The 144,179-nt window shown below is 37.5% G+C and overlaps 1 protein-coding gene across 8 annotated transcripts; it reads right to left on the reverse strand.

The window, feature by feature from the left end:
• Nucleotides 1-23,109: 23,109 nt before the first annotated feature.
• VSTM2A (V-set and transmembrane domain containing 2A) lies at nt 23,110-99,620 on the reverse strand. 8 transcript variants are annotated; one of them, XM_080380020.1, is made up of 6 exons: nt 84,262-99,620; nt 53,581-53,613; nt 51,073-51,239; nt 50,151-50,201; nt 46,371-46,707; nt 23,110-29,699 (listed from the first exon to the last, which is right to left on the reverse strand). In XM_080380020.1, exons 2-6 carry the CDS (start codon nt 53,609-53,611, stop codon nt 29,611-29,613), a joined length of 675 nt encoding a protein of 224 aa, XP_080236146.1. In that variant the 5' UTR covers nt 53,612-53,613; nt 84,262-99,620; the 3' UTR covers nt 23,110-29,610. The 8 variants fall into 8 exon arrangements, with proteins under 8 accessions (XP_080236146.1, XP_080236142.1, XP_080236145.1 ...); XM_080380016.1 differs by having other exon boundaries at nt 53,581-58,461; nt 58,564-99,620; XM_080380019.1 differs by having other exon boundaries at nt 54,022-99,620.
• Between the last annotated feature and the right edge of the window lie 44,559 nt (nt 99,621-144,179).

Below are 144,179 nucleotides of genomic sequence, written 5' to 3' on the forward strand. Positions count from 1 at the left end.
TTGCATAATACTCTAAACCTTAATTTCTGAGACAATTTTTTTCTGTGACTTATTAGGTCCCCATGTTTGTGTTGTATGCTGTTTTGCTCCACAACTGGTTCTGTTGACTTTAAAGAAACTGCTGTGAGAACTGTGCGCCTTCTCAACATTACTGAAAGTATATTGACACTATAGGCTAAACTTGCCTGTTGACTGATGTCTGTGAGTTCACTCGCATGATTTATGTATGGACCTTTTGTTGTTTCCTTCCTATACATACATAGATGCATACTTTAATCTGTACACAAGCCCCCCTATGGTAATTGGCTTTATAAGGATCTGCCATCTACAGAGGGATAACATAGGGGGTTTTGTGCTGTGCAGTATGAAGCGGGGGTTTTTTTGTGAGGGTAAAATGCAAGACATCCATCTTCCCCTCACAGGCCTAAAAGCTGAAGTGATTTTACCATATTGTCAGACAGCAATCTTGAAAGCCTGCAAGCTTGCTTTCACTGGCAAATCACATATGTTAGTCAGACCATGGAACCAGTAGACAGGGTAGTTGTGGGGCAATCATTAAGCAGTCAGAGAAGCTTTAGAGAACATTTTAGATCTCTCTACCTTGTGGAAGTATGTTGAGCTCTCAAGACAAATAATTTGGGTTGATGTAGTAAGGGAAGCAGTTACTACTTACGCCCATTTGAACACCAGCTTTTGGAATTGCAGAACTGGCATCAACTTGTGGGATCTTTCCACCTTGCACATGTATTGACTGCTGGTCATTACAAAATTTCAGAATGGGAAAGCAAACCATCATGAAGGGTCCTGAGTCATTGCAGTTACATTGCAATTTACTCCATACATGTGAAGCAGTAGTTCACTAATCACTGTCTGAAAACTAGCTCTGCTAAGCGTTGCAAACCCTTTTTTGTTGGGTTAGTGCTTGTGATTCATACTCAGGGAGCTGTTATTACCAATTTGTGTTATTCTTAAATGTACCCCTATAAGAATAGAAAGAAAACCTGAATTATTTTTTTTTTTTAAACATGGTTCCCATTTCACATTGCAGCTGTTAGTGGAATATCAACTTGGAGTTTTCCTCCTAGAAAAATAAGCAAAATTTTCAACCACAAAATAAATTATTCTTTCTGTTCAATAGAATTAAGTGGACCAGTTAGATGTGTTGATAATATCAAGGGAAGTATGGGACCTACGACTTAGTTACTTAGCTACTTGTAGCTAACAGTGCTGAAAATTACTAAGAAGGTGTTTACTGAACTGTGGGTGCTGCCTGCAAAACCTGTGAGATACCAGTAGTTCCATTCAGATTGGGTATCTCTTCTATAAAATATTGCAAATTATTTCAAAAGAAGACAATTACCAGAATAAGAATCAGAATTTGGGAAACCAAACTACTGAGGGGGAGATTCTGTTCCTAAGAATTCATACTCCAATGCAATGGCTTAATTGTACCTCACAGAAAAAATGTAAAAGTACAAGGAACTTTGTATGAATAGATCATCAGGAGATTGCCAGAGCCTTTTGTCTCTAGGATGAAGAATGTTGCCACATTGAATAGACTGTAACAGAGCTGTTATTCATAGTCAAACCCTTTGTATCAAAGAGGAAATCTTGTATATGGGTGCAACTGATTAGCAGAAGAGCAGTTTTAAGAAAATATATAAATTACATGCAAAGCATGTAAAAAAAAGTTATGAAAACACCTTGTGCTTCTCTGTCTAAACTTTTACTTTGGCTGTAGTTGTTTAAATGTCTTTAAATGCTTGAGATCACAAAGATCTTGGGGAAGAGGAAAAGCTACCTATGGAATTGTTCTATATCTTCTGTTTTGCGTAAATCTGGATACACCTTGGGTAGTCACTGTGACTCTACTTGACGTACTATACTCAGATATTACTGTTGAATGATAGCAGTGTGACATACTGGCTACAGGACTAAATTTCACTGCTCTAATACTGGAATGAATTCTTTTATATCCACTCAAGTATTTTGTTTTTTTAAGAGATACCTACTTGGCCTTGGGTTCCTATAATCACTCCTCAAGAGTGACTGCTCTTGATTTTGCCTGTGATGTGAACAGTAAAAAAAAATGGAGCTGTGACATGGAGCTGAAACCATACTCGAGAGACTAGTTAGCATCTTGTAAACTTCTGCACAGCTGGAGCATATACTGGACAGTGAGTGACCTGAACCATGTGTTTTTTTGGTTTTTTTTTTTTTTCATATGGATTGAGCCAGTAATTCATGTCTTTCACACTTTTAAATTTATCTGTGGAGTATGTTTTTAAATAAAGCTTCATATAAAGCTGTTCACATGTTAACTGATTAAGAATGAAGCTATCAGCAGTTGTCTCAAACTGATGGCATAGTATCTGTTTTCTGTTTTGAATATATAATTTTGCTAATATAATTAGGAGATGTTCTATTATATATATTTATTCATTCTTAATGTCTTGGACCTTAAAGACTTCCTTAATTTCTTCTTCCCAGTCAGATCCACAAAACTAAGATGACATGCAAGGAGGCACAATGCCTTGAAAAATAAACATTTGACATATATATCCTGGAAATAAGATGCATGAAGTTTTAGACTGTAGATAATGGCTTCCCTAACTCTAGGGCAATTTATGTTCATTAGCTGTTTTGTTATCAAGAGTGGAAGAGTGGATCTTCCTTTTTTTCCTTTTTTTTTCTTTTTTTCCTTAAAATTATATGACTTAGATTAAACAAGAATTAAAGGAAGTTTTCTAAATTAAAATTAAGCTAAATTATCACAGAAATGTCATTTAGTCTTCATTAAGAAATAGCTCCTGTGTTATCTTCCGTCGGCTTTTCATGCTGAAATTCACCACTCCTTAGTCATCCAACAAAATTCCAATTTTCTGCCCTTCATCACTTTCACTGTTCTGTTAGAATGGGTTAAATGTGTGTGTTAAAATTATACAAGAGTTCTGAATTTTTACAGATTGGATTCAAATTGATGTCTTTTTCCACTTGCAAAGTTTGAATATTTTCTATAACTTTATTTCCATATGTAAATTTCATACTAATATCAAATAGCCAATCTACTTCAAGAAATTTTAGTTTAATTTTTTCACTGTCTGCTACCCATAAGAAGTGAAAATCTTGCCTAGAGACTCATATGGGAAATCAATACATGCAACTAGGTTTAATTTCTTTAGCTATGTCTTACTCTTAGGTTCTCTGTAGTTGTATGTCCTCAAATGGTAGCCCAGTTGCCTCTCCCAAGCCCTCCTCCAAAATTATATGGATAGGTGCTAACTTATGAAAGGTGTCATTCTTACGGAAGTATGATCTGGTTAAGCACTTACTTCTGCAGAATATTCTCACCATAGTAAAATGTAGCATTCAGTTGAGTATTTTCTTGCTTTTATTGCAACAGAATGCATACACTTTGAAGATAAATGTATCTGGAGATCCTGAACTGATTATTGCTAGTTAAAATTGTAAATTTAGTGTTCAGCTAACAGCTAAGCAAATCTCCTGCCTTTTCTATTTATGCTTCTGTTCAGGAAATACCACACTGATTTTTATAGCCCACTTGGACTCCATTTCCACAGAAAGTAGAAGGCAGTAAAAGAACTGGTGGCATCCTACTACTATAATATCTGTAGGCAGTTGTTCCAAATAAATAATCACTGTGGTTTACCTATGGTTCATGACATTTCCTTTTTCATAAAACAGCACAGAAGAGCTCTTCACAGTTTCAGAAGGAGAAAGGCAGGAAGCTTTTGTGAATACACAGCGGACTTTTTGTCTTAAGAGCCTGTTTCTTGGGTAAAAATCCTGAAATGTTAGCTAATTTTCAATAGGCTGAAAGAGGACCATACCAGCTAATTGCTGCAGTAGGACTCGTTGAACTTCAAGAACACCAGGGAAAAATGAATATTGTTCTTGCTGTGCTTGATTGTAGTAATTCATATTTAGCAGAAAAATACCAACTTAACTAATCAAGTTAAACATAAAATATGCAAATCCAAGGGAGTAAAACCATTTTATCTTTGAGCATTATGTAAATGAGAGAAAAATATCAGATGTAGAAAGGGATGGTTGGAGAAGATGTGTTATAGATCTAGTGAAAGAACACACAAGGCAGAGTACTCCTACAAGTTAGGATGTGTAGCATAATATGTATAATATAACTTTAGTAACATAAAAAATCACATAACTGTATTTGTAGCATAACAGAAAAGATGCATATTTCACCATTGAGAAGATGAGTCTGGGACGAGATGTAGGAGATTATAAATGCCTGCAATTCAGCAGACTTCCCCATGGTCACTGCTTCATAATGCAGTCATAGGTAGGCTATAAACTGGCTGAGATAATGCCAGTATATGCAGTCAATATTATCAAAATCTAGAGTGTCTACATAATCCAAACTATTAAATTAAGTTTGGAGAGGTTTTGCTTACAATGATGTTGTCCACTGAGCACCTAGGTGTTGCAATTTTGCAATTGCACAAAAAAACATAGAGAACAGAAGCAAATAAGAGTTCAAAATCAATCTGGGTCTTTAGACCAACAGTCTTGCTCTAAACTCTAAAAGATTAAGAAAGAATGAGACTCTGAGGTTGTAATTTTGATATCATTGAATTGGTTTCAGAGTTAATCCTGCTTGTAGCTGAGGACTAGGCTTGGACTCACAGATCATAATTTAGCAAACTGTTCTTGGTTAAACCACAGGAAAAAAATAATGTAAAATATTACAGGCATAAAGTAAGATGTAGTACATTTTTTCAGGTAAAAATAATTCCACCCATTGCTGTCACATGTAGAAGTTGCTGACTACTTATAAGAAATTGGCTTTGCTTTGAATGAACACTGTTTAACTCATTCAATTGAAAGTGGAGACTTGGCAGAGAAAACTTTGCTATTTATGTAAACCTGAGTTCTTTAAATATAATTACGTTTTTAATATGTAACTTCCATAAACATCAGAACAACTATATTGGTCTATGAATGTTAATTGAAGAGGGTCCCCCGTGGAGAGTCGGCCAAGTCACGACAATCACACCAATATGGCTACATGCTGTGCTCACTTTATTAAACAAACAGGTCATATTTATAACTTAAACCGACCGCTCACCTGACTTTACACACAGGTGACTGGATATTGCTGACTGGTGAGCATGCTGCAGGTACCTGATCAGAGTGTGCCGATGAGAGTGTGTTGATTTCACGGTTCCCAGGACTTGCTCTGCACCTGGCTTATTGTTTGCGCACAGCTTGTTTTCTTTCTCACACTGCTTGTTCCCAGGACAATTTAAAGCTGCTCAGCAGCTTCAACTAACAGTCCTGGGTTGTCCAACCCAGACAATGGTAACATATGTCCTCGGTCCTTTAAAAATCCCTCTACAGTTAATCAAGGTGAAACACCCTGGTTTTATCATTAATTAATCTTCTCATTTAATAAATAACACTGGTGATGGAGTTACAGTGATCATAACGATGAAATGAGGGCATGGAAACAGCAAGAGTATGATGATCCTTCTCTGTTTTTCATGAGTATACGATCTATGAAAGGCCAATATAATTTCAGTCCATCCTTTATGAATTTGCAAGAATGGTGGGAATATACATAAAGCAGAAAAGAAAGATTTGAAGAAAGTAACAATTGTCCCCTGAATTCAAAGCCGTTTCTTTTGGTAATAGTCTTCTGATTTGACTTCTCAAAGAGAATTCTCTGCATAATATTTTCATCTGTTTCATTTTCTGTAATGTGATATCCAGTAACAAAAATAGGGAAAGTGAAACAGAACAAGGTCTTAAAATAAAAAAAAATTAGTCAGGATGACTTTGGTACAATGCTCTGGGTGGTGCTCTGTTTGTGTTGAGAAAGGAATGTACTGTGGATAATTAAAAAAGATAAGGTGGGCACCTGAAGGAGATAAGGAGACCATCAAGTCTTGTTGAACAAAGAAATTGTTTCTCGTTGAACAAAGAAAATTGAAAGGTCTACTCCACCTAGATCCCACCTATTGTGAATGGAATTATTAGGTGTCAAAATCAAATTAACATGTATGTAAAGATGTTGTGTAACCTCTCATGAAAACTGTATACAATACATAACTTTTCACTGAAAACTTGGGAGCTAGTTTGTCTGGTGCAAATCGGCTGGCTCCCCAACTTTGCACGAAATAAATACCTTTGCTGCTTAAAGACAGACTTAGTCTCTGAACAGTTACTCTGTGCAGTTTTGGCATCAAAAGGTAGTGCTGGAAAAGAAAACAAATATTCTGATAACATTTGAAATGTTACTAGGATTGCTCATAGTCAGTAAAGGTCAGTGAATAACTCATTTGATGAGTAAAAAATAATGGCATGCCTCTAAAAAATATTTTTATTACAGCAAATGTAAAAGCTCTGGAAAATTTTGCTGAGATATGCTGTCAGGGATTAACTTTATTGTATTTAACTGCTGTTTTGGCAGATGGAAGAAAATTCTTAAGTCTGTCGAGCCAAATGACCTGTGTGCCTCCTTGATTCTCCTCTTTTACCAACCACTTCTGCTGTTCCACTTTTCTCTAGAAGCATATCCTAATGATTATAAAATGTTCTATGAAATGCTGGAACTTATGGCCAACAGTGTTCAAAGATGAGGTGCAACAGACACACAGTGTCACCCAAAACTGCACGGACACACATGTTCTTCAGGAGATCCTTGGCAGAATATTACCAGTGGTCAGGAGCAGGGGATACCAGTCACATACAAAGAAACATTGCTGGGTTGAGTACAAATTCATTTCACTTGGGGAAGACAGGAGTGGAAACCGTACCTTTACTACATGTGGTTGTGTAGACATCTGCAGAGGTTCTCTTCCTTCATGTACTGAGTAGCAGAGGAAACACAGAATGTAAGAGTTGAATTATTGGATTTTGATCAAATTCCTCAAGTCAGCCCTGCTATTTTACTTTCAGAGCTGAAAGTGAATGTCATGGCATTTCAAAGGTCATTATGTTTGTAAGCTAATGAAGATCAACTTCTTTAAATAAAAGAAAGAAACATAGTTAGAAAGTGTTGAAACAATGAAAAAAACCCTAATATATTTCCACATGGAACAGTAGTAGTTTTAGTTGAGCAACCCAGTAGAAGATGATGTAGTTGGTTCAAAAGGCCTTGTGCTTCAGGATTTACTAATATACTATAAACTGGAAGGGACTTGTGAAAGTCAAAGGGGTAAGGGACTGATACGGTAAAGTTCTATCAATACTACAGGTAAAAATAAGGAAATATACTATTTATACTGCTGGTGATTATGAATTTGTTGGGGTTTTTTTTCTGTGGATAAGAGTCCATGAGGCAGGAATATACTGCAACAAAGAGGTCTCTGAAAGGGTCAGAAAGTTCAAGACTTCTTTTAATTTTTGCCCTGACATTATTGAAAAGTTCCACAGAAATTTAAACACTTTTTCAATAGTTTTGTAACCTTTCTGGAATCAATGCCAGGTAAGTAGCAATAAAATAGGTCATTAAAGTCACCTTCCTTAGTCTCTTAAGATTTTATTTTTCTCAGAACACAATTTTGTTGCCATTGGTGGTGACAAGAGCTTAATAGCATTGAAATAATCATTACACAAGATCCTTGAAAAACACATACCTCTAGAAATTCTGTTCCATCCTCTCATTATTATGGAAAGCAGTCCCTCAACCCTTTCCAAAAGCCTCCCAAAAGCATGGCTTCAGCTCATCTACCCATGTCTGTGAGCCACCTGCATGTACATCTCTGTAAAAAATGTTGGTCATAATGGTCGGTCATTATAACCAATTGTTTTCTATTTTCCATTTCCAAGGACTTCATTTTGAACTGTTTTCTCTTTCTATTTACATTGCATGCAAATATTTTGCTTGATAATACTAAAGTGAACCGTGAATACTGCTGCCATATGATGGTAGTTGTTCCACATGGTTGCTGCAATCTATTCAATTTAGTGACCTTAACTGGTTATTTGAGTGGAGGGGTTTTGTGAGGTTACCTAATTAGGCTTCTGGATTAACATTAGAAATGCCCTTCAGAGTGAGAGCTGAGGGCCTTTTAGTCCTGTGTTTTGTCTTTGACCTTGGCCACTATTAATGTGCTCACATTTTAAACTACTGTGCCTAAAGCTCGGTAGGTTACAGAGGAGATTGCAAGGTTCTGGGCACTTGCAAGCAGTATTAGAGCATATTGAGTTGTGCTACCTCATACTGTTCTGTGCTGTGGATAGATTTGGCATTTTTTTAGATGTTTATGCAACTGGTGGGTCAAAGCTTGACCTGTTTAGGTCAAGCAGACCTGTTGAACTGTTTAAGTTCTCAGGACACATACATATGAAATGGCCCTTACTTTAAATTAGAGAAGGAAGTGATGAAAGGGATGGGAAAACCCTGTTGGAAACCTATCATCAGCAAGTCTTCTGATGTCTCTGCAGCCTTTCTAGTTTTGAAGGTGTAGGTATTTAATGTCCTTTATGGTGTCCTAACACTTTTTTGATCATATGTTTAAGGAATATGCACTTGGGAGGAATGATTCCTATAGTTACCCCAAGTATTCTACCTATTACAATGAATTCAGATCTTTCTGTATTTTGTCTCACAGCCCTTTGTGTATGGAGCAATGTTGGGGGGAACCAAAATCAAACAATATGCTAAAACCTGAAACATCATTATTGGAACTATAGAATGAGTTGCACACTGCATCTGAAAAAAACATGATCACAGAAAAATGGACAGGTCAACATGTTGCTTGCTGCAGAAAATTGAAAGGCAATGCAAAAATGTCTATGCATGTATGAGAATGAAAGAGAGTAGGTTAAGAAGCTGGCAGAGTCAGCAGAGAAAGAAGCCAAGAAAAACAGATGCCAGATCTAAATACCAATTCTATAAGGACTGAATCACTTATTCAGCAGCCATGCACTTACTGCCTACAATAATTGACATGGGTACAATACTGTTGTCTGCTTGGGGAAGAGTTTTTGCATAGTCAGATTGAAATTATTCAGAGAGGTCAAAAATGGCTATGAAATCAAATCTCTGTGTTTTTTGTTTTTTTTGTGGTTTTTTTTTTTTTCATACAGATACTATAACGATCCAGATGTTTGCCCTTCAACAAATCACTGAGCAGCTTTCTGGGTTATAAACATAACTTTCATAATATGTTTGACAACTTAGATTAAACACTGCTGTCTGATACTCTTCTGTATGTATGTGTCGAAATATATTTCTAAATGTATTTGCAATATTTATTATCGTTATCTCTCTGACAACTTCTGTTATAATGATAAAAAATTATAAAACCCTGTAAAAACATAGAGTAGAATAATCATTATTGTGTTGCTTAATCCTATATAGTTTGCAATTAATTGAAAAATCTATCATTGATATAACATGGTATCGGTTCCTGCCCAAAGTTGTCAGTCATCTCTTTAACATTTGACTTCGTAGTTAAATTTTGCGAAAGCCTAGCACGTAGGATAAAGGGACCTTCAGAGTCAGCGAGTTCATTCCTCTGCTCCAATACAGGATGAATTCTACAACAAACTTTCTGATAACTATTTGGCTAAGCTGCTTCTAAAAACCTCTAATGAAAGAGACTCTCTAGTCACATTTGGTAAATCAGTGCTAAAAGAAGAACACTGTAGAAAAAGGGCTTTAAGCTATCAAAGTTGTGCAGGTAAATAATGACTCAGAAAAGCCTTCAACATACAGTGAACACTGTCCGGTGAACCATTTCTAGTCTAGTCATACATGTAAATAAATACAGAAATAAAAGATAAATTTATAGCAGTCAATGGATAGGTGCTATTAAGCCATAGTGTTGCACAAAGTAGAAAGTAGAAATCAGTAGTGTTGACTGTATATTTTCTATATGAAGGTTTTGGAAGTATATTTTTTCTCTTTTGAGTTTGACATGCTGAGGAATTGTAAAGAATACTCCAAGATTTTAGGATTTTTATGTAAAAGCTTGTGTGTTTTTTAAAAAGGAGCAAAATCGTTATAGAAGAGCAGATTGTTATAGCTGCTTTTTCAAATGGTGAACTTCATTGATTTTTATTAACAATACATTGGTATTGCAACTGATTTGGGTTCTTCACTGGTTAGGAGTAAGCAAGCTAGTAAGCAACTCTAAGTTTCCATAATATATACAGTTGGGTGCTGTCAATGAAGATGATTTAGCTTTATACAGGTATGCAGGCAGACACTGTATGACCCAGGGCTACAGGTATTAATTTAGTATTCAATAAATGTTAACTCATTCTGATCTTAGAATTAGGAAGATGCTGATGGAAACAAGCTGTGCCTGCCACTTCAATGCTGAGTGTTGAAAGCTGGGTTTGTTTTTGAACAAGTACTGTACTGTTGTTGCCAGAATGACTTGGTATTTTTAAAGTTACCATAAGGCAGTATCTTCATGCCATAATAATTCTCTAACCTTAAGGCAGGAAATGAGTATGATGTCTTATAAATAAGTGGTAAATGTTTGCTCTTAAACAATAATCTGTGTAATAAATGGCAAGCTATAAAAGTAAAATGTCAAATAAAATGAAAGCTTCTGCTTATTATTGATTAATAATTTTTGCTTGGGCTCTCTGTAAGAGTAAAGGTAATGTACTGACCGTTATTCTAATTTAGCTACTTTGTGTATATTTGAAAAATTTTCTTGCATTTTCACCTTAAGACGCTGATATCTTCAGTTTTAAATGTCTGTGAAAGTGTTGCAGAATATTACTAGATGCTTATGTTTCAGCTGAGATGTAGGTAAAATTCAGTGCAGACTAAAGTGATTCTAATGTATAGTTTGCAAGGTACATTAGGACTGCATAAGAGAAAAGACTATATGAATGTAAATCATTATTTTCAATGACAAACAGTATTAATAAAGAAGTGCTATATCACCAATGATATCCAAATTGGATAGCAAAGTAAAATTTACCACCCTGGAAAGTACCAAAGACAGTTCTCAATGTTATTCAATGGAAATCTTTGTGTTACTTCATCTCACCAAGGTATAGGAAAATTATCATACAGATAAAAGAATTCAGTGTGAGAAATTAAATTGAGAGATTGGTAGATTTGCACAGTTATACAAACCAAGTTTTAAAATTAAGGAATCAGCATTGCTTCTCTGGGCATAAAAATGGAAGATTATGACTGTGTCTACATGAACAGTTTAGCTAGATGTTCATTGCTTAGAAAAATCTCAGTTCATCTTGTACACACATGAAAAAAAAATTCTAGAATCCATTCCAGGACAAAATCTTGTCAGATTAGCCAGATGGAGGTATGTGACTAGCAAGAGATTTAAGTGTTGGCCAACGATATATCTTCTAAAAAGTCATGTGCAGTAGAATGTTGCTGTTGGGAGATAAAACTATGGAGATAAAATTTCTATCTTAGAATGGAGATAAAATTTCTTTTATTTTATTTTTAAAACTTTTCCTTTAGAATTTTTCAGTGGTCAGCAAATCTTTAAAATATTTTTCTACTTGTTCTCTTGGTAGAGATTGGCAAGTTTCTCCTCTCAGTAACCTATCTAAAACTTATTCTAAATGATACAGGGGACAGGATTAAAAAGAGAATTTGAATCCAGGAGAAACTGTTCACAAATGAAAGCTGATAACCTGGGTAGAAAAGTATTGCAAATTTTCAGTTTACAGGCAGAAGAAAAAAAGCAGAACAGAACGTGACTGCAGCACAATCATAAACCCCAATGTGTATAGAACAGAACCTCTGAGAAGCTGAGAGTGATATGAATAGCAGATGGAAAGGTCTGTCAGAAGAGACAGGCAGAAGGCAATATGGTTGCTACAAAGGTTTTGGTAATAAGTCGAAAAGGCAACAGAGAAATCAATAAATCCCCCTCATGAAACTAGTAGGAGAAGAAGGAAAGGTTGTACGTTATTTAAAGTCTTAAGAATTCCTGGAGTAGTTATTTAGACTATATGAAGTTTATAGAGTCATATGGTTTTGAAGACTCATGTACATTTTCACTTGGAGACATCAGTGAGTGACAGCAATTGAAGAACTTTCAGTTCTAACACCTGCAGTGGCTCAAGCCAAATGCTGAGTTGTGTACTGTGTCCAACAACATCCAGAAGTGAATGGCTAGGAAAAAAGAAGAGCAGGACAATGTTATACTTCCGCCTAATGCTAATTTAAACCTCCAGCTATTTTCGCTGCAAAAATCTCCTAATTCTGTGTGGTTATTGTCCTGATTTTGGCTTGTTTTAATTTTGTTCTTAGTTGCTGGTGCAGTGCTGTGTTTTGGATTTGGTGTGAGAACAATGCTGATAGCACACTGATGTTTTACTTGTTGCTGGGTGATGTTTATACAAAGTCAAGGATTTTCAGTTTCTGGGGCCCTGCCAGTGAGAGGGCTGGAGGGGCACAGGAAACTGGGAGGGGACACAGCCAGGACAGGTGACCTGAACTAGCCAAAGAGGTATTCCATACCATGGGACATCATGCTGAGTATATAAACCAGGGAAGAAGTAGGAAGGGGGGACAATTGGAATTATGGCATTTGTCTTCCCAAGTAACTGTTATGCATGATGGAGCCTGGCTTCCCTGGGTGTGGCGGAACACCTGCCTGCCCATGGGAAGCAGTGAATGAATTCCTTGATTTGTTTTGCTTGCATGCACAGCTTTTGTTTTACCTGTTAAATTGTTCTTTTATCAACCCTTGAGTTTTACATTCCTTTCTGATTCTCGTCCCCATCCCTCTGGATGAGGGGGATTGAGCAAGCAGCTGCGTGGTGCTTGGTTGCCAGCTGGGGTTAAAACACGACAGTCCTTTTTGGTGCCCAACGTGGGGCACGAAGGATTCAAGATACAAACCAAATTTGATTGGAATGTGCTAGATTGAATTTATAACTGCTATTGCTGTTCAGCTATTAAAGGACAGATTTCTGTGCTTACCATGGGGCTTGCTTGCCTTACGGTATATTAGGGTCTAGTGCTCGTTAGTGGCTGCTTCTTGCTGTTGCTGCTTGCTGTGCTGCTTATCATCTTACTGTGCTGTGCCCGGGAACATTGTGATAACAGCAATGGCAGATGGCCAGGGCATTGCTGCTGTGTCTGTTGCTGTACTGGACAGGCTGGAACTCCAGCATGAACTTGAATCAAAGGGACTGTGACCTGTTCATGGGTCCACGTGGGAGCAGGACACCCCAAAGTCCCTGTGGCCATGAATAAGTCCATGCCTGATCAGGTGTATCTCAGAGCATCTGTGGCCATGATTGTGTCTGTGCTGCAGCAGGTATGCCTCTGAAATAATTGTGGCCCAAGTACAAGTCCATGCTGGAGAAGGTACACCTCAAAGCATCTGTGGCTGTGCATGAGGTCATGCTGGAGCACCTCAAAGCACTCAGTCATGGATAAGCCCACAGCAGAGCAGGTACAGCCCTGGAGAGATTGTGGCCAAGGATGAGGCCTAGCTGGAGCTGATTTACTCTGAAGGGACTGTGGCTGTGGGTAAGGCCATGCTGGAGCAGGTCTATGGTCATGGCCCATGGATAAGACCATGTTGGAACAGGTGCACCTCAAAGGGACTGTGGCTGTGGATGAGTCTGTGCCACAGCAGGTATACCCTGGAGACATTGTGGCTCATAGCTGAGGCTCCACTTGGAGCAGGTACCCTAAGAGACTGCAGTTTGTGGATAAATCCAAGCCAGACCAGGGGCAAGGGGAGGAGTTCATTGCAATGTTAAACCCTATGGGGTGGTCCAAAGGGTACAGGGGTGGAGATTGTAATGAATATACCTTTAAATTGTTATAACCCATTACTTGAGTTTCATGTTATAGGAATGACTGTAGCAGGAACCACCTGAACCATTAGAGGACAAGCCTTACAAGAAGCAGTGCAAATGCTGCAGTGACCTGGCTTTGATGCCTGATAACTTAATATAATGCACAACCTCTCTTCTCCTGAGTGATCACCATAAGAAATCATGTTCATGGACTAAATGAACTCAGTGGACATTTTGTGGACATTTGTGGACATTTTATAGACATTTTTACAGGGATGGTCCATAGACTGGGGAAATGATATCTGTGTACTATATCAAAGGATGGGAAGGGTGATGGTGGTTAATGAGGTTGTATTGGAAAGCGTGGCGTGATGTAAATGGTATGGAATAAGGCATGGATACTGTCCTGGTTTCAGCTGGGACAGAGTTAATTTTCTTCTTAGCAGCTGGTGCAGTGCTGTGTTTTGGATTTGGTGTGAGAACAATATCACAACAGTTATATACATTTATAACCCACAACATATTTCTCTTCCATAAAACTTTTCAACCTATATGAACTTCTAGGATCCACATCAGTTTTGGCAAGGTCTTTTGCACCTACTCTTTTTTGTCTTGAAACATGTTTGTACTGGTTAAATTGGACACCTCCTTTTCCTGCACTAGAAAAGAGGGTGAACAATTTCTGTCAGTTTTACTTTATGTCACTTGTAGTTTTATTTTCCTCTATAATACCTCCTCTCAGTTTTCTTTTTTACACTAGTGACTTTCTAGTTCAGTATACATAAATCATACGTAGATACATTTTCTAATGAGATAAAAATATATTTAGAAAATGTTAAAGTTTTCTAGTATGTGGCCAGACTTTAAGTACAATTAGTACATGGTGTGATTGCCAAAAGAAGTGGAGACAGATGTGACATGATCATAGAAATTTAGCCAGATCAATATACTGATGTTGATTTTATTAGTAGTATGTATAGTTTTATGTGGTAATTTCTGTTCCTTTTACCATGCAGAACTGAGCAAGTAATGAAGAGTGCTTTCTCTTTATCTCTGTCTTCCTTTGTGTGTTACATAGTTTAACTAGTACCACAGAACTGGGTTAAGTAGAGAGGCAGTTGATTGTTGAGCTAATCAACTTTCTCATCAGATAAACTGAAATATTTTAGGTTTCATTTTTTCTTCTGTTCTGTTTCAAACCACTGGTAATAAGTTTATTGTTATCAGAGTTTTCCTTATCTTCTGTTTTTTTTTCCTTCACTGCAGAACTACCAACCATTTTTTTCCGTTTTACTCAGCCTGAACTCCTTCCTTTTATACAATTTCACTCTTGTCTGTATGAGGCCATTTTAGTAATTTCCCCCGTGCTATTTAATACTGTCATTATCACTGCTCAGAATGACTCTGAAGAAAAGTTGAACCTCATGTTATAGCAGTATGGGAGGCAATTCATGATGCCTGCCATTTGTCACTACAAAATCAGCTTCAGAACAGTTTCTAGGAGGAGTATTTGACACTGAAAACCCCCAAACTAGCTAAAAATTTATCTCTTACCGTTGTTGATGTCCCTTGTCTAACCAAAGAAAAACTCTGGCCCAAGTACATAGTCATTCAAAGACCTGAGAATTTGTGTCTTCAAACCTAAATTTGTAATGTAAACAGTTCCCTATTTCTTCTAAATTCCCTTTCTTTGTGAGTGATATTTTAAGGGTTTAGTAACTATTTAGTTTGGTCACTGCATTATTTGAAAGGCTTGGAGTATCATTCTTCTTGTGTCTTTCCTTTTCTCATAATGACTTATGAAGGGATTGTTTTATATTGATAAGATTTCCTCATTAATAAAAAGCTCCAGCATCTAGCTGGCTTTGGAGCTCCCTGGTTTCCAAATCTTAGTGCTTGAAAGGCTTCTAGGCAGCTTTAGTATTGCTACTCTTTCATTTTTAAAAGCCAGTGTTCTAAGGAAAAATAGTCTTAACTTCTGTCTATCCATCTTCTCACCCCAGCTCCCCATGCTAAACAGCCTTAATAATTTCCATCTGGGGACAAATATTTCTAGTCAAGAGACACATCAACACTTCTTCTTCCTTTTTCCTTTTCTTCCTTCCCACAAGAGACATAAAGAACTGCAATGAAAAAGAAATGCATGAATAAATAAACATTCAGAGGACCCAACAACAAATCACCCTGAAGGAAAGCAATGGGGAGAGGGAAACTGAAAAGAACCACCGTCCTTATCAGCAGTCAGTGACAGACAGTGATCAGGGAACCACTAGTTTCTTTGAAGCAGTCAGCGCAGTGTATGACAAGGATTTCTGGATAAACTTTGTTGGTTTGCTTCTGTGATTATTGCTTGTGAAGGCCACATTTTTCATATGACCATTTTGTTGACCAACCTCTATTATATACCTTCTGCCATGTAACCTTCTACATTTTAACAACAGCATCTCTCTTGAGAAATTTTAAAGAGATATTGTAGTGGGATGAAGAGGACTGGGTTTTTTTTCCAAAGTTGTTGTAACTGAATGTAAGGAAACAAAAAACCAGAACCTTAGAGACCTTCTATTTGTCTGGTTTAGAGCTGAGTGGCCAAAAACTTTTACATTGACAGAGGAAGAGGTTTCCTGTTTTGTTGCTGACAGAATAAGGAATAGATCAATCTGAGATTGTGTTTATATGCAAATTCCTGGACTGCTTAAACAATGCCTTCATTTGGGGTTTCACTTTAACCTGGAATGAACCAGCCAGGAAGATATAGTGTGGTAAGTCTCCCACATATGACTTCGAGTCACTTGCTTCTGAGATCCAACACTGCATTCAAGAACAGTTACCAAAATCATTAGACACAACCAAAAAGGTTTTGTTGAAATTAAAGTCAGTCAGATATCTTCCCATGCGTATTGCAACTGAGAATATTTGAGAAGACTGTCAACTATATATTTTATTTTTTTTTACTCCTCTTTTCTTGAACAACAAGCAGAGGTGTGATGGGTTGGTCCCAGACTCCCGCTTAGTCACTCTCTGACTCCCCATCCTCAGTGGGACATGGAAAGAACCGGAATGAGAAACCTTTCAACTCAAGGTGGAGACAGGAAGATCATTTACTAATTACCATTGTGGGCAAAACAGACTTGATTTGGGGTAAATTAATTTATTGACAATCAAAATAAATATGTAATTACAAGTTTTGGTATTGGAAACAAAATAACAATAAACAAAACATTTATACACTTAGAGAAAACACCTTTTCATCCCTTTTTTCCATGTTCAACTTCACTCCAAATTCCTCACCTTTTTCCTTATTATTGCCATAGGTTACACTCAGTCCCTTGAGTGACTCAATCCACCATGCAAAGTTGTTTGGGGGCAGGGGGAGTTACAATTAATACATAATGAATTCTTTCTGCTGCTGCTTCTCACTTTTGTCCTCTGCTCTGGTGTGGACTCTCCACATGCTGCGGTCCCTTCAGGGGTGTACCTATTCTTCCATGGAACATCTCTTCCTCCTCTGACGTTGGTGTTCCCTTTGTTGTTTCTTATTCTTTTGTTACCTCCTCCTTTTTCTCCTCAGCATTGTCTGATTTTCTTAAATATGTTTTCCCAGAGGCATCACACACATGGCTGCTGAGTTCAGCTTTGACCAGCAGAGGATCTGTTGCAGAGCTGTGGAACCGGTTTTGTCCAGCACAAGGCAGTCTCTGACCTCTTTCCATGGAGGCCACTGCTGCAGCCCCCAAACCACCAAAACCCTGTCATTTACACCTAGTCTGAGAGCAAGGGAAGCAATGTCTCCTCATGTAATAGAGATGCTTATTATGGAAGAGAGATTAGGAAAAAAAGTATGCCCTAGGAGTGTACTGTTCTACTTTGCCCTTAATATTAGCAGCAGCAATTCCAGTTCTCCCACTTCTCCTTCCCCCCTCTCTTTCAGAATTGACCTGTATTTTCAAAAGGACATGAAGCCTGTTTGTTCTTAGTTTTAGTGGGTGCTATCTTGCTGACGTTTTAAATAATCTGATCTTTTACAATGCAGAAAGAGTGCTTGAGTAAATTCTAATCAGGCTTCTTCAAGCTGGTCACCCAAAAATAGACTATAATTTAAAGCTTTGCTTTGTTTTCTTCTTAATGTTAGTCCTCTGTAATCTGGGCAAACAAATCCTATTACTGCATGGCTTTACATGCAGTTCAAACAGACAGTATGTTCTTTGTACCACTGCAGCAGACGAAAGCACCTGAGTTTGCGTTGGGCTAGCTTCCCTCATTCAATTATTATCTTTAAAAGTGGATATGTCTTACAGTTTGTGAATATTTAGAATTCCACCCTGGTACTTCAGCGATAAAAGTCAACCGGATGTGGCTGATATAGGAACCAGCTATTTTTAGTTAAAACTCCTGAAGTAGGATTTAGTTTTAAGTCTTCTCTGCATTTTTATTTCGGAAGCTGCTTGCCAGGCTTGAATGACACATGATTAATAATTGAGCATATCATATTTATATATTCATTTACAATAGTGCATGAGAAGAAAACAGAAAATGAAGGGGGCAGGGGAGGAAAAAGATCAGCAGCTTGGGATATTAAAAGACAAAAATGTGCTTACACAGTATATCCTGCAAGAAAGACATGAGCTGGTCGTGACGATAACTTTTCTGCCAATCTACCTGTGTATAATCTTTATCTATTAGTTTCTACATTCCTTCATTTTCATGCATGGCCTGCTTTGTCTTGCTGAAGTGAATCACTGGCAAGATTGTTGTAACCACATTAGTATTGAGGTTAGAACGCTTATTTCTGCTAAAATATGTGCTGCATAGTGAGGATAGAAATCAGTTTTAAAGTCAATACAAGGTATGTTTCTCCTAGAAAACTACTAACTAGTGTGTAGTTAGCAGTATGGCCTAATGTCTTTGGCTGAGATGACACTTCTATGTTTTCTTGGCATGTGACAATTATTTGCTTGTAATTCCAATGAGAGCAATATAATACTATCAATCAACTTCATTACAACATCTTATGAATTTAAAAATCAAGTCTCAGTTACGCTGCCTTAAAGTGCTGGTGCTAATGCTCTACTTGTCATATATTGAAGTAACCATCACATCTACCTTTCTCACCAATAAGAATTGCTGGCAGTAAATTGTTTTTAATTATTTTAAGTTCATAAACCACCAAAATCTTCCTTATGGAGCTTGAAAAGTACTGCAGAGAAGACCATGAAAAAAAATCTCGGTTTTCACAGTTCTCTTCAAAAGATACCTCTTGGAGTGTAGGAGTGACAGTGTAAAAAACTTGAAAATCTTGAAACAAGACTTTATTGTTGGGGAGGTTTAAAAGGGCATACTATAGCTTTACAGTATTAGATGTGGTCATGGTCCTATCCATGTTCCCAGTCAGAAAAATCTCTGAAATCCCTACACTGTTCATTTCTACAGCACATAATGAACATAGTTCAATATTTTGTGTGAAGGAGTAGCCATAACTATATACTTCTCAGAGATAGGCAAAATAAATCTCATGGAATTATGTATTCATGGAACAGTGTGCTTAAAGGTTATTTTGTTCCTCAACACCAGTAGAAGTTTGTTACCTTCAGTACTGAAACATGAAGATTTAAATTTATAGTCATAGAATCATTTAGGTTGGAAAAGACCGTCACCAGGTCTAACCATTAAACTGTCACTGCCAAGCCACCACTAAATCCATGCCCCTAAGTGCTACATCCACACATCTTTTAAATACCTCCGGGGATGGTGACTCAACCACTTCCCTGGGCAGCCTGTTCCAGTGGTTAACCCCCCTTTGCATGAAGAATTTTTTTCCTAATATCCAATCTAAACCTCTCCTGGCACAACTTGAGGCCATTTCCTCTTGTCCTATTGCTTGTCACTTGGAGGAAGAAATCGACACCCGCCTTGCTACAACCTCCTTTCAGGTAGCAGGAGAGAGCAACAAGGTCCCCTCCGAGCTTTCTTTTCTCCAGACTAAACAACCCCAGTCCCATCAGCTGCTCCTCATAAGACTTGTGCTCCAGACCCTTCACCAGCCTTCTCTGGACATGCTCCAGCACATGTCAGTATCTTTCTTATAGTGAGGGGCCCCAAACTGACCACAGCATCAGAGGTGCAGCCTCACCAGTGCTGAGTGCAGGGGGACAAGCACTGTCCTTGTCATTCTGGCCACACCCACACACAAGCCTTTTCAGAAAACTCTTCTACTGGATCTTTCTTCTAGCATTACCTTTACAAGCATCCAGGTTCACTTGGAATTTTGCTGTCTATCTGAAGTACTCGTATAGTCACTTTTTAGGATACAATGGCTTAAGCCATCGTAGCTCCATTTTGAGGCAGGACTCTATCTCACTGCCACATTCTGGTATCAGTGCTATCAGTGATAATGAGTCCAAGCCTGCATGTAGTATTCCTCAGCAGTACACAGTAGAAAAATGTGTCAGGTAATTTATTTTTTTATTTTGAGACTATATTAAGTATTTAGTTTCATATATCTCATAATACATTTTCTGCTTCTTTACCCATTAACCACCACAATGATGTTTTCATTGAGTCCGTCACATGAAGCACGAGTTCTTCCTCTGGAATGACTAGTTAGCACAGTAAGAAACCATTCCAGTGTAAGGTTCAGATTTGTTAAGACCTTGCTTACATATTGAATCTTCTGAAGATATAACCATGCTAATACACATTTCACTGGAAAGAGCCCTCTGCAGTAGACAGAACCAGGGCAGAGCAATGTTGTGCTGGCATAGTCATCCTGCCTCCCCAGTGTTGTATCCTTCCATCAGCGCAGCTTCATCTACGGTAGATGTTTTGTATGCTGGTTGATCAGCAGATCTATTGCCAGCTTTCTGAATGACATTCCTTTGAAATCCACCCAGATGGTTGGGTTGGTGGGGTTTTTTTTTGGATGACCAGAGATAGCTGTGACTATTTTAAAACACTTCTGCCACTTCATCTGTCTGTTACAACCCTACATCTAGGGAGTCAGAGACCTTAAAACTGACCTGATGAAACAGACCATGCAAGTACTTTTCATCCAACAGCAATGTTGTATAGCTTAGTAGCTTCAATTGTTGAAACAGAAAACAATACAGAAATCCACAATAAAATGGGGACAAACAGGACATTTTAGGATTTTTCAATAGGAATGTTTCAGGCACAGGCTTGGTTGTGACATATGTGATGGCAAATCTTTCTGAACACTGTCTCAAACAAGACTTGTTTATAAACAAGGCATTGTTATATATACAAGTTATATACGACTGAAAAACAAGTTATTCTTACAGAATAACATGATGTCTTTCTTTTTCTAAGAAAATGTTTAGTCTAATTGTATTTGTCCAGTGAAAATACTTAAAGGCCCACAGACTTCTATACAACTCCTTGCAGTTTTTTGTTGTGTTTTTTTGTTTGGGTTTTTTTTTTTTTTTTTTTTTTTTGGGGGGGGGGGGGTGTTGTTGTTTTTTTAAAATGTACTACGTATTTCTGAGGACTATCAAAAGCCTAGTCTAATGAAGAAAGAAAAGTGGCTAATAAAACCCGCACATCACTGCATGTATGCGTTTCCAGGGTAGACACTGATATTACTGCTGGCAACTACTGATCAGTAGGAAAAGTGTGAAGAAAACAGAAGTCATCCATCTGCTTTATCCATCTGCTGAGAGAAAGAACTGTATTACCATTAACAGTCTGTCTCTGTAATTCTCTGTGTTCTGTGTACATCTTCATGACAAATGTCTTAGATACCTATATTTTTTAACTTTGTAGTTAGCCATACTAAATAGCATTGCATATACCAAATTACAAGCAGCTCTAAGGTTGTTACATTTTGAAACAAATGTATAATAGAGCATAAATTCCCAGATGTCTCCTTAAAGTTCATTATGATAAATTGGTGAGTTTTTAATATGTCCAATAAAAAGAGTTTCTTTTAGCATTGAATATACTTCTTAATTTATGTTCCATATCATTTTAAGTGATGATTTTGGCATGTGTAACTTTGGCTTCTCTTTATTTGCTTATATTCAATGTATATGTTGACATACCTTTCAAAAGTGAAATCAATGAAGTCTGGCTGTAAACTTCAGGTGAAACAGTATTTTCCAAGTCTGCCTGTGGAGGTTAGTGCTGTAGAGAGCAGTTTTCTTGAACTTTTATATCAGAAGTGTCAATCACAAACATGGAAAATGAGGGAGACTCTTGAGGAATTCTGTTCAATATTTTTCAGTATTCTATATTGTACTTGTCCTATGTGTCAGGGGCCTTAGAAAAGCAACAACTTTTCTAGTTAGACAATTCCCACCCAGAGGTGGGAATAGCCTGTATCTAGCAGCTCCTTCTGTGACATGTGATGAGATCACTAGTACGTACCAGGCATCCAACATTTCTAGAATCCAGACAATGTCAGATATCCTGCCCTTGTGCACAGCGCCACTGTGTAAACTCAGGAGGTCCTGTACCTGGCACAGGATCGTCAGCAGTATTGCATACATTAATTCCACTGTTGCACGTGCATAGTAAGTTCTTTCAGTATGTATTCCCTTGCCAGGTCCAAGAAGTATACTAGAAAGTTTAAAGACAAAGATCAAATGACCATCACTAGAATCATTCCAACAGCTTTCTCCTGGCTGCCTCCTTTTCCCAGCACTTCACATACCTGATTAGAATGAACTCCAGGCCAGGAAGTTTTTTGTTTGTTTGTTTCCATTAGTACAAGTTGCTTTTGACACAGACACAGCTTTAGAATTCTATTGGGTCACTTTTCTGTTAAGTGCTAAGGACTCAACTTCTGTTAAGGATGCTAATAATTATTAAAAAAAAAAAAAAAAAACACAACAAACCAACATTTTACAATACTTACAAATTTACGTAAACATTGTCTTTTAAAAAGAAATTTAGTTAAGCAATGTGATTAAGATTTTCCTGCTATAAAACTAAAAATAGTCAATCTTTTCCTATAGACAATTACTGTTGTGTAACATATATTCATCATATATATATTAAAAAAATATATACATCATCATATATTTATCTCCTGAGTGGCATCTCAGGGGCAGTTGACAGTCTCCTTAGGGTTGCCGTTGTGCAGTTGCAAAACATAGACAAAACATTTCCCTGTTCAAGGCTCTAATTGTAAGACCTTCTTTCAGGTCAGTTGAAAGAGTCTTAGTTTTCGAAGAAAAACCTTTGCATTTTGCTACAGAAATTGCATGTAATTTCATCAAGTGTTTCACCTTATTGCAGAGGCAAACTATCAACATCATTTTTTACAGCAGTGATTTGGTTTCATAGTCCCCTGTAAAGATCTTTCATTGCTGACTGCTGTTGAGAAACAGAAAGAATCACACACAGGAATTCAATTAGCAGGTGAAACACCCGGGATCCACCTTTCCACATCCTTTTTTGTCAGTGCTAAAACCCCATTGATACAATGCCACATATGGACAAAAGTAATATATCTCATGCCTGATTCACCAAAAAGACATTAAGGTGGTTTAATAAATATGTTGATGTTTGTCACAGCACTCTCCAAGCTATCAAGCTGCAACAAGGTCTTTTACCTTCTCATGCCAGCATACTCCTCATGCCAGTCCCTCTGCTGCCTTCTCCTGGTCTCTCCTCACCCCAGATGCTTGTCCTCTTCCCTCTCTCCTCTTCTTCCTCAGCTTCTCTCTCTTCATTGGCTCTCAACCCGTTAACAGAAACAGCCCCAGCTGCACCTTATCTACATCAGCCAACCTGACACCCCTGAAGCCAACCCACAGCTGTATATTATCAATGCTAATTAACCCAGCTTCATTCCTCTACAGACATTTATTTTTAATAAAGCGTGAATTGCCCCTTCTCTGTTATGGTAAATAAGCAATATTTTTGAAACCTGAATCAGTGTTAGTTGACATCCAAAAACTGAAGTGTAGTGCAGGTGATAAGAAAATCCAGCCCCTATATTTTAAGAAGTATAGCTCCCAATGATTTGAAGGGTCTGTTAAATCATTTGATATTGAAAAAAATCAGCAGCAATTAACATAATCTTCTATCAGAAGCAACAAAAGAAGTCATCATCTCCCTCTTTCTCATTTTTATGTACAAAGATTAATACATAATTTAGTTTAAAAATCTAAACTCCATATAACTTAAAAGATCATAGTTATATAAGTCCTTTTAATAAGGAACGTCTGAGACTTTACATCTTCAAAGATTTACATGAAATAGTTCATTTTAAGCAGCCAGTTATCAAACCCAATCTTGTCTCTTGTTTCTTAAGTTCATAGTATATGAAAAAAGGAAATGTATTAATAGTCTATTATGTACATTTCAACTTCCTTATGAGCTCTCACTTTAAATAGTCTCATATACACATAAGAGATTTTTCTGTGCTGTAATGCCAATGTTAAGGAGCATTTCAAGAAATTAAAATTTCACTTGCTCCTATCTGAAGGCCTTCTGTACAGTCAGCATGATATAGTTGGAATTCAAATATTTATAGCCATACAGAGAAGAGTGGGTTACAACAAAACTTTAAAAGAAAATCCTACCAAAAGCCTTTCTTTTCTTTCTTTTTTTTTTCTTTTTTTTTTTTTTTTTTTTTTTTAAGTAAAGTGTTTCTCATATTTTGAAACTTTTGTGAGATCACTTGTTTGTGGCTTGTTTATGGCTGTAATAGTTGCCATTCCTCGTAACATTAATAACTGCAGGGAAAAATAGTCTGTGTTGGAAGTATTTACCATCTCAAAACATAAACTAATCTGTCACTGGAAGTTACAGGGAAAATTACTATATTTGTGAAACTTACAGAAGAGTCCTGTCTTTAGCTGTAGGATGACAATTAACTCAGAACACCCTTAGAGCTGGGAAGTGAAGCTGAAACAACACATTTTCTGTCGCTCCTTCCCCATAAAGCTATGAGCAAAAATATTTTGAGGTAATAGGACACTGTCAACATTTAGATTGTTGTTAAATGAAAACAATTTTTTTTTCATGCAGATCCTTTCATAACAAAGACAATATTACTTCATCGTCTGTCACCTTGTAAGAAGTAAGTAGTAAGAAACACAGAGTATTGTCTTGTTTTTTAGATTGAAGCATTGGCAAAAAATGAACAGCACAAAAAGGAGAAAATGAAATAAGATTGCAATTACACTAGACTCTCAAGAAAGTACACTTTACCAATTGATTGTGATTCATTATTACAGACAAAGTTAACTTTGTTCTTTGCTATCATCTTTCTGTATTAGTTAGAGGAAGAATACTGGGAAAACTATGTACCAACTCTCAACTATGTGAATGTATGTGCAAACTTTATGACTGTGAAATCAAATAAATCAATATTTAGGAAGCTCAGAACAAAAGACTGAAGCCATTTATGGTTACTTGCATTAAGCAATTTACTTTGTGCTTAGCATTGTTTAGCTAAGCTAATCATAGAAGATTAACCTTTAAAAATTTATATTGCAAAGTATGTTGATCCCATTCTTGGTTCTTAATGCTTTTAGCTCTATAAACAACATTTGACATTTACCAACAGTAATGTCATGAAGAAATGTTCCCCTATCCTGCAAATAACAAAGGTTTGAATTGTTTTTTTCTTCCTTTTCTTGAGGATGGAGTTGAAGATTGACAGAAGTGGAGCCTTTTTTTTTTTTTTTTTAATGGTGAATTAAATTATGACATCACCATAAAGATCATTAGAAGTTAAACACTTAACAATGAAAAATATTAGGCAAGCGTTCATATTTTTGCTGAGGCCTCTGCTCATTTTATTTGAATGAAGAGAAAGTACTTTAAAGAATGAATGTGAGAAAAACTGGTTCTAAGGCTTATTCTGATCCTAAATCACAGCAGCACTGAATTACATGCATAGGTATGAACTTCCAAGTAGTCCTATTACTTTTGCTGTGATGCCTCAGATGTTTCTACCTACTTCTGATCTTTGCCTTCAGGTAGTGCTGTAATATAAATATTTAATGTTGAGAATGAAAATGAAATAATAATTCATGATAGATTCAGTGTTTACCATTCAAATGTTCTAGTACCTTTCTTAACAGGAGTTCTGAGGAACAGTCAATCTTAAATTAGTCTGATAAACTTTTTTAAACCTATGGTCTGAGCACCCCTCCTGCTCCATAAATTTCTTTGAAGAATCTACAAAAAGCAATTAAGAAAGAAAAATCCAAACAAGTTAGACAGCAACTTGCATTCATGAAGTTCCAGAGATTCAAATATTGGTAACCATTGAAAGGAGGAAAGTCTATGGCACAGGCTCTGTAGCAGTACTAATCCTTAACAGTAGTACAAAAATGTTACGTCTTTTTTTATTGTAATACAAAAGCTGTCATTGACATCTAATGGAGTTGGAATATGTTTCTTTTAGGTTCACAAAACATAGCATCTCAAAGTGTGTGAGCTGTATTTAGCTAACTTGAGATACAAAAAGTGTTTCATACTCACCTGTTTACTCTTCTATTAAAAAACAAAACCTGTTGAAACAATCTGAAGAAAGTCACATATGCTATGAGGCCTTGGGGACACCAAGTGAGAAGTACAAGTCGTGTAAATGATCACCTCAGAACTAGACATTTTTTTGAGAAAGGTTAAGGACATTGGGTTTTGAGAGATTTTGCCACTGCTAGGTGCAAGTTGACCTTTTAGATACCTGACTCAATGGAACTTTTGAGGATATAATTAAGCCATTTTTTTTCTCTATTAGTGTTAAATCAAAACTAGAACAGGGCCAGGGCAGAAAATGGCAGTAGTTTCATTCCTATAGCAAATATTAATCATAACTACATTCTTAGGAAAAAGGGGAGCTACTGCAGCTTAACTTTCATTTCAAACATTTCTTGAAGCTTCAGGCAGATTCCTGATTTGAAGAAAGGCTGTTAAGACACAGCATAGAATTCAGAAGTGCAGTACTTGCTCCTGTTAAGAGATGTTGCTGCTGCATCCACATAGATTGGCAGAAACTGTAAAGCTAGACTTTATATCTGCAACCAGAAGGGATGGACCAGCCTCAGCTAAAGAATTTAGGTTTATTATCTTGGAAAAGAGGGAAGGAGCACAACTACTGTTTTCCCTTAGCACCTCATGCAAGTTTTAAAGCCTTTTCACAAGTCCTACAGATTTGTTTTGTCCATTTTTTGTTGATACTGTTGAAGAACAATAGCAGATCACCATATGGCACCTTCCTTAGTAATATCATGGGAGTTGTATCCCACTAGTCTGAGTGGTCTAGAATTCTGCTTCTTAATTTCAGCTGATTCTTTAATCTTACTTCCTAGTACATGGTGATTTATAGCTAAGCAGCTAACAGCATAAAGCAAAACACAGTTATCATTTTAACATCGTAATCAGAGACTAACTTTAACAATGTGAGGCTAAACTGCCTCTGAAAAATGCTGTTTGTTACTACAGGTTGTCCATACGACTATGTGCATACACAGAATATTCATTCGCGATCTATGTATATAGTAAAGATATGAAACATATGTGATGTTAATCATTTGGTTTCAGCTAGGACCAATGGAAACTGAGGCTTCTGAACTCTGCGTGGCAGATTCTCCAATTATCCAGTCACAGATATCTGTTTCATGGGGAAAATGTAGCCTTTCCTCCAGAACTCTGAAAGTTCGGTTCCATAAGTGTGTTTAGAAAATGAGACTTCAGAAAGTTCTGTCTCTTTTTTTAATTTTCTTCCTCTTCGATCCACAATACTGATTTTGATTCAGAACACTTTAATGAGGACTGTTTCTAGTTTATTTATCAGTAGGCTAATAAACTGTTATTACTACGGAGCAAAACCTTTTCAATACATAATATTCCTAGTGGCTCATTGATTTTATGTTGAAATAAAAGAACTTTCCCCCCTTTTTCTCCTGACAGTTATTCCTGCTTTGTCTGTATGAGGCCAAATTTCTACTCTTCTATTACAGCTAAGACCTTTCCAAAACCAAACAAAGACTGGATATTCCCAGTCAAGTTTATAGTACAGAATGTATGGTTAAGGGAAATAAGATTTTCATACACGTTATCCTCATCCAAAGGGTTAGCGTGTTACCCTTTGATTCTATGCTATCTGTTCTTTCCCCTTTGAAATTCAGATTTATGGGCATTTTGAAACAAAGTGTTAGGCCTGTAGGCCACGGACTGATGAGATATTAAACATACTTTTTTACTTCCTTCTACATTACTTACAAAGTGAGAAGAAATTACGCAGCTGACCACACTGCATCTACTTAATGCTGCTGTAAATAGATCATAATAAGCATGTGGTATACATGATTGTCTGTGCTGATAAATGAAAGGCTGTGGATTGTTCAGCATCAGTGGAAGGAGGGGAACAAGAAAAAAAACCTTCCTGATTGCAGCTGCAAATTGTAGCAATTTTTCCTTCCTGCATTAATGAATGTAATTCATGTAATGCATATTACTTCATTCAACAGCAAAATTCTCATATTTGGTTCACATACATAATGTGTTTTAATTAAGAATATCAATGAGTAATGATAATCCTCTTCCAGAAAAAGCAAAGAAAGATGTTTCTTTGGCCATGTAGAAGGAGCTGTGATGTGAATATAGTTTATCAGTGTAACAAGCTCACTTTCCTAAAATTCTTTACTAAAAGAATATCCTTTAAGCCCTGTTCTATTTTCCTTTTTCCCTTTCTAACCTTCCTTTACATGCAGTATTTGACTGCAAACCTGCATTTTACAGTCTCCAGTGATCAAATCACTTCATCCTCTATAAACATCACAAATTAAAACATTTTTCAGCATCTGAACTCCAACACAACATACACAAAACTAAAGTAATTCATTGTCTAGAGACCATAACAAATTTTAATGTGCATTTACAGAGTAAACAGAGGGCTGAAATGGGTCAAAGCAGTGGAAGTGAAAGTATGTATTACAAAATCCACACAGTACTGAATTACAAACTAAAAAGTGATGTTTTGTCAAAAAAAGAAATAAAGATGTCTATTGGTGGCATGACATATAGATAATATTAAAAACTGGCTTCCATGAGGACCAAAGTATGTCTACTCTGAAGTTATATCACACAGACTGTAAGCAATTTACAGAATTTAAGTTAGTTTTGCATATACAGGAGTTGCAAAATTAGAGAAAACACACTGAAATATAGAACGCACACACGGGAAAAAAAGATGTATATATATAAACCTCCACACAATTATCAGGGGTTGGCCTTGGTCAGTAATTGCCACCATTGACAGGAAACAAACAAAAAAAGACGGGAAAAACCTCCACAGGGGAAAAAGCATGATAGAAAATCCAAACAACTCAAAAGAAAAACATCCTAATTTGTTTTCCAGAAACAACGTTTTTTAGTCTGCTTAGCTGCTTTGTAGAAATTCTTTTCTCCTTCCTATTCCTCATGAAAAAAAAAAAAAAATAAAAAAAAAATAAAAAAAAAAATAAAAAAAAATAATGACGTTTCTGGGGTGTTTTATTGGGCTTGATGTTAAATCACTATGTTTTGTTTTATTATTTGGTCTCTGTTTTCTTCCAGGCTGGAACGTTTCTTCCAGGGTAGGAAACCAAATGTCATCCATGGTTAATTCTGTAATACTGACAACTTGCAGGCCAACCCCTGAGAAGTCAAGGATGAGGCTTCTCCTTGCCGAAAGAAAAGGAAACTAGGTCTTGCTGTTACAAAACGTTTGATTACATCACAACAGTTCTCTTCAAAATAAAAGATCAGTGATACGCCAAAGAAAATAAGATATATCAAGAAAACATGTGGTATCCTCTTCTTTTTATAATATTTATTTATTTTATTTATTTATTTAGTAATTTTGTTTGTACTTCCTGAAGAAGGTGCTCCTTGTGTAGAGATTTAGAGTACATTGGGTGCAGAGTGGTGGTTGGAGGTTAGGGTCAACTTTGCTGTCCGCTCCGTGGATTTTACAGGCGATTTGCTCTTTGCTTTAAGAAGAGAAAGTGATATTGGAAAAAGTCAGCACTTTTAGATTAAAGCAAAGCACCCTTCACAAAGCCACAAACAAGAAGCAGGACAGAAAGTCCATGGCTTGTAGCTATCCTCGCACCTGCGGAAGAAGTTATAAGATATTCGCTCATCTTGCAGATTTCCAATGCTCCTTATAAGGCTGTTTTAAACACATACATTTATATATTTAATTAGCTCGCCAGGTTGGCTCTGGTGCCCATGAATGTCTTGGCATGCACTGCAAATAACAACACATACAAAGTATTTCAGTCCCAGGGAAGTTTCTGTGTTTTTGTTTTTGTTTATTTTTGTTTGTTTGTTTGTTTTGTTTTGCTTTGGTTTTGTTTCTTCTCTGTCTTTTTAAACAATGTTATCCAGTGAAACCATATACCAATAGTAACAAACATCAACACCTTCCACCTCACAGTGTTCTTTACAAAATCATTTCCAGTATCACATCTTTGCTAACAAGAAAGTCATATAGTGGCTAAAGAGTGTTTTCTTGTAAAACAGAGGACATACTGGCAAATGGCTGTGCTATTTGCAAGGGGGAAATGGAATGCTAAAAGGTTTAGAGCATTTATTTTTGAGAAATTATTTTTCCCAGCTTTTTTTCTTTTTAGAAAGTTATGAAAACAATGGTACATATAATTATTTCTAAAAATGTGACTATATTTTAAGTGTGTTATCAAAATAAAATCATTCCAAACTAGACTAATTAATCTGAAATTTTCACTTGAGAACTCCCTATATCATAAAGAATTACATTCAGACTTTGAAACACATTACTTGAAGTGAAAATCATAAATTTAATTTGATTACACTATAAATAAAAGTTCCAATTATAACAGGTTAATGCATGATTAATAGATTTTATAGCTGTGTTGTATACATGAAAAGGATTAATGTTGTTGATGGTTACAGGCATCAATTTTATAACCAAATAATAATGGTGTTATAAGCAGTCCATAATAATGCTGGACTTTTAATAACTGGCTATTTAAAAAAAATATCTATTAATCATGTATAAACTATTTTTGTAAATAATTTAATATTAAGCTGAATGCTAGATTCCATTGCAGCCCAAAAAAACACATTTTTTTTTCTCATAAATATACACAATGAAAGAAGAAAGAACTCAAGGCAAATTCTTATTTTTAAAAGTTTTCGGAAGTCTATCAGTAAAACATTTCTCTGTATCTGCTGATTACATTTATTAGTGTAACAAGAAGCATTCCTGTTCCTGTCTCTGGTATTTTTTTCTCTTAAAAAACAGGGATTAAACCAAATCCCAGATCTCTGAACACTGTAAATACTTTTGTGAATACATGGTGTGAGATGTTGCATACATAGTAGTTGCCATAAAAGACTCTTAGTCCTCTGTCACATACATAAAAGCTTCTAAGTAACAGTGGTATTTCAATTATCCATGTGTGAACTAAACTTCTAAATGAATATTTACTTTTAACTGAAACCTTATCTCAAAGACACTGCTAAGATTTTCAGAGACGTCCAGGGGAACTCTGAGCTTGCTTCCTACTGACCTTGGACAGGAGTAGGAAGCCTGATTTCCTCTTGCCCATCTGATAATGCTAGCCTACCTGTACCACGCTGCGGTACTTTGCTGGGCTTCTCAGAACACTTGCTCTTTATTAGGAACAAGCAGATGTACAAGCAAATTTGCTGTAACTTCTTCCTGTGGGTTGTTCTCATACAGGTAGCATTTATAAGCTTGCGCTCAAGGATTGAGTTCAGTTTCTGGTTTTGGTTTTATTGCAGCATGGCTTTATTCTCTCTTTTATTAAGGTGTAAGATTTGTCATTTGACAGTTTTTTATAAAGGCTTTTCTTTCCCTAACTATGTTAGCAGAACTTAGTTAGAAACTTTGTTAGTGTTAGATCATTTCATGATGTATTGAATTATTTTCACTCATTGTATTACATTTAAATATGTTTTTGGTTGAACTAGAGAAACACAATGCTACAGACAATTTCTAAAGAGGTCTTTGGAGACACATTTCCTCTGCACAGAATATGTGCAATGCAAATAAGTATAAATACTCAGAAGAGTCTCATGGATATTTTTTAAAGAGCTTTTAAAACAATTAATGGCATTATACTTTGAGAATTTAAAAGCTGTAATGTGTGGAAGAGAAACAATATGATATAAAATAGGTTTGATTTCAACTGTTTCACAATGGGAAAAGCAGCACCATATTTGCAGGCAAAATGATTTCTTTTTGTTTGTTTTGCTTTTTTTTTTTTTTAAATATGACAATCTGTATATCCCCAAATTAGGGGTCATATATTACACATGATAAACCTTGCATTTATAGTGTTCAGTCTCTGTATAAATCATGATTCCCTTCCAATTTCATATCACATGTTCGACATGCATGTTCTTCTGTAAACAGCAAGTTTGTTTTTCTTCATGTTGCAAAGGATTTAGGTTAAGTTGTTTGGGTGGGTTTTTTTTTCCCTGGAGATGTGTAAAAGGACTGTGTTTGTTCTCTCATGAACACAAGCATTTCTTTAGATTTTGGAAGGGTAAAAGCTGCAAATGTAGAATAATAACAGCAAAATTGAAAGAAGCCTTTTTAGATCTTTTCCTTTTTCTACTCTATAATATTTGCTCATAATCTACTATATTGATTTCCATCTTGATAAAGGATAAGCAACAAGAAATAGCCAGAAATTTCCATTTTGACTGTGAATCTAAAAGTCATAGGGTGTTTAAACCAGAGATATAGTTTCACTGTTTTAAGACTTAAATTCAAGGCAAAGTACAGTTTAGAATCCAAATCCAAATATCTCACAATTATAGTTTTTATGCAGATGTGGTTTTGGTGTACAGCTCTGACCAATACTTAAAAGTACCACTGGAACTGTGAACATGGTAATATAAGTAAAGACCTGTTGATCTGGCTGTGGATTTGCTAAATCGATTTCCCTGCCATTTCTAACATTATTTTCTAATTAACATAATGAGAGCTAAAAGAAATTTTATTGCAGGTCAAGAACACTGGGCAAAGCTGGACTACAATTATGCTACCCTCAAAGACAGTAACCTGGAAGAAGAACAGTAGTATATGCTCATATATTATTTCTATATTATTGGTCAAACTCTACTTGATGTGTGGGTCAGGGCTTCTCATGATTGTACCTATCAACCACTGGAATCTAGTTAAATTCTTCCTGTGAGATGTAAATGCCCATGTGTGGTGCGCCACTGACATACATCCAAAAGAGCAAATATCCATGACACACTGTAAACTAATGCTGTATTGTCAAAGGCATGTGATCACAAGACAAATTTCTGTGCAACAGCATGAAACAGTAGTTCATGCCATTAAACTCTTTGAAACTGTGATTTATTTTCAAATACATGGTTTAGTTAAATGCTAGGAAAGCAGAGAAAAACCAATAGTGATAAATAGTAGTGAAAGTGTTTAAAATAATAATCTACATCACAAATGCTGAACCATATTTCATGGACCATAGTGTATGGACCGAATAGCTAAACATTAATTTTGATCTGTGAATGAGATTAAGTTTAGAGCATCTAAGTATAAAATAAAGGTAGCAGAAGTTGCAAACTGTTAGTAAACTAATGAGTCAAAAAACTAGTTACTCATTGCATGCCTGAATGACCATAATCCCTTGCTTTCAATAAGATATTGATCAGACAAAAATTGTGTAAAAATACATGGGATTCTGGGATGCAAGCAGAGAAAAGCAAATGCTGGTTTGATAACCTTGTCCATTTAATTTTCACAACTGGACAAAACACTGATTTGTAAACCAAGCAGCTGTCTCAGGCCCTAGATTTTTAGTATCCCCTATTTGTAAGAGTACCTTATATGGTTAACCACCTTGGGTCTTGAGTAGTTTGCATCTGCAAGGGTTGAAGTTCATCAAGTTTACATTCCTTGTACTTGGTAAGGTTTGGGAGGTCTCTGAGATGTAATGGCCTCCTGCACTCAGTCTCAACACCTGTCAGAGCCTCTGAAAACTGGATTCTTACAGTAATGCTTACAGTGAGTCGTCTGTTGCCACATAAAAACCAGAATTAATCTATGAATTCAACAGCACTGCTTTAATATTTTACCAAACATATTAGTGAGGATATACCCGAGTTTTCTTCCACTCATCATAAGGGAAGATTAATGCCTGTGTAAGGTCCTGGTTTTGCACTGACCAGTGCAGGAGAAATACAGCCAGTGACTCAAAAGTCCATCCTAGATTCTCTGTATGTATTACATGATGCCAAAATATCCCTGCCTGTATATGGGGGATATATATCCAGCTTGTGCTGAGTTAATTTTGTTGTACTACAGGTTTATAAAGTCATAGAGGTGTTGAAACCTTGAAAATTTAATTTTTCAGGGATTTGTGCTGATACTTTCCATCTGAAGTGCCTGGTTTGCTGTTTTGCAATACTTGGCTTTGCTTTATAGTGTTAGATTTAAAATAGTCTTCTTGTCAGCCCCAGTGGAAACTACATGAAATCATAATTTTGTATTATTTCCATATAAAGTAAGTAAAAGACAATTAAATACCTACCTTAATTTTACTGGAGATATTAATGAACCATAAGATTTATTAGAAGATGTTTGCAATTTTACATCCATAAAGACAGGTACAACCAAGTATGGTTGATTTTATTTGAAGTTTTATTTGAATATGTTTCACACATGTTTTAAATGAATAGATTCCTCCCCTGTGGCCTAACAATCGCTATCATTTTTATGCCTCTGAACTACAGAAATCATAGTTACCTGTCTCTCTCCAATACTGCTGGAATACACACCCACACTCAGGAAAATCTCCCTTCCACAAATGTGAGGTCCCCCTTTCTTTCATCATGTGAATTAGTTCTCAAGTGTGTTTTAAGGTTCAATCACCTGTCTTCGATTTTTGAATGGCAAAAAAATGAGCAGTAAGTATGATATTCAAGCCTCCTAATGTAGATGCTTTACTTAGGCTCCCAGTCCATCTTTCTCAATTGGCTGTACAATAGCCTAAAATAGCATGAATTGCTCACCAAAGTCTTGGGCAAACATACCACACAGCGAAAAATGAGTTGATCTTACATGCCAGGAGAAAAGTTCCGCATTTCTGATAATTTTTTTTTTTTTTTTTTTTTTTTTTTTTCACTTTGGAAGAATACTACTGCTTCCAATTTGGCAGAAATTTAGAATAGGCTATGTACTGAATTTTCCTGAAGCCTACTTAGAATTTGCAACCAGCAAGTAGCTCTGTACATCTGCTATGTGTTCCTTTTCTACCAGAGATGCCCAGAAGAGCAGATGAGGAAGAGGGATGGGAACCTAGATGGGCAGTTATTCCCTGGCTTTTACTAAGTAAGGTGCTGAGGCAGAGGTGTTTAGTCCTGTCATGAAGCAAAAGAAAAGTGACAACTTTCCACCCCTGAGTAGAGGAGAGAATTCTGCCAGAGGTTTGAGCCACAATAACTCCTGGAGTGGTTTCTCGGCTAAGGCAGGTCACAGCCCTTAACTTGCTGCCAGTAACACGTAAAGCCACGTTCTAATGCAAACCTGAGATGAAAATACTCAGGAAAGGAAAAACCTGAGGAGACTTCAAATACAAGTAGCATGTAGTAAAATGATACTTGGCTGCAGGCAGTGGTCCAGAGCAAGCCATAGAAAATCTATAAAAGGACAGCAGATAGCAATATCAAGGGAGAAAGGAAGAACAGTGGGACTTTAAATGAATTCTGCAATTTCACAGTGCCAAGATGGACAGAAGTACAGTTAGGGATACACTGGTGTGATTAAACACAGGCTTTTACATTCAGGCAACTTTCTACATTATCCCTTACACCAGCTCATACCTGGGGAAACATTTAAATCTTGTCTCTGTAACATATCTGAGAGTCATGGTTTCCTTTTATTTCTTCAAACAGTGCTATTGTTTATCTCTCATTTAACCCCTTGATTTGAACCAGACTTCCTAAATGAGCCATCATGCACTATGAAGAATCTAAATAAATCTCGAATGTTATTGTCAAAGATGAAATGAGATCATCAAAATGATCTGACCCTGTCACTCTTTTACCTTGAACGGGCAGGAAGGAGAGATAAGATCCCTAAGCATATAACTGAAATGGGAATTGCATCAAAATTTATAGATTTTCATACTGTTCCGATGAAAACAGCCAAAACCCACTGTACAGTTGGAACACAGTTTGGGTTTTGTTTTTTTTTCAGGAAGATGAACTGGGTAGTGTAGTTGGTTTGGTCTGACACTAGTGTAATTTTTGGTCTCTCCTGTAATTCATGACATCCATTCTCAACAGTGCAATTCCTTCTGTTTTCATTTGTGGCTTTGTTTAAATTTTGTTGATAAGTAGTTCAGGACTAAATAAAATTTTACATACTAGCATGATTAGGAAATCCTGGTACAGTTTTGCATTGGGTTCATGAGAGTCATTCATTTCTGTAGCAGTGATCCCACATTTTGTTCAACTGTTTATGCTTCCTGGAAACTTATTTAGGCTGTTTTGGTCTGAAAGTGAGTCTAGCTATCTGGACAGACTACCCCCAAAAATTCAGCTCCTGAAATTTTAATTTCCCTAACATTTTCGTGTGATACTCTTATAAACATGTAAATTAGATACTCATTTGGTGAAATGAAGTTTAGCTGAATTGTGTCTGCAGGTGATATATGGGGTAGACCCTGTCAGAGTCAAAACGATTTTTGAACCTAAGGCACACACTTTTCAGCTTTAGATATAACCAGAAGCATATTTCTCCTTCTAGGACCATAAAACTTTTTTTTTTTTTTTTTTTTTTTTTTTATGCTCAGCTATCTCAAATTTCATGTGTTCAGCCAAATATATAGTGAGTGTGTTTGATGTTTCTGAATTGTTTAGTGGCTGTACAACTAGTACTTCTATCACTATGCATTTATTATATTGTGGAAGCTTTTTTTGTCTTGATATTCAAACTTCCCTGACTGACTTTCTTTTCTTAGGAGAATGATATACTGCCTACCTTTTCAGGCATCAGCCATTTGTAGTAGATATCCTAATCCTCTTCCTCCCTTTAGTTGGTGTTTGAGTCTGCAAAATTTTGAAGGTTTTTTTGTTTGTGCATTTGTGTTTTGGGTGGGCTTTTTTTCCCTTTACCTTGCATATATCTTCACATGTATAAGTAATGCATTGACTTCCACTGTTTCTATTTCAGTGAAAAAGTATTCTTTGAGAAAAGGGTTGCTGAGAGAGGTGTTTGCAAATAGTCTGTGAAACACTAGTGTTAGCTATTTGAATAAAACTAGTGTAAGAAGCAGTCCAATACCTAGTGTCCCTTGCAACAGTTAAAAGCTCAGAGGAAGGGGGACAAGCTCAAGCAAATGCAGGCCCTAAATAGGTCAATTGGTACTGTCTGAGAACCAGTGGCAGCATGCTTTATGACTGCTCTTATCAGCACTGGGCACCTTTCCCTCTCATCCTATCCCTGACAACCATGGAAAAAAAATGTCTTAGACTTTTTTTTAATGTGTGACAGAAATATATAAACCAGTGCATTTCTGTTTTTCTGTGTGAAATGGCTGATTCCAAAGCAAATGCAGCTTTTTGTGACACGTAACCCACCCTCATGCATTTACTTGCATATAGTTATGCCCCATCCTGAATGAAGGTGGCAATTTAGGCTGTTAATAAAAATTCTTCTTGAATTGACTGTTTTGTTAGTAACTGGCTTCTGCTGTTGTAACTAAACAGGGCTCCAGCACCAATTGTTCTGCATTTTCTTAATAGATATAAATATGTGTATATTTTATCTATGCCACATTGTAATTACTGTTCACAGAGCCACTTCTGAAATATACAATAAAGTTGTAACAAGAGTCTGATTTGAAGAAAAATAAAATTGATCTTGTCTTTTTCCTCCTGTGTTTTTTGCATCCTGTTCATCCTTTCATCTATCAGAAAAATATCTTAAGTGGGATGATACTAGATATTACTCTACCGTATTCAACAGCACTGTCATACCAAGAAAAACATATACAAAGGGGGTTATTATAACATAGAAGGAAAATTATCATTTTTTTGTAAATATTTCAGCATGAGATGTTCAATCCCTTTTCTAGCTTTTCACACCTGACACTGCTTAGGCTTATGTTTGACATACAGTCAACCTGATCTCCTTCTATTTATATCATTTATATAAGAGCTATTTTCATGGAATTCAGTTAAGCTCCCCTTTATCTGTACCCATCCAACTGGATGAGTCTTTTTCCTTCTGTCTGATTTCTAGATGGTAAGTGTTTTGAGGCAGGGACCATTCTCTTGCTCCTTTCTTTGCCTGGTGGATAATGCAGTTGTTATAGAGACTAGAACAATGCCTCTGACTAACAGAACATACCTGTGTCTAGGGGCTGTGACTCATGAGCTTTTAATGTTTTTTGTTGGAGCAGTTTAAGATGTTAGTGCTTCCATCTCTCTACCTCCCCCTCTTATGGAAATTAAACACACAATAGGAGCCGTACAAGCAAACCCCATGCCATCTCTTCATCTATCTCAGTTTAACAACATGATGTTTTAGTTTATCAGCTGTCCTAGAGGCTCAGTTTAATGCTTAACACTGTGAACTTGGAGAGCTGAGGAGCAAGCACCTATTTCCTTCTGCCATCCAGGTTTGGGGCAATAACTTCTGATTGGGGCAAGACAGAAACTTTGGGTGGCAAAATTTTAAACTGTAAGAGCTAAATCAGAGTTTACAAGTCAAAGCCTTCACCCTTGCTATTATTGTGATATGAATAAAAAATTACAACATTATCATCCCTATGACCACAGTGCACTAGTTGGAAAATGGCGGATTGTGAGAATGAAGCCTGAAGTATTGGTGCTGAATCCTGAATTAATTCTATCTCCTTCACATTCTATATTGCTGATTTTTTTCAACTTTTATTTTTACCTTACTTGTTAGAGTTCTGAGATGTGGGATTAATCATAATCATGAAATGTCATTCATCGTTATTCAAAGACTCTTTAGGTATAAGGTGGTCACTGATCAGAACATATTGTATGTACGTGAATAATTCAACAGAGTACAAAATAGGTAATCAACTTGTTATTTTGGCAGAGTTTCAGACAGGTACAATACTATGTAGCCATATTCTCAAAAAGTGTAATTCTACTAAAAGGCTTTGCACCATCTGAACGCCTAGCTCTCTTTGAGACCTACTGCTAGTTCTTGGCTTAATAACTGACTTTTTTATTGCTCCTTGGCAAAACGTCTTGCCCTTTTTACTCCTTTTTCAGTTGTACAGAATGAACTGGAGATGGATATACCATCTTCTGTAGCCATGTAGAAGTCACTTTTATAGTCCTTATAGGCCTATGGCTTTGATTTGGTGGCCAAAACCTCAGTCAGTGTCACAAGCAACAGCAGCAGCTGAGGGGATAACAGCAGTAGAAGCTGAACTGGCAGTAGACGTAGCATCCAGATTTGCTATCTGTAGTTTTGTTGCTGTTGATGAACACACAGATCACAGGTATGAAGCACTGGGAATGCTGGCTGTGGCAGTTAACTTTCACATTTTTATTCTTTCAGCACATTAGGCAGTTTTGTTCCAAGACAGTAGTGTTTGTCAGTAGGTGAGGGAAAAAACTTTGGTGAGGGGGATCAGACTGGAACACACACACAGACAGGACAGCAAGTTGCGTTGCCAAAAACTATGATGGCAATTTCCTCATGATAAGGTAAAATGAAGGGCTTGAGGCAGTCTTCTCTTCACAAGGCCAGTGGACAGATCATCAGCTGCTCTTCAAATGACATCCGGCTTTATCATCAGCAAAGCAGGATTAATTGATTATTACTGTAGCTGTAAAGAAGGCTATGTGTCTGGAATATCTTTGAAGCTCATGAATTATTTAATCAAATGGAAAATCCCTGTCCAGAGAGAATAACAAAATACTAAGTGTTGAGCTTTCTAGCTAGTCCAGCCTAAGGTTTAAGATAAACACTAGAAAAAATCTGATCAAAGTTAAAAAAGAAACCACACGCAAAAACTAAAGCAACAAAACCAACCACCAAGAATGCCCTCCAACCCCTCACCCTACCCTCCAAATCTGAATAAGCTGAAAATAGCAGTTTTCAGGTATTTTCCTTCCCTTCATTCTGCCCCCAGACATCTTCACTGTCCTAAACTTCTTTGCATGGTACAAGCAGGGTAAAGCTTAGATTCTTCTTATAAATAACTCTCATTTTATGAGTAGAAGAGAATTAATCTTCATCCTCATACTTGAGCCAAATTTTCTGCTATTGTAAATGAATGCCATTCTTTTGGTTTCAGCAGAGTTGTATGCATTCCAACCAGTAGATAATTGTACTCGTTCTTTTTAATTTTAAGTGATGCAAAGAATTTTTGTAATCAAAAGAAATTTTGTAATGCACCATAGACGGGAAACTTCCTGCTTCTCATTGGAAACAAGCTAAAATGTCCTCTGCTTTGCTGTATATGTGTCAAGTAACAAATGGGTTATGTTCTGAAGCAACGAAATCTCATCAGTTAATTCAAAGAGCAGGCCCTGTCACATATGCTGCAATCTCAGATGACCCAGTGCAAACTGCCTGATTGTGTAGCAATGAAAAGCAATTTGAGTGAGCTGACAAACAACTCATAAACAGCTTTTTTCCCCCACTGTGTTTTCCTTTTCTTTCTTTCTTTTCTTCTTTACTAACTGTGTGGCTTATCTTTCCAGTGGTTAAATTACCAAAGGAATTTAGGTCAAGCAGGTAGAACAAAACTAGTGTGATTCTGCTACTCAGGACACTCCTGTGGGTTCCCCTGCCAGATCTTTATATATCAGTTTGTTCTAAAGCTGAGGTGAGTATGAAAGGTTCATATTTAAATAGCTAAAAGAAAGGAAGAGATGTGATTAAGTGCAGATGTAGCAAAGGCAGACAGACAGCAAAATATACTGCTAAGTTTACCAAAAGATAGGAAAGATCTCAGTATACATACAACAATAACTGAGATGGAGAAAGAGCAAAATTAGTCTGTCCTCACTGTTTCTGGGTTGGCTTCATAGGAGGCAAATATGTAGTGCACCATCCAAAGACAGTTTTCCATGTTTTCATGCATATAACCTGTACAGTTATTTAATGTTTCTTTCCAAATACCAGCACTCTTACAGAAATATGAGTTACAGTGGAGATATATGTTTAAGGACAGAACCCATTATTATCTCAACATATTTAAGAAGACCGTGATTTTCTTCTATGATTCAGTATTAATGCTTAACCATGGGCATAACTAAGGACGCAAATAACACCTCTGATTTCAGAGAGGATATGTTTGAATCTAAGCATGCCCAGTACACAGTCTGGCATGGACACAGGCATGTGGGATTGAACAACTGCTAAAACTTGTAGAATAACAAAAATGAGCACATATACATTGGCAAGTGCTTTTTCTTAGTTCCTGAATCTGTGTTTTTGTAAGAGGAATAGAAATTAATAGAAAGGCAACAGTGATGTAGATTCAGCAATCTACAGTGGCAGTGAGGGATGGTTACAAAAAGTAGATACTGTTTTGCTTGTGACAGGAGTTAGAACTGCAGATCCACCAAAACCAGTTTGTTTATTACTGGCTTCAGTTGGACTAAGCACTACTAGGAACAGGAGTTTAAATACTTGTATACATTTGGTTCTATCATTAAGTATTCACATACAAGAAATCAAAATGTAGGTTTTTGGAAAGAAACATAAGGCAGCAGTGAGTTCATTCTGCATTGGAATTCCTGGCCTATAAAAAAGGGATTTAGGTGTGTTAAGATCTTGTTTTGTCAATGAATTTATTTGGAGATGATTAGCACTTCTCAGAAGATGCTTACAGTTTCAAGGTCAACAACTAACTGGCTAATAGGGCTACCTCAATTAACATGGTTAGAATTTATTTCATTATTTCAGAGAAGCTAAAAAAAGTGGAGTGGCTTTGTTTCAGAGGGAAACAAAGTATAAGTTTAAAGAAAAAACAGAGACTGTAGTGTATACAGGTGTAAAATGGGATATTCCTTGCATCATCTTTTTGCAAGAATTTCTGAGAATGGCTGAGTAAGTTTCAGAACAGGAACAAAACTCTCCTTTGGCTTTCCTTTTAATGTAGTCCTAAGGAAACAGAGATTGACTTTTTGCTGTTCAACAGTCACAGTAATGGTTGGTGGGTGCCAGCCTTTTGGATTCTCACAGTTTCTAGAACAGTAGCCACAAAAGCCAAAGTCTTTCTCTTTGTGAAGAAAGTAGTAACATTGGCTGTCATCTTGATAGAGACTAAAGTAGACTTTTTGTCCCTTCACTTCAAAAAGAGATGTAACATAAATAAAAGGAAAAAAAACCAAAAACAAAACCAAAACAAAACAAAAAGAAAGAAGAAAGAAAGATAAAAAAGAATCCCTACCCAAAACAACCACAGAACTTTGTTTAAATTGCGGAAGATTCCAAACTGGACATAAAATCTTTGCTTACAATAAGTTGATAATAACAGATTCCTGGAATCTGTAGATAGAAAGGGAGATTGGAAGGACTGTCATCAGTTTATCAGCATCAGCTGACTGAAGAAATATGTTTTCTTCTTCTTCTTTTGCATTCACACCTGATAATCAGCTTCTCAGTTTGATTTATGATGCCAAGAATCCAGGTCGTTCCATCTTAGGTAAGGACTGCCTTCTCCTTTGGGCTCATTTTCAGGTCACTCACTGCAACTCTGTCATCATCACAGGAACATTTTCAGCATGTAGTTAGGTTAATAGTGAATTTACTTCACGAAAGAACAAAAAGTTGCTAGAGATGTTCAGAGTCTGTATGTAAGCAGAAAGAGGACCTAATGTCACTTCTTCACTTGTAGCTGTTCCTTCTTGTGTTCTCTGAGCCCAATCTTGAGTTTGAAAAGCAACAATGGCTTTGAGTGCTTTAGCAAAGCATTGGGAGAACAGGAAAGGTTTGGGGCATACACACATTCTTGGCATATGACATTCTGTAGACCTTTTTTCTTGCTATAAATGTTGAGTGACTTGAATGCAGGTAGGAGAGTTTGTCTAGATTTATATCCATAAAACAGTGAGATTTGGTGCAGCCTGTAAAATATTTAACTTCCTTTTACCTGAATTCATTGCAGCTCTTGAACCTCAGTTAATTGCAACACTGCTTATAGTTAAAAGGCTCTGTGATAACTGTACTTTTTACCTCTGGAGTAAGTTACATTATTAGGAATTACGCAGAGAAAAAATGTCTGTCACTCCACCTACACAGAACATTTTCTGGATATATGCAGATTAGCTTTCTAAATTACACAGATTCCTGTTAAGCTGTGAAGGTTTACTTAATTTGCTGCAGCCTATGAATATGAAACGAAAGGGTCAATCTGTGTTAGCTTTGACTTTTCCTCTCCTGACCTTTTTGACTTTGAGGTAGAAGTCTGGTGCTTCCAAGTATCTTAGCTGAAGATTGATGTGGGAGATAATTCTCTTTAGCTCTTTCTTCCTATATTGAATCTCCATTACACTAACAATAACAAGTATCTTTTTTACACTCATAAAGCATTTTTCAGAGCAGTGCAAAATGCTGAATGGACCTCACATCACTTTAATTTGTCAGCCCTGGCTATATAGCTCTCTCATAGTTATCACAGATATTCATACTTTTGAGTAAAAGAGGAGAATGGCAGAAATATCTGTTCAGTTGGGAAATGCTGATATTTTTTTAAATGGCATTGACTGTAAACTGCTTTTCTAGAGCTACCTATTAAACATCTGTTGTTAAGAAATAAATGAAACTTTTCACTGTGCTTCAGGATAGAAGGAGTTAAGTAGAGTGCTATCTACCTTTCAAAAATAAATTCTGGGTACAAAATGTTCATATAATCACAGTCAATCTTTCTTATATTAGCTGAATTACTTAGAAATAGCTGAATACAGATTTCCCAGTAATTTTGCAGTGTCATGTTTCCCTCTGCTGTAAAAATATTTTTCAATAGTCTGTGAGCAAGGCAGTAAAATCCATTGCTTACCAATAACTATGCGCAGGCTTTTTAATATTGGAGAATATTTGATACAACTACCTACAATTAAGTGTTTCTCTCTTCAAACAGTGTTGCTGAAGTCAATGGATTACTCAACATTAACAAACACAATGCAATCACCCCCTGTGTTTCAAATAGAAACGTGGGGTTAATAACGATAAGTTTGTATTCAACCATGTTTCTGTGAGCTAAGCTGGATACATTTCTTACATGTAATGTAAGCACACAGCAGTCTTGTGCATGCATGTATAGTTAGCATGATGTTGAAGAAAGGAAGAGTTTCTCGTTTGACAGTATAAGGATATTGTGTTGATTTGATATCATAAAAAGAAAAGCTATTACTGTATATGACACCTCTTTTCTGCTTTTCTGAGGTCTCAAAACTGACATCTCTCCTTCCTCAGCTGAAGTTGCTCCTCGAAGTTACATAAAGCTAAACCTCCCCAATGTCTTGAGCTACCATGGGTATTTCTATTGGTGCAGAATGAGTGTAAAATGGACTGAAAATCCAGATCTCATGGTAGCTGGAAAATCAGGCCCAGATTTTCCCAAGTAAAGGAAAGTAAATCTTAGTTCTCAAGAGTTAAACTGATGCTCATCAAAAATATCACCAGTAATTACTGTGTAGCAAGCGACAATTAAATTGAAATAAAGCCTAATATGGATTCTTGGTATACTCCTTGTTTCTTTAGTAGATGAGTTTCACCTCTGATGAATACAGCATTAATCTGTGCTTCATCATAAAACAAATTAATTAACTAAACTATCTTTTAATCTGTTTATTTTAAAAATTATTTTATAACTGGGATTGACTGTACTGAATGTGTAGCAATCTTTGCTCAAGCAAAAAATTAGAGATAAAGTATGCGCTTCCCCCTTCCCCCCCCCCTTTTTTTTTTAACAAGGATCTTTCAATGTAACAATCTACTAGGTCTCAAATAACACGTGTCCAGTAATCAGGCAAGACATTGCTTGGACTGAAGACATAAAAAATATTATAGGTGCAATTTGGATATAACCAAAGTGATTTAGTGAATTAGCCGTTGTGTGCACATTTTGGCTGCAATGCAGTGTAGTGTGTAGCTATGTATTTCATAAACTTGTGGCTATTTTAATTAATTTCACATAGAACTGAACAGAAACCGGAGTTTTCACTTTGTGGACAAGTCTGCTACTTTGAAATGTATAAGTCCAATGGAAAACTAAGTGATATTTACATTTATGTGAAAGAAAAGCCATGGTAGAATGATGATTTAAAATCAGTTGAAATATCTCTTTTCTTCTAACAGCTTAAACTTTTTTGGAAGACCTAAAAAAGTGGCTTCATTTCAGGAAAAGGGAACTGAATGTAACTTTTAAATAAATTTTAAAAAATTTATACAGCAGTTGAATGGTGGCAGTATGTGCATCATCTTTTCTAATAGCAGTAACAATTTTCTTATGAATAATCAGAGTGTTCTGGTCTATAATGAAATGTATTTCCCTTATCAATAGGTTTTTGTAATAGCATGAAGGTGATTTCACAATAGGTGTGCTATGAAATTTGTTGTATTCCCAGTTTTGGTTTGGATGACATGGCATTTGCTAGGAGAAAAATGATGCATCAGAATAAACTAGGTTAGCTTCCATTACATATTTTAAGCTAGGTTGTGATTTTTTGCCTTACTTTGGGCCCTCACTGTAAACAGAAGCAACCCAGAAACCTTTAAACTTCCACAGTTTGTTATCCAGAAAATCTTTGGTCATTTGCAACGTCTCAGTTTTTTATCCTCTCCATCTCTCTATTGCCATCATATAGTGGTCAACAGCTGCACCCCCTGTATATTCATGTACCTTTGCATAACTATGAATTTTACGGTATCAGTGTAGAAAATGCAGACTGATATTGCTCATAGGTTATTTATACAGTGCTGTACAAAATATCCCAAACAAAATGTGTATTATATTAATTTTTACGTGACAGACATTTGAGGTGTTGCTATTAATGCTTGATTCATAGCTGGTGGTCAGGCATCTGAAGATGACAAACTCACATTCTCTGACAAACCCAAGATCTTTCTAAAACCTACACAACAGAAAAACAATCTAGTGTATCTAAGGTCTGCTTAGGTTTAGAAGTCAAGTTCCTTATGAAATAGGACTGAGGCTAGAAGTAGATTTAATTCCACCAAATGATAGAGACATAAAAGTTAGGTGACTGGTGTAAATTAACTTAGGAAGAAACACTTCTGGATGGTTGTTTTATTTAATTTATCATACAGAGCCATCTTAAAATGAGGCAGCTGTTCACTGACATGCACTCCTCTCTCCACACACACTACAGGGAAAGTTAAGCTTTGATTAGAGAGCTAACCTTAGGTGGATAAAACCAGTAGAGTTAAAATCCATGTATAGGAATGTAGGGCTTTTTGCTTCTTCTGCCCAGAAACTCATTCTTCAGCTTTTAGGAAGTAAGGAGATAGCAGGAGGAATAAAGCCAGAAAGGAGGAGGAATAAATGAGCACCACACTCTTCCTAGTCACAATTCCTGGTTACCTTGTTGAGTTAGCCTCCTTTTACATGCTGGCAAGCAATCAAATGAAAGCTCAAAATGCTTTACCATACCTGATTGTGGACTTTGTTTGGGGATTTTGGCTGCTGCTTCAGGGCTGGAGGTGGCATGCACACGCTGATTGGCAGAGTTATGGATGCTACTTGGAACAGCTGCAGAGATGTTTTTGCGAGGTTTCATGTCTTGCAACCACATTGGAGATGCCTCAAAGGCTTGCATTCGCCGAGAGTGGCTGTTAGCATTGACTTTCAGAAATGCCTGGGCCTTGTATTCCTGAAGGTCTCCATAGTTGGCATCGGTCACCCTGCACTCATACAAGCCTTCATCCTTTTTCCTTACTTTTGAAATCTGCAGCTTGTGGGAGATGTCATTCCCTTGTACTTTCACTGTCTGCAAATTCACCAGGAAAAACAAACAAACAAACAAACGAAAAAACATGCTGTCAGGTATTATTCTTCCTCTGGGAAGACTCTGCCGATGTAGTGCCAAATTAATCAGTGGTGCAACTGTGCTTACTGCAGGGAAGTTGCAATGAGGATGAGCATGATTATTTGTATCTACGAGGATTTCTGACATCTTCTTTCCTAAACTGTTTAGACGGTTTTGTCTGAAATGCTAATTATCCTCAGACAAACAACCCAAACTACCATAATCATTCCAATTAATTGCTTAAGATCATAAACAGTCTTAATTAGCTTTCTTGCATAAATCTAATATCTGTGCACTTAATTGGTTAAACCTTTCCAATTAGTTGGCTTTATTGAATAATTCAGTTTTTGAACTAGACCATTAACAATTTTGTTGAAGATGTTTGCCAATATTTAAACTCCTTTAATAAAAATTTATTAGATTATCTTGTAGACTTCACTACATGGAAACTGTCTATTTGACATTCAATTTGTCTCCCTCAGGAGTGTCCAAACCTTTGGTATTTTTTTTTGTTTATGAACCATCAATACATCTTGGTCAGGCAGTTCCTTTTCTCTCATTTGTATAAGTGTGTACTTATTAGAAGTCATATATAATTTCTGTAGCACATATTCAAGATTGTTTTAAAAGTCTTCAGATAAAATAAGACTCCTGTTTTATTTTTAATTGCTTTTAATATTTGAGGGTAACATATTTTTTTCTCAAATAATTAAACCACACATGAGTAAATTACTCATCCAGAAATGTGTCATGGGTATTAAGATGCTTTAGGAAAGTTAACACAGATTCCTTTCTGTATGTTCATTGCTTCATAGAATTTATATTTAATTAATTGGCTATTACTCTCTATCTGGATTAGTATCTGTTGCCCCACAGGAAGCCAACTAAAAGGGATTCAGTGGAACAGAAAGCTTCAGCTCTCCTGAACTTCAAAACTCCTGGTTTACTTCCGCCATTACATAAACACGGATGCAAATGTTGCTTTATGTCACATCAGTGACAGGCAAAGAGAAAAAATCAGGGTGACGAATACATGGTAGATCGCAAAAATGGAGAACTATTCAATTGAAACTAGGCACGTGTTACTGGTGATCATACAACACATTGCTTGTGATAGCTTGGCATGCTGTAGTCACCAGTGTTAGCAAAGCACCTATTCCGCCTCTGATAAATAGAATAGCAATACTAGGGAATACATTATTGCTTTAAGGTACTGGATGGACCTTACAGCCTATCGTGTTGTATCCAGCTCTGAATTTATAATTAGCAAACTGAGTTGAAAGCATGGATTGCATATTTTCTTTATATATATTTTATGTATGTGTGCCTATATTGATATATGCAATATTAATTACACAGAAGGTGCTGGATAGTTATTTAAACCATGTTCAATAATACATCTCTACTGAACAGTTCCTATTCAGCAAAAGCATTAAAGAAGTTTCATTTGAATGGAAAGACCATCTGTAGGTCATATTCTGCCTTCATTTGCTCCCATGCAATATCTGCAAAATTAACAATATTGCATAACATTAATAAAAAACAGATTTTGTTTTCAGTTTTGCATTTGAAATTTAGAAATTGTTGCAGTCAGGACATATGCATGCTTCCAATTTATGCCTGATTATCATTTCAAACCAATACAATTGGTGTATTTCAGCACAGTTTAAAACCATGTGTAATATATTTACCATTTCTTTACACAGTTTACTAAATGCACTTAAAAAGTTTCTCTCCTCTTCATGAAGATACTTTCCAGTAGTACTAATGGACACTCTGTGTGTGCCTTCAAGAAAGAAAAGGAAGGCTACTTTTGTAACAAGTGTATTTAGAGTGTCAACCTGATGTTGACTTTTTTTTTTTTAATTGCAAATATCAAATGTTTTATAGAAGCTTATAAAAACACTGTATAAATACCCCACCATGAATTATTATCATACATAATGAGAGAAAGCGATTTTAAACTTGAAAGATGGGACAAGCTTTACAACCTATACTGTGCCACAGATGTTACGAATTACTATGGGGATTTGCGATCAGTCAGCATTGCTAAGGAATGAAGTGTCTGCTAGCACTATGTCTGGTGGAACAGTATCCAAAGACCACATGTGCGCTTCGTTTGTAAGGCAGTCTACAAATGTAACTGAAGATGTGGTCCATGACACAAACCATTTATAGTGTATGATGAGAAGTATCATTGGAAATGTAAGTATGGCTAAAATATGTATAATTTTGAATATAATGTATCTGCATTATCATTTATAAATGTCTTTCAGCTATACCTAGCTGCACTTTGACCTGATGCAATTACTTGGTTAGTTATTTGTAGGCATCAAAAAGCAGCAGAGTAGAGGATTTAACAGAACTTATTCACCTCTGTGTTGCTGTTTTTAAGCTTGGCTGGCACTTACAGCCTTGGCTGCAGCTAAAAAGGCACTTCTGAAGGGATTGTCTGAGAAAGGGAAAACCCCTTTGGGTACATAAGGGATACTTATGCTGCAGTATCTGCTACATATTTGTGTCTTTCCACTGCAGTGAGCACCGCACCATGACCCCACCAGGATACATTTCTTGGGACGTGGAAGGAGGAGGCTCTGAACTCCTGAGGGCATGGGCTGCATCTGTGCCTGACTCGGGACACGGGTCTGCTGAGGAGGGCAACCTGCCCCTGGAGCAGGGCTGGGGCAATGTTGCTTGTCATTTTGTTGAGACAACTTTCTGGCTGGATCTCCAAATGGCAGATTTGGTGTCAGAACCCCACTTCTCTAAGAAGGGATCTCAGTGGCCAAGAGTGGAGATTCCTCCCAACAGGGAAGTCTTGTCCAAAGACTTTCTGAGCTCTTTTTTTTTTTTTTTTTTTTTTTTTTTTTTTTTTTTTTAATTTTCCTGCCAGCAGATATGAACCTGGGAAAGCACCCGTTTAAACAGTTGCACACCCCACTGAGGGGAAGTGCAGCTTCACAGCCACATTTCAGCCTTAAAACCAGCTTTGGAGGGCTAAGACAGGCTCAGCAGTTGCCCGGGGTACAGGAAACCAAGAGGGGCGAGGCCGGGCGCGGCTGCCTGCTCCAGCGGGTGGGAGCGGAGCCTGCCGGGGGCTGGCGCCTGGGCCTGGCCTGCCCGGTGCCGCGCTGCCCGGGGGTGCCCAGGGGTGTCGGCTGCGTGGGGCTGGGCTGCCTCGGCACCCTCTGCCGGGCCACAGCGGGGAAGGAGCTGCGGGCCGCCGGCTGCTTGCCCGCTTCAGCTTGCGGTGCGGGTGGGGAGGGCGTGCGGAGGGGGTGTGGGGGGGCAGCCTCGCCGCGCTCCGCCCTGCCCGCTCCGCGGCGGCCGCGCCCAGGATGGGCTCTGGCCTGGAGCAACCCGCCCGGCCGGCGGGGCCGCCCGCGCCGTGCGGCGCCACTTACGCTGATCTTGGTGCCGTCGCTGTCCAGGTCCCGCTCGGGCAAGAGCTCCACCTGCAGGGAAAGGAGCGCCACCGTGGGTCGCCGGCCCCCGCCCCGCCGCCGCCGAGGGAGCCCCGCTCCCGCCCCGCTCCCGGCCGCGCCGCCGGCGGAGCGCCGCGCAGGGCTGCGCCGCGTGTGCCACCTGCGGGCCGTGCCGGGCAGAGGCGGCCGGGCCAGGAGCGGCCCCACCGCGGCGGAGGCATCGTCCCGCGCACCCGCCGCCGGGCTGCTCCTGGGGTGGCTGAGCGCCGAGGCCAGCGCGGGGGTGGCAGCGGAGGCGGGGAGGGGCACGCCTGGGTGGCAGTGCGAACGACATGGCCCCCTCTGTCCCGCTCGGAGGGCTGAGACTGCGCTGCGGTATGAATGCTTTTATGTTTTTTTCCTTTGGGGCACTGGATTACACGCACACACACACACACACACACACACACACCCCGCTCCCCCCTCCAAGCGTGTGCCCCACTGTGGCAGCTGCGTGCGGAATTAGGGCTGCCAGCTCGCTCCACTGCACCAGCTGTAAATTGGTGGGCACGTGTAGGAACTTGCCATTTGGGAAATATCATATTCCCACAAGAAGCAGTCTCTGAACATCTGCTTTCCAAAGGGGGAATGGGGGTGGGAGGGTGGGGGAATTACGGTTTGGAAATCTGTCTGATTTTGTGAATGTCCCTAGCTGCATCCTGAGAGTGACAGGGTGGGCATTTTTCTCTGCAGGTTCCTCTGCTGTTATTTCATGCTCAATATTAAGTCCCTGGGGAGAACCAGAACCTCCCTCTGCTCTCTCCCTCTCCTCCACCTTTCTCTCCTTTCCTCCCTTCCTCTCCACCCCTTCTCCTGTGGCACTCCCGTGTGGTTTGGGGACCCCATGGCAGAGAATCAGTACCTGAGTGCCTGTAACCTCAGCTCCAGCCTCTTGGTCCTCAGCTGCCCGCAGGAACCACCACTGGATTTCGAGGTACACTGAAGCAGAGCCACTCTGGAAAGCACAAGACATCTCCACATTCTGCCCTTCAGTGGCCGTGACATTTCGGGGAAACTCAGTGAATTTTGCTGCAAAACAAACACATAACATGTTGGGATCTCCTGTTACCTACTTATTGTTTATTCTCTGATTTTTGTGTTGTCCTTTTTTAAGTTCATTTCTCTGCTTTCTTTTCTCATTCACCCTCTTTTCTGTTTTTACAGTTTCCCCACATTATGTTCCTCAGGTTCTCTCAGACTCAGGTATGACTTTCCTCCCTTATGCACAAATCCACCTTCTTTGCACTCTGTGCTCTGCTCATGGGAAATGCTATAGAGCCTCCTGGTTGCTCCCATGCACTAGTAAAGTTTCATGTAATTAGGTCCAAATACCCGTGGGCAGAATGCAGTATTTCACCAGACTCACTGAGGGATTTTGTGCAAGACCAATTTGGAAGAAGGGGAAAAAACCCAGACTGATTTATTGCATTTTGTAGGGCTGAGCTGGAAACATGTAAATTGTTAAACCTTCCACAGCTGGATGGAGCAGCTGTTGGAACAGGCACTCTTCTGAGGTGCGGCTTATGACCACTCATCAAAATGCCCATTTCAAAGGCTTTACCTGAGTTAGTTACTCTTTCTGAAAACCTCTTCTTGCATAATCGGACCAAGAAGCAATGCATCTTCTGTTTCTGAGTCCCGGCAGACACTTCCTAGAACTAACCTTCACCTTTGTATCCCAGTCCTTTAAAAAACAGGATCTGTCCATTTCAGTGTACCACTGCTAGATTTGAAAACTAATGCTAAAGGACATAGTCCAGGGCACCAGTATTTAAGTCTTTGTCTTTACTTTCTTCTAATTCTTTGCTATAACTCACTTTAAAATTGTGTAACATAATGAAACATGATAGTCAAGTGAGGGGGACTACAGACAAACAATACAATAAATAAAACCTGTGTTTCAAGAAGAGGAAAATTTGGAAAGACCCTGCAATGTTGCTTTCTGTTATGCATTGTTACAGATTGACTAGTGCATATTATGATGTGAAGGAAATATTGCTTGTTGTGTCCTCTCCTCTTTCTTTCCCCAGTCTTCCAAGCTAATCTGGATTTGGTAGGATAATTTAGTACCTAGTATTACTTCTTTTTCCCCTTATATTTGGGCTTGACAACAGATACTTAGCAAAGCCACTAGCTTTATAATTCACGGTGTCCCTTTTTCTGTCACCCCTGCCCCCACCATTCAGCGATTGCTAGTCACCGAGTTGAACTGACGAAAGGACTGTGCATTTTGGGTGTTGGGGGCTTGTAAGTTTGGTTTTTTGTTTGTTTGTTTGTTTGTTTGTTCGTTCCATCGCCTCCTGGTCAGTGCCTGTGAGCAGTGTGGGGTTGTGGAGGGGAATACTGCCAGCACACTCCCCCATCGCAGCGCCAAGCGCAGCCCGGCACAGACTCACAAAGCTGGCGGGGAGCTATCGGCGGGGAACAGCGGGCAGGGAGCAGGGGGCGGCGGGCAGGGAGCAGGGAGCAGGGGGCGGCGGGCGGGGGGCGGCGGGCAGGGAGCAGGGGGCGGGGGGCGGGGGCAGCGGGCAGCAGCAGGGGATGGCTGGCAGCGGGCGCAGGGGGCAGCCCCGCGCGATCTGTCCATGGTGCTGACAGCGTCGCCGCAGCCTCGGGGTCCCAAACAACTGGTTCCTGCAGCGCCGGGGCTGCTTGAAATGCAAGGCGCGCCTTTCGGCGAGGAGGGAGGAGGTGGGGTGCGGAGGTGGGGGAGGTGGGGGGAAGTCTTCAAAGAAGTAGATTTTGTCCTTTTCTCCCTTTTTTTTTCTTTTCTTTTTTTTTTTTTTTTTTTTTTTTTTTGGGTGGGGGGTGGGGGGTGAGGGGTGGTGGTGGTGATGGCAGAAATACACATAATCATAGAATCGAAATGAATGTCTGACACTGAGGATTGCAGGCTAATAAAAGAGGAAAGGGGATGCAGCCCGAAAGAAGACTGCAATATTTTAAGGGAGGCAGTAGATTTAGCCAGCCGGTACTTGGTCTGAATGCAATGATTATGCATGCACGGGTAGGTGTTTATTGTATGCGCACATGCATATACATAAACATGCACAACACAAACACATGTATGTTCATCCACAACCATCCCTCTACTCTTCTTCAAGGTACCTCTTATTTCCCTGTTTGCAACCACGTAAAGGAAGCCCCTTTTATTTCCACTTTGGGGAAACTTCTTACTTCTGTTCTCATTTACAGACAATTATTAATCTAAATGTAAACCGGATGCATGGTGTCCTCATCTCCTATCCATTGTGGCTGTTTTCCTTCTTTTTATCCTACTCCCACTCCCCCCCACCCCCCCACCCCCCCGTTCTCAATCTGTTTTAGAATAGAAAATCAAACACATGTATTTAACAATGAGTGATCTTACCTTGGGTAGAAAGTCCTTGTTGAATATACATAGCTGTAAAGAAAATTATTCCAACATAAGCTAGAAAGATCCCCATCATTCCAAGACAAGAAAGAAGTCACATCAGGGTAACAAAACCAAAGGTGCCCTCAAAAAAGGAAGAATTGGTATGTAACTCTAAATATATGAACAGGAAGAGATTTTAAACTGTTACAAAAAAGGCTCTATATTGTAGCCCTAGCTGCGACACTGGCAGCATTCTGCTACTCAGTGGAGTCTTTTTCTTTGGGAAGAGCGAGCATTGCAATACAGTGTGGTTCAGATGAGCTGTCTCAGGCGCTGTGTTGCTTGAAGTCCAGTTTCAGACTAAAAAAAAAAAAAAAAAAAAAAACAAACCAAAAAAAAAAACCCACCACGTTGAAAAGTGGGTATCAGCTGCCTTCTGTGCCTTTTTTCAGCTACCTGGCAGCTTCGTCCAACGTCAGCTCTTGCTGCTCAGGATGGCGTGATGACTGCGCTCCCCACACACTGATTCAGCTTGGGAAGAGGGGAGTGGGAGAAAGAAGCCGGGGGGGGGGGGGGGGGGGGGGGGGGGGGAAGGGGGGGGAGAGAAGTCTACTGTGCTTGCATTGCTTCAACTTTTCCCCTTAATGGCTGCGATAATGCCTTTAACCCTTTCCTCTCCCTCCCTGTTCCTTACACCTCTCTACCTGTTCTGACTTCTACTGGCTGTGATGTTGGGTAAAGCGGAGTGCTTTTTTTGACTCTTTTTTTTTTTTTTTTTTCCTTCCCCCCCCCCCCTTGTGTACAGTTTGTGATTGTAGAGAGAGCAGGGAGCTTTTATTGTACTGATGTAATCTTCGGTCTTACATCCCAAAACACTCAGTGGCTAAGAGGGCAATGCAGTGGTTTGATTTTTGGTGAGTTAAGCTGTTTCTGTTTTCTCCTTTTTCTCTCCCTCTTACAGGGTCTGAGGGGAAAATAGTTGCTCAGTAATCCTATTGCAGTCATTATTGCCTGCTCCAAATAACTATGCTTCTAGCATCTTACAGTAAAATGTTGCTCATTTTGTCTTCAAAGAGATAAAGAAGATGATACTTGAGTGTGCTTAGGATACATGTAATTGTATAGATTTATATGGACAAATATTTAGTTAGGAAAAAATGGATTTTGATATCCTACAGATTATTCACAGTAATATATTTGTGTACACCACAGAAGATGTTTACAGCATATTAAAGAATGCTTCCTCTTGCAGTGAATGTTTCCTTCTCTCTTCTCTGTTTTCTGCCTATGTACATTAATAATGTTTAGACAAGAGACTAACCTTGACTGTATTAGGTGTTCAAAACACCCTGAAAAACATCTGCACTGAGGGAACTTCTCTGACTAAAATCATCGTACTGCTTGTACTAAGAAGCCATCTAGAAAGTGCTTGTTGCACTAAGCAAACACCAAATACCTTCACAAGGCTGAAACAAAGACTAAATAGAATCTGAAAAAAACACCTGATAATCACTCAGACTGCTAAATAGCTGAACTTAACTGCTAACCAGAGACTAAAAAAAAGATATAAGCCGTACCAAAATAAAGGCAATTTTATCCTCATGGGCAGTATGTTTTTTGGTTGGATGAAGACCTGGACAGGTTCTGTCATTCTTGGTAACGGGAGTGCAGTAGTTCCACAATGGTACAAGATGCAACATTCACCTTACTGCACCATTCAAATTATTACATGCATACAAGGCACTTTACGTACCTGCAGAGATCTCTCACACAGAACTATCACCATTTGACTGGAGATCAATCCTTTTGTCTACATTTTAGCTTGTATTTGCTTTATAATTGCATGAGTTCCCATCTTTATTTATGAAAATAAGGGAGGCATTTACTTATGGTAATGGTCTATTCCACTAATATCATATCTTTACCATAGCAGTAATTCTGAGTAAAAAATGAGTACAATAAATCAAATATAATTTAAATTATTAAAATGATCCACCAAATAGGAAAATATTTATGTTGCCTGAAAGATTTTCTATTATCACAGAGTTTTAATTACTTTAAAGGAGGTCATCATGGATATATTGAAAAATAAGGAAAACCTGCAATGCAAAAGAAAAGCACAAGTCTTTAAAGGTGGTGGACCTACATTATCTGAAGTAGTCAAGGACTGTAAAGTGATTCAGTGATTAGACACATACTGTAGGGATCTTTACAGGTTCAGATGGTGAAAGTTTCAATAGTTTCTATAAAAGAAATCAGATCCTTTTCAGATGGGCAGCCAAAATCCTGTCACTCCTGAAAATGAAGGCTGATTATAGGATTCACTTCAAACCCATGTACGTCATCAGTAATCAGCTGAAATTACAAATTAGAGACATATTATCAGCAGTCAAGTTAAATGTAAATTAGACAGGAGGAAAAAGAATCGAAGCAACATCACCTGGTTTAGAAGGAAAGCAGAAAACAAAAATAGATCACTTTTTTTCTTTTTCTGCTTATTCCAGTTCAACGCATTTGATAGGTACATTTAATTTTATCAGTTTGCAATTTAGGAACAAGAATAATTTTCCCAAATACCTTGTAGTCAATGGAACTAATGAAATATTAAATTACTGTCACAGAGAGGTGCAAAATAATATAGCTGGTTATTAAAATATCAGTACAGAAGATGTATTTATTAGGAAATGTATTTAATTGAAAAAATCCTAAAACTTGGTTTGATGTTTATTATTTTTAGTTTGTTCATGCTGCAACAAACCATATGATTCTGTCAAATATTGCAAACAGAAAACAGAAATAATCCACCTTATGCTACCAATGTTAAATTTCACTCTGATGGATGTGGCTTCTCCACAGTCAACCATGCTGCATGAATCTAGGCAGTGAATGTGTCTAGTTACTTTGTGTGAAATCTCTGCCTTTTGTTCTGAGAGTTTTCAGGTAACCTAACTTACGTGAGAAGGATCAGTTGTGCTTTATAGCATGAGTGATATAGTTTATATGAGGAATTACTGCCTCTTTTTCCCCCTTTCAATGATTCTAACACTGGACACTCTCCCAGGTCGTAGCCAGAATGTCCATGCACAGTGGTATGACTTTTCAAGCATGCCAAAGAAATGTAATAATGGAAAACCCATTTATGCTGCCATGGAGCTGAACTGTGTAATTTATCACGTGTCTTTTACTGCTTCAGTACATGTTCCAGATCAAGTGTTCCTTCAAAACTATAAATGGCCATGCAAGTTCACCACTCTGTCCAGCTTATAGACCCCGGGTCTATGCATCTGCTTTAACTGTCAAGGGAAAAAGCAGCTATGGAGGTTATGATTTGAAGCTCTATAAAAGTTAGAAATGAAAGCTATTGTACTGCCAGTTGGAGTGCTTTGGTCCCACAAAAGAGTATGGGCTGTCTTACCCTGAAGGAAGCTGGTCAGCTGATGAATTATCTCTGCATGAGACGATGAGTGAGTGTTGCTATCCAACAAGCTCAGTTAAAAATGAAAATGAAAAAAGTTAATTTTTTATATTCTGTTTGATATATTGGGGTTTTTTATATTTTCGGATCTCTTTTTCATCATTATTGTTATTTCAAAAATTGTTTATTATTTCAAGTGAAATTTTGCATTTCTGATGAAATTTCTGGCTTATTAGATTTAAGAAGGAGGTTGGTTTTCTTTACTGAGGGCTGCTGTTTGCCTTTAACACAAGTGCTTATATGAGCCTCTTCTGGCATATAACTGTTGCCTCTTTGCAATGTATCGCTATATCTTTTCTGTAAGTAATTAAAATTTATAGGAAGTCTATGAAAAATCTTGATTTGTAATGGGGAAAACCAATCAACCAACCAACCAACCAGACACATTTCAGTGTTATGATTCTTGCAAGTTTAGCAGAGCTAATAACAGCGTAACTCAATAGTAATTATTTTGGTAGTAATTATGCAAAAATTTGTGGTGGTAAACTTTCAAACCTGAGAGTATCAGTGGGACTTCTTACATAATTACATATTTACTCAGTTTAAGGAGGTAACACATGAACAGAATTACCAATATCCAGAACAGCGAGAGCTTTGGCTATGCTAGGAGAATTTGTAATCTTCAAAGAACAAAGAAAAGTTAAACAAATCTGTATGTTTTAAGCATTTCTGGGAAAATAATTTCTCATATCTGTGTATGATGTTACCATGGTTGCCTGAAATGGTAATACAACTAACAACTACTTCACAATGAAAGTAACACCCTAACCTTAACCATGACAGAAAATGAAGGTATGACCTTTTAAAACTAGTAGCATTTAAGACACTTACCAGTCTGAAGAATACTTGCCAAATGATGCATTTTGTTACCTCAGTGAAATTGCTTGTTCTGATTACTGTTCTGCATAAACACAAACCATACACTCCACACTTGTAGTTTGTAAATGTGTAAGTTTGTGAAACTAAGCATCTGGGCTGTGATATTTCAATGTTAGTTATGTCTTTCAGGGTTTCAGGTAGTGGTTAGGTTTGGAGTTTCCTCCACTTTTATTCAAATGTAAATCAACTATCCAGGAAAACAACAGTGGAAGGGGTGGGGATTATAATAAAGATAAGAAATAAGTACTGTTTTACCTTTTAGAACTTCTATTTGAAGTACCCTCACACTCTTGCTCTTTGGATCAAGGACATTATGTTTTGTAGAAATACCATTTGTGTTTGGGCATTGTACCTTTGTTAATCTTGTGAAAATTCTGCACATTTGGCCATATTTAAAGGTCTGAAAAAATGTGGGTTGCACTTTCTTAGTAACAGCTTATATCTGTTAGAAGCCTGTGTTCGTTCACCATGCCTAAATTCCTCAGTCCTGAATGCTAAGTGCAGACTTCTTCACAGAGTGAAGAGACATGCAAAGGAACTAGCTGCAGAACCCCCACCCACCCACCCCCACCCCACCCCACCCCACCCCCCGCCCTGTAATTTAAATCTGAAGAAACAGGAGAAAGGCAAAAGAAAGATGTGACAAGCAGCTGAAGCACCAAGGAAAGGGTTGAAAGTTAGAAAATGTCATAATGAAGTCTATCCATTATCTTAATCCATTCCTTTCATTCGCATGCAGTTATAAGCAAGCTCTACTTCAGGTGAATCCCTCTTATTTTTAACCTGGGCTCATACTTCACAAAAATTGTCCTAGTCTAAGAATGGCTTCCTGCTCAGGCCCAGCAAGTAAAGGATGCCGTTGTATGTGGTACCTCTCCTTATTTCTTGCAAGTATTGGAAGAGAAAGGATGCCTTCCCCTCAGGGCAGCTAACTTCTGGCTTGGAGAAGCAGAATCTGTCTTTGACTGCCAGAGTTTCTGAGTGATGCTGCACAGTCCCTTACATCAGATGTTTCATAGATGGTCAGTAATGGCCAGCTGCTCATTTCTGAATGCCTGCCTTAAGATCCTGAAGGCTGAGATGAAGAAGCACTGAGAAGTCACAGTTGCAATTAAAGTGAATGGATGCTGTGCTTGAAGGTACAAATTATTACAAAATGTGACAAAAAAGCATGCCCTGAGTCCTGGTAGCATGGCATTGACTGTTGTCTGTGTGCCTCTGCTACATGTCTGTAAAGTGTGATATATTATCCTGTCACTTTGGGGAGGTTTTGTTAAGATAAATTAACCTTCATGAAGCTCACAGAGCTTTGCATGATAAGCACCATAGGGAAGCCCATAAGGAAATGAATAATTCTGTCTTCAGCTCAGGGTTTGAGTGGTGTGCATGGGTGAAGCCTAGGGACAAATACTGAACAATAAAAATAACGAAAATATCAAAGACCTGCTTACTACTTGAACTTCATTCTTCATGTACTCTGAAGATGTTTCATACTCTGAAGAGTACATGAGGTGGGGGGAGGCTTTAGAAAAGAAATCCCTGTCATGATGTGTTTAAAGACTGCATGATGTTGCAAATGAAGGTAGGCAAGGTTAATTCTTGCTTTACTGTCTCTTGAGTACTTGACTTTGTAACTTTAACAATACTTTTTCAGGGCAGCTTTTTACACATGGTGAACCTTTTAAAGCTCTCTCTCTACCATTGTGTCTCTCTACCATTAGGTATCTGGGAGAAAAACTCACACAATCTTAAAATGGGACTTGGGGTATTAATCCAAATGCCTTTTTCCTGGTTTTCTCTTTGTTTGCATTAGGAAAAAAAAAAAAGGGGGGAGGGGGGCGGGGGAGATGAAAAAAAAGGCTGTTTTAAGCACAGTCTGTACCCCGGGTTTATGTAAAACATGTGACGCTCAACATTCTATGCAGAAAGCCTTGATGGTGTATTACTCTTCTTATGAACCTCCTCCTTTTTTGTCCTTTTTCTTTTCTTTTTTTCCAGTTGGATCATACTCATAACAGTGTAGAAGTATTTTTACAGTAAGATAACACATATTTCTGACTTAAGTGAGTTTTGAAAAACTTCAGTTCTTAAATTGCTTAGGATCATACAGTCAGAGTTTTTTAGCAAAACAAAAATGTAAGATACAGAAATTCTTTTTAGGATTTTATACTGTTTGAACTATGGATATTGACTGCAGTTTTTCTAAATTCAAGCTTCACTGAAATAATTTCAGTGTGGTTTCCCCCCCTTTTTTTTTTTTTTTTTTTTTTGCATCTTTGCATCTTTGAGGCCATTGATCCTAAATATAGTAATAGTTGATGGGGTTTCTTGCAAGAAAGGCACACTGGAGAGCAGGACAGTGGCCAAGCTGTTTTGTCCATGTTCCTCAGTCCACAGTCAGTCAGGGGTGTGCTCACCAGGTTCCAAAAAATGAGGAGTGCTGGAGACAGCTAGCAGGCTGGTCAGGAAAAAGACTTCATTTGTTTCTTTGAACCATGCTAAGGCAAATCACACTCTGTCCATGAAAGAATTAATGTGGCTGTGGCTGTTGTGTTGGGGTTTTTTTGTGGAGGTAGCCCCAAAATTTACAATTTACCTGATTTCTTAAGAACTGTCAGTCTGATGATGGAAAAAAGTATTCTCATAGTACCCAAAGAGCATACTTAGTTTTCTTAATAAAATAACAAAGGAATATTTCCTACAGAATGTGTCTTTTTCAGTTCTTTAGTTTCTCTTTTTTCCCTGCCTTCACTGTCATGGGCACATTGGGTGCAACTGCACACTTAAATAGCAGCAAAGAAAGGAGAAGAGGTGTTATGTGGATTTTGGTTTCATTTGGCTTTTTTTTTTTTTTTTAAGTTTGGAGTTTTAAAATGAATGATGAAGGTACAGAGTAGCCTTAGGGAAAACCTGTTTTCTTGCAAGACAAGTTCCTTATTTAGCACTTGAAAATACTTCTTTTGTTGCATAGTAGGTGTTATCTGTTCATTTGTTTTTGAAAAAAAAAAAAACAACCCTACTTATAAAAAAAATCTTTATGAACAGCACTGCTCTATGGTAATTTTTGTTAACTTGTAATCTCTAATTGTCAGTTAAGCCTTATGTGCACAGGTTGTACAAATTTACCTGTTTTTACAGGCTTTTATGAATGTCTACCTAACACAGAAGCTGCATTTCATAAAAATCCCAGGCCATATCAAAATCCAGTTATGCAGTTGGTGTCTATATTAAGCTTTCTATGGATTTCTGGTTTGTGTTTTTAATCTATGCTATATCTAGCCCTCTTGTGGACAGTTCTTTAGGGAAGGAGACTGTGAAGAACAGCTGAGAATAGGGACAGTTTGCAATCTTTCCCAAAAAACTGGAAACTGGGACAGGCACTGCAACTCACAGACAAACCAGACTGGAAAGTACCATTTGATCATTGCCTATATGTAGTTAGCCAGGACAAGATGACGGGACATTATATGTGATTATTCATCCAGAAAAGCATGAAGCACTTACAAAACTCTTCATCCGCAGAATTTAATTCCTTTCAGCTTTTCCCCAAGTTCCTTTATGCTCGTTTTTAATTGATATTAAAAACAACAAAGAAAAGCATCCTTCACCATACCATGCATTGAAGTACACCTAGCTTGAAAAGGGAGAGCTCTTTGATTTCATAAACTGCAACCTTTCATTATGCTGCTGATAAGAGTAAATATAAGAATTTCAAAATAGAGCAGGCTGTTTGTGTCAACAATTGATATTATGTATCCCTTTGAGGTAAGCCAGTGACAATGCAAGATGCCTACTATAATACCCTTTCAAAATACTGGAAAGCTTCATAGAGGAGATGTTTGAAAACACCTAGAGAGTTTCAGCTATTTGCGTACCAAATTATACATTTTTCAGTAAATAAATTCTCTTTCATAATTTTATTTATTTATAAGGTATTTCTTTTGTTCTAATTTCTATGTAGTTCAGTGAAACAGCTGCCATAGCAGTGTCAGCCTATGAAAGGAACTATTTTCTTGGGATTGTAAAAGCAAGAGTGTCAGTATTTGTCTTTGGGAATTATTTTACCACATTGACCCAACTATGAGACAGTAGCTTTTAAGTAGGCTTGATAACTGTAAGGCTATCTTTGCAATGCACTACCAAGAAGCCAAGGGGGACTGGAAGCTTTGGAGATGATTGCAAAATAGGGAAGTTTTGGTTACAAAGCTATCTGGTAAACAGAACGCCATCAAAGTCTAGTTTTCATCTGAGCTTTGTTAAAAAGAAATTATCCACTCATCAACATACCTTAGAAACAATCTGGGTTTTCTTCTCAGCATTTTTAACGTTTTATTAAGCCTTCCTTATCAGTGAATGAGTAACAATACATTCCACTGCTTTTGCATGCATCCCAGTTCTATAAAGGAAATTATATCCTTGGAATGAAGTGTGAGTAAGGAAGACATAATTTGCCCCATAGTACCCATCATGGTACAATAAATCCATCGTACTATGTAACATGCATGGAAAGGCAGTCCATAACCCAGAGGGAAATGCCTTTTTCAGTAATTATTTATCAGATATTCACTTTCTACAACATTCAAAGTGGGATTTTAAATGGCAAAACAAGCTTGCAATGTTGGTTGTTTGAACCTACTTAGGGACACAGTTTAGTGGTGGACTTGGCGGTGCTAGGTTAATGGTTCTATTTGATGATCTTCAAAGTCTTTTCCAACCTAAAAGGTTCTATGATTCTACTTTAAACGGACATATTTTTTAGCAAGTAAAGAAACTTCTGGTTGGCTAAGTACAAGTATTTATCGTCTTCTGTACAGGAAAAGCCTTAAGGACTATTCATGATTCTGCGTTTTGTCAACACAATTATTAATTAGAAGCTTAAAGACAGAAGTGGATCCATGCTGAAGTGTGAATATGCCTGTGATTAAATGTTAGGATTTGTTGATTGGAAATGATTGATAGGTTGCTTTGTTTTTCAGGGTGATTTATTAGTAAGATTTAATTTGAGCATGTTGGGTGGGGATTTTTGGTTTTGGTTGTTGGTTTTTTCAGGACTATAATTTGAAATATTGTTATACAAAACAAGCCATAAAATAAAGCAAAGTGAACTTATTCAGCTAAACTATTAAAAGAGCTTCCTGTGTCAGGAACACTCCTAGTATATCCTCATTTTCAGCTTGACAGAAAGCTGATTTAAATCAATGGGAGTCTTTTATTTAACTTCAATGGCCTAGGATTCACAGTTTCTGTGGTTGATAAAGAATAGTGTTGACTGTATAAAAATCCCATCTGTCTCACTCAGTTGGACATTCCTAATGTGTTTCTCAGAATCAAACTCTTTTAAATTAATCTCGGGAAAAAAAGCATTTTTATCTAAAAATGGCATTTCTGTGTTGGCTAGTTAATCTGCTAATGTTTGACACTTGTGAGGTCAGAAGGTCCAGTGTTTTTGGACTAAAATGAAAAAAACCCCGAAACTTACAGGGTATACAAGGCTTGATCAGAACTCCCTTCCAATTGAACCAGAGCAAAATCTTCAGTATCTTTTTAGTCACTGCCTGGTTTTCTTCACTTATTCGTAAGCATTCCTGTTTTTTTAGGTTAACACAGTATTAGGTGTCCAAGAAATAGCATTTGTAGACAAGTAGTTTTTCCAGTGTTTTTTTTTCCTCACATTGATTAATAGCTTGTGATCTTGACAGGGTAAGAAAAAAATGACCTAAAATAAAACTTCTGAATCTCTGCAGTTGCATTTGCTTTTTATGTTCTCTTCATTCCGTTTGTTTGTTGTTTTTTTTTTTTTTTTTTGGGTTTTTTTTTTAATTTCGTCCTGAGTATGGGGGAAATTTGGATACAGGAAATACAAAATGCTGCACACCAACCTTAACACTGTAGGGCAAGCATGAATGTAAGTGCCCTTCTTTGAAACACTCGTAAAAGATAGAATTCAGAAGCCAAGAGGGGGGACCTGTGAGAGAAGACTGAATTCAGACATAGCATGCTGCGTAACCAAACAAAAGAGCGTTGCCTTCCATTGCTTAATATTCCTAGCAGTAAGGTGGTGCCACTTAGGATGTTGAAAAGTAACACATGGTGGGGCATATAATTAAGTGAAGCCTGAAGAATAATTATGCAAGTACAGATCAACATAATGAGGAACCAGCGTTGGGTTTTTTTTTAATATCATATTTTGACATTAAGTACAAAATTGAAATGTGACGCTAATGCTTCTGTTGGAAATGGAAGGAACCTGCAGATAGAAGCATTTCAAAGAAAAAGGCTATTTTTACCATCTGTGGTATAGTACCATTCCATGTTTTATTTAAGTAAAATAAAGTTTTATTTATTAAGGGATTGATATAGTTTCAGAAGGACAATATGACAATTTCCATTGACCTAAATGGAAACTGGCTCTGTCCTTCTGCTGAAATATTTATATTTTTCTCTGTAGTCATACAAATAAAATGTCACAATTACTCTGAAAACTGAAATGCATACCAGTTAAAGCCAAGTTTCTGGGCTGTTCAGAAGAAGATACTGTAAACTGAGAATTTCAGCATGAGCCTGTTCATGAGGGACAGCTCTAGGGTTGCCACAACAGCAGCTTTTTGCTGCCACTGCAGAAAATTACAAAAGACTTTAATTAATGCAGCATTTGGAAGAGTGAAAAGATGTCTGTCCAAGATAATTCTCTAATTCTGGGACCTAGCTTGACTGACAGTGAGTTTTTCTCTGGCTATGTGAGGTGTATTTTAAAAGGAGAACCAGAAGGTATTTGAACTTCATCCTTGTTGCTGCCATTGCACTCTAGGTACAGGACAAAAATAACATCTCAAGTCATACTTCACTGGTGCTAGCTGGATCTTTAGCACTGTTGTAAATAGGGGAGCAATTCAGCTGCTTCTACTAAAGGTGTCTACTGCTATTATTAGTTTCCCTAGACTAGCCCAGGTGCTGGCATAGGGTTGGCAGATGTACAACAGAACTTAGGGTGATCCTACACCTGTTTGGGTGTGGAGCTACAGATGAGTAAGGATATCCTAAGGTGTCATTTAGGCACTAGGTGCTTAGGCATCCAACACCCTCATAAGATCTCCATACTTTTCTCTATTCTTCCACAAAATGACAGTCCAAAAGACATTAATATTCATCTATACTCATATAATCACTTAATGGGATGAAAAATCATCAGATGGAATATGGATATAGAAATCTGAAAAACTGGAAGAAAACCTGATGGAAAAAAAAATGTTTTCTGAGAACTGTTGGTTCTCTCCTTAAATCCGTGATATTAAGCTTTAGAAGCAGAGGAAAGTTTTGTGGAAATTATTCTTCTGGTACTGACATCAAGAGATTCTGCCTTTTGCCTCTCTTATTGGTTGTGTGGTTTTGTTTTTTTTTTTTTAATTATTTTCCTCAGGAAGATTTTGGTAAGGTTTTGGTAGAAATATTTAATCTTTTTAAACTATAAAAGTTTCAATTCTTGGTGTCAGGAGAGATGTCAAGTCATTGTTGTTTCACCCTGAAGTAGTATGCTGCACTCCTAATAGTCCAATTCTATGATTTCAGATCAGTATTCTCTAAATAGTTTAAGAAATAATTCTGAGTCTGAGAAGAAGCTAGGACTTTGATTTCACATCTCTGTATAAGCTTCTCCAGCATTTGGATACTCCCATCTATGGAAGGGATTTGTATTTAATTGCTTTCAGTGATGTCTGCTGGAGGTAAATATTGTCGGTGCTGGCTGGTTTGTATTATTACAAAGTAATTCTAAGAAATCCCAAATTATCAGTATAGCACTTAAAAGAAAAAGAAATAAATGTCTTTTGCATCTACATACAGGACACACCCATTTGATTGAAGATAATTTAAAATATCACTTAAAAGTTAATTTAAAATTTTGCTTGGAATACCAACACAGAGATAAGGTGACCAGAGCACAAAATCACTTAGATCTCTACAAGTAAAAATGTATGTCACTTACTGTAGTAAAGAAGCTGGCTGACCCTGCTGTTCATGTCTGACAACCTGACCCATAAAATTAGGAAGAAGCTACCTGCCAAGAATGCTCAATGTACATTGCCTGCCACATCTTTACAGCTGGAACAGGAGATGCCTGAAAGTGTGGTTGTTTTTTTTTTAGTTTCTTTCTTTCCTTTTCTTTTTTTCCCCCTGCCTCCTTAATAGCAAGGGAAAAGTCTACCTTCTCTTGAATCTGAAGTAGGACGGTGAGTCATTCTAGTTCTTTCTACTGTTAAGTTGGAGGCATTGAGGAGAGCACTGTTCTGTACTATAAAACCAAAGGGAGCATTTCAGGTGTAATTCTCTCCATTGCTGTGTAAGTACTGCGATGGCAGTTACTGTATAATGCACAGCACTGCTACACAGGTTGACCCCTGGGGAGCATTTAGTAAATTGTAACAGTCTGTGAAAGCTCAAAGAAAGACGGACTTTGCTCTGGAAACACTGGTCTGATTCCTGCAAGTATCTCAAAGAGCGATAAGGAAACTAAAAGTTGCCCAACAGCAACAACATTTCTTGCACTTAGTGCAAGAAGATGGCTCCATTCTTGGCCTTGAAAAGCACAAAGTGATGCTTGCAGAGCAATGTTTTCCCCCAGCAGCCCACAGGAGGGGTGTGGGGGCAGAGATCAGGGGGGCTTTCACACCCTCCCTAGTGGGGGCTTTTCTGAAATCATACAGAACTCTATGTCTGCCACTATCCCAAAGCACACGCTGGCTCCACTCGTTAGTTGTGTGGCTTTCTCCATTCCAAAAAGAGTAAAGCTAAACTAAATTAATTAAAATCAACTGACAACAAAGAAAATAGAGGACCAGCCTTCCCCTGGTATGACACCTTCATACCTTGATCTGAAATGTCCATGGAGTGTTGGTAAACACCACCCCACAGCACGAAATTCTTCCCCTCAGTGAGCTACCTAAGGTGTCAAAATGCAGTTTTATAAACTTCTGACTAAAAACTAGAGTTCAGCCTGCTGGTTAAATCCCATCAGGCAATGCATTCGGAGGAGCTCAGCTATGATCCTTGTTCTGGCATTGACTTTCTCTGCTTCATTGGCAACGCTGCATATAATTAGAAATCCTTTATCGGAGTTTAAGTTAAGGATGATAACTGCTTCTAAAAAGCTCAGTAATTCACAGATGAAAGCTGAGATATTGGTCCTAAGTTACACTTGTCAGTGGCCACTTGCTAAAACTGCCTGCTTGCTGTAGCACAGCATCATTACTTCATGTGCCCAGTTCCTCTGAGGGTGATATTGTAACGGCAGGGCCTGGGCGAGCTTTCCTGGTGTGGTACTGCCCTTCCTGGAAGTGCATATATCAGAGCAACAACATGAAAAGACTGTAAGTCAAATCCTCAGCCCTGGTGGCTTCGGTGAGTTGCTCCAGTTTGTATCTTGTAGAGTCTTAGCATTAAAAATGCACAAAGACAGGCAATTATCAGCAGGATTTTAAAAATATTTTTATCAGGGCTTTTTCTATTCCATACTTTGGAAGGATAATGAACAGGAAAATAGATTCCCCCCTAAAAGTAAAGCCAACCTATTAAGTATGCCTTGGTTAGTATTCTCTTTGAAGCTGGGGTGCAGGTGTGACTTTTTCTCCAGCTGCTTTTCCATAGTTAGTTATAAAAATCTGTCAAGGCTTTTCACAAAGCAAATGCTTTGAAAATGTGGATTTTTTTACTTATTTTTATTTATTTATTCTTAGAGCAACAGCCATGTAAGACCTCTTTAAAGGTAAACAGCAGGAGCAAGCCAAGGCAGCAAATGTAGCACACCAAGTCTTTTCTTATTACTTCTTTCCCTCCTTCCCCCTCTGCCCCCCTCCGCACTGCAAATAAAGGACTGAGGAAAGGAATAAAAGGCTTACACAGCAACATGTGCATCCCTGCCTTTAGTTAGTCACACTTTCCTAGCTTAAGGTGGTATGCATTATTGAAGAGTGTCCAGCGCTTTCAAGTAAATATGTGTCACTCAAATAAATAACTACCTACTATACTCCTCTGTACTCCTGGGCAGGGTTTCTAACAATCCACATGCAGCCCAGTTTTCATTTTTCATTCTTACTTTCATTGTTCAGGAAAACAAATTTTTTTAGCAAGTGTCTCAGATTTACAGGGGTCAATCAAGATGAAGTAAAAAATCATGTTAATTGTTGAATCAACACAGTGGCATTGTGACAGACCAATATGCAAACGTGGCTGCCTGCCTTCAGCCATCTAAGCCCATGCTCAGGCTAAGGATCCCTGCGGCAACTGGTACTGTGAGATTTTTGGTGCCTAACCTCAGGTGTCCAGCTTAAAATATTGGCTTCATGTTGCATAAAAGTATAGTTAGTTATTATCTAGGAGTTAATTAACCAGTATAAATTAATTTAGGAAGATCTTCCTTTTATTGCAACCTGACACAACGAATCTGCAACAATATTCAGTAAATTACAACTTGAGCAATTTCCCATTAACTGCATAATTTCTCTCATACATTCTGCTTCCTCAAGTTGTCCCACTAAATATTTTACTGCTTATAAGTTAAGATAATTATAATGGGCTGAACAGTGTCTGAGATTTAAAAAGAAAGCTTTTGGAGGTGATGTATAGTTGCTCCTTCTTTTTATGACTACCTGATAAAGGTCAGTCATAATTCCCTTGAACTGTGGTTCATTTAACTGATATCTGCCTGTATGGTTTTGGTGTATGGCTACTAGTCTGATCTACTGGCAAGATTTAATTGTTCCAGTGTTATGTAGTAAAACCTTTCTAATCATATGAGCTGGAAATTCCTAAGCCATTTGGAGTTTGATATTTTAGCAATCCCCATAGACTTCAGCAAGGAATTTAAGGTGAAATGCTCAACATTTTGCCATATGGTGAAAAGGCATCTGGTATATCTACAGAGGAGATTTAAAAAAACAAAAACCAAACAAACAAAAAACCACAAAGAAAAACAACCCCCAAAAAACCCCAAAACCATTTAACATTTTCGTTTTCTTTCAGAGAAATGAAATTTTTGTGTGTGCATAAGTATATCTATACATGGGGAGAAAGCAGGCAGGGCTATTTCTGCTGGGCATTCAGGTATAATGACCAATACCAGTGAAGCTTCCTCTATACCATCTTCTTCTGTGTGGGCAATACCCCTTGACTATATGTGAACACTCTGTGTTCATGAGAGCTAAGAACTGTGAAAGTCATTATTCAAGAATTATTTCTGTATAGAGTGTATGCCAGAGAAACTGCTACCTGCAATGGGGCATGGACATGAGTTGGGGCGCCAGAAGGGTCTAAGAATTCAAAAAGCTTGCGTGACATATTCACTGTTTTGGGTGACACACAACAAATATCTTGATTTGTACATTTGGGTTAAAGCACTCATCCTTTGATGTGTGGGATTCAGGATAATTGCTCTTCTGATCCCAAGAATTTCAAATGCATAGTCCCACCTGGCAAAGAGAGTGTTCCAGACAGGACAGTAGGCTATGTTGGACAAATATATTTGTTGCAGTTCTCAATTGTAAAACTTTTTGCTGCAAGATACTGTGCAGCGAAGGAAAAAAAAAAAAGTTCAGAAATAAATTAACTTTATTTCATGAATGCCCATTGGTGACTGTTAAATTCACTAGACCGGATTACACTTCTGGTTTAAAAAAGAAAAAAAAATCAAAAAAGAAGGTGTGGATAGGGGAAATCTTAAGCTTCTTGTTGCTGCAAGGCAGAAAGTGATGTCAGTCCGTATTTCATCTGTTTCTTATACTCTTTCTTTAAGCAACTTCTACTAACCGTTGTCAGACATGATGCTGAGTGACCTTTGGTCTGTTCCAGCTTAGCTCCCATTATGTTCTTAACGACACATCTCTGCACTCTTTTATACCCCAAGACAAGGTTTGTCTCAGAGTGGGTGGACTGGGCTGTGGAAATGAGTGCCTTGGAGCATGAGGGAAGCTGCTTCTTCAGCCCCCCCTGCCTCCCTCTTACAGAGGCTGGAACTTGTACCACACATGAGGCAAGGCTACTAGGGTTGCCGCACGGTGAGGTCATTGAAAAGCTGGTTTCTATTTCTGTCCCTGACACTGCCACAGAATTTTTGCCGAATGATAGGCAAGCTGCTTAAAACACATTTTTCAGAGTGCTGACTAATGACCTTTCCCATTTCTCTAAGACCTGCCTTTGATATACCTGGTAATAAGAGCTCCCCAAGTGGGAAGGCAGCTGGTGCTGATGGACTAGTGGGGAGGCTGCAGCCCCTGGGAGCTGTGATTCGAGCAGGGTGGAGCAGGCAGCGTGCTCAAGTCTGAGTCATCCCAGGCAGTGGAGTCCAAAATCAGTGATTCTTAATCTTGGTGCTTTAGCTACCCAGTGTAAAATGAAGATAACATCACAGTCATACTTTATAGGCAGTTGTAAAATAAAGGCATTGCTGTTCATGAAATATAGTCATGGGCACCACAGAGAAGTCTAAACAAACGGCTTCAAAGAGGAGTTTGAATAAGACAGTGCAAACAAGACCTAAGGCCACACTTTACAAAAAAGAAGATAAGAAAGATTTTGAACACCTCATTATTTTTGTGAATGTAATCCACCTTTGTACTGAGCAAGGTGGGGGTCATGTGTAAGCATCTGATGAAGTAGTAAAAACCCAAGACTGAATTAACGTTGCAGAGGTGACATTTTCTGCACATCTATCATTTGCTTTTATTTTCCAGCACCAAGAGTGTATTTTGGGATTGCATAGGTGTGCAATGTGCAAACAAGCTAATATGAAAATGAGGTTAACTGTGCTCATAAAACTCTCAATAACTTCAGAAAAATTCAGTGACCTTATTTATTTATTTTTTCCTTGCTGATTCTATCCAAAGATGAGGTAATTTGTAATTTGAGGGCCACACTGCTATAGCTGAATCTAGGAACAACAAATGATATGGTGGCCACCGGAGGTGGTAGGACCCCAGAGTTACATAGTGTCACCAGCCATCTGTCAAAGATTATTGAGGAGGGCACTCCATTTGTCTCAGTGCCACCATCAAAGTCAACGGAACGTTCTCCTGATATTTTCTATAGATTACCTGATGTTTTCTACATAAACACTTCTGTAGCCTCACAATATATATATATAAAGAGAAGTTAGGATACCTGTATGAAAATAATAATGCCTTTTCATCCAGAGAGGGTACAATACAAAACTGGAACCTTTAGGCAGATGAATCTGAAATATGGAAAGAGACCTCAGTGAGAAAAGTGTGATATAGCTTGTACACAGGATTTAGGACAAATTTCCCAGGTGTGTCAACTTACTGGGCAGGATTTTTTCAAAATTGAATTGTGCAAACACTATTCATGGTTTTTTTTTTTTTTTTTTCCTGTCTAGCACATATTGGAACATAGATTCTGTATTGCCCTAAAATAGCCAGTTAGGAGAGTAAGATATAGTCTTTATATTTTGAAAGCTGGCTTTTAAAACTTTTACTGGACTTTTGGTCTAGTGTGAGTTATCAAGTTTCCAAATAAACCACTGAAGTTCCATCATGTATCACACTGTGCATTGCCTATCTTTAAACTGGAGTAGCAAAGTTCATTCCCTACTAAAAGGACAAGGAAAAGAAGGAATCAAAATCATTGAATAGCTGTCAGCCACATATTTCTTCTGTTCATTTTGAAATATTGTTCAATGTGAAAACATATAGTTCCATCTAAATTTTGTGGATGATTTTAGCCTTTGCTTCTGTGGTTTTTTTTTTTTAATCTTCATGCTTTCTATGTACTGTTCCCTGTAAAACCTCCCTAATATTTTAAAACAGAAATGAACAATCCTTTTTTTTTTTTTTTTTTTTTTACCCTTTGGGAGAAACAGATTAATTCTTTGGTGGGTAAAGGGGTAGGGGATGTTGGATTTACATGTGTGAAGAATTGACGGAAGAAAGCTCAGCTGAAAGAAATGAATTTTGTATTTAGTGCTGAAAGCAATAAAGGGTCATTTCTCAGTTAAGCACCTGTGAAAATTCTGTGTCCTATATTCACAAACCTCCTCTTGCAGCACAGCAAACTTATTGATTCTAGTGAGAAGACATTATTGCTGGGATCTTGCTGTCACAGTGTGAGAGCTGATGTCTGGCAGTTATATCTGATCCCATGGAGGCCTCCAAAGACCAGCAGATTGGCCTTAAACTGGAAACAGCCTGAATTCCAGATGCTGGAATTACATCTTCACAGAATCAGTACAAGGCAAATTAACTGCTACTGACTAAGGATAAGGAGAGATTTTTTCCTAAGGATTGTTTTCAGCTGTCTATAACTTGTTTTGTGTGCTCTATTTTTCTTCTGAGCTTTAAATTTGACATATAAATTCTTAAGACAGAAACTCATGCTTTAGGTACTGAGCAAGTGTATTTCTTTTCTGACTAAATAGAAAGAAAGAAAAATCATTGCCTTATGTAGATTTCTTACCCAATCTCATTTCATAACACAAGTAGTGATACTGGTTAGAAACAATGAAGCTGGAAGGACAGAGTCCTCTGGTGTCAGTTGTGGATTGCATCACAAAATTTGCTGCACTTTTTCACATTAGGGAGAATTTAAAAGCAGACTATATATACATATCTTGAGGGGTTTTCTACAGTGAGCTAGTGGTTTGCCGTGATTCTAAATAATGAGGTGCATTAAGGCTCTTTAAAGGCACAGAGCTATAAAGTTTGGGTTTTTCTTTCAAAAAGGACAACAGCAGTAGTGAATCCAAGTACATTGAGGTTCTGGATTTGAAGAAACTACAGAAGTATGTATGAAGACTTGCATTGCACAGACAGTGAGAACAGTCTCAGAAATAGTTGCAGGTGACATACACAGCATCCGTATATTTTATTTCCCTTTAGCAGGCTATAGTATTAACCATGCAGGAATGACCAGGGAACACCAGTAGACAGTCCTGATTCCAATAAAAGTGTCTGTATTAGGGCAATGTGATTTTGCTTGATACAGATTCTAAAAAGGAATTGAAGATTACAGGTAGTTAAGTAAGCAGGTAGATGGTTATTTAAATTACCTGTGCTACTGACTTAAAAAAAACCAAAACAAGTCTTCAGAAACTCATGTCATTAAGTACACTGGAAAAGTGTCAGTCCTCTTGATAAAAATGGTATACTTAAGAAACTTCACACATATATATTCATAATGGTGTGGATACTTCAGAAAAAGACTGTTGAAGTGATGGAGAGTAACATTGGTGCAAAATCATACCATTCATTTTAGGCTATTTTAAATATCTATCTTGAAATCTCACATGCTCAAAACACACACATTCCCTATTTCTCAGAGATACCTACCTTTTTTCAATGACTGACAGAGGATTTGAGCTCCTCACTTTTGGTCTCCTGAATGACACCAACATTCAATACCAAAAAAAATGGGATAAATATTCTCTTTTGTCTTGTAATGATTCCTTGAGTGCTTTTTTTGTTTGTTTGTTTGTTTGTTTGTTTGTGTGTGTGTGTGTGAGTCAAAAAATGATTTTTTTAACTGCCTATTGTGCAAATTCAACTAGGAATCTTCTTTTCCTCTCTGTTACATCATCGTCAGTAATAAATATTCTGCAGCTGGAATTCATCTGACAGGTTTGCTGGTGATATATGAGCCAGAGTGAAATCCTGTGCAATCTTTCAGAGCTGTCTGGGTTTTGCAGTGCTAGCAGTACAAAACGTTTGTTTTAGTCAGTAAAGTAAGCAGATATACATCAAGTGCATATGGGGGTTAGATCAGTTGGGTAAGAATATGGTATTTTTCATAATCATTTTTCAAGTTGTAACTGCACTTTAAAGCTTTAAATGTGGTGACACAGCTAGTTTGACAGCATCACCACTTTAAGCCTTTTAACATCACTGCAGGATACATTAACAAACCCAGCTTTGCCATAAAGGAGAGGATCACTTTCAAACCCTGAAGTAATAAAGTAAGTGCTCCAACCAACACTGTCAGCAGCTAACCACCCACCCTCTGCCTGGGGTAAGCATTTCTAGCCACTGAACTTCAATCCACCTTCTCCTTAATTAAGAAAGAAATACATGACAAAAAAGGGACAGTTTTAGATACTAATGGTGCTTTTGACATTAGAATATAAATTTGACATTATAACCATGTGATATACAGAAAAAGAAAACAGACATTCTGGAATTTCAGAAGAATGCCATGGTTCAGCATGTTTTGTCATAACACTAGTATGTAACATGACATGCTTTAATTAAATTTTCTTAGCCTTAGACTTTCCAGATTTGTTTTTCAGAGTGAAGAGTAGACATTTGTTCCTGCCTGGCATAAGCAGATGTTCCCGTGTGTACTTATGTGTAGTAGTTTTGTTAGTATCAATTTCTAAGAAAAAACGAGCCTTATATGCATTTATAACTTAATTATGTTCTGAATGTAATAATTCACTGAGAAACATAATTCCAGTCAATATATTTTAAAGAATTCATCAAGAGCTCAAGCCCTTTAGGTGTCTGTCCACTAAACATCCAGCTCATACTTGTCTATGGATGACAGTGTAGGATTCTCATAGAACAATTAACTTTGCAGCAATGCATTTTCGTAATAAAAATTTGTTTGTTAGCAAAGTAGCGTGAATTTTATTTCAGAGGGGACTGAAACTTTGCGTATGCTTAAAATCACAGGATCTGCTTACAGGGTGCCAAGAATATATCCATTGGAATCAGTCCTGTTACTAGAACTAATGCACTGCTGGTGAAATAAGACCTGGGCATATGGTGATTATGCAGAGATGTAGTGAAGAATCACAGAGTATACTACTTTTATGCTGCCATTGCTTAAACCCTGCTCAGTTCTGAAAACAGCAATAATGCTCACCCATTTAGGTCAATATATCTGAGGAAAAGTGCAATACTAACCAAAGTCTTTGTAGCCTCTTACAATGGAACTAGTGGCTCTTCATAGGCACCAATGAATTAGCTAATTTCTGTCCTGAAATCTGAGGCACCTGGGCTGTATTGCAGGTTCTCACACCTTCATTTTTTTTCTTTCTTTTTTTTTCTCCCCCCCCCCCCCCTCCTCCACCCAAATTAGTCTTCATTTTAGTTTGCTAAGCCCACCTATTACCTCCAAGGAGGATCATGCTGTGCTGTAGGTTCTTGTTCTCTTGGCAGACTTCAACCTACCAGATGTCCACTGGAAATACAACACAATGGAGAGGAAACAGTCTGGGAGGTTTCTGCAGTGTGTGGAAGACAACTGCCTGACACAGCTGGTCAGTAAGCCAGCCAGGGGAGATGCCCTGCTGGACCTGCTGTTTACAGAGGAGAACTAGTGGGTGATGTGGTGGTTGGAGGCCATCTTGGGCTTGGTGATCATGAGATGATAGTTTTTGATTCTCAGAAAAGTAAGGAAGGGAGTCATCAGAACCACTACCTCAGACTCTGGAGGGCCGGCTTTGGCCTGTTTCAGAGCCTGGTTGACAGAGTCCTTTGGGAGATAGTTCTGAAGGGCCTGCAGGAGCAGGCAAGTTGATGGGGAAGAAGACGGCCTCACTGAACGGAGAGCTGTGGCTGGAACTCAGGGGAAAAAGGGGAGTTCACCACCTTGGAAAGAAGGGGCAGGCAGCTCTGGGGTAATATAAGGATGTTGCAAGGTTATGCAGGGCAAAGATTAGAGAGGTGAAAGCCCACACAGAACTCAGGCTGGCCACTGCCCTAAAAGATAACCAAAATGTTTTTACAGATACATTAGAAACAAAAGGAGAGCCAAGGATAATAATCTTTTATTGGATGCAGGGGGGAACATCGCCACAAGGGATGAGGAAAAGGCTGAGTGACTTAATGCCTTCTTTGCCTTAGTCTTTAGTACTAAGACCAGTTACCTTCCGGGTATTCATCCCCCTGACCTGGAAGACAGGGATGAGAAGGAGCAGAATGAAGTCTCCACAATTCACGAGGAAAGGGTTAGTGACCTGCTGTTCCACTTAGACATGCACAAGTCTATGGGACTGGATGGGATCCACTTGAGGGTACTGAGGGAGTTGGCAGAGGAGCTTGCCAAACCACTCTCCATCATTTATCAACAGTCCTGGCTAACTCAAGAGGTCCCATTTGACTGGAGGTTAGACAATGTGACACCCATCTACAGGAAAGGCAGGAAGGAGGATCCAGGGAACTACAGGCCTGTCAGACTGACCTCTGTGCCAGGGAAGGTTACAGAGCAGATCATCCTGAGCACCATCATGCAGCATGTGCAAGACAACCAGGGGATCAGGCCCAGCCAGCATGGGTTGGGTTTATGAGAGGCAGGTCCTGCTTCACAAACCTGATCCCCTTCAACGACAAGAAGACCCACCTAGTGGATGAGGGAAAGGCTGTGGATGTTGTCTACCCGGACCTTAGTGAAGCCTTTGATGCTGTTTCCCACAGCATTCTCCTGGAGAAACTGGCTGCTCATGGCTTGGACGTTTGTAATTCTACACTAGGTAAGAAGCTGGCTGACTGGCTGAGCTGAACGAGTGGTAGTGAATCGTTACATGCAGCTGGCAGCCAGTCACAAGTGGTGTTCCCCAGGGCTCAGTGTTGGGGCCAGTCCTGTCTAATATCTTTATCAATTATCTGGACAAGGGGATTGAGCACACCCTCAGTACGTTTGCAGACAACACCAAACTGAGCAGGGGTTTTGATCTCCTTGAGGGCAGAAAGGCTCTGCAGAGGGGTCTGGAAAGGTTGGACTGATGGGCCAAGGCCAACTGTATGAGGTTCAACAAGGAGAAATGCCAGGTCCTGCACGTGGGTCACAATGACCCCACAAAAGTGCTTCAAGCTTGAGGAAGAGTGTCTGGAAAGCTGCCTGGTGGAAAAGGACCTGGGGGTGTTGGTTGATGACTGGCTGAACATGAGCCAGCAGTGTGCCCAAAGTGGCCAAGGCAGCCAACAGCACCCTGGCTTGTATCAGAAACAGTGTGGCCAGCAGGACAAGGGCAGTGGTTGCCCCCCTGCACTCGGCACTGGTGAGGCTGCTCCTCGAATATTGTGTGCAGCTTTGGGCCCCTCACTTCAGGAGGGATGTAGAGGTATTGAAATGTTTCCACAGAACAACAAAACTGGTGAAGGGTCTGGAGCACAAGCCTTATGAGGGGTGGCTGAGAGAACTGGGGTGGTTTAGCCTGGAGGAGACCTGAGGCAGATCTTATTGAAAGGAAGTTGTAGGCAGGTGGGTGTCAGTCTCTTCTTTCAGATAATAAGTGATAGGACAAAAAGAAATGGTCTCAAGTTATACCAGGGGATGTTTACATCAGATATTAGGAAAAATGTCTTCACTGAGTGGGTGGTCAAGCATTGGAACAGGTTGCCCAGGGAAGTGGTGGTTGTTTCACTGTCCCTGAGTTGTTTAAAAAATGTGTAGGTGCAGTGCTTAGGGGCATGGTTTAGTGAGGGACTTGGCAGTCCTGGATTAACAGTTGGACTTGATGATCTCAAAAGTATTTTCCATCCTAAATGTTTCTATGATTCTAATTATGTTTCTCCAGCATATTCTGGACGGCTGGTCTACCCAGGAATGGTATTTCACAATCTGTATTCTGCTTCCCATCCTTCATTAGGAAAACTATATTACTTATATATTTATATACATGTTTATATATATAAAAATTCTAATCTAACTTTCTTTCTTTATATGAGCCCAGTAATGTTTTGTTCTACCCCTAGTCTTCATGAGTGGAAAGTACCAGCGTTCTGTATCTACCCCTTAATTTTTTTCCATCCTGTCTAATATAAACCCAGCTTTTTCATCAGTGACCGTTTAGATTGTTGATCTGTCCTTGTGGTCTTCTTATTCAAGCACAGCTCTTCTATTTGTTCTTGGAAAGCTACACTTTATAACTCTACAAACAGGCGCTTTTTTCTTTTTCTTTTTTTCCCTAACATGGCCTTAATATTGGACAAGAAAATTCTTTGAAATGACCTCTTTATAACTGAATTTTGGTCTTACTTTAAAACAATTTATAATCTTATGGTGCAGCAAATACAACGTTGCCACTGCTAGTAACAGACCACAGACTGTGCATTAAGCTCTCAGCACACGCTTCAGTGCGGGCTGGGCTGTATTTGGACTTCCCTTGGCCTCTGGAGTTGTGGTTTAGCTTGTACAACTAAAACCAATTATCTAATGACAGGGGACTGTTACCTCCTATATTTAAGCTTTTGTACAGTTCTAAGGTGTATATATATTTTAAACACATACAAGCATACATACTTTATATACATACATATATATAAATAGATATTTAACTAAAAGGTTGCAATAGTTATTCTGTGTAAATGAGCTATTCATGATCCCAGAATAAAATGCTGCAAAGAGAAGTATGGGCATGAGCTGGCAAGAGAGGCACAGGAGTGTACGGGAGATCCAGGGCTGTAATAGGTACAGTTAGGATAATTATTAATTGAAGAAAGGTAACCTTGGGAACCAGCTAAAGTGACTTCAGGGACAACTAAGGAAATACAGTGAACAAGTCTCCAATACCATATATAGCAAAATTAGATGTAAAGTGGAGTTGTAGACCACTGAAGAAAGAACATAGTGTAGAGCACGTTAGTAAACACATAAAGACTACCTCAAGTGGACCCTATAATGAGGAAGAAGAAATCATCAGTGTCAGTGTCATACTCCTCCAAGCACAGGACATGGGACACTTGGCAGCTTGCCCCAGTTGAAACCATTGATGGACTGAGGAGCCAAAGGGTAGTGGAAGGGTGAGCACAATGGCAAAGAAAGGTGGGAGACACTAGAATGTTTGTGTGTCTTTTTAACTATATTTAACTTGAAGTATAAGTATTAAGATCACTGTAAGGACACTGGTAACAATTCTCTGGCTGGTCTGTTAAGATTTAATTAGACTAACTATATCACTCTTGGGTATGTTCCTTTTGCCCATAAGAAGAGTTTTTGTCTAATAAACTAGTAAAAATTAAAGCACCCTCTGTAACTTGGTGCAGCAAATTGATAATAAAATACTTTTGAGGCTAGGTATTTCCAGTTTGTAAGCAATTTAAAATTTTAATCAAAATGGTAAAATAAATATACTTCTTACCAATATTTTTGTATTAGTCTTCATTATTTAAATGAAAGCAAGCAACCCTTATTGGTTACTTAAAGCATGTTAGTGAAAGTAGGCAAAGCTTTTTGGACATGAATAACTATTTCAATCAAAGGCCTAAGCCACTTGTTCAGAAGCAGCAAGTTGAAATTTAAAGAACGAATCACTGTAATTATTCAAAATGTTTTGTGTTCATGTATATAAAGTATTTTATTTCATGATTCATTATAGATCAAGGCTGTGCCCACACTTACTAATTGCAGTGTTCTCTTGTTGGGCTTGTTTTTAAAGGATGCTGATTGCTTTAGTACATACAAGATCCAGATTAATTTATTTCTTGAAGGTAGAGCTGACAAAAATTACCAATTATCATTTTGCAAATATTTGGGATATTACACAGGTGTTTTTCACTTTGAGATTGCTGTTTCTTGTATATCTTCAGGGTTTGGAAACCTCCTTTACTCAAGTAAAAAGGTATCAGATAGGCGATGTCACCCTCAATTGAATTATTATTTTGTGTGTTTAGTGAATAGGGGACCCATAAAACTGCTTCTAAGCTCTGCTGGAAGAGGGAAAAGATAATGCCAGATTGGGTGACCAGTGCTTAATTTTCCCTTTCTTGCTGCGCATGACACTGAACACTAGAGTAGATATTTCCCTAGGAAAAGCTCACATAAGCATTACAGTTAACACTCCTACTACAGGTGCAGTGTCTAATAATTTAACTCATACTGCTTTATGAGACACACATCTGTAGGAATTAAACAACTGCAGGAAAGTTTGAAAGAAAAGGGTGTCATGAACATGGAAAAAAAGCAGCCTTGCCAGATTTACTTATAGGAATACATGATCTTGAAAGACCATGGTGGTGTATATGGCAGACAGAGGCTCACTGTGCTTTTTCTGCTGCTACACTGAGTGGAATCATTCCTCCTGATCCAAATACTGCATCAGTGTGGTTACTTGAATCCCTGCAACACAGTATTTGCTAGTTCAAAGCTATACTCTTTTTGTTGGGCTGAATGTGTGCTGAAATAAAAGCTTTTGACACCACACAAACCCAAAAGCTATGCTTTTATATATTAAACACAATGAAACTCATCTCTTTAACTTCAGAAGTCCTCAGCATAGATGTTCTATCAAAGTTACAAATTGAAGATCCCTTTATAATCACTTGAAACAGAGGATACAATTTAAATATTTGCTTTAAGAAGAATTACATCTTTGACTCCATTGATCATGGACTGATTTTTATTGACTCTAAAGGAAGCTTAAGGTGAGTAGTTCAGATATGGATCTCTGGTTGACTATTCCTATATTATTCACTTTAGCCTGTTATACTCAAAATACTGTATTGAAAAAAGAGAAACACACCTTACATGCAAAGCTAAGAATTTATTGTGTCACTGAAATATAAAAAAACCTCATCAAATAATCATTAATACAGATCTAATTAGTGCATGGAAAAAAAAAGAGAATATAAAGAAACTATTACGAGAAAAGACTTAACAGTAATAAATAAGAACAATAAATTTTAACATTTTTATATGCACACTTTCTAGTACCTACCCCTTTTCTCTGATGTTATGCACACCTACCCAGAGCCCTCTGAGTCGGGTGAGTAGTTTCAGATTAGCTGGAGGTGAAAGAGGGGATTTACAGGGGGCTGACTGTCCCAGACCCTTCACGAGTACAGTGATGTTATTGATGGGGTACCTTTCTCATTTTTGCCAGAAAAAAAGTGTGACATTGATCACAATGACACCTTCTTCCTCACTCTAGGGTCTACCTGGAGCTAATTTTATGTTTGTAACATGCTTTTCACCCTGGTCTTCCTTGGTCTGCCAGTCCATGTTGCACTCAAATTTTCTATATCTACTGTGATTTAGGTATATTGAATACTTGTTCCCCATTTTCATTATTACCCTTAAACTGGTTTACCCAGCTCTCATCAGTGCATTTCTTTATCTGCCCTTTACTGAGTTGTTTCGAGCTCTGGAGTCTTCAACATCATCCTGTCTCTTACCATCCCATGCCCGTGTTCCCCTACACTGCATCCCTTGTGCTCCAGTTCAAGGGCTCTGCTATCATACCAGTCTCTGTTTCTCTATATTGCCTCATTGCGCTACAGCTTTGGATATTCTAGTTTACACAGAATAGCTCTTTGTTATTACTATATATACTAAAAATTACAGTTACACCATAAAAAGATAAAAATTAAAATATATTAGGTATAGCCACCTGATCATTGGAGAAATTTCTGTTGTAGCTATATATGCCAAAACAAAGTTCCAGGCAGGCAGAAAAGAAATTTGGACAAAGCATGCCTGAGGGACCTCAGCCCTGAGGACTTTTAGCATCAGTGGCCTGCTCCTAGCCATGGCAGTACTGCTTCACTGGGCTACAGGGTGGCAAGTCCCTCCTAGCAATGCCCATGGTAGCAATGACAGGAGGACCAGGAGTGTTAGAAGCAGGGCAGCATTTGGTTACTTGAGTCACTTGGATTAGTTGGATTAGTGACATTCAGAATACTGAAGCTATGGAATTTATCTCTGGGATTTTCAGAAATGGATTTGCCCACTGTATAAACATTGAGTAGGTTGCAATGACTACTTTTTTGTTGTTGTTGTTGTTGTTTTTTACACTACAAGAAGCTGATTCATATTTTCTTCTCTAGTTGCTGAGCTTCTGGTTGCACAGATTGCATGATATTAGCTCCATTCATCCGTGCCACCCTGCAAACAAGACCACATGACTATTGCCAATAGCTTGAACATAAAGGAACTTCTTACTTGTGAAAGTGTGATGAAAATATGTGCAAAATGAGGGGCCAAATCGATAAAGTTCTATTAAAACCAGCTGAAATTTAGAAGAGTGCTTTAGCTGGTTTAAACATGGATCTATTCCATTTATGAATGAAAAAAAAATTGAGTTCTAAAGAGAAAAACAATACTTTACTGTGACAGGCACTTCTAAAGTGAACTTCAGAAGGGAATCATGTAGAAAAGAGAAAATGAGATTCTTTTCCTATTGACTGCTGGCCAACGGTATCAGGAGGGTTTTGTGCAATAGGGAGTCCCAAATGACTGCAGAAGGGTAAAAGTTAGAGTGGACGTTTATGGATGAAGAGATGGTGTGAAAGTATGGCAAGAGCTAACAAATTGCTGCAGTGCGCACTATCAGCGAAGGAAGGATACAAGTCTCTTTTAGTGTGTTCCCAGCTTGCCTAGCAAGGATATTGCACAGCAAGGGGTCATGCGTTACAGCAGCAGCTGAAGGAGAATGACACATAGCAGCTGCTGTAGGATGCTGACAGCTGTTGGCGGGTCCATAGATCCATTTGAAAAGGATAAAATCTAGAGAATGTGTGCCAAAGTTTCTTTCGTCTGGAACACCTATTTTGTGATTTCTTTTTCTCTTTATAGAGAAACTATTCTTTATACAATAATTTGATTCTTTCCCAATTAGAAGTAAATTTTGTCTTGTTGCATGACACAATTGAAAGAAGGTCCTAGAAAATGATTAAATAGCTTAAAATTGTGAAGATTAATCTTTATGCTATAGCAAATCAAATGTCAAATAATATGCTTTGAGTTTACAGAAAGCAAGCAACATGGATCTTGGAACTATTGTGCTGTCAGGGGCTATCCTTATGGTATTTAACCATCCTCCGTGTTAAAGCTTGTTTCTACGGCTTTTCTAAAGGTCTTGAATGAGAGTATTTGTGGAGGAATAATTGCTAGAAAATGGTACAGTCTGGCAATGTTTATTCCTACATTAGGGAAAAAATAGGAGCACAGAATAGGGGTGATGCTTCTGCCAGCCACCTATGTAAGCAATTATAATGCAAAGTGCATCTGAAGTAATTTAAGTCCTTCAATTGAAGTTCTTATCTACTCTCTAGTTAGAACCACTGCAATAACATTAAACAGGTTTCTTTCTCACACTTGATACGATTTTTACCCCAAATAAAAATCCAATTCGAGTGATAAAGTGGTGATGTCCTTTTACACAATTAGATAGATATTTTTGAAAGTTTTTTTATCTAATTATCCTTGTTAATATTAATAAAATATATGAATGAATGAGCGAATGAATGAATAAAATCTACTTCTTAGTAAAGTAGATGTCAGCATTCTTAGCTATTCATTCTTCAGACTTGATTCAGAAATTAAAGGTAATTTTACTCATCATCTTGCCCACCTTCATTAGATGTTCATGTATTATTATGAAGAATGTGTTTAAAGACCTATGTGCAGTACTGTCCAATTCTTTTTAAAGAGTTATTCTAAAAATAGACACATATTAAATCATTCTAAAATGTTTACATATGAAAATTGCCAAATTTACAAGTAAATGCGTGTCCTGGGCATTTCTTGCATTAAAATTTAAGTGCAGCAGTGATAAATAAATACATCCAGGGTTAATGAACTTTGTTAAACATCACTAAAATGGCAGTGCATTGACTCAGTTACAGTTAAATCTATGAACAGCCATTACATTAATGAAATCATTAGAGCTCTGTTTGTTGAAATGTTACTTGAAAAGCTGTTTTACAAAACTCTTCACATTGGGAAAATAAGACAGAACCTGAAAATATTCATCCTCAGACATAAAGGGCTAAGAAGCAGATATTGCAATAGGCAGATATTAGAACTCTATTTATTTCTGAATGTCTTGTTCCAGAGTGATATTAAGTGACCAGCAAAAACATATGGGGTGGATTCATTGCAATGTCCAAATGGAACATAAACACTTTTCCAAACTGGATATATTTTTTTAGTTTACACGGTCCAGTGTTTGGTTTCTACCAATATAACCTGGTGTTGGTACCTTTCATTCTGTCCCCTAATTTCTTCCAACTATAAGTGTTTAATTTTTATTTTAAGAAAATGCCAGCAACTATGATGCCATTACAGTATAGTGCATATAACCATAATACTACAACCTGCCACCTCTGTGTACAAAAATCATGACTGCTTGTCCTTAGAGGTACACAAAAATTGTTCACAGGAATGTGTGGGGTTTTTTGATGCTCTTTCCACTGCATCTCTGAATATTTGACTGCCATGTGCAATTCCTTCATTGGCAGTGAGTAAGATTGAAAGAGCTTTGGTTTTACAGTCAGAGACACAAGCAGAACTCCTTCCTGTTAAAGTAAAGCAAACATATCTGAAGACATGGTATTTAAAAGCTGAAAAAGTGTCAATATTTTCAGTGTTTCCTTATGTTTTGCTCACCAGCTTATGGTACACACCTGCCCTTACTGATTACTCTTGAGCCTTAAACAGCTTCCTCTTGATTGTGATTCAGTCTCAGCCAGGTACCAGGAAAGCACCAGAATTATCCTGTTGGGGGCTTAGAAAAGACATGTTGGTATATGATGTATATGCTGATGGTACCATAAATCATACTTTTATTTCCCTTGAACTGCAAAAAAGCACATAGCATAGTCAATACAGTAGTAACATGTACTTGCAATGTAATTAAGTCATTTTAGTTTTTCTGTTGAAAGCAAGCTATACAAATCTACATAAGAAACTTGTTGTACAGCTGTGTCTTTTTCCCACCCCCACCCCCACGTGTTTCTAAAAAGGGAAGGCAGGAATCATGACAGTGTAAGACAATTTGTTCGTGGATCTGGAAGCACTTTAAGACTTTGGAGGTCCACAGTATCAGAAATGTTTTCTTAATCGTCCTTAATCAGCATGGACAATCTGATCTTTGTTCATTACAGAGGCATTAAACCAGTTTCATACGACACCTGGTCTTGAATTTCACCATGTAAAATTGGAAACTCAAACAATAATTAAGATTTTTGGTTGCAATCTTTCTACTAAGCTTACTCAAACAGGATTTGAAGGCCAAACAAATGTTAGTATAGGTTTATTAGCTGGACTATGGGAATTTTAGTACCCCAGTGTGTTCTAGCTGCTCCTTCATTTTTTCTCCATCGTCCTCTGAAGTACAGGGAACTTACTTATACCTGCCATACTGTTTTTTTCTGGATTCTCCAAAGCCAGACGGAATCTGCAGCATTGTAAAACATCCTACATTGTGTTTTGTGTTATGCCCAGGCTCTTCTTGCCCTTTGGTATGCTGCATAGCAGGGTCTGGCCACCACGGGATATGTTGTGGCTTATGATTTCAAGGACATGAAGTTGTCATCCAACAGGGAAAACCAGGGGAACTTCAGAATTTTTTAAGAAATTGTATTACTGCATTTAAGAATGTGTAAATATCGTTATTTCTTCCTAGGTTGTGTTTTGTGACAGCTTTTTTCCAGTAAGCATCTTGATGTCTCATAAAAATGAGTGGGGACTGCATTTGCTTCACATTTAGGAAAAATGGGGACCACATTTACAAGCTCTGATAAGGATTTAAGAAATTAACTGTGGCATTCAGGCTGGCTTATTTATTTATGGGTTGAAATGTGCAGGCTGAAAGTGTAACAGCAACATAAAACGTTATGTACAGATAAGCAAGCTAAGTTGTGATTATTATGAGACTCAGCAACCTCAGCTATGCAGCTTTGCTCTCTGTGGTTGTTTCAGGTGAATACCCAATGGCAAAATTTGACCCGTTATCTCACCCCTTCTGTAAAATCTATATCTGTATTCATAATATATGTGTGCTTACTTTTCTTTTCCTAATGTCTCAGTATAGTGTTTCATTAATGTGAGGTACTCATAGGAATATAGGATAGTCTGATATTGGCAGCAATATACTGTATGCAGCTAGCATAGCAGTGATGAGTCAGGGCAACAGTCAGTCAATACTGTAAATTATAGGTTTTAATGATGTGGCCATGCTGCCACTTACTCTTCTGTACTTCTTTCAATGCTTACCTTATACTCCCAATTTCATGGACTCTTATATACTAGAAAATTCATAGAAGCCAATGAAAAACATACTGGTATCATTCACTGCATATAAACACAATATAAAAAGAAATCAGAAGTAACATGCTTGCCTTCTTTTTCTAAAGCCTTTCTGGAGCATCACAGAAACTGCAAAAGGAACAGAACTACTTCAAATCCTTATGCATATTTAAACTGTGAGATCCTCTTTTGCTCTGCCGCATTGGACTGGAAAACCAAAAGCCCCAGCATCTTGAGCAGATATTTTTTTCACGACATAATGAAAGGTAAAAGAGAGATAAGTGCAGAGGTGACATGGTACAAGGTAGCTCTGTGCAGAGATATATTGCTCATTGCTATCAGAAAGATGCAGTGGTGACCTCCCACTAGTGCTCATTAGTGTGGTCGCAGAACTATGTTGAAATGACTATTTAACTTCCAGTCCTGGTGTTAGCTAGGGCATAGTCACATCTAGCATCTGCAATACTTCTAATGTTGATGAACCCATAGATATTGAACTTCTGGGGGTCTCTTACCAAAACAAGCCCCCAGTTTTCCAGATTAAGACCTTCCACTAGGCACAGGATGTATCACGGCAACAATTTTTGCTGTGGTGTTTAGGCATCTCAATTTATTTAAGGCATTGACCCACTTCCAAGCCATGCAAAAACTTCAGATTGAATGTTATTAATGGTCATCCTTCATTAATTATAACTGATAAATTTATTACCTTCTGAGTTCAACTGTGGATCAAATACCTGAGCGACATTTAGATAGCTATAGCCCTTGATTATTGCAATATGAGGTCTTATCCCCAAAATTCCATCATGTTTCATGATAATTGGACACAAAATTAGTAGTTTGACTTCTGTTCCAGAGCATAACCCACCAATTACTTTTTCAGAAACCAAATTAGCACAATGAAGAAACCCTCAGTAAATACGTCCCTCTTAGGTTTCTAGTCTGGCTCCTGAGGGTAAGGTGCTGGGCTTGAAACGAGAAAGCCTGAGCTTATCTCCTTTTCCATTAGCAGTCACTGTGATGACCTTTGGTAAATGCCTCTGTCCTTTATTTTTAATATCTGTTAAGTATAGCTAATGATCTTCACCCCCTTCAGTGGAATGGAATGATAAACATATGAGAGAGTCTATACTGTAGAGCTGTATATAAATAACACTGTAATAAGTATTTTTATTATTTCAAATAAATTCTATATCCAAGGATGGTGACTCTTCAGTGTCTTTTAGGAAGGAATTAAATAGGAAGGAACAGAAAGCACACTTTACCTGGAACTTTGTGCAAAGCATCTCTATATGATCCTGTTCTGTTGAAGTCAAAGGCAAAATCCTCATGGACCACAAGGGAACCAAGATTTGTCTCACAATTTTTAACGTAACAGGAAAGTTCACAGACCTGACCTGATGCTGAAGTCTAAAGCCCTAGTGAAACAAGAGGAGCAGCCTGCAGCTACCATTGTTTACCAAAGTAAAAAGAAGAAGAAGAAAAAAGAAAAAAGACAAAAGAAGGAGGATGACGGAGAAGGCAGTATACTCAGAATGGACAAAAGGACAGTGCCCCAAAGACCCTGTTCAAAAGATTCAGGCTGTGTACAATACAGCTATAAATTGCTAAAAGATAGGCTTTCTTGTGAGATGTCTTGTACTTCCCACTTCTTACTGAGCTGGAAATACCCTAAGGACAGCCTTTCATCTGTTGAGGTATTTTGTCATTTTTGTATCTAGGAGTCAGAGCAGGAAATATACAGCAGCAAAGCAATCATTACAGACTCACAGTAATAACAATAACAATAATAATAGTAATAATAAAGAATTCCTGTAGCAAAGCTCTCTTTGGATGACCTGTTCACGTTATGCACTGTAACCTCTTCAAGAAACTGTAAATGTTGTAGTGTTGTGTTCCATTGCCACTGAACTTTGTGTCTCAGAAAGTCCCATGCCATAGGAGAAAGCTGTTAGCTGTAGGCTTGCTTTTTAATATGACATCTTTTTCCTTTAATCTAAATTTCCAAATTCTGCTCAAAGAATGCTTCCAGGGGTGCAGGCAATATAAATGTATTGTTTCTATTTATACAGAGAAAAGATTAATACTTGGGTTGACACAAATAATACAGCCCTTCCAGCAATGCAGGGTTAGCAATGTGCCTTTCCATCAGTCAACAGAAATAAAAGACACAAAGACCAGTCATCAACTGGAGATGTGACAGGGAGCACGCTAACATTTTCTTCTGGGCCGTTCCACAGGCCTTCAGGCAACTCTTGTGCATGAGGAAGAGCAGATGGGACCATAAGCCCACATCTTGTCCTGTACCAGGCAATGCACACCCATTGTTGCTCAGTTTAAGGAAAGGAAATAGAAAAAAGAAGGGTTATCACCCACATCTTACTGTGGGAGCTTGAAAGTCTGGCAGTTGCTGAGGACATATGGAAAGTTTTGAGGAGACCTGGAAATCCAAATACATGAAGTCTCCATCACCAGGCCACCTACCCCACCAGCCTGCGTCTGGTTTAGTATGACATCCCACAAACTCAGTAAAGTCTAGGACTGAGAGAGGAGTCAGTGGACTATTTGTAAGGGATCCATGAAACAGACGTAAGTGGCAGTATGGTTTAAATAACTGTTTCCAAGAGAATGTTCTTGGTGTAGCTGGAACAGCTACATTACTTGAAAGCTGGGTTAAAACTACTTAGCACATTTTTAAAAATCAGGCCAAATAGGCTTTGCACCACACACTCATGAAGGTATGTGTTTTATTGTAATTCCAAGTATTATAATAAGAATTTCCAAGTCATTTGGCACGGCAGTGCACTGAAAATCTGCAAAGCATATAAAGCAGGAATACCAAAATGGTATTTTGCTCCCACTGTGTGTTGCTGCTTATTAAGAGGTAGTTTTATAAAGAACAAGTATATAATTTTGGATCATTTTTTACTCCTGAGAACATTGCAGACCTCTTGACAAATGCAAGTGACCTTTTTTATTTGATCCACAAGTGGGCAGATAATAAACAATGTGATACCACAAGTCATAGAGAATAGAAATGAGATGCTTTGTCAACATGTAGAATCTAAACTGAGCCAGGAGTTTATTTATATGCTCAGACATTTTCCTTCAGATCAGCCCATTCACTCCTGGACAGGAGAATTTGACCCCAAAGATGAAAATAAAATTAACCACAACTTCAGGGTGGTTTGCATTTCAAATACTTTCATCTTTCTTTATACCCCTTCTTTGGCCAACATAAAAGTATGGTCCTTCATGAGTGGTGCACAATTTACCTTGATTTTATACTGAGGAGACAAAATAGGAAGCTGACAAATATCACTGTTTCACTATTGCCATTATACTGACCTTTTTCCTAGTGAGGATTAGCCTGAGAGAAGCTAATACTGTTTTTAGCCAAATGCTTAAGGATCCTCATTTAATCCATGCTTTATTCTTAGTTTTTCTTAGTCAACTACAATTAAATGATAACATGGCATAAAATTAATTTTTAGTGAAATATATTGCTATATTATACAACAGTTTACACAATAAAAGGTCCCAGTTTTGAGACTGGAGAATAATTTTCCATTCTCCTTCGTAAGGACAGTTTTCAAATCAGCAATCAGAGGGATGATCAGAAGTGGGGGAGTGGGATAGTCATAGTTTGCCTTTTTCTCCACCTCCTCCTATTCTTTTCTTGTCAAGTTGCTCACCTTAGTACATGAGGTTCACTTAACATTTCTCACAGGAGACAGAAAATAGTTCAAATTTTCTCAAGAAGGTCAGTTTCCTGACATAGTAATTGTTTTTATAACAATATCAGCTTTTGTGTCTGTGCATCATAGACTAATCTGTAAGAGATAATAAGTTCCAAGAATCCCTATTTCATCACAGAGTGGTATAAATGTATGTTTATGCCGGTGTCAAAAATAGAATTTCAGCACATCTTTTTAAATGTTTGACGTGAAAAGCAGTTCAATAATGATCATTTGCTTAAGATTTTTGTTCAGAGGAGGCGCATGGAGTAACTTATTCACATGGTATGTTTATGGATTTCAGGGTTTTTTTATCACCTCTCTAAAGATTTGCCTTGATGGTGGTGGCAGTGAAGATCCAGACATCATCCTTGCTCTACTGCAGTTCCAAAAGGGACTGTGCTACATTTTGGGCTCTGTATTTTGGGTATGTTCAACTAATTTGCGGGTTCAATCTGGAAAACAAATTATACTTTCATGTTTAAATCTACTAGCATTCACAAAGTTGTTTATAACTATCCATCATTAAGTACATGCTTAAATCCTGCTTGAGTCAGTCTGCTCAGGAAAGCATGCCTTGTTGAAGAAGGATGGAATTATAGCATGGTTAAAGTTAGGAAAAATACAAGTGATTTGTTGACAAATGACTTTCATTTTTATTGTTTTGTTTTGTTTTGTTTTGTTTTCTCTTTCCAAGGAGTACTACTGCAAGCAGCTGTAAGGACGTTTTCATCACTGTATTTTTTGGGTTGCCCTCAATGGTATTATCCTTTGGGGCAACTCCCAATACAGTATATATTGAACAGCTTCTAGTCTCAACAAGCAGGTTTACAGAGGTCATTTCCATTTAATAGATTCTAACGTTACGCTGAATTATTTTCTTTTTAACTATTAATCATGGATTTGTAAATGTACTTAAAATTACTCCTACGGTAGCCAAATAAGCATGAATCACCTAGTCCGTTTGTGATTCAGGAACGAGGCTCTAAAGCTTTTGCAATCACTCAAAAGCAATACAATGCTCCTACCACTGTCAATATTTCACACAGCTGGGTCAGGAACTATGGTCGCAAAGAGCATTGAATTATGGATCTGTACTTTTCAAACAACAAGGTCATTTTTTGGAGCTGTTGGCCACATGAGTCCAGAGAAGAATGTTTAATCAATTTTGCACAAGTGAGTTAATAGGTGAAGGGCACAACTGTAATGCTAAACTTTCAGAGACTGGGTAACTCTTTAATGACTCCCATTGTCCATGCAACTGTTGATACCTTGGATTCTGAAGAATACAGTCATTCAGAAGGAAAGAGAAAATAAGGTGTCTCTTGAAAAAAAGAGAGTGCAATACTAAAAAGACAGAAGATGTAATGAGGAGGGTTAGCATTTGTGAACTGTGACTATTGATGTGGAAATTAGACAATGAAATGAGCTATTCTCCCCTTCCATGCACCAAGGCCTTGACTGCCCAGATGAGCATATCTGGATAACAGTAACTTTTGGCAGGAACCTCATGATACTAAATGATGTGGAAATTTTTGGTTCTACAGATGAGTTCTCAGATGCTCTCCATGATGCAAAACAAAATAAAAGTAATTTAAAATTATGATTAATTTTAAATCATATATTGGAAAGAGAGTATTTGGAGAGAAGCTGCAAAATCACATGGGCCCATGACAGAGGATACTGTGAAATCTGCAGTTTAATACTAAGGAAAAACAAAGGAAAAAAGAAAATTAAATTATATATTTGGGAATGTATTGCACAGACATTTAGCAAAACCCATAAAGAGACATAGCCTTTGTGGGGTGAGAAATTGGTTGATAGCTAACGAGCAGGTATCTGTGCTGGTGAGTCTTTTGTATGGACATGGAAATATGCAACAAATAAGGGTTTTTTTTATGGCAAAGTCTTAGGAAGTTTATTGACACTAAACTATCATTGGTGTTGGTCTTAGGTGTCAGTACATTTGTTGATTCTGTCAGGTTGATTGTGTACTAGTGGCATCAATCTGCATTAATTTATGTGTTCCTGTAGGCTGCACATAATTTGGCTTCACTGAGGCAGTATTCCTTCCAGAGTCCCTTGGTGTCAAGGGAAATCTGCAGTATACCATGTGCCTTTTGGATCTACAGTACAATTCTTTCTTCCTAGCCAACACTTACTTAAATGTCAGGGTTTTTTTTGCACAAATACTGACATGAAACTAACTGGCATATCTTCAAATGTTTAGCTAAAGAAATTGCCAAAATTTCAATAAAATAATGGTACGAAAAAAATCAAGAAGAGCAGATTGCTTGCAGAATTTAGCAATAGTTTTGCGAGAAATATCAAATTGAAAATGGCCATTTTCAGAGAAAAAAATGCATATATCTGATCTATCCATCCATCTATCCTTACAGAGAGAGAGAGAGGAAGAGAGAAGGGCTGGTGAAGATACATAAGAAAGTGTGTGTCTATGCATGCATGTGTATTTTTATAAATACGCACCAACAATTCAAGAAAATATACTTACATTAATACCAGGAGTCATTTCACACACTGGTGCAGTCAGATCAGGAGAAAGAGGTGAGATTAACGCTTTTCTACTTTCCCAGTTGTAGAGTGTTTCAAGAGCCAGAACTGCTGCCAGCATAATTTAGACACAGGCCAGGTTGTTGTTCTAAGTTACAGATGTTTTTCTTGGGTTGCCTGTGGGTGGTTCTGCAACCTGCAGCTGTCAAGGGTATTTGGAGCAGCCGTACAGTTGAGTGCTATCTTCCCACTGTGCAAAGTGGGCTGGGGCTTACATGGAAAGACCTTCACTTTGGTTATCTCCGGTTGGCATGTGAGTTTTTATAGTCCTGGGAAAATATGTGTGACTGCAAGTGTGTGTGTGTGTGTGTGCAGATGAGTGGGCTGGAAATTTCTCCTACAGAAGTCTTTCTCTCTATAGTTAATACCCTCCACACCTCATAACAATGCTTTCTCATGACATCAGGGATTTACTAGATCACAGAGGAACACTGTGGTTTTATTTCCAACATGGCAATGGAAAATGCCCAGTAGAGCTGCCTCACTGGCTAAATAACTTCACTTCCCATGGGGGTCCTGGGACAGGAGATGTGAGCAAAGTCCCAGTTGTCATCTGCAGCCCAGGGCCACCTGCCAGGATGCACACCTATGCAGAGCCAGTATGCAGGGATTGCTCCTCCTACCAAGGCAAATACATACCAGTACTGCCATGGAGTAGAAAACAAGCCATTCTGGTAACCTATGTGACATTTTTTTCCTTCCTCAGATTTAATAACCAAACTGCTCTGGCACGTATTTCTCAGTATAAAAAATAAAGGTACTGTTTGGTTATTTTCTTGATTACTGTGTTCAGCTGCTGAGAACCAAAATGAACATTAACTTACAGACTTGCATCAAAATATTTTACTGTACACATACCTTTTAATGGAAAACAAAATACAGATTTGTTTAGTTGCAGTATTTTATTTGCGTTTTACTTTTTCTGCTCTCACATTCTAAATACTGTTAGAGAAATGTCTGGATACACTTCAAAGTCAAAGAGCGTGTAAAATTCACTGTGATTAATTACATGTTGTGGGCACAGTAGAATTTTATATGGAGAATAGAAATCTACAGGTCCTTTTCTATCAGAAATTTGTGTGCATGTGGGTAGGTGTGTAAGCACATTCCTGGTATTTATCCCATGGATAATCTGCACTCATTAACTTATGTCTACACATTTTTATTTGGATAATCATCATTGGGATATTCATTTTATGTTACTCTTGACTCTAGCCAGATTTTGCAAAAGACTAAGGAAACTTTATTTGCAAATTACACTGAAATTCAATGGGATATGAGCCTATACCTGATTTAGGCAGCACTGAAAACATAGCTAACACAGCTGTATGTTCACATTAACATTAAATATAGATAGGGCAGAAATTCCAGAATCAATGAATGAAAAGGTTATGGCATCTTAGGACAATTTTCCAGTGCAGGAGTTGTATGTAATGTAACCACATTCCCTGTTCTATTTTATTAGGAAGGAAAAGCTCACTGCTATGACATCTGAAGAAGACCACAAAGACCCTTTCCTGAAGACTGTAATGAGAACAGGTTACATTTCTACCAAGTTCCACATTCTCATTACAAGATTTTTAATGAGAAGGGATTAATTTTCTGCCATTTTCCATTCTCATTACTACTCAGTCAATGGAACAAGGTATCAGGAGTTTAATGACTAATTTATATTCAATGAATCTTTGTAGCGAGCTGCACTCTTATGACCTTTTCAATATTCTGTACTTTGATTGGGTGGTCATTTGACTTCTGCATTGTTTATAGCCTCATTATAGTAGCATATAGAAGAAAAAGTGGACTGGCTATCCGATCAAATCTGCAAAATAAGAAAAAGGTCAATTTAATACCATACACATGTATCACTTCAAGAATATACACATTAAACTTTGGAAAACTTCTTGTCAGAATATAGGAATGAGAATGACACTCCAGTCCGTGTGATCAACACTGTAGCAGTTGGGGTTGCTTTTATTTCCTCCTTAAGTACTCGCTTAAACCTACAAGCAATAGGGTAAAGATTTACAAAAGTACTTTGTCATGGTTTACAGTTTGTTTACCAGTACTTTGCACAAAGGCCAATGACTGCAGAAGGAGCAAGATAATGAATGATTAGGTCCATTGTACTGCAAGTAGTTAACACTTCCTGAAATGCTCATAGAATATCTATGTAAAATATTTTAATAGATTTTTATTAGTTTTGTATAGTACAAGTGACATGACATAAGGGTCAGTTGGGAAATTTTAAATCTATGAAAAAATGAACTGTAATGCCAGAGGGTTAAAAAACCCCACCCACAAATAAAATTACTAAAACAGTAAGATGTATTTCTGATACATCATTTCAATTAACTTGGCTAAGCAATCCAAACTTTGGAATAAAATTTTCTCTGAAGTGCATACCTTAAAAAACTCATAAAAAGAATAAAACTTCTTCTTATTTGTTAGTTTCTTTTAGATTTATTGTAGCCCAAAGATACTACAAAATGCCTACACTCTGCAAAGAACCGTACCTTGAAAATATGATACCTAATTTATCCCTTGTTTAATGTAGATTGAGTGCAAATTTATGGCCACAAATTTATTTTGACATTACTTAATTTGAAGTCACTAGCAGAACTGATGAAATTAAAAATTACCAGTAGAAAAAACATTCGTAAGAGTTAGTTAAAAAAAAATAATCCATTTGATTTTTATGTGAAGCCTTTTATTTAATTAATTTTTAATTAAGAAAGCCTGTTTACAGAGCTCAAATAGTTGTTCTTTTAAACCTGATTAATTAATTAACTTACATCAAACAAATACTACTTTACTACTGGAAAGAAATATAATTGATGTTCCTTAACTTTCCATATAATCAACTTACTATTAATTCCTTAAGTATTAATTCTCAAAAAACACATTCAACCATCAGTTGTAATTAATTTGCTATACAATACATGTCTTATTAAATGTAAATTAAATCCAATTTGAGACCCATCGTTCAAAACATTACTCAGAATGTCATTGCTGGACTCTCCCAAAGAAACATCATTTAATACAGTTTGTGAGGCCAGAGGGAGAAATAACAGTTTGGGTAATGAAAGCACTATCAGACCTGTGCCATTTTAACTGAAAGAAAAATTAATACATGAGGTCTTTGTAAGATAGATTAGAAAGAAGAAAGTGACAAAAATAATAATGTGAATACTGAAGGGACCCTTCACTTTAAATGAGCCTGGTCAAACACATTTTTGGTGTCAACGACATCAAACTGAAATACAAGAAACAACAGATACATGCCTACTTCAGTGAAAGTCATTATTGCAGAATGTGGTGGAGTAAGTCACCATGCCAAATAATATATGATTATGTCCCTCATGCATAAAGCCAATGCAGCTTTAGGGAACAGAAGGTTATTTCAATTTCCAGAAAAGAATTACTCTATAAGAACCCAAGTAGAAAAGCAAAAATATTTTGCATTAATCATTATGAAAGAACTTCAGATGGAGACAATGTATGATGGAGCCTCTGAGAACAAAAATTTGTTGGGCAGGTGGCAAAACAACAGATTAGAAAAATAGGTCCAAGTAACACCCAGAACTTGTCTTGTGTTTTGCTAAAGCTTGGTAACAAATTTCAAGACAATACAGCTGACTTTCTTGCAAGGTGCTTTGCCTTTTAATCATAGAAAACTCTTATTATTAGGCTGAAGTGATGCTTTCAATAGCTTAGATGTAGTTACTTCAGGATATAGTACACACTCTAAAAGGAAAAATTCTTGACGTGATCCTTACATATGGTTGCTGTGGGTTAATACTGGAGCAAACCATAGGTATTCTCGCTATGAAAAATCCTACATATTCAGAACATGACAACCACAACATATTCTTTAGGTTTTCTTTCCTCTTGTAAGCTTGCTGTTGCATCAGCAACTGTATTCCTCTGATCTGATCCCTTTGGTGAGTCTACAAGACAAAGCTGAGCAATACATGGGTACTGTGTAAGTTACTGTTGAGGGTATAGTCATTTTTTGAGGCTTTCTTTTATTTAGACAAAATATGCAGAAAAAGGTGGTGAAGCCACGATTAATTATCTAGGGTAACTGGGAATATTCTGAATGGACATTACTGTGGTATTTCTTTGGTCCATTAATTGTTATATGCATAGGTTCCTGGCACAGGTGCATTGGATTTACACCTCGTTTAGCACTTTTTTTGATATATCATGTCATGCTTAGCAGTATCAATAATGTATATAGACACAGACATACAAAACCACCATGTTTAACCTCTATACTTATAGAGAGAATCATAGAATCACAGAAACATTTAGGCTGGAAAAGACCTTTAAGATTACACAGAGTCCAACTGTAGGTAAGTATATGATAAAATTAATCTTAATTTTTATTAAAAATTAAACACTGTACAGCAGTTGCTACATAAAAAGAAGAAAAAAAAAAATCAAGCTCTTTGTCTTCATTCTGTTAACTCTCACAATTGTGCTTTGCTGGTTTTCTTCTGATACTTCCAGTTCCTGCTAACGGCAATGGTAGTTAAAGGCACTTTGGGTCTTGCAAGGCTGAGTCATACCCTAAATGTTTCCAAATGGTCTAAACCAGCTTAGAGTCCCAAGTCCCATTTTCAAAAATGAATTAGGCATTTGAGTCAATAACCCTCAGGGTACTCTTGCAACCACAGATACGTGAGCTAACTTTAAATCTACTAGTTCAGGTACTGGTAGCAGTCTAGTTGTGGCACCACTGAGTTTACTGCATCATATATTATATCCGATGTTCCTCTGAGGATTTGAGCTTACAAACGTACTTCACTTTTGGAAAAGGAACTTGGGCTTCTAAATCACCTAGGTGTCTTCATGAATTTTATTCTTTATCCCTAGGGACCCTGCTTTTTCTGCTTTGTTGTTGCAGGGCATCAACAATACAATTTCTATGGAGACGTTCTGTTCATAGTATTTTTCAGAGCAATTATATAGTATCATGGGGTGAACACATCTGCTGCTACTTTCTGGGGGACAAGAACGTAAAAGAATTCACTGAAGACTCGCCAAGGACTCTAGTGAGCTCCCCATGAAGACATTTGCTGTTTTGCACTTTTGTGCCATACTGAAAGTTAAGAAAATAAAATAAACCTTTCCTTGACCTCTTAGTTAGATCCTTATCCTCTGGTGCTGATCTCCTTTGTACAGTATTCTTTTTTTTTTTTTTGTTTCCTTATGTGGAGGTCAAAGATGAAATGTTTTATTTGATCAAAAATAATTCAGTATTCAGTTGGTCTCCAATGATCAGAAAGTAGCATAAGAAGTAGGAAGCAAATTACATTCCTTTGGGTATTCCCGGGGAATATAAGACCTGTCATTGCACTAGCTGATTTGCAGATTTCATATCTGTTGCACATAAAACCACAGCTTGGTAATTTTATTTTATTTTATTTTTAGGCAATAAATAACTTAGCTCATATTACAAAGGAAGATGCAATGCCACAAGAGTTAATGACAGAACAACAAATTAAAGCTCTTGAACGTCAAAAACCCAAGGTCCTGATGAATGGTTAAAGGACAGACTCTTTTTACTGCTCTCAGTTGACCTAGCACAACACTCACTCTTGCTCCGTAGCTATGCCTAAACTTCCCCATACTTTCAGTAGCATGTTATTCCACAAAGTTCTTAGCTCTGTAGCCCTATATAAAATTCTTGGCTCCTTTCAATTACTGACAGAATTTTAAAATGCCCTTTGTACCTTTTACCTGTTCCATTCAAAACTTTCGTCAACACAGAAAAAAATAAAACCTTAAAATTTGTCTTTACATATGAGACCTAGGTTAACCTTCACCCCCCAAAAAAACCCTCCAGCCAGTAAACAACAGCTCCAGAATGGCAAAGCTGAGATTCATTAGCATTAATAATATAAAACCTTTCATGCACATCCATCTTCTTTTACTGGACTTTTGCCCATTCCTTCTGCCAAATCTTTGTTCATGTATTTTTCAGCACTAGGTGCTTTTCATAAACTCTTATGTTCTGGAATAAACAGATTGCCTGAATCTCAGCTTTACATTTTTAAAGGTAAATTTCTCCCTTTTATATTTTTTGGAGAGCAACTCCAGAACATAAGCAAGTGATTTGAAAAAGCAAATAACAGAAATTTGATAGTAATTCCTGCTTGAAAAAGTTAATTCTTCTTTTTCATCAAACTCACAATTTCTGACTGTGTAATTTGTTGGACAATGATTTATTTTTTTTTTTTTTTAATTTTTTAACTCTTTTAAAATTTGGTTTACCCTTTCTTTCTTCATTTGTCCATTCTGCCCATTACGGTTTTTAGAGTGGTGTGCTGATTTGTCAAGCCATGTGATATTTATCTCTCTTCCTTGCCATTTTCATCAGCCTTTCAAACCGGTTGACATCTAAAGTGGCAGGACGTAAATCAAAAGGTAGGGCTAGCAGGTAGGGCAGCTGTTTACCTTATGTTAGAAAACTATATTTTCACCCTCTCAGTTTTGCTGAATTACCTTTCGTAAGTACATCAATTTTAATGAAGGTTTCATCTTTCTAGCCCATGATTCTTTCTGTTCTCACATTTCTCCTAAGCATTACCGCAATACTCCTTCTCTTCCTTACCTACCCCTGAAAAATTAACACAGGTCCATACATCCATACGTCATGGCTATGGCAGTATCCACAATGTCTCATGGAAATGTTAGTTCCAGGACTCCTCTGTTCCAGTATTGTCTTTGGAGCACTGCTTTCTAGGTACACTACACCTCTTACAGTGCTTTAAAGTTTCCTTTTTGTTTTTGATTTCTATGATGAATCATTTTGTGACTCAGGTAGAAAGAAAAAAAGTCAAAATTGCACAAACTGAAAATTTTTCAGTTCTTTCACTGCTGTATTAAAAAAGAAACATATGGAAGGAGAGATGGGATTACCTTCATCAAGAAGCCAGTTGGCTTTAAATTATTTCTGCTAATTAGGTGTATTTTTTCAATCAGTTGCATTTTATGGAAAGTTAGATGAGTGTGTTACACCCATAGAAGTAATTCCTGAATTCATTTTTCAAGCAAATAGAGAACAGGGAATTTCAGACAATGAGTGAACAATCCCTTTGCAACTGGCTTTTGTAATGACAGCAACAAGATATTCAAGATTTGTCACACTGCAAATTATTCATTTAAGATTAGAATTGGTCCCTCATTGTTATGTGATCTGAAAATGCGTATGCCCAATCAATTATCTTCATACACATACAAAATTAAATTTACATGAACTATCTAGTCATGCTTACATCCAATAATAAGCCTGGGTCTTTGATACTTATTATATAGACACTTAACAACTTTCAGTGCTATAAGATTTTCTTTTCTGCCTTCAGTCCCAATTCTGATACTGTTGTGCATGGAAAACAGCATTAGAGAGGTAGAGAAGCCCTTGAATATATATATATATATATATATATATATAACTGGGTTATTCATATGGGCTGGGACCCCAGAGCAAATGCTGAACATTTGGCATTTCCAAATGGAGTAGGGAATGGAGCATTAATTATGACATACAAGATAAAATAGAAGCAATATGGGGCAGAGCATGGTAAAGATTTAGGGTTCCTATTTTTACCACAGCTGTTGGGTATAGAAGCAATCTCAGACCTCCATTGCTTCTCAGAGGCCACTACTAATTGCTACAGGAGCATCATGTTTTGTGCCTTTCTCTCTTGCTGCCTGGACTAAGAGAACTATGCGCTCTAGCAAACTAAGCAGTGTTTGCTTACTACCCTAAGAGTTGTAGCCCCAGGAAAGTGTTTGGAGCATTTAGTATCAGTACATCATGGTGCTCCAAAATCTTTTCCACAGGAGAATTAAGTAATCTTCTGTCCTCATCACCATGCCCCATCAACTCCACAGATATATTCAAAGGACAGTCTTGCCTTTGGCTGCCAACAAAGAGAAATATGCTAGCTGGAAAAAAAACATCAAACAACAAAATTTCCCAGAGGACAGCAATTCTGTTTTCCATCCAGCTGTGACACCTTCTGAAGTAAGCTGGCTTAGGAGCATGCTATGGTTGGTTCTTGTAACATCTTCCTTACCTGAAACAGCATTTGTTGAAAGTGACAGTCTTCAAGGATTTATCTTTATTCTTTCCCATATTTAAAAATCTTTCTCAGTATTAAAACATATAATTTTTAGTGTTTGAATAATGTCCAGATTCACCATCATTAGAAAAATGACTCTGAAAGAAAAAGTGAAAGGGAACAAGTCACTGTGTAGCTTCAGAAGGATTGGGTAAATGAGTAGAGAGAATTAGCATGGAAATGCAAGGAGAATGAAGAATTGGGAATACATGGCAAGAAAAAAGCAGACAGTAGAGTTGGGAAAAAAGATTAAGAAATTAAGATGCAAGGAGGTGAGGGAGAAATCCAGCAGAAACAGTGTCTGACTGACTCCATTTAACTGTACTTGGAGGCTGCTTGGTTCTACAAGGAGCACAAAGCACCCTTGAGTATGAATTTTGTAAGAAGCTCCAGAGGTCAGCTTCTCTGGGGCTGAAGCTGACTATTCACCTATTAATTTTCATTTTAAAATGTGACTGTACAATTTCATAGAAAAAGAATATGAATAAGTTAGTCATATGTTTATGCTTGGGTCTGTTTGACTGAAAAAATAAAGTGCATACTTACTCCTAAGTTTACTTAAGCTCTGGATATCAAGACCATCAGAAGAGCATAATAGCTGAGGGCAGAAAAAGACACTCATGGATTGCAGTGGAAATTATTTATTTATTTTAAATAACAGTTGGTGTGCACACAGACACACATCTTTTGTACTCTGAAACCATGACTGACATTTGACTGGGAGGAACAAAGAAAGACCAGCACATTGCTCAATAGCTCCCATTCCACTTGTGTTCCTGCAGATTTTACACTGGGGGAAAAAAAAAAAAAAAAAAAAACAACAAAAAAACAGACAGCACTGATAGCATTTTAACCAAATAGATAACCCACTAGGATATGTTCAGAGCAAAACATTTAGTAATGTCTTCATATTCAAAGAAAGAAAGGTAATTTTTCAGTGTAAGTCCTAGGAAAGGACCTCTGAATTTCAGTGGGAAAAGGTATCAGAATTTTGTGATGGCATACAGTTTTTGTCACCATATTGGCAAAGCTTGATAGGATAGAAACTGAGAAAGTAACACTTTGATCCAAACACCTTTGAACACCGAGAAAGTTTTTCCTGGAGCTGATTGTAGCTGGGGCTTGTAATTCACATTAGAGCCCTTGAAGAAGCATCTTCCTGCTTTTTAGGTGAGACATCAGGTCTCCTCGTACGAATCTTGGCTGTGACTAATCAGCTGATGCAGCTAAGTGAAGAAGGCATCAAAGTGCTCTTTGTGACCCATGACTCTAAAGTAATTTAAATCATATCTTCAGGTACACATTACAGCAGCCGTAACGATACCTTAGTTGAGGAGCTGTCATATCTCAAGGACAAAGAGCATAATCTGTATTTCATTCCTACAGCATCATTTAACTACCATGAAAATGTGACACAGCAACTGATTCTGCATTTGAAGGCAGCTTTCTTTAAGTAACATTTGGGAACATAAATCTTCATGTCACTTTACCCAGTACAGAGCAAGGCATGGTTAGGACCATTAGAAACAATATCCCATTGCTTCTATGCACAGTTTACTATATATCAGAAACATGAAGCAAGATTTTAATCTCATAAATGTATGTAATGAATGATTTTCTCTTTTGTAGGCTTCAATAACTCCAAGTAAATTTGATACATTAATAGTAAATACCTAAATATTTTGGAACAAACCACTGCAGCTGCATGCTACTGAATTTTAAAACTATTCCAATGTGGATTTGGATCTGGATTTGGGTCTGTGGGTGTTTTAATTCTCTCACCACCCCACTGTGTACACTGCTAACTGCTTCTAGTGTTAGCCCAGCAAGCTGACATTATCTGCTGCAAAATGCCATCCAGTAATGAGAAAACTTTAGCTGGTCTGCTTCTAAACTTTTTGGTGATGACAAATAAGCTTTCCAAAACTATTGACAACTGTATAGATTTACCATTTACATTACCTGTATTTTAAAAGCTGTGTCACCAGGAATCAGCTCATCAAATTCATTCCCAGCTGCACAGTGATGGTGCATTGACAATACCTGGTTAGCTTCCCAGTCTGCTTTTCTGAAAGATACAAGTCTTCTCAAGAGAATAAAATGCAGACACTCTTGAAGAAAGAAGCAGAATAAATCAGTCAAATGATACCATGCTTCTCTTCTTTTGCATTTCAGGGAATACTGAATTAAGCGTCTATGCTCTTTAAATTGCAGTTTTCACAAAGACAGTTTGGAATCAGTAAATATCTAAATGCCAGAACTAGCTTATTCAGATTTCCTTGTGGGTATTCACCTCAATATCATCTACATTATGCATTTAGAAGTGAGCCTGATTGCTGCATTGAGCTGTATCTTTTTTCTGTGCTTTCCCAGATTCTGTTCTCTGCAATACTAGGTTACAGAGGAAAATGTGAAGCGTATAGTTTTGTTCAATCAGAACTCTGATATCACCTGATTTTGACCTGAATGCTTCCCTTCGTATCTGCTGGAGGCATTTAGTAGAGATGGAAACCTGACTAAGAAACAATGGCTAATCACTACAAAAGCAACATTCCTCAACTCTTGTATAGATTGCTATCCTACTTTTTCATTAACTACTACTCATGGGAGCAAAGACGGACCATCTTAGTCACAGAAAGACTTTCATTGACCCCACAGATTAAAGAGACCAAGGCAAGAAAAAATTGTCTGCAACAACAAAAACGAGGTTCCAACAGCAATGAATGTACTGCTTTGCCTGGCTAGCAGATCTCCTGATGTACAATATTAATCCATGTACCATCCCCTGCCCTACATGCATTTCCTTCGAGCAAAAGAGACATAAACAAGTGTGATTACATCCCACTTTTCACACCATAAATATTAGGACTACTGATAAATGTATCTTCTTCAAACTGAAGGAAGGAGGCAAAAAACACAGTCAAGGAGCAGTCTACAGAGGGTGTGGGACAAAGCAGAACCTGGGTTGAACCCCAGTTTTCAATAAGTGAGCATTAGTCTCTCTGAACAAAGGACCAATCTCAGCTGATTTGCAACTAACTTGTCTTACATAGACACCACATGACAGTGAGGGGAGATATTTGCCAGTGGCTTAGATGTCTCTCTGTTTCCTGGCTAGTGGAGCAATTTGGAATGCTGCTTTTGCTGGGGATGCAACTACAGCATGTGAATTTGTCTTGCCATAGCAGTTCCTTTGGGTCCATTACCTGCTGTCAGGTTCTTTTCTTCTCCATCCCTTCAGATCTGGAGAAGAAGAGATCTTCAGGCCCTATCAACTATTCCTATTTCTGTCATTACCCAAACATATCAATGTAACTCCTGTTGTGTGAGAAGCACGCGGACAATTGTATTATGTGGGAAGTGTTATAAAATGTGATCTCTCGTTAAGTTAAGTAGGAGACCCCGTGGTCCCTTTCCACTGAAGGTCTAAGTACTGCTGTTTCACATTAAACTATTAATTTAAATGGTCTTTGGCCATCTTTAAAATAAAAAAAAAATTAAAGACACCTTTCCTATTTCCCCGTCCTGGAGCTGTGCAAAGAACAAAATCTGAACCTTTACAAAGTGCTGATTCAGTTTAGTATTAGAATACTTATCTTTGAGAAGGTAATGATCCATAAACGGAATCTGAAAAATAGCTAGTGGACTTCCCTTTATTTTATTTTTCTGAGTGCCTTCTGGACAAATTTGCACTGACTTTTCAAAATAAATGTTATGGTATTAAGAGAAGATAAAAATGAGAGTCAAATAAAATAAAAATTAAAAATGTAGAGACAGAAAAATAATATAAGCCTATTTTTAACATGTCACAAAGTAATATTAATGTTGTTTAGTCCTTATTATCATAGGAGAAAATAGAGCAAATATATTTGTGAAGAGGAACGGGCTGTATGCAAAACAAGTATTATCATAGACACTGGCAAAAATATTCAACACTGATGTGGAAATCTGTGATGCTATAGCATAATATCTATTCTTCACTTTATCAAGCCATATTTAACCAAATCTGTTTGCGTTTGAACATGCTTAGAAAAACTTGGACTTCTTCAGAAGCCAAGCTTGTTAGCAAAAAAACCCCAATCATTATATATAGAAGTAATGTTCAAGGTTTTCAAGTGACCACTAAACTTGGTGGTTCCATTTGAGAGTATTTTCATGCCAATTCACAAACATTTTCTAAAGGGCTCAGCAGCGTTTTTGGACTCAGTGATTAGGTCTGTATGAGTAAAGCAAATAGTGCCTTGGGACATCACTGGTCCCTGGCAGTTGTGGTCTGTCCTGCAGGAATGCTAGCTAGCATACTGGGGGCTGGTGTTGGCTCAGATGTTCACAGACGGTTCCTGTGTACATTTCTTAAGTACCAGCAGGCAGTTTGTGTGCCGCTGCTCTGTTCTGCAGGCTATCCAGTGATTTTGCTAATGATGGATTAGGTTTTTGAAGTGGCCTATGAGAGTGTGGAGCAAAGCATCCAAGGAATGTTAAAGCACCTTTATAAAACATCAGTCTAAGTGGATATTTTGCTAAACTGCTGGAAAATACTGCCTTCAACCCACAGTAATTTATGGTCTCCAATTTTTAATGTAGAAAGAGAATCCTAAGCTGATTCTATCTGATAAAATTTACTTCAGTCATAATTCCAGGACCAAAATGCAGTTCTTCTCTACATTTTTGTTGAGGGATGGGTGAGTCCTCAGCCTGTGTAGTTCAGCTGAACAAAATTTATGTTTTAGCTTAAATGAAGTTTTGTGGGGGAACTTTCTCAGCTGGAAGTGCAAATGGGTATTGGCCATGGGTTGGTCCTGCTGTCAGTGATAATGGGAAACTTGATGGTAGATGACAGGAACAATTTGTTAAGAGCTCCAGCTAACTCCTCTCACAGTCTAAAAATGTCTACTGTGATTGGTTGCTAGATGAACTGGCAGTTCTGAAGAACAGATGGGACTGCAAAATCAGGGCTCGATAAAGCATGCCAGAGGTGGTGCTAGATCTTGATTTGAGCCCCTGTTAATGAGTGTGGGTGGAGATTGTTTCCCCAGTCTGGAATGGTTTATGGCAGTGTGAAATTTCTATGCATACACAGAGAACTCTCATCCCCCCACCTGCAGCATGCCCATGATTTCTCTAGGAACATGTGTCATCACATACAGTATGATCACTAATATAGTGGGAGGTGGTATTAGATAACAGTTTGCTAGCACATTCTTGTGTATTAGAAAAATACGCTGAAGTTGCATGAGAATTTTTATTTAGTTCTGAAGTGCTTTGAGACATTACTTACTAACAATTAGTACAGCAGAGAAAGGCTGCCTTCAATCTACTGCAAGGGTCGAATTGAGGTTTTAAGTCTGGTCTTTTCAACAGAAGCCAAGAGGGAGACACTGGAATATGTTGCAACCCAATTAAGAGACCAAGTAAGTACCAGTACTCCAGCAGACTCAACAAATGTTTGGGTAGTAGTTTGAGTCTCACCCATTTATAACCCATAAACCATAGTAAATGGTAATTAACTCCAGTGTTTTAAACAACCTCTCTGACTTTGTACTGAAGTGGACTAGGAGCTGCCACATCATTACTGTAGCTCATCTGTTGGGGTGGTAACCTTTAGGGAAAGGGTGGTAATTAACAGCTGGTAGGCAGCAAGCAAGGTCTGCGGTTTTGTAAGTACTATTACAATACCTTCCTTCAAAATATTAAACCAAATCAGGTAAGTCTGATCATAAAAGTACATTAAAAATAAAAGAATTTATCAAACTGTTTCATTAAAAATGCAAGTATCAGAAGTGTAGGGATCATTGCTACTAGAAATTCAAGAGTATGAGCTGTAAATCACGTTTGTATTTGTGAGAGCTTTTATTTTGATGTAGACACTTTGGAAAGTTTCCACTTGCAGTAACTCCAGGGTATCAGTAAGCATATCTGTGCCTATATTCTGATGAGTTTGTGAAGCAGCTCTGGTTCCTGCATCACTGTTTATGTTTATTTAGACATTTTAGTATCAAACAGGGTTGTGTTGTTCATAGCAGAAAATCAACTGGCTTGCTGAAGCTCAACATTTTAGTAGGACTTCACATCCCAATATTTAAAATTGTCAGGATTTTATCTGCTATCATAATATATATGAACAATCATTAAAGTAGAGACAAGTTGGAAATGTCCAGTTTTACAGGTAAGCTTCCTATCTGCAAAATTATCAAGTAATTCTCACCCTTCCTCTTTCACTTGGTAAAGATTGACCTATTTCAACAAGGAGGAACAGTATCAGCAGGAGAGCTGGAGAACAGCCCACTTCCAAAAAATCTTGCAGCAGTAGGTATAGTATTCTCTCTTGAAAATGGAACCCTCACAATTAGAGAAACTTCTGATGCATTCTCCCATCTCATGACTGCTGAGGTGTTCAATGAAAGTAAACCACCAATCTGCCTTTTGATTTCAGATGTGTAAAAGACATCTGAATCTATGACTTCATTTCCATTGCTTTTTGGGGGTTTAATATTAACCTAAATGAAGCAGAAGTATTTTTTGTTAAAAGTAATACAAATGGCTTTTTTTTTCTTTTCTTCTTTTCTTTTATTTTGGATCCAGCACTTTTTGATTTGTTTGCTTTAATGCAGAATAAATAGAGAGGAAAACCTTTTATTTTATATTGGTTCAATTTAATCTGGTTCTCCTTCCTTCACCTCTAATTTGTGTACCTGAATGGGCAAATGAGGAATCATCCAATTTAAAATAGAATAATAGTCTAAACTTGACTAGACTAGACTAGACTAGAATAGAATAGAATAGAATAGAAAAGTTCTGTTGGAAAGGACTTAGAATGATCACGTAGTCCAACTGCTGACCACTTCAGGGCTGACAAAAAGTTACGGTTGTTAGGGGCATTGCCCACCTCTCAAGGAAGCCTGTTCCACTGTTGAACTACACTCTTGTGGCTGCTACTTAATTCAGGCTAAATTTGAAAAAGCATGTTTTCACAAGCTGTTTCTGTTGTGATGTGTTGTATGGTGGGTCACATGGAGGTACTGAGACATTGAACATGGTGCATGACAAAAGTACTACATTTTAATCTATGTCTCTTAGCCAGCCTGGTTATGTGTACTACTGGAATACCCGATTTTATAACCTCTTGTCTATTAGTTTTTACTCTGAATTGCTTCATATCCTGAGAATGCCTTTCTCTACGAGTGAAATGAGAGAGGAAGTAGAGAAATAAAGGCCAGCCATAGTTCTCCCTTTGACTGCTGATGCTGTTTGTTAAGAACTCTTTAGAAAACTTTCTGGATGAGAATTCTGATTTATTAGGCTGTTTTCCCATTTTGAATGAAATTCTGCTATCAATAGAGAAAATATTTTATGCAGGTGAGGTGACATCTGAGATATACATAAATACCAATCTGGAAATGTAAAAACTGACTAGGTAATTATTGGGATTCTCTTCTCTTTCCCTCTGAACAAACATGCCGATTAAAAATGGATACAGACCTGATACAGCAATGTAACTTAATAAATAGACCATTGTGAAATCAACTAGCAGTCTTTGTGGATGCAACAGTCTTACTGCAAGATCAAGTTGAAATATTAGAAAGGGATTCTTCTATAATAGAAGACAGCAGCTTCATCATATAAAATGAGAGATAGAATAATTTGTTAAAATCCCATCACTGCACATTAAAAACCTAATGTACCTTGATGGCACAAAAAAGTAATGTTTGCATTGGTAAGATTGACAAGGTAAGATTATTGATGAGATAGATGAAAATGTAATTAGAAAAAATAATTTTCTTCCCTGTCCAGGAACCCTCCACTTGGAGCTTTTGTTTAGCAGAAGTATTTTCTGAACAGAAAACAAAACAAACAAACATACAAAAACCTCACAGTCTCTTAAAAAGTACCTTTTAAAAAGAAGTAATTGAGGGGATGCATGTTGTGGTTGGGGTCTCATTGGTCATAAATGCTGAAGTTTCATAGACTCATGGAATCATAGAATGGTTTGGGTTGGAAGGGACATTTAAAGATCATTTGGTTCAAGCCCCTGTAATGAGCAGGGGCATCTTCAACTAGATTAGCTTGCTCAAAGCCCCATCCAACTTGGCCTTGAATGTTTCCAGAGATGGGACGTCTACAATTTCTCTGGAGAACATCTTATTTTTCAATAAAAATAATATATCAGTACTGCGTGCATTGTAGTAACCTTGCCAAACTTTTATTGTGTTCTACATTTCTAATAGCGAAATATTATTTCCTGTCATCTCAACTCCATGACATTATAAGAGCAAAACCTGTTGATGACTTCTTCCCTAAGTGATCTCTCTTTCTTTTTTTATTTGTGACAAGTTGGTTTATGTTAAACTTGCTGTGTACCGCCATATCACTTTTGCATCCCATTTCCTTGTTTATATCAATTCTTATATAAGGTATTGATTCTATAAAATGGCTTCTGACTACTAATGAAATATCTTATTTTACCCATAATAAATTTGTTCATAGTTCATTTATGAGAGGCTTCCACAGTTTTTAATTTCAGAAAAGGTTGAAATGTTATTTTCTTACTTAAGTGTTCATTTTTTACTGAATAATTCATATTTTTCTCTTTCCCCCTAAACTACATATATGGCGGGTTTAGACTATTCCATAAATATCTTTGATAGCTCATTTCCCCCACAGCTATAATATATCAGATGGAATTAACGTTGAATGTCTCCAACCAAAACTTTATTTCTCTGAGTTTAGATTCATATTCAGTTTTGTTGTTTTGTTTTGCTTCTATAGGATGGTCTGTATTTAAACTTTTGGTCCAAAAATCCAGTACAGAAGTGGCTGAGAAAACTACATAGTTCTAACTGCTCGCTGATTGAATTACTAATGTGAGACATTAGCTGTACCAGGGAATAAAGAAAGAAAGAGCATTTGGACAGGTCAAAGCATCTTGGAAGACCAAACTTTTCTGATGTCAGTGGAGCTGCTATAGGTTTACACCAAGAGAAGATTGTTTGGGGAGGTGATATTTTTGATTAAGAGCTTGCCTTGGACTAGATTTTATTGTCTGCATCCTTCACTTTTTATGAACTCATGTCACTGTACTTCTCATAGATTTTTCTCTTGTTTTGTATAGGTTTCTCCTAGCTAACCATATAGGATCAGTGGCACTGAATGTATATATAAGATTGCAATATCACATGCAAACAATGCAATCATCTACTTCCAAGATTCAGCAGAAAATCAAAATTTTAAAAAGTGATAATTTTGTTTCCTTTCCCACACAGGACTTAATTTCTGTGCTATCATTTAACCCTTCAGGCCTACACAGAAAATACATGGTGAGAATTCTTCTTTTTGTATATCAACCTTGGAAGTAATTTTGATATTCCTTTTTATTAATTCTTTAAAGTTCCATGAGCATCAATGAGACAAAATCTAAAAGGAAACAAAACATATCCCATGACTTGGTGAATTCTCCACATTTAACTTGATGCCTAATTTGAAAACTGCACATCTGATCCAGGAATCATTAAGAAAAAGATCCAATGTGGCATTTTCACAGCCACTTGTCAAAGCAAAATGCACTTTAAGTATTTCAATCTAACTCTGGTTTTGAAAAAGAATTCCCTGTAAACCTGCCTATGCGAGTAGGAAAGGATAATATTAATCCTTTATTATTCTGCCTGGTTGCACTAGCATTTTATACGGCTTGTGTGTCTTTCATTTAACCATGGTAAAATACAGATGGTAAATTGCTAAACTGCTTCCTGTATTATACATGGAACTGGTAGCTATGTAGGTACAAACATTTCCTACTCAAAGGCTGTTTTCAGATGATTATGGCTTTGCAAAACCATAATCTGTTATGAGGGCCTGTCCATACTGGTTGCATATGTTAGGATGAATATTTTGGTAGTCATATTTCTATTATACTCCATTTCAGGTATTGTTTCTGATGCCTGTATGTTGTATTCAAGCCTCAACTAGATACAAGTCGTCTTCAGTGTTTGTGGTTGAACAAATCACTGTAGGTCACTGCTGGCAGGAATTGTAGTTTTCATAGTTGGATTTGCAGTCTAAGGATCTTTAAAATGTTTTGAATTAATACTTTTTATGCTTTGAGAAATATTAGAATCTCCAGTTCTGTTTGAGGGAGGCCTAGGTTGTCTTCAGTACAAAGACCATGTATCTTTAGCTGACTATAAAAATTTCTGGTTAAAACTGATTTTTCAATCCAAATATGTATGTGGGTTGTTCTGGCACTACAAAACAACAAAACCAGACAACCAGACAATGCATAGTTTCACTTTAAATTTATTTTGCTGGCCAAATGACTTTATTTTTATTTGACCTAAAGAAATCCTAAATCATATATATCAAGGCAGGCAATCAAGTGAGAAAGGAAATATGCTTGAGAGAGATTGCATCTCCAGACATTTAGCATAAGAAAGAACTTTTGGAGTTTAGGGTTTTGTTTTGTTTTGTTTTTTGGTTGGTTGATTGGGTTGGTTGGTTCGTTTTGGTCTTTTTTGAGAATTTATCAATCTTAGATACTGTTTGTGAGTTTGAGTAGGGTGCCAATGCTAGCCATAAAACAATACTCTATTTTTTTGGTTGTTATACATCAGTTGGATATATGTTCTGGGAACTGTTCGACTTCAAAGAACAGGACACAAACATATTATTAAGTTTAACATCTCTAAGGTGTTCCCTACTCCAGCTTTGACTTTGACATACCGATAAAGAATACTTTGCAAACAGATAACTTGTAAAGTTAGAATCTGCCCACCTGTCTATAGAAATTTCCAATATAAGGCAGAAGTCATATCAGAAATCCTAGGTCTAAGAATGCCATACTCTACCTGAGAGATGCAAAGTACCTGAAGCTTAAGAAAAAGCTACAGTTGATTTGTTTCTGGTGCTTTTATTTATTTATTTATTTTTGAAATAACTATACTATTACTACTAATCCTACTGTTGCTACTACTATTACTAGTATTTTCTATTCCTTGACCTATAAATTGTACCTCTTCTCTGTGAATCTGGGCTTTCACTGAAGGAAAAGGACCACGTGAGTGATTAATCATATACATCTGTATTGAGAATATGACCTGAACAGAAAATGTGATTCTGTCTGGAAGTATTTGCAATGCTAATGTAGTATAAAGAGGTTGTAACATCACTGTAAACCTTTTTGTATTTTGTGCCTCAAGTCACCTTTGTAAACGGCAGAGTTCCTCTCAACCATACATTTTTTGTCATGGGCTTTTGACTAAATGAATCATCACCAAACAGAATGTTTGATTGCTTCCTTCTCTTTATTTTAAGCCCTGCAAACTCCCCAGACTCACAAAACTAAATAGCTTAAAATAGCGAATAATGAAGCCATGTGCATTTGCTCCAAATACATAATTGCTTGGTTTTCTTCCTAGAATATCAGAAAATAATTAGAAGACTACACAAACGGCTGGATGGTTACATGAAATCACATACATTCTCAGCTCAGCAAACTCACACTAACAAAATAATGAATTACTGTCATGTAGAAGGATTAAAAGGAAAAAAAATCCACATGGAAGACTGCATTGCAGGGTCTCTAAAATTAAATATTATTATTTTTTTCCTAATATATGTGCAATCATTCTTTTCAGAACTGTCACAGCTTGAGCTGAAATAATCACCCTAAGCAGCAAAAACCTCTCATTTATGCTGATAAAATGCAGCTCATGACAACTTCAATCCTGTGGTTTTGATATGACTCAGAATAAAACCTGCAATAAACAAATGTATTAGGGATGCTAAAAACTAATAGAAATACATTTTGTTTCAGGTGTGGATCAATTCTGTTTGTATGAAAAAATAATATTCACAGGATTTTTCTCACAGAAAATAGAGCAATCTCTTCTTGTAGAAGTTTAATTCAGAGTCTAGAAATATTGAGAACTTCTGATGGTGTTAAGAGGTTTAACAGTACTGAGGAATATGCAAAAACTTCCCTGGACTTGTAACAGGATTAATTATTATTTGCAGGTGACTGAGTAATTCAGAGCAGAAAGAACCCAGCAGTTAGAGCACTGTTAAAAGCATGTTGAGCAGTGAAATACATACTCCAGGTGGGCAAGTAAAAGTGGACAATATTGTATTCATAGGGCTGCATTAAATTGTGTGCTTGTTAGTAGATACAATAGCCTCTTCTGAGAATTATGGCAATGTCTATAATGGTATCCTCAGTGTGAAAGTGCAGAGCCTTACTGAAAATTGAAGGCTAATGATCTCTTAAAATGTGACGTTGAAAGTAAGTATTCAAATTTGATGGGCCTAATTTTTCCCTTATTTACACCATCTTTGTGATGATCTAACTCCATTCACTTCAATAAAGCAGTTGTTCCTGATTTACAGGGACTGTGTGAGAAGTAACACCAAAGAGTGTTGTATTATCTGTTCATAAAAATTCCCACCATCAAATAGCTTCTCTGACAACACAGTTCTTAGGTTAAATGCCTGACTGCCCAGAAGTATATCATTAAAGCCAAATTCTGTCCTTAGGCACACTCCAAAGAAACATGACTTTGGTCTGTAATACACAATTCAAAACACTGAAGAGGATCAATCCATCCAGCTTTATGTCTTTAAATATGTCAGTATGTCTTTAAACCACACATTTTAAGCAGTGAGTTAACTGAAGTTAAAACCCAAATAAATGCAATCCATTTTTATTTTATTTTGCAAAACATCTCAGTATAGAATCTACTTCAGCAGCTTTCTCCAAGTAATGCCCTCATTATGCAGGGCAACTTGTAAAATCACTCCACATGGGTGGAGTAAAGTTATAGCCAACGTGCTGAGAACATACTGGAGAATCTCAATATGAGTTTCCTTTATGTTTGGAAAAAAAGGGTATGAGACAGGTATCTTTATTAATAAATATAATTTTGACAATCTGTGCCATCTCCGTTCTGAAAGCTGGTCTCTAGACTTCTGTGGCAAATGTCATTTCTGAGGCTGCATCTGGGAGAACAGATAGCTGAGAAATATGAAATATTCAATGTTACAAAACAGCAGGCAGGTGGAGCAGCACATGCACTACAGCAAAGGCCTTTAGCACCGCAAAACCCACCTCTCCCCCAGCTCTCCCTTCCAATCAAACAATGGTGGTCCAAAAACACTTGAGAGACCTCTGCCAGGTCATATGACAAGCATCAGCCAATTAGCCATGAAAAGGAAGGTGCCACAGCTGGGAGCAACCACAGAAACATGCATTTGCCTCCCAGTCAGCTTCTCCAAATCCTGCTGGTTTAACTGTACCACGACCCTGGGAACCCAGGTGCCCAAAGCTGATTTTTGGCAGATTGCAAATACACTGACTGGCTGTGCCTGGCTTGTGGGGTCAGGGAGTGAGACAGGGCTGGCAGCACCCACCCCTAAGTGCGTGGCATAAGGCGGTGGAGGCGCACGGGGTGGCAGTCAGACTCTCCTGAATGATGTGAGGCTGTCCTCAGCCAAGCCCTGCATTCTGGCTGCAGGCTGGGAGGCAGATGGACCACGGAGAGCTTGCTAGAGTTCTGGGGGGATGCCTTTTCCAGAATTACTCTCACTATTGCTCCTTGCTCCTGTCACTCTCACTGGTTTAAGGATGCGTGGTAGATGCATTTACTGTTGGTTTTGGTTTTGGTTTGGGGGGGGGGGGGGGGGTGTTGTGTTTACTGTTGGTTTTGGATTTGGGAGTTTTTTGCTTTGGGTTCTTTTTGTTGTTGTTATTGTTGGTTGTTGTTGTTGTTTCAATTTAGCCCCAAATATTTACATACACTGAGGAGGGTATGTTCTTACACTGACAATCAACCTTTTACAATAAGTGAACATTTGGTAACCTGAAAGTGTGACACAGTCCTAGAGTGCTCAGATTAGTCAGGCTCCATCAGGCATGAAAGGCACTTGTGTGGTACACACACACACACATTATTACGTCCATTTCAGCTGCTGAACATACATAAAAAAAAACCCAAAACAAAACAACCTGACATATCTTGCTGTTGTGCTGTATTGTCAGTATTCAAAATAAGTGTGCATATATAAACATAAACTCCCTGACAGAGTAAGGTTTCTAGGATAGCACAAGAAGAGAGTTTGTCATAAGCTGTGACCGTGTTTATATTGCATATAACCTTCCAAGGCTTATTGGCCTGTTTTTTGGATGTATAAAGCAGAGATCTGACCCATGATTTATATCAAATAGCCATAACAGAAAACGTAAATAATATTAAGTCAAAATTTTGAGTTGTGAGTACAAGTAGGAGAAGCTGATGATTTGTTAGATAACTTTGATACCTTCTTGCTGGTGCATGTGAGTGTGTGTGTTCAGTTTTCCTGATTTGCTTTGGGGGTTTTGGCATTTGTAAGGGTTGTTTTTTGGTTTGGGGTTTGTGGGGTTTTTTTCAGATTAAGTAGTGTTTTCTAGAATGTAAGGCAAACAAATGACCAAAGAAAGCTTCTTATTTCAAGACACTCAGACCTAGAACTCTCATTTTCAATTTAGCATTTTCTTAGAGCCAAGTGCTATGGGCTTCTGTGGCTGAGTTTGGTACTTCTTTGACAACGTTTATCTCCACATCTGTAGTATTAGTCTATATTTCTCTATATGTTGCCTCTGACAATTTATGTTTCAGGACTTTGAGAGAATCGGTTTAATATATTCGTTAATTCTTACTGGAGTTGCCTTCCTTGAACATGTTCTCTCTCCCCTTAAACTCTTTAAAATGTAAAAATTTAGCGTCTTGTGGCATCATCAGATGCAACAAATCTGATTGATGAAACTTATGAAAGTATTTGTCAGTATGGAAAAGCGTACTGTGGGAGATTGTGTACTGTTTGTCACAAATACATTTTTTCAAAGTTTTAATGACTTGTGTCACTTACTTTTGGTGCTGAAATTCTCTGAGGAAGTGCCAGGGAAGACTTTCATGCCAATCTTTCCTTGATACACCTACTTCTCCCCTGGCCTCCCTACCTGTTTTCTTTACATAGACTCAAGAGCTACTCACCGTGCTCTGTGAGACCTGGATGGTGACACACAGGTGGTTGTTTCTTCTAGTCATGTAGGATATCTTGATCTTGTAGGAAAGCTGAACTTTGAAAGCGGATGTGATTTTATGAAACTCCTTCCCTTTTCTGTTCCTGTTTTCTTTAAAGTCTTTGTCTTCTCTATTTATGTGGTAAATTTTACAGGCCAAAGATTATTTTTTTTCCCTCATATACAATATATTAAAATGTAAAATGTGCTCCAGTCTCCGCTCAGACCTCAGATTGTTACCCTGAGAGACACTTCAGCCAATGAGTTTGAAGACTGATTTAAAAAAATAATATTGTTTTCCTAATCATAGAAAACAGAAAAAAAAAAAAATATTCCACAACCAAGCTCTCATTACTTTAGTATATATGAATTATAGTATTTCATACCTATAAAGCTATCTGCTGGCTTTTGTTGTATTATCTGAAATGTAATCCCCAGTTAAATGATAATTAACCAATATTACTGCAGGGAAAGGGCAAAGAGAATATACAGAAAGAACCTTATCAAGAAAGGGTCACACTTTATACTATCTTATCTAAGAAAACATACATGTGAGCACACCCACATGCACACATGCACACACATACAAAATCTGTCCGAGAGTAAGCAAGTGTTGTGGTCATAGGATAAAGAATTGTTATATAGATTCTCCTTTGTTTCATTTTTTCTTTTGATTTTTGTATGCTTTTTGTGGTATGAATCTGCAGGACAGAGTAGAGAGGAATTTACAGAAGAGCCTAAGCAGTCATGAAGATCTTATTTCACAGTACTAAAGCTACTGACAGCTGAAGAAGAATGAACACCCCGGAGCTGATCCAGAGTCGCATGGTAGCACATGAAATGTTCTTGTTGGACTAGTGTGATAGTACCACCCCTTTATGCTCTTTAGGCACCACATAGTCCTTTGGACTTCCTGTAGGGGCTATGAAGGTAAAGGTTTGGATGTGAGCTAATCATTCTGGATAGCCAAAACTCAGGTATTTAGTATTTGGAATGGCAGGAGTCAACACTTGGTCAATGCAATTAGTTCTATAGGTAACTTCTATGTTTGTGGGGCAGGGAGATTTTTCATTTTTTATCTTCCTTTTTCTTTAAATGGTACTCTTTAAAGCTAGATACCAGGACAGATATCATGACAGCGATAACCACTGCTTTCTTACATTGTCTTAGGGGACTGAAAATGGGGGAGATCCCATTTGGAAAAGCTCTTTCAGAACCTCATTTCACAAAGTAGTGGAAAATAGGAAAGGTGGTTAATCACAACGTTCTTTTTTCATTACCTACATACGTTCCAAAGGGAGTTTACAATAACTGGGCTTGAAGGGACAACAGTTTGCCAGAGAAGTACAGTTCTTTGGAAGGACCAGGTTTTTGGAGGGACAGAAATCAAAATGCTATCAGGCACCAGGTCTCAGAGAATGATTAAAAAGAGAAAGTAAACATTAGCCTGAATGTTGAATGGTGCTCATCTTTAAATAGGCTTAATGTTTTTTGTCACATGTTTATTTGTTGTATCAAAAATGAGACATCTCTAATAAACTACAACTTCTATTAAAAATGCAGTCAGATATGCCCTAAATCAACAATGGACAGATATCTTTTGGAGGTTACTGAACAGGTTTCCTGAGTTAACTACTGACAGTAATACACACTGAATTTTCTCTTGACTTTTTTTTTTTCCTCATTTTATAATAATTATTTTCCAGTGATCTCTCATTATCCTAAACAGATGCTCTCCTTCTACATAGCTCCTCAGCTTTACCATGTACAACCAAAAAAACAGTGTGATGTTCTCATCATTTCCAACTTCACTGACCAAGTCTTTTCATTTCATACATATTTCAAGTGATGTATTTTGGGAAAACATTTGTCTCCCCTTTTCTTTCCCATTTTTTGTCATGCTGTTCAGAATGCTTTTGTCATCCCTCTTCACTTTTGTTTCCGTATTAACAACTGAACCTGTGTTAAGCTGCAGGTTTGCACAGCAAAGAGTAGGAACGATCATAAAAGCTTCCCTGGTTTTGGCTGGGGCAGAGTTAATTGTGTTTATAGTAGCTAGCAGGCTATGTTTCGGATTTGTGCTGGAAATTGTGTTGATAGTTCAGGGATGTTTTAGTTACTGCTGAGCAGCTCACACAGAGCCAAGGGCTTTTCTGCTCCTCACCCACCCACCAGCGAGCAGGCTGGGGGGCACAAGAAGCTGGGAGGGGACACAGCTGGGACAGCTGACCCCAGCTGGCCAGAGGGGTATTGCATACCATATGGCACCATGCTCAGCATATACAGCTGAGGGAAGAAGGAAGGGAGGGACACCTTTGGAGTGATGGCGTTTTGTCTTCCCAAGTAACTGTTAGGTGTGATGAAGCCCTGCTGTCTTGGGGATGGCTGAACACCTGCCTGCCCATGGGAAGTGGTGAATTAATTCCTTGCTTTGCTTGCACGTGCAGCTCTTGCTTTACCTATTAAACTCTCTTTATCTCAGCCCATGAGTTCTCTCAATTTTACTTTTCAGATTCTGTCCCTCATCCCACTGTGGGGGGCGGGGTGAGCAAGTTGCTGTGTGGGTCTTAGTTGAAAGCCAGGAATAAACCACAACAGTCCTTCTTGGTACCTAACCTGGAGCTTGAAGAGTTCAAGATAATGACAAATTTGATTGGAATGTGCTAGATCAAATTTATAGCTGTTACTGCTGGTTAGCAATTGGCAGGCTCCTATGTTTGCCATGGGGCTTGCTTGCTTTGATGTAACTTAGAGTCTCATGTTCGTTAGTGGCTGCTTTTTGCTTTCACTGCTTGCTGTGCTGCTTATTGTCTTACCTTGCTGTGTCTGGGAACATTCTGATAACATCAATGGCAATGTGCTGGGGCTGGCAGGTGGCCAGGGCATGGCTGCTGTTTCTGTGCTGCTGTACTGGACAGGCTGGAATTCCAGTGTGAAGTCAAGTCAAAGGGACTGTGACCTGTGCATATGTCCATGCAGGACATGTGCATAAGCAGGAAACCCTGAAGTGTCTGTGACCATGGATAGGCCCACGTCAGAGCAGGTATATCTCAAAGTGCCTGTAGCCATGGTTATGTCTGTGCTGCAGCAGGTATACCTCTGAAGCGATTGTGGCCCAAGGATAAGTCCATGCTGGAGAAGGTACACCTCAAAGCATCTGTGGCTGTGGATAAGTCTATGTCACAGAAGTATACTCCTAGAGAGACTGTTGCACACAGATAAAGCTCCACTTGGAGCAGGCACAGCCCTAAGGGACTGCAGTCTGTGGATAAGTCCAAGGTGGAGCAGGGGCAAGGAGAGGCATTCATTGCAATGTTGAACCCTATAACATGGCCCAAAGGGACCAGGGGTGAGGACTGTAATAGATGTACCTCAAAATTGTTGTAACCCGTGATGAGTTGCATGCATCCACCGGGGGGGAGCGAGTGACTGGCTGTGTGGTGCTTAGTTGCCAGCTAGGGTTAAACCACAACACCTGTCTAATTCTTCTAGATCAGCCTGAACATCCTGCCCTTTGAGACGGCACTTCTACAAAACCCACGTTTGGTTGCCAGTAATAAAAGTATTGATTCTCTTTTATATTGATTGACTCAAACAGCTTTCTCATGTGTGTTCCTGCACTCCACCCTCTTCATAGGAGTGTGTTTGTTTCAGGGATCTCACTAAATGTGTCATACACATGCAAATATTGTCACCTGTAAATTAAGCCCTGAGATGATTTTAGGATCAGTCCTTTGCTGAAAGAAAGGCAGGCCCCAAAATGAAGAAAAAAGGAGAACAAAAAGCAGACACATGATTAAATACAAATGAGTAGAAACTATTTGTGTTGTCCATAGTGATGTGTTTTAGCACTAGCTATCAATTTCTTACGTAATTCTTCAGTTCCTTTCTTACAGTGTATTTTGTTTCTCTGCAGGGAAAGACAATGTTGTTCTTAATAAAAACACAGTATTGATTTTACTTAGAAATATTTTATACTAATCCATGAATAAATAATTAAACTTTGGTTGTTTCACCATGAAGCATGTCAAAACCCTTGTAAAACAAATGATTTTAGATAATATTGATATTTCTGTGGGTATTTGTTTAATTAGTATACTACAGCTCTCTAACAGTTGGCCCCCTTTTACTACCTTAGCAGCAAACAAATCTTTTTTTGAGTTTAAAGTAATCTTCCACTGTATTTGTAGCATTGCCTTACATTGCTATATACTTTATCACTGCATTACTTCAGTTTTGCACTAGTATATATTCACCGATTAAGAACTTTTCATCACTAGAATAACAAAATAGGAAAATAAGCTTGTTCTTTGTGGTCATATACTCAGGCAGATGTCAGAGGGCTGCAGTTCACAAGACTTGTTGAGGTTGGAAGGGACCTCTGAAGACCATCTGGTCCAACCTCACGGCTCCAGAACAGTCTCCTAAAGCAGGTTGATTAGGACTGTGCCCAATTGAGTTTTCAGTATTTCCAAGGATGGAGACTCCACAGCTTCTCTGCGTGACCTGTTCCAGTGTTCAATCACCCTTAAATTATTTTCCTCACTATTTTTTTAAATGGAATTCCTTGTATTTCAGTTTATGGCTACTACCTCTTCTGTCTGTTGTCACTACTGATACAAGTCTGGCTTTCTTTTCTTCATTCCCTCCATCAGGTACTTACATGCGTTGGTAAGATCTGCCCCCCGAATCTTTTCTCTTCCAGACTGAGCAGTGCCAGCTCTCTCAGCCTCAGCTGCAGTCCCTTAACCATCTTCATGGCCTTTTGCTGGAATTGCTCCAGTATGTTCTTTTCTTGTCTGGCCTGGAGAGGCCAGACCTGGACACAGTACTCTAGATAGGAACAGAAGCACATCCATCCATTTGATGTATTGGCCACTTCTCCCAATATTATATCATCTGCAAACCTGCACAGGGTGCGTTCTGTCCCATCACACAGGTCATTAATGAAGATGTTAAACAATATTGGCCCCAGTATTGAACCCAGGGGTACAGCACTAGGGACTGGCCTCCAGCCAGACTTTGTGCCACCAGTCACAAGCCTGTCTTCTTCAGCTTACTCTGCCATAGCCTAGACCCTGACTTGAAGAATTTTCTTTGTCTTTATGCATCTTAGATACACAACACCTGAAAAAGGCAGTAGCTTTTCTTAAGCTTTTGATAAAAATCACTATGTAAGAGCTAGACTTTATTTTCAGTCAGGTATTTTGCCCCCCTTTATCAGTAACGAGTTGCAAATTGAATTTATCTTTTAAAAATATGGCAACATATATTTTTTATCACAGGAGACAACTTCCTTGCTCCAAGTCTTTTTCTTAACAGGTCTTGGGAAAAACTTTGCAAGAACTCAGATTTAATTTCATCAGCAACAGCCATTCAACTTCAAAGAAACAACATTTTCAATTATTTTTATGTTATTAAAAAAGTTTGGTTTAAAAGATAGAAATTAATTCAGCTCTTAAAAGTAGTTCTGTATTGCCTAAAAAGTGAATCCTTTTTTTTTTTTTTTTCATTAGGAAGAGTAGCTTTTTAAACTACTTTAACAAGATTTTAGACCAAGTAGTGCCAACTCCTAGTGGTACTATAACTCTGTTTAAAACACACTTATAAACTATCTAACGTGGCATGTCCTTTACTCTGTTAAAAATACAGTGTAATAAAGAATAAGCATTTTCTACGTAGAGCAAATTGAGACATGACAAAGAGTTAAGTATTCTATAAATGCTTCTGGCACCCTATAAATCATCAGCTAAAGAAAATGCTGACAAATATCAACATCAATGGAGTATTGATCTACAAAATGCACTTCAGCCTTTCACTAAATAGTTTTCCTTAAGCATACAAATTAAATGGATGAGAATGGAAAATCAGATCTTTGGCACTACTAACACCTCTAACAGATTTGCAGGGAGTTTTGTAATTATTCTCTCCTGGTCTACTGTTCTCAGATGACTTCATTTGAGATGACAGAGATCTCTGTAATATCACATTTCATGTGCTTTGATATATGAAATATGGAAATAAGCATTTAGTAGCATGCCTCTTTGTGTGCATTCAGTGTGTGTTGTAAGTTTGGCAATTAAGAACAGTGGAAGATTGCAATACAAAGAAAATTTTATACTATACTTGTATTTTGAATTACATCATCTGGATTCTAATACAGCTTTTTATCAGTTTGGGTAGCTTGGTTGATTTCACCTGGATTCTCTATAGAAAGAGGACCCCCTCAGAACTGGTAACATTATCAGAATCTTCTAGCAGGTGACATTTAAAAAAAACATCTAAAGGCACTGTGATAAGCAAATGTGTCTTTTTCACCTAATAAACCAGGGCTGAATGTAAAATGCAGGCAATATTTTATTAACATTATCAAGATGTCTAAAGAGAGATTATGAGACAAACATGTAACTGTTTTGCTACCCTTTCCTATTTGTTATAAGAATTAATTGCTGCTAGGAGACTGGTTATTTCAATTAATTCTCTCCTATTTGATGGATTTCTTTGTTAATGTAATTATTTAGGGTTGCTCAACTTCTCCTACAATTCAGGTGCTGAAATTTTTCATCAAGACAAAACAAACTCAAGCATGTAATCATCTAATTCTTGGGAAGAGTGGTTTAATGATTAAAATCTTAAAAAGCCCACTTCTTCTTTCCATGATTGTTTCTTATTTCAGTGGCATGATTCTTGTTTTACCTAAATTAAGGCAACAATGAAATGAGCTCATTTTGGTATTATTTTTTTTCATCATTTTATGAAGAATTCTATAAATGGAGGAAAAATGGTGAGTCAACAAAACAGTAAGAAATGGCAATCATCATTTTAGCTGCAGATTTGTCATTTAACTAGCCAAATAATCTCCATGCAATAATGACTGGTATCAACAGTGTTTGCATTCTATACTTGAAAATGTAGCCTCTGTAATGATTTTATCTCATGAATATTACATATGTGTATGTATATGAATGCATATACATTTTTTCCTGAGTAATAAATTAAACCAGTGCTTTGAAACATTTTACCCACCCATAGCATGCTCCATCCCAACAATTAGTTTGCACCTTATGGCTGAAACCAGTCTGACTCTTATTGTATAAAAGTGGAACACATTAACATGGGGCTAATGTCCTCAGATACAGAACAACTAAGGTTATCATGTATTCTCAGGCTGAGTGGAAAGAATGACTCATGAGAAATATTGCAGACATTTGTTGTATAAATAGGTTAGCCTTGTTTAAAGGTTGGCAAGTTCCTCCTCCTGGTTAATTTTCATTTATGTTTTACAAGTCATACTATGTATTAATTATTGTATTTTGATCACGTAACTTGTTAGATAATGCATGATCATCTCCTCTCAGATCTCAGCTGAAATGTTAAATGCACACTGAAGCACTTGTCTACAGAGCAATTCCTCAGAATATGCTTGTAAATTTAAACATCACTGAACAACTTCTTAAAAGTCTAAGACTGCAGTTCATAATGTTTTTATGAGATGGACTTACATACATAGTGAACCTATAATCCAGATGATCTAGATGGTAACTCTTTCCACTCCCCTCACCTCACCTCCCAACCATTTGTGGGTTTTTTTTTTTGATTTTTTTGTTTTGTTTTGTTTTTTGGTGTTTTTGTTTTTTCATGGTTTTATTTTTGGTTTTGTTTTTTTACAGCAAGGGGCTGCAAAAATTAGCTCTTTATACAAGTTACATTAGTTTAACATGGTTCACTAGTTATTTAGCAAGTGACTTTTTAGACAAAGTTATTGTTTAATAAATCATGAAACGCTTAGCTTCCCATCAGCTCAACCAGCTGACTAGAAACATATTTGGCAGAAATATTATAGATAGTAACATATAGAAAACAAAATTACTTTTGAAATGATGGAGTTAATTGCATACCTACTGTATTCTGTTAAAGTTGACCCTGCATTTTAGCTTCACATCAGCTGAATTATTTCCCCAGAGTTTAACGGAAGGTCCAGCTGACACAGTCTCTTTTGTCTAGAGGTCATCAATACTTCTGTTAAAAATCCCAGGATAATTTTCCAAGAGTTATATGGAACTAGCCACCCAGCTTAATTGACTCTCAAAATTTACTTGAATCCTGCCATGAGATTGTCTAAAGCACCCTAGTCCAGGGGTCCTCAAACTGGTTAACCAGGGGGCCGGCGCGCGGATGCAGTGGCAGGCAGCCATCTGCGGCTGCTTGGTTTCCCCCCCAACCCCCGGCGGGGGGGTCTGTAAATACCGGGGGCTGGATTGAGGACCCTGGGGGGCCGTATCCGGCCCGCGGGCAGTAGTTTGAGGACCCCTGCCCTAGAAGCTTATCTCATTTAAATCTGTGTTGTTCCTCTTCACATCACTGTAGGAATCTATAGATATTTAGGATAACACATGGTTACAAATGAGAAAATATATGGTGGTTTTGACTGCTAGGCAGCAGAGTCTGATACAGCAGTGTGCACATTTTTTTAACTTTGTAAAACTAAATTTTCTTATGCTGAAATTATTCAAGATTATCACATATCTGTGATTCAAAGGTAAGGAAAATCATTGTTTGGAATGCTTGAGGTGGATCAGGTACACTAATATTTGGAAAGAAGTAAAACTGTAAGATAAGAATGGCAAAACCTTGCAAATGCCATGGCTATGTAGAAAGGCTAGATCTCAGATAGGAAAACAGTTTTTTAGAGGTAGCAGTTTTCCAAGAGAAAAGCTAATTAGGCAAATGATTTTTGCAAAGATCCACCATATAGTTTCACATGCTTTGATTTTTATCTGTTATTATAATTAGGATATTAGTTTAGAATAATCAGGACTCTAGCCTGTTACTTATTGCATTCACACATAACAGTAAGATGATCGTAGTCTAAAAAAAGCCCCTTACAATTTAGGTCGAAAATGAGGAACAACTATAGAAAAAGGAAGATCACACAGGGATTATCAAAGCTAGGAAATATAAAAATGTAGTGGTACTGATGGCAGCACATCACTTGTCTGACCACTGTCAAGAGGCACCAAGATGTACGTGAGGGTTAAAGGCAGATATGAAGAAAGATGCTTTAACAACTCATTAATAAAGAACTCCTCCCTCTGTAGTATTCACTGTCTTCTTACACAAAATAATATGACTCTTTCCTGCATTAAATCTCTGAACAAGTAGGGGCTGCCTTACCTCACAATTTGCTACAATATTTTTACACTGAAAGAAAGCAATGTAAGATTATTTAGAGGAGATGAAACCAAATTAAAAACAAAACAAAAAAAATCAAAGATGCACCCTAAACCCCCATTCCTGTAACTGCTTCATATCCTCTTTAAAAAAGCCTTAGCAATTGTACAAAACTCTGTGTAGAAAGAATCCATCCTGACACCTGCAGATAATCAATTTATGCCCTGAAGCATGATATTTGGTTTACCCTTATTATTTATTTTGGCATGCATAGCTACAAATGTTGTTAGTGTTCATAAAATTAGCCCACTTCTTTTTAACATTCAGCCAGGGTATTTGACTTGATGGCCTCCTGTGAGGGTGAATTTCACAGGTTGATTATATGCTGAGTAAAGGAGCATTTGCTTTTATTTGTTCTAAATTTACTGCTTTTTAATGGCAGAGAAGAGAACAGGAGAGTAAAAAGCCATTTTATTGACAAAATCTGTTAGATTGCCCCAATGAAAACTAACTAGCACACTGTTGTTATTGCAAAAGGGAAGGAAAAAAATGCCACAGAATCCTAAATACGATAGTTTCATAGTATGTATGTGTGAGTAGGACAGGGGAATGAAGAATCAACTCCACAAGGCTCCAGGAGAAATATGGAATGACAGAGACATTTATAACATCTAAAATGCAGCAAAAGAGAATGACAAAATGATATCTCTGAATGTATTTAATATAATTAGGATTTTGACCTATGTGGTATGTCATGCAGGAAACTTAGTTAAAAACAGTCCAGGTTCACTTTAAAGGAAAGAATGGGTGACAAAAATGCCAAATGGGATTAGTATAATATTGATCACAATTACATTAGCAATGGGGCTGAAACAAGACTGAATAGAATTGAAGACTTTACATTATAGCAGAAAAAATAGGGGAAAGACAAGAAACTTTAAATTAAAATTAATGGAATTAAGTCACAAAAAGGAATTACCCTAAGGCATGTCCAAACCATGCAATGGTAATGGACTACTTTCAGAATTTCTATGTATGCCTTATATCTACTGTAATGAAAACAGACCAACACAATGAGCAAAAAGAAATACCAATAAAAGGTAAAGATGTAAGGGAAAAAAGAAGTAATTAAAGCTGAATAAATAAAGTAAGCTGAATAAGTCAAGCTCAAACTCTAAAGGCAAAGAAAAAAGAAAATAATAATAATTAAAAAATTATTATATAACTGCATATTTGTTTGTCTGATAACATTTGCCACATGTAGCAAGGAGTACCTTGCCAAAATCATATGAAATCTAACTAACTCTCCCACTCCAAAGAAGTTTGGCTTACCTCATTTTAGCTAGCTACACAATGGATTTATCTCTGTGCCAGCTGCTTAGAATTTGTGTTTTAATAAATGGGAAAAACAGTTCTTCTAGGGTCACCTGGCCTATTTTAGATAGCTGCCTTATGATACAGCAAACTGTGCTGCAGAACTGCCTCTTTTTTCTTCCCTTACCAAATAATGTCTCTGGACGGAAACTGGTGGTAGGTAGACCTCTCATGGGAAATTCAGATGTGATGAATGTTACTCTCCAAAGTCATCTCCAGAGCTCCTAAACAAATCAGCAGAGCGCTCTGGTACTTTTGAAAATATAAAGGAAAATTGGGCATTGGACAAATTCTGTGCTGGGTGGTAACAATGTGGAGGACTGTGCATAGTACTTCAGCCACAGAACAAGCCATTCACACATTTTATCATTGATTGTATGTCAGCTTTTGCACATGTAGCAGTGCACTAAAGCTGAAAGATAAGAGTCTAATAGATGAATTTCAAACTGCTGTTAATATTATCCTGGGTAGGCTGAGAGATAAGTGAGATCGTTTGGACACCAAAACCCTTATGAATACTGCAAAGGTGTTGCAATAGTGACTAATTAACTTCTCAGAAGGATTTATTTATATAGGCAAAACTCTATGCTATCATGGATATCCATCTTCTGAATGAACTCGACTCATGTAATTCCAAGCCTCAGCAAAGTAAGTTTGGTCATGTAGATAAAATATGCCCTAACAGAGCAGAAATGTTTTGTTGCTCAAAGGTACTACAGACTTCCAAACACTAACAAACCAGGGAAAAAGAAAAATAATTAAAAATAAAAAGGACCGGAATAGGAATGCTGTGGAGATTCTGATTTATTTGAGAAAACTAGGATATACTGAAATCACAAGTTTTAAAGGCATTGTGAAAAAGTAACTGAAAATGGAGAAAGCCGTAGAAATTATTGTTGTATGGAGAACCTGCACAAAGGTCTGAAAGAGTTCACAGTGTTCATATCAGTGTCTTGCTAAGGACAGACTTCCACAACAACCTGATAAATGAAGAGTCTTTGGTGACCAGTGGTCGACTATGTGACTTTTATGTCATTATCCTCATAGGAAATACTGACCTACCTTTCCATGCAGCTGTACAAATGGTGCAATAGTTTCCCCCCGAAAAGGACTTGTGAAGATAGAAAGCATTAAATGAGATGCTTATGTACAGTAATGATAACCACGCATGTGGGAATCATAAAATCATAGAGTGTTTGGGTTGGAAGGGATCATAAAGACAATCTAGTTCCAATTGGATTGGGCAGGGACACCTTCCACTAGACCAGGTTGCTCAAAGCCCCATCCAACATGGCCTTGAACACTTCCAGGGATGGGGCATCTGTGGCTTCTCTGAACAACCTGTTCCAGTGCCTTGCCACCCTCACTATAAAGAATTTCTTCCTAATATCTGATCTCAGTCTACCCTCTTTCTGCTTAAAATCATTACCCCTTGTCCTCTCGCTACAGGCCCTTGTAAAAAGCCCATCTCCACCAGCTTTCCTGTAGGCCCCCTCTAGGTCCTGCAAGGTTGATATAAGGTCTCCCTGGAGCCTTTTCTTCTCCAGGCTGAACAGGCCTAGCTCTCTCAACCTGTCTTCATAGAAGAGGTGCTCCAGCCCTCTGATCATCTTCATGGCCCTATTCGGACTCAGTCCTAAAGGCCCATGTCTTTCCTGTGCTGAGGACTCCAAAGCTGAATGCGGTACTCTAGGTGGGATCTCGTGAGAGCAGACTGTAGTGGGAGAATCACATCCTTCAGCCTGCTGGCCATGCATCTTTTGATGAAGCCCAGGATACAGTTGGCTTTCTGGACTGCAAGCACACATTGCCAGCCAGGCCATGTTGAGATTCTCATCCACCAACACTCCTGAAGTCTTTCAGCTCAAGGCTGCTCTCAATCCATTCTCCACCCGGCCTGTATTTATGTTTGGTATTGCCCTGACCCACACGCAGACCGCACACTTGGCCTTGAACTTCTCAAGCCTGTCAGGGTCCCTCTGGATAGTATTCCTTCCCTCCAGTGTGTCAATGCACCACACAGCTTAGTATTGTCTGGAAACTTGCTGAGGGTGTACTCAATTCCAGTGTCCATTTCACCAACAAAGATATTAAACAGCACTGGTCCCAGTACCATCACCTGAGGAACACCACTCATCACTGGTCTCCACTGGTATGTGAAGCTGTTGGCCACAACTCTTTGAGTGCGACTATCCAACAAATTCCTTATCTACTGAGTGTTCCACCCATCAAATCCATGTCTCTCCAGTTTTGAGACAAGGATGTTGTATGAAACGTGTCAAATGCTTTGCATGAGTCCAGATAGAAGACATCAGTTATTCTTCCCTCATCTATTAACTCTGTACCCTGTTGTAGAAGGCCACCAAATTTGTCAGTCATGATATGCCCTTAGTCAAGCCTTGTTGGCTGCCACCAGTCACCTCCTTATTTTCCATGTACCTTAGCATAATTTCCAGGAAGGTCTGCTCCATGATCCTGCCAGTCACTGAGGTCAGACCGACTGCCCTGTAGTTCCTGGCTCTACCTTACTTCCCTTTCTAAACATGGGGGTTATGTTTACCCTTTTCCAGTCAGTGGGAACTTCACTGGATTACTGTGACTTCTCAAATATGACCAATAGTGACTTAGCCACTTCATCTGCCAGTTCCCTCAGGACCCTGGATGTATCTCATTGGGTCCCATGGACTTGTATGCCTTACAGGTTCCACCCCCTGCAAGCTTCCTTTTTGGGTTTGATTTTGTCCAGGAGCTCCTTGTTCATCCATGCAGGCCTCTTGGTATTTTTTCCTGACTTTGTCTTTGTTGGGATGCATCGCTCCTGAATATTAACCAGCTTTCTTGGGCACCTTTTCTCTCCAGGACTTTATCACATGGTACTCTATGAAGCAGACCCCTGAAGAGGCCAAAGCCTGCTCTCCTGAAGTTTAGGGAGAGGACCTTTCTGTGCACCCTCCTCATTGCCCTAAGGATCTTGAACTCCAGCATTTAATGGTCACTGCAGCCAAGGCTGCCCTTGAGCTTAACATTCCCCACCAGACTCTCCTTGTTGGTGAGAATAAGATGCAGCATATCACCTCTCCTCCAACTTCTAGTGAGGAGAATCCAGCTTTGAGGAATCCAACTTTTTTTAGTGGGGAGGAGTATGGAAAAATCAGGTTTGGTCTCTGTGCAGGGACCTTTCCTTGTGTATTGGATAAAATGTTTACATCTATAAACATCAGGCTAAATTTTCTGCCTACTCCAGTCCAGGTCAAAACAGAGGTTAAAATCTCTCAATTCTTAAGAAAGACTTAAAACAAAAATCCCCAAGTTTGTTGACAGGTAAAGACATGAGAGAAAACATACAACCTCAGCGAAAGGGGAGAACATTACCCTAGTTTTAATATGGGGATGTACAGTCATTTAATGACAATCATGATGTGTAATGTAATGAATAAGATACCTTCCTAGTTGGGGTGGTATCCACAGCTATGCACATGCTACTCACGCACCTTTTCCTTTCCGTTCTAGGAGACAATAAATCATCACCCCTGAAATACCTATGTTAAAATGGTGGGCAATAGACACATACATAACACAGTATTGTCTTGCTTGGTGGTCTCTGTAAAAGATTGTGGAACAACATGTTGGTGGCCATTATCAGACTTCCACAAGTACTTCAGAGAGAGGAAAGGAGAAAATTTGTTATGTTCACAGGAAAAAAGGATGAAAGAATATTGTTGAAACAAAAATGTGGTTTCTCAAGATTAATATTAACATTTTCTTCAACTTTCTTCATGACTTTGAAAAATGTTAGTACCACAAAGCAGTCTGCAACATGTATCTATTTATAGAGAAAGTGGCTTTGTTTTAATTTTTTAAGCAAAACACTGGAAGTAGCAACAATGTGAAGGCATATATGACAAAACAGTTCTTTGTCAAATCCACTAAAACACACTGTTCCTTTAATGGCTTTGGGATTCTATTATTTATATTATTGATAATCAGATAAAGATTTGGGCAGCCACCTGGTCTCAAGCAGATCCCTTAAGATTGTAAGTGAGTATGTGTTGCATTCTTGTCTATACAATAGATGATGCTAAAAATCAGTATAAACCAAGAAGATAGTTCTCATTGTTCTTATAATTATTTATTTTTTCAAAAAAATCAAAGTTTTTCTCCTTATTTATCACTGATTCTGAGTCTTGATTCATAAAGTTGTTTTCCTCATATTCTTGATTCCCTTTTGTTAATGTTTTATTGCTGATGCAGCTACAGCAGACAGCATCTCTCATCTTTGAAGGTCTCCTGCTTCTTCTGCTTTGGTTTGTATAGGAAAAACTATCCAGCAAAGAAAATTCTTAAAGTAATTTTGTCAACTTTGCACAATCTATTTAAGTTAGAAATAATAATAATTCAATACCACTTGAAGGCAGATCTTCTGCCTCTTTGATTCCTGAATATATTGCAAAGCCTGAACTGTTAAAATGTATAAATGATATTTTTTCTAGCTAAATGAGGACACCTGGTATGTTAACAGTGTAGACTAGCTGTCTCAGCACTTTTAAAATAAAATTTGTTTTTATTTTTTTTAAATATCTTAGCCTGATTTCTCTATTTATACAGTAGTAAATCATAGTAAACGGGCAAAATATCAAGACAAATTGAGTGATATTACAGAGTATCAAAAGAATACCATACCTGGGTGACTAGTATAAACCAGAACAAGTACAGCAGACCAAAATTAAAACCAATATTCTAAAGTTGTGCTGCTTCATTCAGTATTCAAATGTATGTGTTTGACTGCTATCTTTTCAGTGTTTAACTAGATCTTCTTTTACTCACATTATTCTGCCCATCACTGCACACCTCTTTAGGTCACATATAATGTGATGGCTTCAACCTATGTTAGAAAATTTAATGCTCAGCTACACATCAGTAACAACACATCCATCTTTATTAGGAATCACTCTTCTGCTTGTCCATTCATAAGGCTTTTCTCTCATTTCTGTATAGAATGGTGACATAAAGAGAAAGTTAGAAGAATATAGAAGAAAAAATATTCAGGTGATTTGATTGCAGAAATTTTAAAAACATCACACTAACTGGTTTGGACAAGTTTGCAAAAGAAAAATGAGTGTAACAAAAAACTTAGGAAGGCATTAAGTTCTGGGGCAGCGGAATAGTTTTGCTGTCCTTCTCCACTCCATTTTCTGATCTTTTTCTTTTTTTTTCTTTTCTCATTTTGCTATCAAGAACAATTAAGCAATAATGGAAAGAACAGTGACTGAAGAAACACCTCCAAAACAAATAGGTACTTTTCTTTCATTCTGTCATGTTATTTTCAGAAAAAAAAAAAAAAAAAAAAAAAAAAATAACACCACACAAACCCCCAAACCCAACCCTACTACAAAAGATTTTTTTTGGTGAGAAAAACTAGACTGAAAATCCAGTTAACCAGCTCTAATATGTCTTTACTTTGCCAAATTACTGTGTACATAAAACCTCCAGTAGTTTTTTTTTTTCATTTTCACTGAAAATGTCTAGTAATTACTGTTCACTAAAGTTATGGTGCCATGTGATTATTTTTATGTACTTGTAAACTATTAAGTTTGTATGTGTGGAATTTTGTTCTTTTAATGATCCTTACTTCCGTTACAACTCTAGATGTGACCAACCTGGTAACAGACAGATTAGCTCTTTAAAAAAAAAAAAAAAAAGTTTAGATGGTATTGATTTGAGGCCTTACAATGTCTTTTATGTCTTTTGGACTGAAGGAATAATTACATCCTGTTCTTCCAGAAATCATTAGGTGTAATTCAGATGCTTTCTTTTCTGAAAATGTGAACTAGCAAAGACTTACTAACTATTCAAGTACTTTTCTCTTCCCTGATAAATTTGATACCCTGGAATCAGAAGTAAAATAGAGTAAAAAAAAACCCAAACCACACAGTGTCCCACACCAAATAGCATATGTTATCTAATAAAGTTAATTCCAAAGTACTAGGTCTATAACACAAAATCTAGGGTTTTCTCAGAGAAGACACTGCAATAATTTTGGATAAAAATAAAAACTTTTTCATTTGGTTACATTTAAATTGTAAGAATGCATTTACACATTCCAAATCTTCTAGATAGCAGTTCTCAGCATCAAGACTTTTCTTTTCCATTCCAAAGAAATACTATATTTTTAGCCCAGAGGTTAGACAAATGGGTGGTAGCATGACACAAAGATAAGACAAGTCTAATAGAAGTCAATGGTGTATATTGTTTATTTAATTAATTGATATTTTTGACCCACAAATAGAGATTTCTGAAGCGAGACAGTAATGCAAAATATATTAGCATGAACAGCAGGAATTCCTAACTTGCCAGTTCCAGAGGGTTGATTGTAGTCAACAAACATACATTAAGGTGATTTTGAAAAACTAGTATATGATTTAAAAATACATAATAAACATTTTGAACTAGAACTATAAATGTGCCACTGTGTGCCAATATATTTTAAGATATGGTTATTTATAAGTCAGAGTGTCATATGTAAACAACTTTGAAGATTTTAAAAGTGCAGATGTGGATTTCTTTAAAATAATATTACAAATTTATTAGAAAACTTCTTTTTCTTGTACAGAAAAGGCATAAGAATAGTATATTAACAGTGAAAACAAGCTTTATGTTTTCTCTTTATTAGAAAACAAAGTCAGTGTCATCTTTACTGCAACACCTATAGGCAGAACATATGAACATGCTGTTAGTGAGCTGTGCAAAATTAAAATTGTACTTTTCTCTGTGTAAGTTGTATTCCTTCCTGCAATAAATCATCAGCACAGCACCAATTCAATTTTCTTTTCAAGTATATCCTAATGGGAAAATTTAAGACTAAAAAGAATGGTCTAAGGCTTCCTCTCCCCCTTCACACATTGGACGGTGCACATTTGCAAAACAAAAACTACAGACAGCTTAATTATATACTTAAAAGGTAACAGGTAGGTGGTGCAAAGACAATGGGCCAAACTCTGCCCCCAAGTTGCCCAGTTCCATAAGAAGAATGGCTCCAAATATGGAAAATTGTGTACCAGCAGGTAGGTATTGATTCTATTGAGGTTTTGGGAGGTGAGGGAGCAGCCCCTTTGAATGGGTTTGTTACAGGTTCCCAACATACCTGGATGCAGCCCATTCAAAAAACTAAACAAGAAAATTAGCAAGACATGAATTTCTCAGTGCGTAATACAAATCAATTAGAGATGGATTTAATTGCACATTCATTTCAAGCAAAATAATTGCTAAGTTAAATAATTAATGAATCAAGCCATTTAAATAGACAGAATGAAATCACGTCATTAAATTGTAACTTCTGGATTTAATTTAATAGAATATTCCAATTTAAAATAAATATATATCACTCACCTTTGCCAGCTGAATTACTTTTTCACAGTTAATTTAGTTATATGTTCATGAATTCACCATAATTTCCTTTTTTTTTTTTTTTTTTTTTTTTTTACCTTTACAAATGATTTAACATTACAAAGAAAGAGGTTGATGAACCAATACAAGAGATCGGGTAGCTGGGTCCAGCTGATTTACTACTAAGTGCTTATAAAGTGCTGGAAGAAGTAAAGATGAACTGTAGTGGTTCCCAAAGCAAAAATAACTTTTATGAAGGTGAACATGAGTCATAGGATTTGGAAGAGAAGCAAACAGAACTGTGTGCCCCCACCTACTTCAAGCAATTTAACCGATTTTCAACACTTAGTACAACATATCTGCAAGATATTTTTAGAATATTTTCTCCTGAGACACCTGTCTAAGCTTTCGCTGTTGCAAAGCCATCGTAATATTCTTCTTATAGAAAATGTGTCAGGAAAAGGAACATTTAACCTTTAAGAAAAACCTGACTTTACAAAAGCACAAGGATTTCTTTACAGGAGTATATGAAGTACCATGACAGTGGACCCAGAAAGGCAAAATGGGCAACCTCATTTTCCTTCACACCCAGATAACAGGTTAACTGTCGTAAACTAAACAGAAGACTCAATCACTAACTTCTAGTAAGAATACTCATCCAATATAAATTAAGTATAGGTCAAGCACCCTGGCTTAATATCCCAGAGTAAATATTTCAAGCCCAAGAAAAGAGATGAATGGGCAACAAACGGTCGAGTGACACACAAGCATGAAAAGCCGTGAACAGTCCATTGCTGTCAAAAATGGGAGCGATCCTTGCTCTAGTCAACACCAGAGTGAAAATACAGCCAGGGTTGTATGGGAAGAAACAGTTTATTGAAAAAGCCTTTGAAATACAAGCCTGTGTCCCATTCTAAAGAAATGAAGATATGTTTCAGGTACCTTTGGCCCTGCTTCTAGTTTCCTTTTAATGTTGGTACTCATATACAAGATTACAATGACATAGCAAAAGAGAAGTTGGAATATTACACATATTTTCTGATTTTGCTATTTTACTAGTCTTACTTTATAGCAAAATTATTTCACTAGTAATTTCAGTAGTCCTCCTACATTGTCATTCTTTTTTTTTTTTCCTAAAAGAAGAGTTATTAAATAGGAAACTGTAAGTGCAATCACATTGCTGTTCTGCATTAGCTGACAAGGACTATGACATAAATGTCATGAAATCAGTATATATGGACAAAATGACTGGTTTACTTTTGAGCTATTTCCCCTTTTTTGAGAAAAAGAGTTCACATTTCTGTCTGGGCTGGAAACTTGTGATAAATAGACGCCCTTTGGTAAAATATTTGAGAAACTGGCATAGGTGAAACAGAATAAATGGCAATCTGTAGCAGATTTAGATACTGGGGTTTATCTAAGAACCAACAAGATTAGTGTTATTACCCTGCCTGATTATCCCACACACTGATTCCCTCACCACCTTGTTGTCTTTATATTGTTTTATCAGATAGAGTAATGTAGCAAACTGACTTTTGGCCATTAGGGAAAATATGTTGTTTATGCATAAGGTTGACAACTGTGTACTTGCTTAAGCTTACTTAAGCTTTAGAGTTACTTACACCCACTCCTTGTGTCTAGGAACACCCATGATTCTATCTAGGAACAAGCTGGTGCTGAAACTTGTATGAGTTAAGGCATTGTACTGTAACTAATTTACACCTTATTGTTCCTCCACATGGAATTTGCACCCATTTAGGCTTCCACTGAGTGGTTATAGGTGTCCTGTGTTGAAACATAACTAGGTTTGTTGCCTTAAGAAAAAACATTAAAAAGCTAGACGTTTCAGACTCTAATTACTATGGATGGGGATGGGTTATATTCAAGTATCATGACAGCTTTTCATGAATTAACAAGATTAACTGGTTAATGGGTACCATGTGGCTGTGGACTATGCCTTAAATAATCACTCCATAAAATTAACCAAGGAACAGTTGTATTATCTTATTTATTTTACCTTGAAGTTTTTTACAAATTAAGACAATTCCATCATGTTTATGTAAAGTGCTGGAGATTCTTATAAGAGGTCATAGGAGATGCACGGTCAATGGTTATGACTTTGGAAACACCAGGAGGGCTAAAGCCTGGAGGCTGATCACATAACCTGGAAAGGTTATTGTGTACTGAGTCTACTCTGTCCCTATTCCTACAGAGTTTAGTGCAACTATGCCTCTCTCTCACTTTCTGGATCTATACCTCAAAACCTAACTAGTTTTTTTACAGTAAATATTCTGAGTACTTAATAAGACTGTTTCACATAGTCATGTGATATGTACTCCTAAACAGAAAAATAAATGTCTTTTTCTCACATTTCATCACTTATGCCATATAGCTTCTTTCCAGAACATGTACACACATATTTGCTTTTTTATATATACATTCTGATAGAAAACTGTATCTTTTCTTGTAAAATTTCAGACATCTTTCTTTCATCTTCAGGGAAGAAACACATGACTGTTGGTATGATAATGACTTCTCTTGATGTGGTTGCATAAGTAACAAAGTACCAAATGGGGAAACAATGTACTTTTCTTACTAATTGTTGCTCACCAATCCTCTTTATGTTCATTGCTGTATCCTCATTGCATCCACCACCTGCTGCCAAGAGAGTTTTCTTTTAGTCTACCAGGCTATATAAAGTTATACAACTGTTTGCTTGTTTGATTGCTTTCTTTGCATACTATTGAAGGGAATTAAAGTATTGTCCTGATGAATAATTTGGTTAATCAGCTTGCATTTCTGCAATTTAGATTACTTATAGAAAAGAAAAGCAAGGAAATTGCATCTACCTCTTTCTATGCACTCTTGCCTCAGATTTTTTAGACTATTTTAGAATAAATGACTACATATCAGACTTTTTATTTTTATTTTTAACTAAATCAGGACACCTTCTTTTAGCAAAGAAATGCTTAATGATTTTACCTAAGGGAATCTCTAAATCATTTACCAGGAGGAAAGGAAATAAATTAAAAGAGCATTAAGGTTCTGTCAGAAAACAAAACCATGGAAAGCTATTGTTCACAGGTGAAATGTGCCATGTATCTGCTTGTTCTTGTATTCTTGGGTATAACAGAGAAATAACAGGATTGTAATCAAGAAGGGATTTCAAAGAAATCTTCTGTTGCAATGTATGAGGTATTAAAAGCATGATTTTCTGTTATTCAGATAGAGGATTCGTAGTTTCAAAGAGTTACAGAAAGCTAAAATTTTTCTGCCTAAATATTGTTCAAGTTTTGTGGTCTTGATTTACAGCAGAGAAACTAGCTCTTATCATTTTGGAATTTCCACCCAAGTTTTTCCTTGTTTTTCTCTAACCATCCTTGATGTTTGAATGGTTTGGCTAAAAAACCCACAAAAGGTATTTTATACTAACATGAAATGTGCTTCTATTTCATATTAACTCTTGTGAATACTTTCTATCAGGAATGAATGCACAAAATAAAATTAACAAATCACCTTTATCACATTCCTGTATATCATAATGAGCTATTTCTTAGAAGGAAGAAAAAAAAAATATATCTCCTTGTAAACATTACAATGACACCTACATGAATTTAAAAAAAAAAAAAAACAAAACAGTAGATATAAACTTGCTATATATTATACCCAAGATTAGCATGATGTTGATGAAATCCATTTTATACATACTTCTGTATTTCTTTTTTTTTAAAAAAATGTAATATTGCTTTTTAATTTTTTCTTTATTCTTGAAGTAAACATTCTTGAGTTACATATTTGTGTTACATATTCTTTATAAAGAGAGAACATTTTTCTCTATTTAATCATCAGTTAAGCATATACTAACATTACAGACAGGATAAAATATTGTCCTAAGAAGAACTTTGAAAACAATTGCTTTTTCGCCAGATAGACTAGCTCAGAAAACCAGGTTTTGACTGTACAAAAAAATTGTTACTGTCTTTATTTCTCATTAAAGCAAGACAATATTTCAATTGGGTTATTTACTTTAAGCATATTTTAGAAAACAAAGCACTGTAAATTATGTAATCTGTATCCATAATTGTCATATAATTGTAAAGTATCTTCCCTGAAGTCCCTTTTGTGAATGGCGTGTAATGACACCTGAACTAGGCTTAAAATGGTAGCAACGCAGACATTCAGGACATTATCTATAGAAAGAAGCTAGTGCTAAATCCCTTTTACTTTAATCACAACTCCTTTGGGATTCCTTAGGCAGAGAGTTCATTGCTCAGATATCTCCATTAGTTTAACTGCTCTCATTTTCTTAAATACAAAGGTACCACCTCCGGATTTGGAAGTCCCTGAGCTATGAACCCTTGGAGGCTGCAACAACAGAATGGAGGAATTCTGCTATAAGCTTGTCCTGTTCCACTTTTCCCTAGATGTAATATCAGCCCCTGCTGGAGATACTGGCCTAAATGGATTTTTTTGTCTGATTTAGCACAGCTATTCTTTTTTTTATTTTATTTTATTTTTTATTTCTTGCATGTTCATAACCCTCCTGGCACTCCACTTGTGCATCCTCACTTCTGGTTTTAATCTATATAAGAAACAACTTAGACTAGCTGTGTCTGAAGCCTGAATTTTTAAGAAACTCATCCAGTGGTACTCAGTAAAATCCCTTTTTCTTGGTAGAAAAGATGTCCCAAATGCAACGATGAGGGCAGAGAGTGGGTTTGTAGACTTAGGTCTTATTTTTAAGGATCTGATTTATCCAGCAATCACTGCTTAATTTTCTTGTGCTTTTTACTAGATGACAGATAACTCCACATTAAATCTGTAGTTTTGCTCACTACAATGTGTCTCAGGATTTGACAATTTTTGCAAGTTTGTATAGTCAATAACACAGTTACCATTTTTACCTTGCCTGCATTGTTTTTTGATAGCCTACATACACTTTTTAAGTACATGAACTATGAGCCTGTCTTGCCACTGTGCTACTTCAGCTTATACCAGTGAAAATGAAGTTTGATATTTACAATGCACTGGAAAAGTACTTTCCTATTTACCATCCTCCTATGTATTATCTTTTTGTAAGTATGACAGAACTCTTATTTTCCAAATACCTATGAGTTGGTTTTTGTGTCCTTTGTGTTATTTCTAGCTCAATTTTGCTGTTCCTCTCCAGTCATTCATAATTTCACAGCTCAAAGACAGCTGCAAAGGAAAGCCTGCATTTCTGGTCTCACATTAGCCAAATGCATACATGGAAAGCAGTGTAAATGTGGGGGGTGGGGGTGGGGGGGTGGGGGAGGGGAATAGCACCATAATTTTTCAGCTTGCCAATCTTTTATTTATTTCTGTAACACCATAAGAAAATGGCATATGATATACTTGAATGAATATTTTTTATATGAAATATTTTTTATATCAGAATGAGGCATGTAATTCCTTTATGTTTACTGCTTCAGTAGTAGTGCTGTAGTTAAATGTTGTTGGCATTTTCCTATCAATCAAAACTTCTGTTTTGTTCATCTGTTTGTAGAAACACATCAGTTGCAACAAGAAATGACACTGGGAAAGAGTTTTCAATGCTAGGCTGAAATTTCTGGTTGTATCTGTAAAAATAAACACTCCTGGAGGATGGTGGTTCACCATCCCTCCTTTTCTTTTCTTCTCTTGGTTTGTTTTGTTGTTAGATTTTTGGTTCTTTTTGAGGAATGGGTAACTGAAAAATTAAGAATATCCTTATACCATTGTGAACTAGAATTGTCAGTATTCTCTTATGTTTCATGGAATATGAAAACTAAATCTTAGAAAGCTGCCACATTTCAATTGCGGAATCAGTAATTGTTGGGCCAAGGTGCTGTAAAGAATGGCTCAAGAAACCTAAAAGACTAAAGATAACAATTTTCTCCAAAAAATTCATACAGAAGTAATTATAGTGTAATTAGTCAAATTAACAGATGCTTAATTATTGTTACATCTAAAGTTGGGTTACAATAAATGTTTTTGGTTAACAAGACAAAAAAGGGAAACGTTCAAGTAACTGCACTTGAGATAATTCAGATAGAAATGTGCTAATGGGCACAGATATCCCTCAGTATCTTGAACAAGTCTGATTATATTGTTGGTATCACTTTATATAAACCATAATCTTAAATAATTAACCTTCACATTTACTCACCCTAGTTTTTCCCCCAGTTTTTCATGAGTGAAAAAGAATGCAAAATTTTGCAAATTCAAAATGTTTTAGCACAAGACGAAACTTGCTTCATATATTATTAAAAGTTCTTGTTTTCTGTTGCTCATCATAGAGTACAGAATTAGGTGAAAACACCAAAACACATTCCTAATAAATTTCCTTGGTGGTCTTACACCACAAACCAGTGTAAAAAAAGCCCAGTTGTTTTGTTTGCTCCACCACATACACATTTGTCCTGATTATTGCTTATGTTGGCTGATTAAAAGATATCATGGCAGAGGACGTGATCAGGAAGTAAACAGGAAATGATGAATTTAGATAAATGAAGGTCTAACCTATTCAGTTATACCTGTAAAGACTATCTTTAGCAATTTTAAATCTCAACATTTGTATCACTGATGTAATTCTGAATCAAACTAACTGCAGTATTTTGAACACAATTGCATAAAGAATGTGAGAGGCACCAGCCTGAATTGCAAAGTATCTGTTTCAAAAAAAGTACCAGGTTTCAGGTACAACCCAGTCTTTATCATTTTAAAATACAGTTTTAAAGGCAGGCATTACTATGAAAAGCATCTATATATCATCAGTAAATTTAAATGACAATTCATAATGACATTTAAGCATTCAAATACTGCAAAGTGGTTTTAACATGTTCAGCAGGAACTACTCAAGTGTTTAAAACTATTCATGTATTTAACTATCTTGTTGAATTGGAGCATACTCTGTAAATCTGAAACACCTATCATTTGGGTTAGTGATAGTTCAGAAACTGTAGATCGTTAGGTGGTTTTAATCATAAAAGTAGATATCTAGCTTTTGCCATGTCAAATAAAAAGTAACTGGATTTCAAAATTTGTTTGTAACATATTCACAAAACATGTATTGTGTCCTCAGAATCATTAAAGCATGAAGCAATACTGAGAAATGTCATAAGTGCAGAACATAACTGATCCACAAGGTAATTTGAGTGCTACTGACTGGCGTCTCTTCTATGGACATGGTCATTTAGTGAGGTAAAAATTGAAAGATGCTTTGAATACTAATATTTTTAGAAATATTATTGGGAAAGTCACCTTATGGGAATGGTACCTGTAAAGAGTTGTTTCAGTAAAACAACAGAAAACAGTAACATCCCATTCACTGTTATGGCAACTTTCATGAGGAAAAAGATGAAGTATATAACTTCATCAGATGTCCTGAAAAACAGAAGAATATTTTTATTTTAATTGTCTCTGTTGGTCGTGGAGGATTGATGCAAAATATGAAAGTCATAAAATACATGTATAAAAGTTTTTATTTGGCTAAAGGCCTGAGCTGCAAATGTGAGAGATGCCTTAGAGGAATGCTAGGCGTCCAGATCAAGGTGACTTGTGAAGCCATCAAGAAATACGGTGATATGTGAGAGCAGATTTAAAGCTGATGTGATTGATTTAAAAATAATTGGGATGGTAGATTTAAAAGTGATGTGAGTGATTTAGAAATTACTAGAAGGATGGTCATAATAAAATGACCTGTATGACTGGTGTGATCAGAAGACCATAGCTATCAGCCTTTATTTTGCCTCTCCGTCCATTTTGTATCAGGGTAAAGCCTACCCACATCTGAAAGATTTTAATCCTTATGATGTTTTCAGAGCACTGTCCAAATACAAATAAAGACTTATAATCAGCTACATTATACTAATTTTTAGTGGGCTAGTTTGTATTAAGTTGCAGGGCGAAGTCAGATTTTGCCTATGCACACAGTTGTTGTTGCTTCAAAGTGAAATTCCACCCCGATTACAAAATCAGGCTTTTTACTCCTTACAGGAAAATCATTAAAAATCTGCAATATTTTCATCCAAATACCTATGTTGAAGGACTGTGATACAACATAATTCACAAACCAGCTATTGAAAACGTTCCTGTTGGCTTCAGTATCCGTGGAGAATTTTGTAATACACACGAATCTTTCTTCTTTCCCATTCCATGGCTAAAAAACTGACTAAAATTTAAAATAATTTAGACTAATTGTCATGGTTTAACACCAGCTAGCAGCTTAGACCCACACAGCAACATGCTTGTTCCCCCCCTCCCAGTGGGATGGAGGAGAGAATCAGAAAAGTAAAAGTGACAAAACCTATGGGCTGAGGCAAAGACAGTTTAATAGGTAAAGCAAAAGCTGCGCACGCAAGCAAAGCAAAACAAGGAATTCATTCACCACTTCCCATGGGCAGGCAGGTGTTCAGCCATCCACAGGAAAGCTGGGCTCCATCAAACATAATGGTTACTTGGGAAGACAAACACCATCACTCCAAAGGTGTCCCTCCCTTCCTTCTTCCCCCAGCTTTGTATGCTGAGCATGGTGCCATATGGTAAGCAATACCCCTTTGGTCAGTCGGGGTCAGCTGTCCCAGCTGTGTCCCCTCCCAGCTTCTCGTGCCCCCAGCCTGCTCGCTGGTGGGTGGGTGAGGAGCAGGAAAACCCTTGGCTTTGTGTGAGCACTGCTCAGCAATGATGAAAACATCCCTGCATTATTAACACTTCCCAGCACAAATCCAAACAGCCCATACGAGCTACTGTGAAGAAAATTAACTCTGCCCCAGCCAAAACCAGCGCACTAATCTGAATTCTAATAACTTCAGCCTCTTGTGTTTTCTTATTCTATGTACTACCATAGCAACAAGTAGTTCTTCTTTTATGAGGCAGAAAGAAATATTTCACTCAAGTGGTGGTGTACATAGAAGTGCCTGGCAGTAAGTACTTTTGTGCAAATGACCACACACATCTCTGCAACAGGTATTGTTCATTACTAGCTGAACAGAAACACCACAATTTACATTTTGCTTTTCCACCTTTCTGTAAATGATTTGAAAATGACACCACCACGCAGTCCCCTACCTCTGCTGCTGACCAGCCTCAGCAGCCACAAGCCATAGTGGAGCAGCCTCAGGACTGGAAGAAGATCAAGTATTAGACCTTTTTCTCCAGTGCATGTACTAACAGTGTGGTGGAGACGTGGGTGCATTGTACTGCCATGATGTCTGTTGTGTGCAGTTACTCCCTGCTGCTCCACTATGGCTGTGTATACTAACATCATCAGAGAAACCACTAGAATGTAATGTATAGCAAAGTGCATAGTACTGCAAAGTAACACAGCAGTGCAATATGGCTCACAGTTATGACAGTGATTCACTTTCTGTCTTAAAGGAGGTATTACCTGTCTCAACAGCAACAAAATCAAGTAAACATGTATGAAGCTAAACATGTGAAATCATTGCTGTGTAGGGATCAGAGAAATTCTGCTCCTTCATCCCCCACCATGTCTGTGCTGTAATGCAGAAGTGTGCCTAACTTAAGGCCATCTGACAAATCAAAGCAGCCACAGTAGTGTTAGGTTCTTCCTACCAGAGAAAGATGTTGCACAGCATAAGTCGGGGCATTTGTGCCTGCATCAGTTCTGCCAAGCTCCTTCCCCAAACTCTTCTAGAATGAGTGAATGGAGAAGGAGATAACTGACCTCCTCATGCTGAGCAGAGATTCTCCTCTCCACCTCTTTAGAGAACAAGTGTCCCTGTCAAGCTGGCACTTGTCCCAGTAGTTAAACCTCCAGGAGACTGGGAGAGATAAAGAACATTTTCCACTGCTTAGCTACTTCAACTCATGATAGGCAATGCAATTATACATGAAAAAATGTTTTTCAGTCACTGTATTATGTAATAGTCACAACAGAGAAAAATCTGGGAATGGAACTGGGCAACAAACAATTTTTGTCCCTTCCAAAAGTTTCAAACATTTAAAAGCATAAAGGTTTCAGGGATTGTTCTTTCGTGCAGCAGGTCAGCTCTAAGGCTTTGTACTGTGGCCAAACCACTTACCTTGTGTGGCAAATTGTGGAGTGTGAATTTAAAGCAATTTCTTTAGTCATTGCCAGAAAGCTGGCTGAATTTATTTTCCATCCTGAGCCGCAACCAACGAAACTGTCACGTCCTAATGGGCAAAAAAAAAAAAAGAAAATTATTTCTTCAATATTGACCTTTCCTGTTCTGAAAAGTCAAAAGCATTTTCACTGAAATGTTTTATCTAGCTCTGTTTTCCAGTACTATATTTTTGTTTATAAAATATGATTTTAAAGTGTATGATAGTGTTGTCTTTATATTAGCAGGTTTGAGTTTTAATTTTTTAAGCTTGTCAAGGAGGCTGATTTAGTTTTTCATTTCCTACAGTTCTGTGTGAGTGAGTCTCATTAAATGGCATAGCTGTTCTGCATGCAAATCAGAGAAAACAGATCTGTTAGTTTTGGTGGACTGTTCTAGTTTAGCTTAAGCTGAGTAAACAACTGTGCCTGCTAAACACTATTGTCTGTGCAAGGAGTGCAAATGTTCATTTTGCATGTCTTCTGTTGCATTTTTCTCTGAAATGTCACCTAACTTATCTGGGTTTTTTCGACCAAATTACAATACGCCTATCACTCTCAGCTTGTTTTTGCATAGCAATAATGCAAATAATTCCCATCTGATATCTGTGAGCTAAAAACCGAAGTTTTTTAAATGACTCTTGGCATCTCAGAAGATCTTGGCCAACTTTTCAGTAACATGAGGGAATATCATTGTCCAGAACCATTTTATACTTTTGCCAGAGTTTTGGTATTCTTTAAAAATGAGGTCTTGTTCAACCAAACCTGCAGTGTATTGTTGTGAATATGCAAATCCTGG

The sequence above is a fragment of the Falco punctatus genome (assembly GCF_963210335.1).
Source record: "Falco punctatus genome assembly, chromosome: 3".
Classification (NCBI taxonomy): Eukaryota; Metazoa; Chordata; class Aves; order Falconiformes; family Falconidae; genus Falco; species Falco punctatus.

Coding starts and splice junctions, on each gene's coding strand:
- VSTM2A (XM_080380016.1), bottom strand. CDS start 53,659: ATGATGGGGATCTTTCTAGCTTATGTTGGAATAATTTTCTTTACAGCT. Junction 50,202..51,072: donor CTGAGGTTACAGGCACTCAG/GTACTGATTCTC, acceptor CTTTCCCTGCAG/GTGGAGCTCTTGCCCGAGCG. Junction 29,700..46,370: donor CAAACAAAGTCCACAATCAG/GTATGGTAAAGC, acceptor CTCTTCTTAAAG/CAAAGAGCAAATCGCCTGTA.